General features: G+C 42.9%; 6 protein-coding genes across 16 annotated transcripts in view; 3 read left to right on the forward strand and 3 right to left on the reverse strand.

Moving 5' to 3' along the window:
• The first annotated feature begins 18,791 nt into the window (after positions 1–18,791).
• Positions 18,792–62,204, forward strand: mmel1 (membrane metallo-endopeptidase-like 1). 2 transcript variants are annotated; one of them, XM_055868199.1, is made up of 24 exons: positions 18,792–18,879; positions 23,763–24,052; positions 24,555–24,599; positions 24,909–24,968; positions 25,131–25,292; positions 25,885–25,965; positions 26,150–26,245; positions 28,209–28,327; positions 28,442–28,507; positions 28,594–28,728; positions 28,985–29,074; positions 35,382–35,518; positions 35,751–35,844; positions 35,954–36,082; positions 36,251–36,349; positions 36,455–36,538; positions 36,647–36,750; positions 36,968–37,026; positions 56,569–56,688; positions 56,830–56,963; positions 57,273–57,338; positions 57,585–57,680; positions 58,594–58,670; positions 58,766–62,204. In XM_055868199.1, exons 2-24 carry the CDS (start codon positions 23,896–23,898, stop codon positions 58,863–58,865), a joined length of 2,310 nt encoding a protein of 769 aa, XP_055724174.1. In that variant the 5' UTR covers positions 18,792–18,879; positions 23,763–23,895; the 3' UTR covers positions 58,866–62,204. The 2 variants fall into 2 exon arrangements, with proteins under 2 accessions (XP_055724174.1, XP_055724173.1); XM_055868198.1 differs by lacking the exon at positions 18,792–18,879 and having other exon boundaries at positions 23,580–24,052.
• A 339-nt stretch (positions 62,205–62,543) lies between these two features.
• On the reverse strand, positions 62,544–81,899 carry prxl2b (peroxiredoxin like 2B). 2 transcript variants are annotated; one of them, XM_055868200.1, is made up of 7 exons: positions 81,638–81,899; positions 68,791–68,995; positions 68,194–68,245; positions 68,016–68,079; positions 67,777–67,852; positions 66,741–66,859; positions 62,544–63,139 (listed from the first exon to the last, which is right to left on the reverse strand). In XM_055868200.1, the coding sequence occupies exons 1-7, from the start codon at positions 81,806–81,808 to the stop codon at positions 63,113–63,115; spliced, it is 714 nt and encodes a 237-aa protein (XP_055724175.1). In that variant the 5' UTR covers positions 81,809–81,899; the 3' UTR covers positions 62,544–63,112. The 2 variants fall into 2 exon arrangements, with proteins under 2 accessions (XP_055724175.1, XP_055724176.1); XM_055868201.1 differs by lacking the exon at positions 81,638–81,899 and adding an exon at positions 69,756–69,932.
• On the forward strand, positions 76,147–88,894 carry slc45a1 (solute carrier family 45 member 1). Of its 5 annotated transcripts, none has more exons than XM_055868194.1 (9): positions 76,147–76,233; positions 83,106–83,570; positions 83,739–83,831; positions 83,941–84,165; positions 84,409–85,298; positions 85,391–85,544; positions 85,707–85,883; positions 86,458–86,663; positions 86,896–87,182. In XM_055868194.1, the coding sequence occupies exons 2-9, from the start codon at positions 83,138–83,140 to the stop codon at positions 87,166–87,168; spliced, it is 2,451 nt and encodes an 816-aa protein (XP_055724169.1). In that variant the 5' UTR covers positions 76,147–76,233; positions 83,106–83,137; the 3' UTR covers positions 87,169–87,182. The 5 variants fall into 5 exon arrangements, with proteins under 5 accessions (XP_055724169.1, XP_055724170.1, XP_055724171.1 ...); XM_055868195.1 differs by lacking the exon at positions 76,147–76,233 and adding an exon at positions 88,012–88,894 and having other exon boundaries at positions 82,164–83,570; positions 86,896–87,136; XM_055868196.1 differs by lacking the exon at positions 76,147–76,233 and adding an exon at positions 88,012–88,894 and having other exon boundaries at positions 82,164–83,570; positions 86,896–87,121.
• Positions 88,895–89,906: 1,012 nt separating this feature from the next.
• On the reverse strand, positions 89,907–92,623 carry si:ch211-222l21.1 (parathymosin). The gene is made up of 5 exons (XM_055868202.1): positions 92,414–92,623; positions 91,558–91,644; positions 91,107–91,179; positions 90,908–90,993; positions 89,907–90,774 (listed from the first exon to the last, which is right to left on the reverse strand). The coding sequence occupies exons 1-5, from the start codon at positions 92,462–92,464 to the stop codon at positions 90,706–90,708; spliced, it is 366 nt and encodes a 121-aa protein (XP_055724177.1). The 5' UTR covers positions 92,465–92,623; the 3' UTR covers positions 89,907–90,705.
• Positions 92,624–111,823: 19,200 nt separating this feature from the next.
• LOC129814992 (protein FAM72A-like) lies at positions 111,824–116,570 on the reverse strand. The gene is made up of 4 exons (XM_055868209.1): positions 115,617–116,570; positions 115,264–115,341; positions 114,592–114,716; positions 111,824–114,164 (listed from the first exon to the last, which is right to left on the reverse strand). The coding sequence occupies exons 1-4, from the start codon at positions 115,760–115,762 to the stop codon at positions 114,070–114,072; spliced, it is 444 nt and encodes a 147-aa protein (XP_055724184.1). The 5' UTR covers positions 115,763–116,570; the 3' UTR covers positions 111,824–114,069.
• Positions 116,571–118,221: 1,651 nt separating this feature from the next.
• LOC129814990 (SLIT-ROBO Rho GTPase-activating protein 2-like) overlaps positions 118,222–141,013 on the forward strand; it is a 125,551-nt gene continuing 102,759 nt past the window's right edge. For 3 of the 5 annotated variants that reach the window (XM_055868203.1, XM_055868205.1, XM_055868204.1), the window contains exon 1: positions 118,222–118,705. In XM_055868203.1, coding sequence (XP_055724178.1) covers positions 118,639–118,705 — 67 coding nt within the window. In that variant the 5' untranslated portion in view covers positions 118,222–118,638. The remainder of the gene's footprint in view (positions 118,706–141,013) is intronic. The other 2 variants (XM_055868207.1, XM_055868208.1) reach the window with 2 other exon arrangements.

Genomic DNA, 141,013 nt, shown 5'->3' on the forward strand with positions numbered 1-141,013 from the left:
TATAAACGTTGCTGTCTGTCTCTCCGACAGTTGCAACATTGTTTCACTATTCAAATTTGATCTCCTGCTGTACCATAGTAATGAACTTGTCGGGACGAGACACAGTGTTTCTCAGCCAGACGAAATCATGAATCAACTGGCATCATTTTTATGGATATATACAAATTGAAAAAGGTGAAACGAAACGAAGTGCTGCTAGTTTGCAGAATTTTCAGATTCAGTTTGAAGTGATTGTGTTAGCTGTGGCGTTGGATAGCTCCTCTAAAACCAGTGTCTTGGGACGAGAGCAGATTTTCTATGCCAGGCAAAATAGCGCCTCATTACCTCATTGTTATGGTTGTGTCCAAATAAATGTCACTAGAAAACAGCTTAAACAAATGCAAATGCAGCTACGGTTATTTTTCTGGGTGCATTGTTTGATGCGAGTGCAAGTTCGCCGTAGTTGGCTAGCAAGCAAGAGATACAAATACGTTGCCAGCCAGTATGGCAATAAATACAGACCAAAAAGACTGAATGACTGGTTCGCGTCTAGCAACCGAACCTGTAGAACGAACGACCAGCCGGCTTGGGCATCAATCCTAGATTTGTGTCAGGACTATATCTTGTGGAAGGATGAAATAGTATGAATAAATTCATCCAAATAACGTTTGTAATGAAAATTTGTCAATATTTTTCATTGTAACCCGTTGTCTTTAAAGTTATAATGCCCTCGAAGCAGGTGTTTGGAGAATATTGGAATGAAACAGACAGGGAGCAGGTCTCGAACCCTCGACCATCTAGCACGAAGTCCAGTGCTTTGTCGACTGTGCCGCAAAACCAGGCTCGAACGGGTACTATCACTTAAATGTACAATGACTGTTTAATATAATTAACATATTCATTCGTAGTCTCTGAAAACTTTAGACACGGTCATTGTAATGTTTTTCATTGTGCCATCCTAAAAGTACAATCTGTGCTTGTAAAAGCTGAGAAATGTGTGAGTATTCATCCACTGCTTACTGACAGGAGGAGATTAGTTTATCTACAATTAAACCTGTCCATCCGTGGTGACACTAATCATGGCACTGCTGGTGGCAGAGGGTCAGCGTCATAATGATATGTATCCTCTCGTTTTGAATGGTGCTGAGCTGTGTGGGCGAGCTGCTACTCTATATTCCAGTCACGGCTTGTTTGCATTGAGATGTGTCCCAGCCAGTCCAGTGTGATTGGCTGACCACAGTACTGTGAGTTGCACCCCATGATCATTAAATGGTGCCAGTTATGAAGTCATATACTCCTCTGTGTCCCTGTAATTACTCTACCCACTGTTGTGCTCCAGGCAATTACTGCCTGCTGCCGGAACGCCTCATCATCCATTAACTACTGGTCACGGACATCACAACAACAACAACAAAATAGGAAATTACACAAGATTTACAAACATATCATTCTTAGAATTGAGAATAAATGGGAACCTTCATTACTGTAAAAGCCCTGGTTCATTTGACAGTGGTAACCCTAGGATAAATGTGAAGCAATTCAGTCAATACTCAATGAGACCAGAGCTCTGGGAGCTTTTTTGGTGAACTAAAAGGTGAAACAAAGAATATCATTTTTACATCTGGAATATTATCCATTTCATACCCTGTAGAGGGCGATATGTGACTTTTTAAATTACTCTTTTAGATATGAAGGAACTGTAAAAGTCAATAACAAATGGAAATATATTTCACAAGAAGTATTCTAGTAAAAAAAACAGGACACTGTGTTTATGCTGAGGCTGAGCTAAGTGCTCCAGCCATGTTACAACTACATTCAAATCACACCTGGAGTAACTGAATGTATTGATCTCATCATAGTTTTACATGGTTTAGAAATACTGTGGGTATTTCTTTACCAGATGCGAACCTTGGGTTTACCACACTTTTTAAAATGTCCTCTGAACTGAAATTCTCGGTGTGCTCCCCTGCTGCGGAGCTGTAGGCATCATAGTGGGACTACGGGGACCAGTTGAAGTATAGTACATGCAAAGAAAAATAAACCAAAGCCAAAGTAAATATACACTGAGTATATAAAAGAGCTTTCAACTGGATTCCCTGGCCAGTCAATATCATGGAAAGAGCAGGTGTTCGCCATGTTTTGTACACTTAGTGTACATCAAGTCACCTAATGTGTCTGGATGGGTCTATTCAAAAAATGTGTCTAGGGGCTACCTCTACTGGCTGACAGTGACATCTCTTATATTCCTCATTTGAAATTATGTTTGATAAGCAGTAAGCACACAGAACAACATAGTCCCAGCAGGAGATAGCGATGGACAGTGAAGGGTCAGGTTGGCTGATAGGATCAGACTGAGAGGGGATGCCTGTCACAGCAGGTGGCAGTGAGGTGTTGAAGGGGGAGGTGGCTGTGCTGATAAAGAGACACAGAAGGTCGATTGTTCCCGCCAAGCTGCTTTTAGCAGGGGGATGCCATTAAGATAAGGAGGATTAGGTCTAGCACAGGGAGAGGGTTGTCCTAGCTGCCACGCTCTGATGGACAGGACAGCAGGAGAGATCACACTGGGTAAGAGACAGGGTCCAAGACAAGGTATGCAGAGACGCAGGGTCCAAGAGAGGTTTGCAGATACTCTACTATTCAGCAGCAGCACAGGATGCACACACACAGATGCATTAAACAATCAAAGAAACTAAAGGCTGTATGTCTATAGGCTGTATGCCTTTACAGTATCGCGATATACAGTACAAGGCAAAACAGCATCCTTCCTAGGTTGCAGGAACACATGTTCTTTGAGTTCTCGTTTTCCATGACACAATAAAAATGCTTCTAATCAACTGAGGGGGATCTACTATAAATGATCAGCCTTTCCAGGATGGGAGGAATATTGTTTTGCCTTCCTACATAAACATCCAAGTACTAGCTTTGATCCATTATCCTATTGAGCCCTGAGAGAATGGTAAGAACACATTGAGAGAAACAGAACCATGGCAAGGTAGCACTCTTTAGCTAGTATTTAGGTGTGCCGGCACTACCAAAAGTTTTCCAGGAATGGAGTGCTAATCTGTGTATATTCATTCTAGCTCCTTGGTATCTCAGAAAAGGAAGGCGATAGCATCTGGGGAGATGCTATCACCTTTCCATGCTAACAGCTTTCCTTTTCTGGAATAACAAGGATCTGCAAGCCCTCTTTAGCTACTTGCATTGTGGATCCTTCCAGCACAGCATTCACCGATGTGATTTCACCCTGGTGATTTTGTGTATCTTTTATGTTGAGCACCTGTTATAGAGCGAGATGCTTTACTTGACACCCATTGTCATAACACATTATGACACGGTCATAACCATGTCATGACGCGGTCACCCATTTATGACACGGTCATAAACATGTCATAATATGGTCATAACACTCTCTGGACACATACATTTAGACCTGTTGTGACATATATTGCGTTACACCATAGCCTACTTGTCTACAGTATGTTAATGTTATATAAAATTTTCTGAAATTGACCATATAAAATTATCATTGTAATTGCACACAAATGTAGGTAAGACATGCACCTACCTCAATGCTCTGTTGCTGATCACTAGGATGAATGCAGGAGCAGATTTCAGGAGCAGGACAAGACACTCTTTTTTTGACTGATGACTGACATAATGGCATGGACATGATAGGCCAATCTGGCTTCTATGATTATGATGGTCATAATGCTTCATGGCAGTGTCATAAAGTTTATTTTCTGCAAGTTGTTTAAAGTATGACCAAAAAAACATGACTGTAAATAATGAATTACAAAAACAACTTAAGAAATAAACTTTTAAATGAAAGGAAACTTCTTGGCATGGAAAAAATACATTTGAATAAATGTGGGTTTTGACACTCTTATGTAGGTGTCATAACCAGACATAAAATAATGCAATATACACTGCTCAAAAAAATAAAGGGAACACTAAAATAACACATCCTAGATCTGAATGAATGAAATATTCTTATTAAATACTTTTTTCTTTACATAGTTGAATGTGCTGACAACAAAATCACACAAAAATTATCAATGGAAATCAAATTTATCAACCCATGGAGGTCTGGATTTGGAGTCACACTCAAAATTAAAGTGGAAAACCACACTACAGGCTGATCCCACTTTGATGTAATGTCCTTAAAACAAGTCAAAATGAGGCTCAGTAGTGTGTGTGGCCTCCACGTGCCTGTATGACCTCCCTACAACGCCTGGGCATGCTCCTGATGAGGTGGAGGATGGTCTCCTGAGGGATCTCCTCCCAGACCTGGACTAAAGCATCCGCCAACTCCTGGACAGTCTGTGGTGCAACGTGGCGTTGGTGGATGGAGCGAGACATGATGTCCCAGATGTGCTCAATTGGATTCAGGTCTGGGGAACGGGCGGGCCAGTCCATAGCATCAATGCCTTCCTCTTGCAGGAACTGCTGACACACTCCAGCCACATGAGGTCTAGCATTGTCTTGCATTAGGAGGAACCCAGGGCCAACCGCACCAGCATATGGTCTCACAAGGGGTCTGAGGATCTCATCTCGGTACCTAATGGCAGTCAGGCTACCTCTGGCGAGCACATGGAGGGCTGTGCGGCCCCCCAAAGAAATGCCACACCACACCATGACTGACCCACCGCCAAACCGGTCATGCTGGAGGATGTTGCAGGCAGCAGAACGTTCTCCACGGCGTCTCCAGACTCTGTCACGTCTGTCACATGTGCTCATGTGCTCAGTGTGAACCTGCTTTCATCTGTGAAGAGCACAGGGCGCCAGTGGCGAATTTGCCAATCTTGGTGTTCTCTGGCAAATGCCAAACGTCCTGCACGGTGTTGGGCTGTAAGCACAACCCCCACCTGTGGACGTCCTGGCCTCATACCACCCTCATGGAGTCTGTTTCTGACCGTTTGAGCAGACACATGCACATTTGTGGCCTGCTGGAGGTCATTTTGCAGGGCTCTGGCAGTGCTCCTCCTTGCACAAAGGCGGAGGTAGCGGTCCTGCTGCTGGGTTGTTGCCCTCCTACGGCCTCCTCCACGTCTCCTGATGTACTGGCCTGTCTCCTGGTAGCGCCTCCATGCTCTGGGCACTACGCTGACAGACACAGCAAACCTTCTTGACACAGCTCGCATTGATGTGCCATCCTGGATGAGCTGCACTACCTGAGCCACTTGTGTGGGTTGTAGACTCCGTCTCATGCTACCACTAGAGTGAAAGCACCGCCAGCATTCAAAAGTGACCAAAACATCAGCCAGGAAGCATAGGAACTGAGAAGTGGTCTGTGGTCACCACCTGCAGAACCACTCCTTTATTGGGGGTGTCTTGCTAATTGCCTATAATTTCCACCTGTTGTCTATTACATTTGCACAACAGCATGTGAAATGTATTGTCAATCAGTGTTGCTTCCTAAGTGGACAGTTTGATTTCACATAAGTGTGATTGACTTGGAGTTACATTGTGTTATTTAAGTGTTCCCTTTATTTTTTTGAGCAGGGTATGTCACAACAGGTGTAAATATATGAACAATGTTCAGGCGTTGAGCAAATTTCAGGTTTTCTGAGCGCAAACTTGAATGTTGTGAAAAGTCCGTGCAACTTGCAGCGAGCGTTCATTGTGAACACTGAGGCTGCAGTCGATTTGAGTTACAGTTTTGGCAGGGGTCAATTAGGCTACTGTGGCTATTTGATCATGATGTAGGTCTACCATTAGTGGCCTACCATCAGAAACAATGGAGAAAATGCATCCATAACATTTTAACATGAAAATGTTAACATGTTCTATTATTCAATCTACAGTATCAGCCAATGTGGTGTTCAATGAAGGCATACATTCCATAAGACTTTTTAAAAAGCATGCAGGGCTTGACATGAACCTGTTTATCAATTTGTCCTTCAGACAAGAAGGTGACTGAAATGGTTGTTGTGTTGTTTGATGCATGAAACCACTTTACAAAATAAAATGCATTATTATTTCCATACCATTATTACAAAGAATCAGACACATTATGCTAACCTCTCCCCACTGGCTACTTAGCTTATTCAAGTCTTCTCAAAATACAATACTGCCCCTTTAAGACAAACAAAAGCACTTTACTTGACTTGCTTTTCAAAGAAGGCTAGTAATGCAGATGTTTTGTGCGCTTGTAAGCAATCACTCCCCCATTGCTGACTACAAATGATCTATAACTGGGCTAATAACTCACTAACTAGCAAAGGATATGAACAAGATTTGCACACATGGCTACAAAACTTTAGAAAGGCAGGGCAGGATGGATATAGGTCTGTAACAGTTTGGGTCTAGAGTGTCTCCCGCTTTGAAGAGGGGGATGACCGCGGCAGCTTTCCAATCTTTAGGGATCTCAGACGATAAGAAAGAGAGGTTGAACAGGCTAGTAATAGGGGTTGCAACAATTTTGGTAGATCATTTTAGAAAGAGAGGGTCCAGATTGTCTAGCCCAGCTGATTTGTAGGGGTCCAGATTTTGCAGCTCTTTCAGAACATCAGCTATCTGGATTTAGGTGAAGCGCAGGGGGCTTGGGCAGGTTGCTGCGGGGGGTGCAGAGCTGTTGGCCAGGGTAGGGGTAGCCAGGTGGCAAGCATGGCCGGCCGTAGGAAAGTGCTTATTGAAATTCTCGAATATCGTAGATTTATCGGTGGTGACAGTGTTTCCTAGCCTCAGCGCAGTGGGCAACCCAGCGATGGCACTAGTAGGGCACCTATCTAGGATATATAAACAGGTACATTATGAGTGTCTGATTAGGATGACGTGACCTGTAACATGTAATACCTGAGTAAAGGATTGTGCTTGCATTTTACAAAACTCTCCGACATGAGTTATTCACATAGACATAACACCTGCTAACAAGCAAAAACTCAAACAGGAAGTACTAGTGACATGCTCACTATGGAAGTGGTCCGATGAAGCGGATGCTAAGCTACAGGGCTGTTTCGCTAGCACAGACTGCAATATGTTTCGGGATTCATCCGATGTCATTGAGGAGTTCACCACATCAGTCACCGGCTTCATTAATAAATGCATTGACAACGTTTTCCCTACAGTGACCGTACGTAGATATCCCAACCAGAAGCCATTGATTACAGGCAACATATGCGCTGAGCTAAGGCTAGAGCTGCCGCTTTTAATGAGTGGGACAGTAATTTGGAGGTTTATAATAAATCCCGCTAGGCCCTTCGACGAACCAATAAACAGGCAAGAGTGAATACAGGACTAAGATCGATTCCTACTACACTTGCTCTGATGCTTGTCAGATGTGGTAGGGTTTGCATACTATAATGGATTACAAAGGGAAACCCAGCCGTGAGCTGCCTAGTGAGGTGAGCCTACCAGACAAGCTAAATGCCTTTTATGCTCGCTTCGAGGCAAGCAACACTGAACCATGCATGAGCGCACCAGCTATTCCAGACGACTGTGTGATCACGCTCTCCGAAGCCGATGTGAGTAAGACCTTTAAACAGGTTGACATTCAGACGGATTATCAGGACGTGTACTCAGAGCATGCGCTGACCAGCTGGCAAGTGTCTTGTGCCCAAGAACGCCAAGGTAACCATGAATTGCTTTGAAATGCTTTTGGCTCACATCAACACCATTATCTCAAACAGCCTTGACCCACTCCAATTTGCATACCACCCCAACAGATCCACAGATGACGCAATCTCTATTGCACTCCACACTGCCCTTTCCCACCTGGTCAAAAGGAACACCTACGTGAGAATGCTGTTTATTGACTATAGCTCAGCGTTCAACACCATAGTGCCCACAAAGATCATCACTCAGCTAATGATCCTGGGATTAAACAACCTCCCTCTGCAACTGGATCCTGGACCTCCTGACAGTCCGTCCACAGGTGGTGAGGGTAGGCAACAACACATCCGTCACGCTGACCCTCAATACGGGGGCCCCTCAGGGGTGCGTGCTTAGTCCCCTCCTATACTCCCTGTTCACCCACGACTTCGTGGTCGTGCACGACTCCAACACCATGACGATGAGACAGCCTATAGGGAGGAGGTCAGAGACCTGGCAGTGTGGTGCCAGTACAACAGCCTCTCCCTCAACGTCAGCAAGACGAAGGATTTGATCGTGGACAACAAGAGACAGAGGGTCAAGTACGCCCCCATTCACATCGACAGGGCTGTAGTGGAGTAGGTCGAGAGCTTCAAGTTCCTGTGTCCACATCATAAGGACCTATCATGGTCCAAACACACCAATACAGTCGTGAAGAGGGCACGACAATGCCTTTTCCCCTTCAGGAGGCTGTACAGATTTGGCATGGGCCCTCAGATTTTCAAAAAGTTAAACAGCTGCATCATTGACAGCATTTTGACTGGCTGCATCCCCTCTTGGTATGGAAAATGCTTGGAATCCAACCGCAAGTCGTTCCAGAGGATAGGGCGTACGGCCCAATACATCACCTGGGCCTAGCTCCCTGCCATCCAGGACCTCCATACCAGGCAGTGTCAGAGGAATGCCCTAAAAAGTGTCAAAGACTCCAGCTACCCAAGTCATAGACTGTTATCTCTGCTACAGCACCAAGTCTGGAACCAAAAGGATCCTGAACAGCTCTTACCCCCAAGCCATTAGACTGCTGAACAGTTAATCAAATGGCTACCCAGACTACTTGGAATGACCCCCTTTTTATTTTCACTAACTCTATGCACACTCAACCACACATACACTCCAACACACACACACACACACACACACACACACACACACACACACACACACACACACACACACTTTCACATACACTGCTGCCACTCTGCTTATTATCTGTCCTGATTGCCTAGTCACTTTTACCCCTACCTAAATGTACATATTACCTCAATCACCTCAACTACCTCGTACCCCAGCACATTGGTACTCCCTGTACATAACCTTTTATTTTTTTCTCCTACTTATTATCTTTGCATTGTTGGGAAAGGGCTCATAAGTAAGCATTTCACAGTAAAGAGTTTTCAGTGCATGTGACAATTTTTTTATTTATTTGAGGTTGACCTTGGGACAGGGACTCTCGTCATATCTCAATGTCCCCCTGAGGACGAATGACTGCATAATAGTACAGAAAACCGAACTTAATCTTATAATTGCTCTGACACATCATACACTGATTAATAAAAAAGCAATTACACCATTGATATTGCAATAGAACACTCAAGCACTCTTCTTTTTATTCATCAGCTGACCCCCTGGATTCTGTTTAAAGGTATAGTTATAGCAGTTTTCTCCACTCGAATACAAAAGACACACAGACACAGAAATGCTTGCAGAGCACAGGCAAATACAAAAAAAGATATACACACGCACATACACACGCACGCACACACACACACGCACGCACGCACGCACGCACGCACACACACACACACACACACACAAGCAAGCACAGTCACACTTAGCCAAACATTATCCTTGCTATTCAATGAACCCTCATGAGGACAATTCTCGGTATTCACAAATTGCTGGTGATAAAGTAGTTATGGGTTTCTCCTCAGTGAGAGAGGCATTAAAGACTGCTCAGTGCTCAGATATGTTGTCTTTCCTTTTATACAAGCTATCAGGCAACAGGCAATGCATGCTAATGTAAAACAACCCATACAGATACTCAATAATTAAGTAAATCATAACCAGGTGTAACGGCTTTCTTCCTGGGATGAAGGAAAGGACCAAAACGCAGTGCAGCTAGTGCTCAACATGTTTAATAAAGAATAATAACGTGAACACTACAAGCTACAAAACAATAAATGTGAAAACCGAAAACAGTCCTATCTGGTGCAGAACACAAAGACAGAAAACAATCACCCACAAACCAACAGTGCAAAAGGCTACCTTAATATGGTTCCCAATCAGAGACAACGTAAAACACCTGCCTCTGATTGAGAACCATATCAGGCCAATTAGACAAACCTAAACAACGAAACACATAAAATAGACTACACCCACCCAGCACACGTCCTGACCAACTAAACAAAGACTAAACAAAGGAAATAAGGTCAGGAACGTGACACCAGGAGAGAGCTGTTGAGAAAGCCTGGAGAGACCAAGATGAGGAGGAGAAATCATATCAGTTACTAGTGGGCCTGGAGAGATGTCTTGAGCAGGACCTGTTACAAGGGTATATCTTGACTAAAACTTGCTGATAACTACTTTATTGAGGAAAAAGGTACTTACTATGATGTGATATGCAGTTGTCTCACCTAGCTATCTTAAGATGAATGTACTAACTGTAAGTGGCTCTGGATAAGAGATTCTGCTAAATAACTAAAATGCAAATGTTAATGTAATGTCACGTCCGTTGTAAGGAGGAGACCAAGGCGCAGCGTGGTAAGCGTACATTCTTCTTTATTATAAGAATGAACACTGAACAAACGAACAAAATAACAAAATGAACCGTGAAGCTATACAAACGAGTGCTGACAGGCAACTACACATAGACAAGAAACCACGAACACCAAAAGGAAAATGTCTACCTAAATATGATCCCCAATTGGAGACAACGATAAACAGCTGCTTCTGATTGGGAACCATATCAGGCCACCATAGACGTCCAAATACCTAGACCTACAAAACCCTAGACTTACAAAAAACCCTAGACAATGCAAAAACTAACATACCCACCCTAGTCACACCCTGACCTAACCAAAATATAAAGAAAACAGAGATATCTCAGGTCAGGACGTGACATGTAATGTGAGTTGACAAATCTGCAGAGCCCTGTGTCTTGGGGTCTAACCTTAAGAAGTTCTGGGAAACGGTTAAAGACCTTGAAAATAAACCCTCCTCCTCACAGCTGCCCATGTCCCTTAAAGTTGATGATGTGGTTGTTACTGACAAGAAGCACATGGCTGAGCTCTTTAATCACCACTTCATTAAGTCAGGATTCCTATTGGACTCAGCCATGCCTCCTTGCCTGTCCAACATTTCCTCATCTCCCACCCCTTCTAATGCAACTATCCCCGATGCCTCTCCCTTTTTCACCTGCTCCACAACACAGTTTCTCCCTGCAGGCAATCACAGAGTCCGAGGTGCTAAAGGAGCTCCTGTCACTTTGGCAACAAGGATCAGGAGACAGACGCAGGAATGCGTAATAGGGTTTTTTATTTAGCCCAAATTACGGCGTGCCGTGTAAAGGCACGGGGACGAAGACCAAACAAACACGTAACAAAAACACAGGGTTGAAACCCAAACAAAAGAGTGAGGAGTACCACAAATAAATAACACTAGCGCACAATGATTATCACACGGGACGAGACCCGTAATCATCTGCGCAATCAACAAGGACACGAAAACCCAAAACACACAGCACGGGTATTCACACGCACCAACGGACATTGAAACAATAACCGACCCGACCATGGCACATATATACAAATGCAATCAGTGGGAATAGGGGCCAGGTGTGCACAATGAAAGTTCCAGAGGGATCCGTGTCAGTCCCCCCCCCCCCCCACCCCCCCCACTGACGAGACCCCCATTTCCAAATCAGGAATAACCTTTTGTATCAGGTGTCGCGCCAACAGGGGGAACTTCGAGAGGTACTGTTACTGCCCCGACGGTATGTTGGAACCGTTCTTCAGCTGGGAACTGGAACCAGCTACTACCCCACCTTATGCTCTCGGTCTGAGAAGTGCCCAGTCATCCACCGGGTTTTCTCCTTTCAAACTCCTCTACGGGAGGAGGCCATGCGTACTACTGGACCTCACCACGGAGGTGTGGGAAGCCCAACCAACCCCCTTACGCAGCGTGGTAGAACACATGGCGACTATGAGGGAGCGGATGACAGCCATATGGCCAGTGGTAAGGGAACATATCGAGAAGGCCCAACGCATCCAAACCCAGGTCTATAATCGGGAAACCCAGCTCTGAGAAATCCAGGTGGGAGACAAGGTGCTGGTCTTAATCCCCACGGCAGAAAGTAAGTTCCTGGCAACATGGCATGGGCCGTACGAGGTGCTAGAGAAGTTGGGACCCATCAGATTTACCATGTGAACCTATTGAAGAGGTGGCATGAGAGGACAGCCTTGGCCGTGTTATGGTCGGGACCCAGGATGCCAATGGTACCAGTGGTGGTCCTGAGCAATGAGGACCTTGACATGGCCCAGAAGCAAACGCTCTGGGAGCTTGTCAATCGGAACACTGGGGTGTTCTCCAAGAAGCCAGGCCACACGACCCTCATTGAACACCATGTCCACACCCGGCCCAGGGAAACGGTACAAAAGAGGCCATATCAGATCCCCGAGTTCCGAAGGAAGGCTGTGAAACAGGAAGTGGAGGCTATGCTGAGGATGGGCGTCATCGAAGAGTCCCACAGCGCCTGGTGTAGCCCCATCGTGTTGGTGCCCAAACCGGACGGTAGCCTGCGCTTCTGTAATGACTTCTGTGGTGTGAACGACATCAGCTTGTTCGACACCTACCCCATGCCGAGGATGGACAAGCTCATCAATCAATTGGGAAAGGCCCGGTACATCAGCACCCTCAACCTGACCAAAGGATATTGGCAGGTATCGTTGGCAGCCTTCTCCCGGGAGAAGACACCAGACGGCTATTATAAGTACCGGGTGCTCCCATCCGGTCTCCACGGAGCCCGCCCACGTTCCGGCACCTGACGGACCGAGTCCTCTGATCCCATCAACAGTACGCAGCGGCCTATGTGGATGATATCATCATCCACAGCCAAGGTTGGGAAGAACATCTGACACGCCTCAAGGCGGTGTTGGACAAGCTCAGGCAAGCCGGGTTGACAGCGAACCCCAAGAAATGCAAGTTAGTGTAGGAGGAGCTGGAGTATTTGTTCGGATGGGGGAACGGAAAGAGAGGAAGGCCCATACGGTATGTGACTGGCCCGTTCCACGCACCAAGACACAGGTCAAGTCCTTCCTGGAACTGGCAGGAACTACAGCCGGTTTATCCCCAACGTTGCGGCTATAACCTCCCCCTTTACCGATCTAACCAGGGCTCGCCTCCCGAAAACAGTGAAATGGTCAGGTAAGACCGAAGCGGCATTCAGGTGACTGAAGGAAGCACTGTGCTCCCATTTGATTCTCATAACACCCAATTTCCAGGTACCGATGTTGGTCCAGACGGACGCATGTGACACGGTACTAGAGACGTCCTGTCCCAGGTACATGATGGGGAGCACCACAGCATGTACATAAGACGAATGCTGATACCCAGAGAAAAGAAAACTCGATTGTCGAGAAAGAGTGTCTAGCGGTGAAGTGGGCGCTAAACACTTTCAAGTATTTCCTATTGGGCTCCCACTTCACCCTGGTCACAGACCATGCTCCCCTGGCCATCCAGACCAGGGACACAAACAGTCAGGTCACCAGGTGGTTCTTCAAAGCTTATCTTTTTCTGTTGTGCACAGGTCAGGGGTGAAGCATGGGAACACGGATGCCCTATCGAGAAGGGAGACATACGTCACACTGACGACAGCCCCCAGGTTAGCCACCAGGGGGAGACTCGTCAAGGCCTGGTGACAGACGGATGTGCCAGGTCTCGCCGGGCTCTCCGGCCAGGACTAATTGGGGCTTATTGTGGTTGGTGAGTAATCAAGGGGCTGAATGCTCACCAGCTGGACGAGTCTCATAAAGCTACTAGAAGGGCAGCACACGGGAGTGGGGACTGGAGAAGAGAGTTTACTCCTGTATAGTCGTGCTCAGTACCAGAGATAACGGAGGGAGCTCGGTTTTGTTCCCAACAGGATACAGCAAGACCCCGAAGCCCAGAAGACAGTATCCCGGAGGAGACCTGCTGAAGGAGGCCTATTATTTCCTCTTTGTTTATTAATTATATAAACACCCTTGAAACCAAGCTAATACAATTCTGTCCATGTTCGATCTGTGTAAATGTCTTGACCAAACCCCCAGGTCTGCCACAGTAGGCTTATGAAATATTTGTTCCAGCAAGAAACAAAACAATTCCAGGAAATGAAAAGGAATATTCAATAAAAAAATACATGCATTTCTGTTACCATGTTATTATAATAGGAAGAGAACATGATGAAAATAACAGTTATAATACATGTGCAGATTGGAGGACATTTTATTAAATATAATAAAAAATGAATCATTTTAATTTGTTATATTAAAGAGGCACATAAATGTCCAGTATGTCTTGGTAAAAACAACAACTGTAGTTAATACTATCACCCAGGTGACCCTATATTTCCTTTTTCCCCACAGAGAACTGTCTGCATTTGAGAATTGAGAATTCTGGTGCAGCAGGCTTTTAGCAAACTCATGCAAAAGCACGAGTTGAGTTCATTCCTAATAGCCTAATTAAAAAGCTTTCAAAGCTAGTTTTTCAAAGCTTCTAATCATTGAGACAGGGAAGTATTAACTTATGGCCTGAGCGAGCACAAACATACACTGCCTTATACACTTTACAGAGCAAATAAATCTATAATGATTGAATGTGAGCTCCTGCCCTTGAACACAATTAGACAAGCTTTTGCCAAGCGCTGGGGGCAGTCTCTGCTCCATATACAGGTGGACAGAGAACATCAGACAATCAGCCATATAAGGAATAATAAGCATGACAAGCCATGTCTGGTAAACCCTAAAACAACTACCAATATATGATATAGTACATATCAAGAAGCTGCAAGTTGGCTACTGAAAAACAAAGGCCACAACTCCATGAACACTGCGATTCAATGAACTATTCAAATGTGTTGTGGGAGTGCCAAACAGCCAGACATTATACCTGGAACTACTGTCCATCACCAGCTGTCAATGGTCCTCCCTATTAAATTAGCAGTGACACAAATGTACACTGTATTGTTTAACTGAGTTACTGTATGTACTTATGAAGTCAGGAAATGGGGATGCTTCCACGGGGGACAACTCCTGCAACTCCTGGCCCATTCTTTCCCCCTTAACCTGAAACCAAGAGCGTTAACAAAATCTCAGCGAAAAGAAACCAACATCTTCCAATACATTCCCGAATGCACACAGAGCATATTATCATCCATCCGAGAGTTTGAGTTTATTTATTCATGTAGCTGTCAATGGTTATGTTGAATGATTTCTGAGTTATAGGAACACATTCCCTCCAACTAAATGATTCCAGAGTTATGAGCTCATTTGCAAGTCTTGATTTCCCAGGCTCTGGGCCTGACAATGGAATATTTGGCACAAGGACCCATTTCTAATGGAATGGAATGGAAATATTAGTGAGATCCCATATATTTAGTTCCTCTGGCCTGTCTGTTGCATCAGAGGTGTCATGCCCATAGGGAGAAGAGGGGCACGTGTCCGCTCAGATTTGTCCTGTCCTATTTTGTTGTTGTTTCTTTGTAACACTACTAGCCACCTAGCAATTTTATAAAGTTGGTTTTAGCTAGCCCAGATAGGTTCCCAATCTCCCAACCTCATAGCTAGCGACCAATAAGCCATTTCAGGATATCAATCAAGTTAGAGTAGCTAGCTTGTCTATCTTAGCTGGCATGCTGGCAAGTTTGGTAGCCTTTAGAAAAGCAAGCAATTACTAAATGTACTGAATACGACAAATATTCCTTTCACTCTTTGACCCAGATTTCAGCAGAGATGCAGAGAAGCATATTTAGTTTCTTGAAAAATTACCATCAGTCACAAGGATACAGACAGCTCAAGAGGTATGCTTAAGAAATGCAGAAAAATAAACATATTTTTAAAAAGAATTAAGCAGAACAACGTGTTGCATATTCCCCCAACCATATGCAGTCTGTATTTCCTTGATTGCCAAAGTACGTATGAAAAATCTATTTTGGCCTTTCATCTGGTAATGAACCTCCAGTACGTGTTCTAGTTTGCATGATAAAGATTGTCCACTGCTAAATGTATACACTGTTCTCAACATGATCTGCATTCAGAACTTGTTTTATCAGCAACTCCAAACCGTCATGGACAGCTAGCTGGACAGAGAAAAGTATGTTCCCACTCTCTATCTAATATCAGTTCATTATTGTGGTTTAATCATCCTGATAATAAGCCTGGGCGCCATGCCATTTCAATCTGACACCAGGGCAGGGTCATGTCTCAGCATACAGCGGGACCAGGCAGCAGCTAACTAACTTCCCCCAAGCAGCAGTGCCCTTCCTTGGGCTGGAGATCATTGTTTTAAACTGCTCATATGGCCTGGGACACTAAAGAGTCAATATTACATTCCATACACTCCCTCCACAGATTCCTGTAAGCCCATGCTTTTCTCCAGTTGCTCTCCCAGCCAGCTTCCCCTCTCTCAGAGTCCCTTTGTCCTTTTCACTGATTCACTCAGCAGCTGGGCGGGATCCTTCAATAGAAACTTCTGTAAGAAAATGAAACATTTATGAAACTGATGCCTACTGTGATCCTCCTCTACCCTCCTCTGCCTCTCTCTCGCCACTCTCTCTCCCTCCATCCCAAAAGTCTTCTTCTCCTCATGATTTCTTATTATCACTGTCACCATCTCACTGACAGCCTTCTACCATCTCTACCTCTACCCCTCCTCTCCCTTCAACTCTCTCTTACGTCACGTACAAAATAAATACGTAAAGTTGAAGATTTACATATGAAAATCACTTTTTCACATGTGAAATAGCTGTTTCACATGTTGAGCTTAAATTTCACACCTTTTTATTTTATTTATTTTTATTTTACCAGGTAAGTTGACTGAGAACACGTTCTCATTTGCAGCAACGACCTGGGGAATAGTTACAGGGGAGAGGAGGGGGATGAATGAGCCAATTGTAAACTGGGGATTATTAGGTGACCATGATGGTTTGAGGGCCAGATTGGGAATTTAGCCAGGACACCGGGGTTAACACCCCTACTCTTACGATAAGTGCCATGGGATCTTTAATGACCTCAGAGAGTCAGGACACCCGTTTTAACGTCCCATCCGAAAGACGGCACCCTACACAGGGCAGTGTCCCCAATCACTGCCCTGGGGCATTGGGATATTTTTTTTTAGACCAAAGGAAAGAGTGCCTCCTACTGGCCCTCCAACACCACTTCCAGCAGCATCTGGTCTCCCATCCAGGGACTGACCAGTACCAACCCTGCTTAGCTTCAGAAGCAAGCCAGTAGTGGTATGCAGGGTGGTATGCTGCTGGCTCCTGAAACCATATTTTCACATGTAACAATTTAGAGTTCACATTATAACACCACCTTTTTACATTTGTGGAGAATACAGATGCCGTATCTTAATTTGATCATCCTATTGTTGCAGGAATTTTCCTGCACAGCAAGAAACGCAAACTTGTATTCGAGATTGTATTCAAGGACTAAAAAAGCTTCTATACCTTGTCATTTCCATTAAAAAAATTAAGATTTGTTTTCCCTATTGAAATTTTTATTAGCCCCTATAAAATATGTCCATTAATTATAATCCACATTTGTCATTTTACATGTAAAATAAAAATGAAAATCTCACTTTTACATGTGGAATTGCAAGTTAAAAACAAACTTAATTTCGTTGAATTTTTTTACTATGTATTTTTCCATCTATGAATCTGTTATTCTTAAAATAATTAGAAACCTCTTTCCCCTGGCTTTAACTATAGAAGGTTTTAATGGATTACGCTCAAATGGCGACATACACTGAGTGAACAAAACATTAAGAACACCTGCTCTTTCCATGGCATAGACTGACCAGGTGAATCCAGGTGAAAGCTACGATCCCTTATTGATGTCACTTGTTAAATCCACTTCAATCTGTGTAGATGAAGGGGTGGAGACAGGTTAAAGAAGGATTTTTAAGCCTTGAGATAATTTGAGACATGGATTGTGAATGGGCAATACAAAAGATGCATGTGCCTTTGAATGGGGTATGGTAGTAGGTGCCAGGTGCACCAACTTGTGTCAAGAACTGCAATGCTGCTAGGTTTTTCACGCTCAATAGTTTCCTGTGTGTATCAAGAATGGTCCACCACCCAAAGGACATCCAGCCAACTTGACACAACTTTGGGAAGCATTGGAGTCAACATGGGCCAGCATCCCAATGGAACGCTGTCATCACTTTGTACAGTCTATGCCCTGATTAATTGAGGCTGTTCTGAGGGCAACTCACATATCAGGAAGGTGTTCCTAATGTTTGGTGTATTCCGTGTAGTTCTGCTGTATGAAGGTCACTGCCTGTTAGAGGGGCAATCCTTAGTTTTTACATACATTTTTGGACTTAAATTAATGATACGTACCCATTGATTCTTGAAGAATATAACATAAATGCCTCATGAGTTTAGTTCAACTTGTCGTCGCCCATCAGAACCCCAAATATAAGCTTCTTTTACCCCATTATTTGTAAGCAAAGTACATTTAAACAACCACTGTTTAGCCTAAAAACCTTGTTAAAACGGTTAGTTTGATATCATCGATGGTCAGCCCTTGCATCCATAGCGCAGTCTATGGATTTGAGAGTGGTTGCATTCCTCCAGCCCCATCCCTCAGCTTTTTACGGAAACTTTAAACACTTTCAATAGAGTAATAGTGTTATTATATGGTGCAATCCTCTGTTGAGTGAGTTAATTTTGTGCTATTAATATCAAGCAAAGCTTCTGAAGTCGAGAACAAAATTCTTACTATTGCAAAAAAAAAAATCTGATATTGAAAGCAAAACATAAACACAAAAGTAAAACAAAATACTGCAAGGAAATTATTTATTTTATTTTAATAATGTGTTTTTGTAAGGGATGCTCTCTACCTCACCTCTCCCTCCCTTTTTCTCTCTCTCTCACTCTTTCTCTCTCTCACTCACTCCCTGAGCTGCAAACTGGACCAGATAGTATCTCTCAAGCATCCAGCGCCACAGTGTCATTTCTTCACACACCAGCTCTGGGTGACAGCTCAGTAGGGGTGTTTGGGAAAACAGCTTGCTGTGAAAGACGTCTCAGGGAGTTCTACCGTCTAGATACAGGTAAGGGGCACTGCCTCACAGGCACTCCCTTGCTACATACCTTTGCACACATTTAACCACGACAGGTACATAAACAGATATACATTTATAGCTGCTATAGTTTCAAGTTTTCATAGGATTTAAACTCATTTGTATGATCTTTGCTGTTCATTTTATTTCATGTAAAAATGTATACTAATTTTGCTACCAGTCAGATAACACTTTTCTATCTATCTATCTGTTCTACATGAATACTGTATCATGCATGCTGCCTACTTTATGGATTGTTTTGAGCATGAACACTACATGTGTGCATCCTACAAATACCCCCAAAGCCAACTGAAATGTCTTAACAAACTAGACAACAATAACAAAAAAAAAGAAAGAATCTTTGTCACTATACAGATACACTTTATATACAAAGGTATATGAACACCCCTTAAAATTAGTTGATTTGGCTATTTCAGCCACACCCGTTGCTGACAGGTGTATAAAATCGAGCATGCCGCCATGCAATCTCCATAGACAAACATTGACAGTAGAATGGCCTTACTGAAGAGCTCAGTGACTTTCAAAGTGGCACCGTCATAGGATGCCACCTTTCCAACAAGTCAGTTCATCAAATTTCACAGCTCACAGTGCTGAAGCGCGTAGCGCGTAAAAATTGTCTGTCCTCGGTTGCGACACTCACTACCGAGTTCCAAACTGCCTCTGGAAGCAACGGCAGCACAAGAACTGTTTGTCGGGAGCTTCATGAAATGGGTTCCATGGTCGAACAGAAGACACACAAGCCTAAGATCACGATGCGCAATGCCAAGCGTTGGCTGGAGTGGTGTAAAGCTCGCTGCCATTGGACACTTGAGCAGTGGAAATGCGTTTTCTGGAGTGTTGAATCACGCTTCACCATCTTGCAGTCTGACGGACGAATCTTGGTTTGGCGGATGACAGGAGAACACTACCTGCCCCAATGCATAGTGCCAACTGTAACGTTTGGTGTAGGAGGAATAATGGTCTGGGGCTGTTTTTCATGGTTCGGGCTAGGCCCTTTAGTTCCACTGAAGGGAAATCTTAACACTATAGCATACAATGACATTCTAGACGATTCTGTGCTTCCAACTTTGTGGCAACAGTTTGGGGAAGGCCCTTTCCTCTTTCAGGAGGAACGCCGACTGCGAGCCAGGCCTAATCGCCCAACATCAGTGCCCGACCTCACTAATGCTCTTGCGGCTAAATGGAAGCAAGTCCCTGCAGCAATGTCTAACATCTAGTAGAAAGCCTTTCCAGAAGAGTGGAGGTTGTTATAGCAGCAAAGGGGGGACCAACTCCATATAAATGACCATGATTTTGGAATGAGATGTTCCACGAGCAGGAGTCCACATGTTTTTGGAGATGTAGTGTATAAACAAAACATAGGCTCAGAGTTCAGAAACATTGAGTAAGTTCATTCTGTTGACCTGACACACAGGCAGGCACTAATCCCTGGCACCGAGTTGAGAAGGTTAGAGACGTGGCTGTGGTACCAGTCACCAAACATGTAATCCCAACTAACGAGAAAAGGTGCTTAGAGCAAAGAAAGTCTAAATCCATGACATTTTCCACCCAAAGGTTTCGTTTTGATGTCTAGTTATACACCATAACATTGCATCATTGTTCTAATTCACAAATACACTTTTAAAGGTTACTAAATCTCATCTATTCCCCCAAGACATTTGAGGGTATAACCTATACTGAACAAAAATATAAACGCAACATGTAAAGTGTTGGTCCCATGTTTCATGAGCTGAAATAAAAGATCCCTTAAATGTTCCATATGCACAAAAAGCTTATTTCTCTCCACTTTTGTGTACAGATTTCTTTCTATTCCTGTTAGTGAGCATTTCTCCTTTGCCAAGATAACCCATCCACCTGACAGGTGTGGCATATCAAGAAGCTGATTAAACAGCATGATCGTTACAAATCAAATTAAACTTTATTTGTCACATGCGCCGAATACAACAAGTGTAGACCTTACAGTGAAATGCTTACTTACAAGCCCTTAACCAACAATGCAGTTCAAGAAGAGTTAAGAAAATATTTACCAAGTAGACTAAAATAAAAAGTAACACAATAATAATAACAATAACGAGGCTACATACAGGGGGCACGGGTACCAAGTCAGTGTGCGGGGGTACAGGCTAGTTGAGGTAATTTGTACATGTAGGTGGGGGTGAAGTGACTATGCATAGATAATAACAGTGAGTAGCAGCAGTGTACAAAAGGGAGGGCGGGGTCAATGTAAATTGTCCCGTGGCAATTATATTAATTGTTCAGCAGTCTTATCGCTTGGGGATAGAAGCTGTTGAGGAGCCGTTTGGTCCTAGACTTGGCGCTCCGGTACCACTTGCCGTGCGGTAACAGAGCGAATAGTCCATAACTTGGGTGACTGCAGTCTCAGACAATTTTATGGTCTTTCCTCTGACACTGCCTATTATATAGGTCCTGGATGGCAGGAAGCTTGGCCCCAGTGATGTACTGGGCCGTTCGCACTACCCTCTGTAGTGCCTTACGGTCAGATGCCGAGCAGTTGCAATACCAGGCGGTGATGCAACCGGTCAGGATGCTCTCGATGGTGCAGCTGTAGAACCTTTTGAGGATCTGGGGACCTATGCCAAATCTTTTCAGTCTCCTGAGGGGGAAAAGGTTTTGTCGTGCCCTCTTCACAACTGTCTTGGTATGTTTGGACCGTGATAGTTCGTTGGTGATGTGGACACCAAGGAACTTGAAACTCTCGACCCGCTCCACTGCAGCCCGTCGATGTTAATGGGGGCCTGTTCGGCCCACCTTTTCCTGTAGTCCACGATCAGCTCCTTTGTCTTGCTCACCTTGAGGGAGAGGTTGTTGTCCTGGCACAGGCCGTCTCATCGTTGTCGGTGATCAGGCATACCACTGTTGTGTCGTCAGCAAACTTAATGATGGTGTTGGAGTTGGTGTTGGAGTTATCCTAGCCCCATTGGAGTGGGGCTAGGATATCCGGGAGGATGCTGTTGATGTGAGCCATGACCAGCCTTTCAATGTACCGACGTGAGTGCCACGGGGCGGTAATCATTTAGGCAGGTTACCTTTGCTTCCTTGGGCACAGGGACTATGGTGGTCTGCTTGAAACACGTAGGTATTACAGACTCGGTCATGGAGAGGTTGAAAATGTCAGTGAAGACACTTGATAGTTGGTCTGCGCATGCTTTAAGTACACAGGTGCATCTTGTGCTGGGGACAATAAAAGGCCACTATAAAATGTGTAGTTTTGTCACACAACACAATGCCACAGATGTCTAAAGTTTTGAGGGGGTGTGCAATTGGAATGCCCACCAGAGCTGTTGCCAGAGAATTTAATGTTAATTTCTCTACCATAAGCTGCCTCCCATGTTGTTTTCGAGAATTTGACAGTGTGTCCAGCCATCCTCACAACCGCAGAACATGTATGGCATCGTGTGGGCTAGCGATTTGCTGATCTCAAAGTTGTGAACAGAGAGCCGCATGGTGGCGGTGGGGTTATGGTATGGGCAGGCATAAGCTACGGACAACAAACACAATTGCATTTTATCAATGGCAATTTGAATGCTCAAAAATACTGCGATGAGATCTTGAGGCTCAGTGCGAGGCCCATTTTTTAAAGATATCTGTGACCAACAGATGCATATCTGTATTCCCAGTCATGTGATATCCATAAATTAGGGCCTAATAAATTTATTTAAATTGACTGATTTCCTGATATGAACTGTAACTCAGGAAAATCAATGAAATTGTTGCAGGTTGCATTTATATTTTTGTTCAGCAAATATCAACAGAATTTAATACATAAATTACCACAACCCTTAGTAAGAAAACTGAAGATGACAGTGCAGTCATATCAATATTAGATATCAAATATGCAATATCTAATTATCAAAATAAGGAATTCATTTTATAGTCTATCTGAGGGGTGAAATCAGATTTTGGCTTGGATATAGGCCTACCACAGCAACCTAGTCTTGTTGACTACAGAGATACGTAGCTCTGACATTGAGACAGACAGCTTTTGCGAATACATTCGAGATGGGCAGTAAAGACCTGCAGCTCCTCCAACCTCCAACAGCCGTGCCAGACGTGCCCATGAGTATTCATCAGGAGAAGCTAATGGGGCACAGCGACATGAACCTCTGATTTAGAGCCCTGCCTCCTGTCACGCCTAATAGAAGAGCAGCTAGCGAAAGTGTGCAACAGGCTGGTATTGGAGGAGGAACAGGTGTTGATGAGTGAAAAGACGCAAAGTGATGCTGAAAGGTATGAGTCATTGGGATTTGTTCCCCAGAAATGCTCATTTGCAATATTGTGTTCATATAAAACATTATGATGAGTAGGAAATATTGTGCAGGAGGTGTACAGCCAGCTGTAGAATTATGAAGGGCCACATTACCCCTATTGAGTTAGGCCTACACATATTTTTTTGTACTAAAAGCACAAATGCATAATTTAATTCAAAATGCTTTAAGATATGAGTGGGTAAAGAAACCCACGTTATATCTAACATTAAGCCTAATATGACCACTTGTAAGGCTAAAAACGTATCCAAAGTCAAATGAGCAAATATTATGTTCCAAACGAATAATTTTCTCAAAATAGCGAAGTGGCAAAGCCGAGCTCACAATTTGATCTGCGCATCGTTGTCAGCTGTGTCTGGGTCATATCACAGAAGCAATCAAGGGAACACCATGGTCACATCCGACACTACAATAATTTATTTCCAGTTGCGCAGTGGGCCCATTGGAAGGGTGTGATTCTTTAGGCTATTAGCCTATAAATAAGCTTTAGCGTAGAAAGAGACACACTTTCATACGAAATCAGAGACAAGTTGAAGGTTCAACTGTGTTTTCTCTCACTCGGTCTAGGTCACTTGAACGACTGGCATAGCACTGCATCACTTTACACAGCCCACTCACAAACGGGTACGCAAGCTCTCTGCCTGTACCCGGTCCCCGTCACTCTGCACGCTAATTTTCCAGAGAGCCCGGAGAGGTGAGAATGGGAAAATCCGAAAGCCAAATGGATATCATGGAAAAATCAACCAAACCATTGAAGCGCCGTTGGACTGTTGTGGAGATCGGGCTATCTGTGCTGTTGTTGCTGGTCAGCTGCGCCCTAGCTGGACTGATAGTCCTCTACACTTCGGCTTTGAGAGGTAGGCTCAACCCAACGACCGAGGACTATTCCCCTAATCAATTGCTAAATGTCATTCCATTTATAAAGTGCGTAATGTCCTGAATTGGTCTGTGACCCTCTGATTTTCTCCACTAATAGTAATGCAATTTACATTTTAACGGGTTTGTCAAATTGTGGAGGTCATATGGTTTGACTATAGTTGGGCAATGGGCATTCGGCAGTAGAAATACAAATAGAATTTGACCTCCACTAATTACACTCACATCTTCCTGTGATATTTATCAGGTTTTCATGTTATGATTCATCTAGTTGGAAAGCACAAAGCCAAGCAGTATTTGAACAACTTTATGAGCATCTTGTGACAACGATTCCAAAGTGTTTTGTAAAATATATTGAGGGATAAATAGGCGACCAATTTTCTAATCAGAATAAAGTGTCCATTATTGAGGTGGACAAAGCATTCCAGCCTATTGTAACAGTAAGTGCAAGCATTTTCCATGTTTATTTTCTCTCCAATGCAGATCAATCTAATAGATCTGGTGTGTCAAGGAGCTCAGTCACCGAGGGTGAGTCTTGACAATTGAGTTGAAATATGTGATTATATCCATGTTATAGGATACGCTACGATGTAAACTGGCCAGAGGATGTTCCCCTTCTCATTCCCTCGGACAAAAGTGAGAGAATAGTCATCACTGACACAGCCATTTCAGAGAGACCAGACAGACAGACAGACAGTATCAAACCATGACTTGCCAGAGAAATCTAAAAGGTCCTTGATGCTGCTGTTAATAAATTCATACTCTTTGCCAGGAATGACGATAATTGTTTTCTATTAAAAGTTCCTCTTATATCCATTCACTGTGCCATGTTTTCAGTGCAGCAGTATCGTTCTGGCCCCAGCAATGTTTGCACAACTCCTGAGTGTGTTACTGCAGGTGAGCATTACGCATTCATACGGGGTAGTTCTTCCTCCCAAAACAAACTCATCCCTCAACATTATATCAACATCACAGACAACTGCGTCACAAGTTTCCCTTAACTGCTATGTAATCCCATATTCCCCTCTCTTGACTCCTCATCTGACTGTGGCCCCACAGCTGCTCGTCTTCTGCAGAACATGGATGCAACGGTGGAGGCGTGTCAGAACTTCTACCAGTATGCCTGTGGGGGCTGGCTGGAGCGCCATGTCATCCCAGAGACCAGCTCCCGCCACAGCGTCTTCGACATCCTCAGAGACAAGCTGGAGATTGTGCTTAAAGGTCCAGTTCAGCCATTTAAAAAAAAAAATCTCAATGTCAAATCATTTCTAGGTAACACTGAAGTATCTTCCTGTGATTGTTTTCAATTAAAATGGTCAAAAAGAAACAAAAATAGCAAAAGGCGATATTTCAAGCAAGAATATTGCTAAGAGTGGTCTGAGTGGGGAGGGGAAAACTGAAAATGAGCTATTATTGGCAGAGAGGTTTAAAACTCTCTTTCTTATCGGTCTACTAACAAATTTACCGCATGGCGATGTCACCATGGAAGGCCAAAACTCCATCCCACCAAAACAGGCTGAAATTTCAGGTGGTCTTTTCAAACAGCTCTTACACTAAAAGGCATGATCATATCCTCATAGTGTGGACATATATATATAAAACACAGGAAAATCAAATGGGCCTTTAAAGGTCAGTCGGCAACATGTTTCCATAGTAACCTTAGGGTCAGCCGTTATGTGATAAAAGTGACCCATGGTCAGCAACTGTCTTGTATGCAGGATTACACTGTGTTATCATCAACTTGCAGTGTTAGATAAAATCAATGAATACAATTAGGCCAGTCTTTGCGATGCTGTCGGTTATCTTCTCACAGGAGTTTTTGAGACTGAGAGTGATCAGGACCGTGATGCCTTCAGGAAGGCCAAAACTCTCTACAGCTCCTGCATGAATGAGAGTGAGTAGTATTTCTCATGTCTAAACTCATACCAACTCAACAGCAGTTAACACTGTTACACAGCTCTTTGGTCACATCAGAATTAGCTGCATACTCTGTAATAATAATCAACAGTAAGTATGTAAGATTGACGGACAGTGCGTTCGTAAAGGTGTTACTGTGTTGTCTGTGTTGTCTGCTGTAGCTCTGATAGAGCAGCTCGACTCCAAGCCTCTCATGCGTCTCATCGACAGCATAGGAGATTGGCCTGTTGCCTCAGAGGACTGGAACAGCGCTACAGGTAACGATAACACACACACACACCAGCTGAAATGATGAGTGATATGAGTGTGAGTGACGTGTGACATGCTCGTCCAGCCTGCCCCTCCTCCCGGCTCTCAGGTGTTGTGATGGGGGGGGGGGGGGGGGGGGGGGTTGAGTGGGCAGCAGAACAGCAGAGCAGCCCTCAATCAGGAGTGTGACTGATTCTTAAAATAGACCACTGTGCTCTGCGCCAAACCTCCTGACTGCCGCCAGTATAATTAAATGTAATCAAGGACGGTGGCTCAAACAAAATGATCCATGCGTAAGTGCATCTGGGGCATTTTCACAAACAGATATATGACTGTAAATAGTGCGGCAGTGGCCATCTACAGTGCTGTGCCTTCAGAAAGTCTTCACACTCCTTGACTTTCTGAACATTCTGTTGTGTTACAGTCTGAATTTAACATTGATTAAATGTAGACTTTGTGTCACTGATCTACAAACAGTACCCCATAAATGGAATTGAACAAATGTATAAAATATGTTATTTGTTAAATTTGTTATGACAAGCCTAAATAAGTTCAGGAGTAAAAATTTGCTTAACAGGTCACATAATAAGTTGCGTGGACTTACTCTGTGTGCAACAATAGTGTTTAACTTGATTTTTGAATGGCTACCTCATCTCTGTAACCCACACATACAAGTATCTGTAAGGTCCCTCAGTTGAGCAGTGAATTTCAAACACAGATTCAACCACAAAGCCCAGGGAGGTTTTCCAATGCCTTGCAAAGAAGGGCACCTATTGGTAGATGGGTACATTTTTTAAAAAGCAGACATTGAATATCCCTTTGAGAATGGTCAAATTATTAATTACACTTTGGATGGTGTATCAATGCACCCAGTCACTACAAAGGTACAGGTGTCCTTCCTAACTCAGTTGCCCGGAGAGGAAGGAAACCGCTCAGGGATTTCACCATGAGGCCAATGGTGAGTGTAAAACAGTTACATAGTTTAATGGCTGTGATAGGAAAAAACGTAGGATGGATCAACAGCATTGAAGTTATTCCACAATACTAACCTAATTGACAGACTGAAAAGGAAGCCGGTAAAGAATTAAAATCTTCCGAAACATGCATCTTGTTTGCAACAAGTCAACAACAATGTGGCAATGCAATTAACTTTTGGTTCTGAATACAAAGTGTTATGTTTGGGGCAAGTCCAATACAACACAAAATTGAGAACCATTCTCCATATTTCAAGCATAGTGCATCATTTTATGGGTGTGCTTGAAATCGTTAAGCACTGGAGAGTTTTTCATGATACAAAATAAACGGAATGGAGTTAAGCGGGGGCAGTATCCTAGAGAAAAACCTGGTTCAGTCTGCTTTCCACCAGATACTGGGAGAGGAATTCAAATTTTTACAGGACAATAACCTAAAACACAAGGCCAAATCTACACTGGAGTTACTTACCAAGAAGACAGTGAATGTTCCTCAGTGCCGAGTTACAGTTTTGACTTAAATCTACTTGAAAATCTATGACAAGACTTGAAAATGGTTGTCTAGCAATGATTTTGAAAAGAATAATGAGCAAATGTTGCACAATCCAGGTGTGGAAAGCTCTTAGAGACTTACCTAGAAAGACTCACAGCTGTTATCACTGTCAAAGGTGCTTCTGCAAAGTATTGACTCAGGGGTGTGAATACTTATGGAAGTTAGATATTTAATAAAAAAAAAAAAGTATAAACATTTCTAAAAACATGTTTTGACTTTGTCATTATGGCGTATTGTGTGTAGATGGGTGAGAATTTCTTTATTTGATCCATTTTGAATTCAGGCTGTAACACAACAAAATGTGGAATAAGTCAAGGGATGTGAATACTTTCTGAAGGCACTGCATACTTGGCTGTGTGAGAGGTAGTCAGTGTACTCTCTGCAAGCCAGATTATTAATGTTATATTAAATGGCCTTGTGTATAATTGTTTAATGTTATTATCCCAGAACAGGCTTGGAGCCTGGAGGATACTCTAGCCACCCTCAACTCTCGTTACCACAAAAAGGTTATTCTGGACATGTATGTGTGGACGGATGACCGCGACTCCCGGCGCCACATTATCTACGTAAGGACAGTGTCTGAAAACACACTGATCGCAAAGGTTCAGTGTTTTATTTCTCAATCTTCACCAATACTGATTTGGTGATAGAAAACTGACATGTCTGTTTATATTTTACAGATTGACCAGCCAGGACTGGGAATGCCATCCAGAGATTATTACTTCAACGATGGAAACTACAAAAGGGTACTTTCATCAACAGCGTGTTTTATAATGTTATATTGATGTCATTGCAGGTCAACTTTGCAGTTATGTGTCGAATGGCTCTTTAGGTGCGAGAAGCCTACTTGCAGTTCATGGTTTCCATGGCGAGGATTGCCCGCGAGGACAGGAACTTGACCCAGGAAGATGACTGTGTGGTGGAGGAAATGGTGCAGGTGCTGGATCTAGAGACAGATATTGCCAATGTGAGTGCAAACCTGCCACAATAGGAACCAGAACTGTGACAGAAATGAAAAAGAGACTTCAATGAATTAGTCTACAGCAAGAAACATCTAATAGAGAGATTTAATAGAGACACTGTACTTTATGTTGTCCGCATGTTATAAACTTGATGAAAATCATGAATAGATCAATATTACTGATAAATACAGTTTGTCACCTCAAATTATAATACATCAGACATTACTGTACACCTATACTTTCTGTGCTGTCGTGTCATAGGCCACATCCCCTGCAGAGGAACGTCAGGATGTCACGATTCTCTACAATAAGATGACCCTTAGTAAGCTGCAGGAGTCCTTTAATCTCAACGTAAGTGCTTCCACTCCAGTGATTTCAAGTGGATGAGACTTGAGTCTGATGGCTTTGTCTATTTATAGTACACTGTACTTTATGTACAGTGCATTCTGAAAGTAATTAGACCCCTTCCCTTTTTCCACATTTTGTTACTTTAAAGCCTTGTCCTAAAATTGATTAAATTATTGTTTTCCCTCAATCTACACACAATACCCCATAATGACAAATGTTAGAAATGTTAGCAAATTTATACAAAATAAAAAACAGAAATGTCTTATTTACATAAGTATTCAGACCCTTTGCTATGAGACTCGAAATTGAGCTCAGGTGCATCCTGTTTCCATTGATCATCCTTGAGATGTTTCTACAACTTGATTGTAGTCCACCTGTGGTAAATTCAATTGATTGGACATGATTTGGAAAGGCACATACGTGTCTGTATAAGGTCCAACAGTTGACAGTGCATGTCAGAGTAAAAACCAAGCTATGAGGTCAAAGGAATTGTCCGTAGAGCTCCGTGATCGGATTGTGTCGAGGCACAGATCTGGGGAAGGGTACCAAAAGAATTATGCAGCATTGAAGGTCCCCAAGATTACAGTGGCCTCCATCTTTCTTAAATGGAAGATGTTTGGAACCACCAAGACTCTTCCTAGAGCTGGCCGTCCGGCCAAACTGAGCAATCGGAGAAGAAGGGCCTTGGTCAGGGAGGTGACCAAGAACCCAATGATCACTCTGACAGAGCTCCAGAGTTCCTCTGTGGAGATGCAAGAACCTTCTAGAAGGACAACCATCTTTGTAGCACTCCACCAATCAGGCCTTTATGGTAGAGTGGCCAGAAGGAAGCTACCCCTTAGCTTGGAGTTTGCCAGAAGGCACCTAAAGGACTCAGTCCATGAGAAACAAGATTATCTGGTCTGATTAAACCAAGATTGATCTCTGTGGCCTGAAAGCCAAGCCTCACTTCTGGAGGAAACCTGGCACCATCCCTACGGTGTAGCATGGTGGTGACAGCATCATGCTGTTGGGATGTTTTGCAGCGGCAGAGAACTGGGAGACTAGTCAGGATTGAGGGAAAGATGAACGGAGCTAAGTACAGAGAGATCCTTGATGAAAACCTGCTCCAGAGCACTCAGGACCTCAGACTGGGGGCGAAGGGTCACCTTCCAACAGAACAATGACACAATGACCCTAAGCACACAGCGAAGACACCACAGGAGTGGCTTTGGGACAAGTCTCTGAATGTCCTTGAGTGGCCCAGCCAGAGCCCGGTCTTGAACCCGATGAAACATCTTTGGAGAGACCTGAAAATAACTGTGCAGCGACGTTCCCTATCCAACCTGACAGAGCTTGAGAGGATCTTCAGAAAAGAATGGGAGAAACTCCCCAAATACAGGTGTGCCAAGCTATTAGCGTCATACCCAAGAAGACTCAAGGCTCTAATCGCTGCCAAAGCTGGTTTCAACAAAGTAGTGCATACTCCTGAGTGGTGCAGCGTTCTCAGGCACTGCATCTCAGTCCTAGAGGCATCACTACAGACCCTGGTTCAATCCCAGGCTGTATCACAACAGGCCATGATCGGGTGTCCCATAGGGCGGCACACAATTGGCCCAGCGTCTTCCATGTTAGGGGAGGGTTTTGCCGGGGTAGGCCGTCACTTTTAAATAAGAATTTGTTCTTAACTGCAGACACATTTCAGTTGAATACATTCAGTTGGACAACTGACTAGGTATCCCCCATTCTCTTTCCCAAACTGACTTGCATAGTTAAATATATGCTAAATAAAATTTTAAAAAGTAAAGGGTCTGAATACTTACAGTTGAAGTTGGAAGTTTACATACATAGGAGTCAATAAAACTCGTTTTTCAACCACTCCACAAATTTCTTGTTAGCAAACTATAGTTTTGGCAAGTCGGATAGGACATCTACTGTGTGCGTGACACAAGTAATTTTTCCAGCAATTGTTTACAGACAGATTATTTCACTGTATCACAATTACAGTGGGTCAGAAGTTTACATACACTAAGTTGACTGTGCCTTTAAACAGTTGGAAAATTCCAGAAAATTATGTCATGGCTTTAGAAGCTTCTGATAGGCTAATTGACATCATTTGAGTCAATTGGAGGTGTACCTGTGGATGTATTTCAAGGCCTACCTTCAAACTCAGTGCCTTTGCTTGACATCATGGGAAAATCAAAAAAAATCAGCCAAGACCTCAGAAAAAGTTGTAGACCTCCACAAGTCTGATTGATCTTTGGGAGCAATTACCAAACGCCTGAAGGTACCACGTTCATCTGTACAAACAATAGTACGCAAGTATAAACACCATGGGACCACGCAGCCGTCATACCGCCCAGGAAGGAGACGCGTTCTGTCTCCTAGAGATGGACGTGCTTTGGTGCAAAAAGTGCAAATCAATCCCAGAACCACAGCAAAGGACCTTGTGAAGATGCAGGACGAAACAGGTACAAAAGTATCTATATCCACAGTAAACGAGTCCTATATCGACAAATCCTGGAAGGCCACTCAGCAAGGAAGAAGCCACTGCTCCAAAACCGCCATAAAAAAAACAGACTACGGTTTGCAACTGCACATGGGGACAAAGATCGTACTTTTTGGAGAAATGTACTCTGGTCTGATGAAACAAAAATAGAACTGTTTGGCCATAATGACCATCGTTATGTTTGGAGGACAAAGGGGGAGGCTTGCAAGCCGAAGAACACCATCCCAACCGTGAAGCACGGTGGTTGCAGCATCATGTTGTGGTGCTCCTGCTTTGCTGCAGGAGGGACTGGTGCACTTCACAAAATAGATGGCATCACTGAGGCTTGCAAGCCTCCCCCTTTTTATTATTTTACAGTGACGGCCTACTCCGGCCTAACCCTCCCCTAACCTGGAAGATGCTGGGCTAATTGTGTGCCGGGGCGGCAGGTAGCCTAGTGGTTAGAGCGTTGGACCAAAAGTTTGCAAGATCGAATCCCAGAGCCGTCACGTTACAAATCTGTCGTTCTGCCCCTGAACAAGGAAGATAACCCACTGTTCCTATGCCATCATTGAAAATAAGAATTTGTTCTTAACTGGCATGCCTAGTTAAATAAATACAAAATGAGGACAGAAAATTATGTGGATATATTGATGCAACATCTCAAGACATCAGTCAGGAAGTTAAAGCTTGGTCGCAAATGGGTCTTCCAAATGGACAATGACCCAAAGCATACTTCCAAAGTTGTGGCAAATGGCTTAAGGACAACAAAGTCAAGGTATTGGAGTGGCCATCACAAAGCCCCGACCTTAATCCTATAGAAAATTTGTGAACAGACCTGAAAAAGTGTGTGTGAGCAAGGAGGCCTACAAATCTGACTCAGTTACACCAGCTCTGTCGGGAGGAATGGGCCAAAATTCACCCAACTTATTGTGGGAAGCTTGTGGAAGGCTACCCGAAACAATTTGACCCAAGTTAAACAATTTAAAGGCAATGCTACCAAATACTAATTGAGTGTATGTACAGTTGTGGCCAAAAGTTTTGAGAATGACACAAATATACATTTTTAAAGTCTGCTGCCTCAGTTTGTATGATGGCAATTTGCATATACTCCAGAATGTTACGAAGAGTGATCAGATGAATTGCAATTAATTGCAAAGTCCCTCTTTGCCATGCAAATGAACTGAATCCCCAAAAAACATTTCCACTGCATTTCAGCCCTGCCACAAAAGGACCAGCTGACATAATTTCAGTGATCCTCTCGTTAACACAGGTGTGAGTGTTGACGAGGCCAAGGCTGGAGATCACTCTGTCATGCTGATTGAGTTTGGAATCATTGTTCTTCTGTCAACCATGGTTACTTGCAAGGAAACACGTGCCGTCATCATTGCTTTGCACAAAAATCATTGCTTTGCCTTCACAGGCAAGGATATTGCTGCCAGTAAGACTGCACCTAAATCAACCATTTATCGGATGATCAAGAACTTCAAGGAGAGCGGTTCAATTGTTGTGAAGAAGGCTTCAGGGCGCCCAAGAAATTCCAGCAAGCTCCAGGACCATCTCCTAAAGTTGATTCAGCTGCGGGATCGGTGCACCACCAGTACAGAGCTTGCTCAGGAATGGCAGCAGGCAGGTGTGAGTGCATCTGCACGCACAGTGAGGCGAAGACTTTTGGAGGATGGCCTGGTGTCAAGAAGGGCTGCAAAGAAGCCACTTCTCTCCAGGAAAAACATCAGGGACAGACTGATATTCTGCAAAAGGTACAGGGATTGGACTGCTGAGGACTGGGGTAAAGCCATTTTCTCTGATGAATCCCCTTTTCGATTGTTTGGAGCACCCAGAAAAAAGCTTGTCCGGAGAAGACAAGGTGAGCGCTACCATCAGTCCTGTTTCATGCCAACGGTAAAGCATCCTGAGACCATTCATATGTGGGGTTTCTTCTCAGCCAAGGGAGTGGGCTCACTCACAATTTTGCCTAAGAACACAGCCATGAATAAAGGATGGTACCAACACATCCTCAGAGAGCAACTTCTCCCAACCATCCAACAGTTTGGTGACAAACAATGCATTTTCCAGCATGATGGAGCACCTTGCCATAAGGAAAAAGTGATAACGAAGTGGCTCAGGGAACAAAACATCGATATTTTGGGTCCATGGCCAGGAAACTCCCCAGACCTTAATGCTATTGAGAACTTGTGGTCAATCTTTAAGAGGCGGGTGGACAAACAAAACCCACAAATTCTGACAAACTCCAAGCATTGACTATGCAATAATGGGCTGCCATCAGTCAGTATGTGGCCCAGAAGTTAATTGACAGCATGCCAGGGCGGATTGCAGAGGTCTTGAAAAAGAAGAGTCAACGCTGCAAATATTGACTCTTTGCATCACCTTCATGTAATTGTCAATAAAAGCCTTTGACACTTATGAAATGCTTGTAATTATACTTCAGTATTCCATAGTAACACCTGACAAAAATATCTAAAGACACAGAAGCAGCAAACTTTGTGAAAATTAATATTTGTGTCATTCTCAAAAATGTTGGCCACGACTGTACTTCTGACTCACTGGGAATGTGATAATAAAAGCTTCAATAAATAATTCTCTACTATTATTCTGACATTTCACATTCTTAAAATAAAGTGGTGATCCTAACTGACCTAAGACAGGGAATCTTTACTAGGATTAAATGTCAGGAATTGTGAAAAACTGAGTTTAAAATGTATTTGGCTAAGGTGTATGTAAACTTCCAACTTCAACTGTATGTAAATGTGATATTTCAGGTTTTTTATATATCTGCACAATTTAAAAAATTATATTTTTGCTTTGTCATTATAGGGTATTGTGTGAAGATTGATGAGGGAAAAAAAACAATTCAATTAGAATAAGTGTAACAGTATAACTTTAGTACGTCCCCTCACCCCGACACGGGCGCGAACCAGGGACCCTCTGCACACATCAACAACGGTCGCCCACGAACTATCGTTACCCATCGCTCCACAAAAGCCGCGGCCCTTGCAGAGCAAGGGGAAACCCTACTTAAAGTCTCAGAGCAAGTGACGTAACTGATTGAAATGCTACCAGCGCGTACCCGCTAACTAGCTAGCCATTTCACATCCGTTACACTCACCCCCCTTTCAACCTCCTCCTTTTCCGCAGCAACCAGTGATCCGGGTCACGGCACCAATGTAACAGTATAACTTTAGTACGTCCCCTCGCCCCGACACGGGCGCGAACCAGGGACCCTCTGCACACATCAACAACGGTCGCCCACGAACTATCGTTACCCATCGCTCCACAAAAGCCGCGGCCCTTGCAGAGCAAGGGGAAACCCTACTTAAAGTCTCAGAGCAAGTGACGTAACTGATTGAAATGCTACCAGCGCGTACCCGCTAACTAGCTAGCCATTTCACATCCGTTACACTCACCCCCCTTTCAACCTCCTCCTTTTCCGCAGCAACCAGTGATCCGGGTCACGGCACCAATGTAACAGTATAACTTTAGTACGTCCCCTCGCCCCGACACGGGCGTGAACCAGGGACCCTCTGCACACATCAACAATGGTCGCCCACGAACTATCGTTACCCATCGCTCCACAAAAGCCGCGGCCCTTGCAGAGCAAGGGGAAACCCTACTTAAAGTCTCAGAGCAAGTGACGTAACTGATTGAAATGCTACTAGCGCGTACCCGCTAACTAGCTAGCCATTTCACATCCGTTACATAAGGTTGTAGCGTAACTAACAAGTCAAGGGGTCTGAATACTTCCCGAATGCACTGTATGTACTTGTAGCTCGCAGAAGAAGGCTCAGCCTGGTAATAATAGCAACAAATATATATTTCTGACAGGGTTTTAACTGGACACGGTTTGTGCGTGGAGTGTTGTCCAGCGTGGCTGTGGACCTACATCGAGAGGAGGAGGTGGTGGTCTACAGCTCTCCCTACCTGAAGAAGATGAACGACGTGCTCTCCAAACACACTGTCAGGTCAGACTCTGCCCAATGGCAGCTGTTCATGTAGAACAATGGTAGGATCACGATAAGCCCATGGTTCAAATGTGCTTCTATCAGTATAGTATCTACTGTGAATTATCATGCGAGTCATGCAGTAGGGTGGATTGTGGTCACACCATCTTGGGTTGTGTGTGTCATGTAGATGCATTGCTTGAGCGATTGAGGAACATTATTGGTGAAATATGTCCATGTTTTTCTCCTCCAGAACCATGCAGAACTACCTTACCTGGCAGCTCGTCATGGAGAGAGTCAGCAGCCTGAGTCGCCGCTTCAAAGATGCCAGGGCACCCTATAGAAAGGTGAGACAGATATATGAGCACACTTAGGAGCACACTTCGAAACAAGCACATTGAAAAGCGAATTCATGTGTAAACGTGTGGCAAATTAGACTGTCTGTGTGTGTGTCAGGCATTGTACGGGACCACCGTGGAAGAGGCACGGTGGAGAGACTGTGTGCGTTACGTCCAGGGCAGCATGGAGAACGCAGTGGGTGCTCTGTATGTGCGAGAGACCTTTGCTGGTGAGAGTAAACGCATGGTGAGTCACTCCTGTTGACGAGATGCAGGCAAAACAGGAACAATCCCTCTCCGGCTTATTATATCACTGTCACTAAAGCAGATTAGGCTGCACTTTTAACATGAGTGCCCATTTGTGTCCATGTGAGTTGTTACGGGTGTGTACATTGTTAACTCGTTGTGTGAACAGGTCAGTGACCTCATCAGTAAGATCCAGGAAGCGTACGTGGAGACACTTGAGGAGCTGAACTGGATGGATGACCAGTCTAAGGAGAAGGCAAGAGAGAAGGTACAAACAAAGTGGTGCAAACAAACATACCATGTACATCAGCATTTTGAATGTGTAAAACAAAAAAACTTACCAGCTGACTGTTCTACTGCTCTATGTTCTCAGGCCATGGCCATTAAGGAGCATATTGGCTATCCTGACCACATTCTGGAAGAGAGCAATCTGAAGCTTGACCTGGAGTATGCTCATGTATGTGTGACCTGGCCAAAGTACTGTGATACATCTTCATTTTCAAAGAGAAATGGATGTGGAATTTGTTGTCTATATTGTTTCTGATGATCTGGTCTCTGTCTGCAGCTTAACTTCAGTGAGGAGAACTACTTTGAGAACGTTCTTGAGAACCTGCAGGCTGAAGCACACAAGACGTTGAAGAAGCTGAGAGAGCCAGTCGACCCGGACATGTAAGATACATCCATTTAGCCTCACATAGTGTAGACGCACCCCCCACTGGGCACAGACGTCAATTCAACGTCTATTCCACGTTGGTTCAACGCCATTCCATTGAAATTATGTAGAAACAACGTTGACTCAACCAGTGTGTGCCCAGTGGGACGTGAACACGGGGAGCACATTCCCTCTCAAATGGGATCTTTATTCTAATTGTTTTTTTTTTACTAGGTGGATCATTGGCGCTGCTGTTGTCAATGCTTTCTATGCGCCAAATAGAAACCAGATAGGTAAGATGACAACAGCCAACACAATGGCTGCAACTTTTGTCACCCATCCAAAGTTAGCTATCGTCAGCCAATCATGACTTCAAGAAAAATCCCTTACTAGAAAAATAAACAAGTTCTGCAGACACCATAATTATTTGATGAATTCAGAAGCATGTAGAGAATAAAAAAAAAACATGCATCCTGTTTGCAACAAGGCACTAAAGCAATACTGCAAAACATGGCAAAGCAAATCACTTTTTGTTATGTTTGGGGCAAATCCAATACAACACATTACTGAGTACCACTCTCCATATTTTCAAGCATAGTGGTGGCTGCATCATGTTATGGGTATGTTTGTAATCATTAAGGACTGGGTATTTTATCAGGATAAAAAAGAAACGGAATGGAGCTATGCACAGGCAAAATCCTATAAGAAAACCTATTAATTCACCTTTCAGCAGAACAATAACCTAAAAAAACAAGGCCAAATCTACACTGGAGTTACTTACCAAGAAGACCGTGAATGTTCCTAAGTGACCGAGTTGAAGCGAATATTTACTTAAACCTGCTTGAAAATCTATGGCAAGACCTGAAAATGGCTGTCTTAGCAATGATCAGAAGCCAACTTGAAAGACCTCTTAACCAATTGTGCTATTTTGTGTGTTTTTTTGCATTGTTTGTAACTTATTTTGAACATAATGTTGATAGTACCGTCTCTTATGACCGAAAAGAGCTTCTGGATATCAGAACAGCGAGTACTCACCTTGAACTGGACAAATATTCTTTCTTTAATGAGTCTGACGCTCCTGGACAAGGGGCAGATCCTCGTCATTCGCATGACGAAAATAAGGAGATACAGGGGGCGCAGACCAGGGTGCCTTGTGAGAATTCGTCAGGGAGTGTGCAACCCGCCTCTACCATCCATTCTACTGGCCAATGTGCAATCACTGGAGAATAAACTGGATGAGCTCAGTTTGAGACCATCCTACCAACGGGACATTAAGAACTGTAATATCTTATGTTTCACCGAGTCGTGGCTGAATGATGACCCGGATAATATACAGTTGACTAGGTTTCCTGTGCATCGGCAGGACAGAACAGCTACATCCGGTAAGACGAGGGGTGGGGGTGTGTCTTTGTCAATATGTCACATATGTCTAATATTAAGGTAGTCTCAAGGTATTGCTCGCCTGAGGTAGTGTACCTCATGATAATCTGTAGATCACACTATCTTCCAATAGAGTTTATCTATACTTTTTGAAGCCGTCTATTTAGCACACAGTCTGTTCTGCAAATTTAGGAAGAGATTATGTCAGTAATGAGATGCACTATAAAGAGGTTATTGTGTATTTTCCAGTAAGTTAGTGGCAACTTGTTGCTGTGAATTTGTCATTTCTTACCTGGAAACTACTAGTTAATAAGTTATTTTAAAATTCAGAAGAACTTACTGGCAAAACATTGGAAGTAATCTACAGGACACTTGCTGCCACTCCTTGCCAGTAACCTACTGTGCCATCAAATCAAATCCAGCTTTATTTATACAGCACATTTTAGACATGGAATGCAACGCAATGTGGTTCACAGGAAAAAACGAATAAAAACAATGAAAATAAAAACTGAAATATTTACTACACAACATAAATAAGAGGATAGAAAACTAAAGAATAACATTGAAAACTGAACGACTAAAAAACACCATAAGGAAAAGCAAAGCTGAAAAAGTTTTAAATATGGTCGACAATTTCGGCCCCCTCAGGTTCTCTGGCATGCTATTCCAGAGGCTGGGGGGATAATAACTTAAAGCTGCCTCTGCAGGCTTCAGGATAGTTAAAAGGTCAGTGCCAGAGGACCTGAAGGACCTCCTGGGTACATAACATAAAAGCATGTCTGACATGTATTGGGGTGCACAATCGTGGATTGATTTATAACACCAATAGAATCATCTTAAAATGTCTTCTAAATCGCTCAGACAGCTAGAGCAGAGACCGTAAAACCGGGGTAAGTGTGTACTCCGTCTGGTCTTGGTCAGTACCCGACCAATGGGCCGACCAGACAGTAGAGCGTTACAGTTGTCAAGCCTTGTAATAAAAGCATAGAGGAGTTTCTCTGTATCAGCCTGAGAGAGAAACGGCCGCACCGTGGTAATGTTCCTCAAGTGGTAAAAAGGTGACTCTTCTGTTGACAACATGCACATCACTTGCTGATTGGCAGCATACTGTAGCAGAGGCAGCCAATCAGAAGATTGCAGGTGGTTTGGAGGTTTGGCTTTCAGCTAACTATTTTTGGTCTCCCATGAATGGGAATGCCATCCCAGTTAATGTGTTCGGTTGTATTCAAGACACCATGTCATTGTCGTACTCACTTCCCTACCAGACCATCATGTCACTGAGTGATGTATTAACTACACTAAGTTACTGTGAATTTCACAATAACCTACTTGCAAATAGCTGACAGCAAGTTATTGAAAATTAAATATTAACTTCCTGTGAATCAGCTGCTATTAAGCTACTGGAAAATACACAGTAACTTCTTCACAGTGCAGCTCTTAATTGTCTAGCTCTTACAAAAAGGTGCTCAACCTTTATCAACACATCAATAAGACCAATTCAACCACAACATTCCAGTTGGTAGAGCATGGCGCTGTGGATTCGATTTCCAAGGTGGACCAGTCCGCAAAAAATAAGTATGCACTCACTACTGTAAGTCGCTCTGAATAAGAGCATCTCCTAAATTGCTAAAATGTAAACATTCCAACTAACAGTTGGCAGCCTAGTGGTTAAGGCCGTTGGCCAGTAACTGAAAGGTTGCTGACCCGGTGAAAAATCTGTTGATGTGCCCTTTAGCAAGGCACTTAGAGTGCATTCAGACCCTTTGACTTTCACATTGGTTACATTAGTTTTATTCTAAAATGTATTAAATAGTTTTTTCCCCTCATCAATCTACACACAATACCCCATAATGACCACGCAAAAACAGGGTTTTAGAAATGTTAGCACATTTATTACAAATTCAAACAAAAATATTTAATTTACATAAGTATTCAGGCCCTTTACTCAGTATTTTGTTGAAGCACCTTTGTTAGCGATTACAGCCTTGAGTCTTCTTGAATATGACGCTACAAGCTTGGCACACCTGTATTTGGGGAGTTTCTCCCATTCTCTGCAGATCCTCTCAAGCTCTGTCAGGTTGGATGGGGAGCGCCGCACAGCCATTTTCAGGTCTCTCCAGATATGTTCGACCGGGTTCAAGTCCGGCCTCTGGCTGGGCCACTCAAGGACATTCAGAGACCCAAAGTCACTCCTGTGGTGTCTTGGCTGTGTAGTTAGTGTCGTTGTCCTGTTGGAAGGTGAACCTTTGCCCCCAGTCTGGGGTCCTGAGAGCTCTGGAACAGGTTTTCATCAAGGATCTCCCTGTACTTTGCCCCGTTCATCTTTCCCTCGTTCCTGACTATTCTCCCAGTCCCTGCCGCTGAAAAACATCCCCACAGCATGACGCTGCCACCACCATGTTTCACCGAAGGGATGGCGCCAGAAGTGAAGCTTGGCATTCAGGCCAAAAATAATCTTGTTTCTCATGGTCTGAGAGTCCTTTAGGTGCCTTTTGGCAAACTCCAAGTGGGCTGTCATGTGCCTTTTACTGAGGAGTGGCTTCCGTCTGGCCACTCTACCATAAAGGCCTGATTGGTGGATTGTTGCAGAGATGGTTGTCCTTCTGGAATGTTCCTCCCACCTCCACAGAGAAACTCTGGAGCTCTGTCAGAGTGGCCATCGGGTTCTTGGTCACCCCCCTGACCAAGGCCCTTCTCCCCTGATTGCTCAGTTTGGCCGGGCGGCCAGCTTGAGTAAGAGTCTTGGTGGTTCCAAACGTCTTTCATTTAAGAATGATGGAGGCCACTGTGTTCTTGGGGACCTTCAATGCTGCAAACATTCTTTGGTACCCTTCCCCAGATCTGTGCCCTGTGCCTCCACACAATCCTGTCTCGGAACTCTACGGACAATTCCTTCGACCTCATGGCTTGGTTTTTGCTCTGACTGTCAACTGTGGTACCTTATATAGACTGGTGTGTTCCTTTCTAAATCATGTCCAATCAATTGAATTTACCACAGGTGGACTCCAATCAAGTTGTAGAAACATCTCAAGGATGATCAATGGAAATAGGATGCACCTGAGCACAATTTCGAGTCTCATAACAAAGGGTCTGAATACTTATGTAAATAAGGTATTTCTGTTTTTTTATTAGCAAAAATTGCTAAAAACCTGTTTTAGCTTTGTCATTATGGGTTATTGTGTGTAGATTGACGAGGAAAAAGTTTTATTTAATCCATTTTAGAATAAGGCTGTAACATAACAAAATGGAAAAAGGGAAGGGGTCTGAATACTTTCCGAATGCATTGTAAGTCGATCTGGATAAGAGTGTCTGCAAAAAATGTACATATTACATACTCCCAAATATACTAATGAGCCTCCACAGCACATTTCCCCCACCTACATTTCAAAGTACAGTATAGTCATGCTCACATGCTAGTCGGAGCTGGGAAACTCTGAAATGTCCGACTTGCTAATTCGTTGAACACAGCACGTGATTAACTACAACCAGTTAGCAATTTGGAGATTTCAGAGTTTCCTAGCTCCGACTAGCATTTGAGCGCAGCATAATGCTGCGTTCGTAACCAAGTGGAAATTTAGGAATTTAGCTGGGAAAAATCCACTTGAACGACCCTCCAACTGGTAATCACTAGTGGGAAACTCGTCTATCATCTTGAGCTCCCACTACTCCCCCATGCTGAACTTTGACGTCACCTAAGGAAATTACATTTTATAACAGCATTTTCGGCAGTTAAATGCAACAAAACATTAAAAGCAACCCATTAATATGTTTTTTGAACACTATAATTTGTTTACAAGCAAGATAGGTGTACTTTTAGTTTATGGTTTACGCAGCTTGTTGGCCATTAGCCGATCACCTTTACTCAACAAGTTCAAAGCACGTGAGCGCATCCAACTGGTATTTACGACTTCACAACTGGTAAATTCCCACCTCCCATATAGTTACGAATGCAGCATTAAATGAAATATAGCATTATATAGAAAGAGGAGTGGGAGGCCCCAGTACACAACTGAGGAATAGGACAAGTACATTAGTGTCTAGTTTGAGAAAGACGCCTCACAAGTCCTCAACTGGCAGCTTTATTAAATAGTACCAGAACACTAGTCTCAACGTCAACATTGAAGAGGCGACTCCGGGATGCTGGCCTTCTAGGCAGAGTTGCAAAGAAAAAAGCCATATCTCAGACTAGCCAATAAAAAGAAAAGATTAAGATGGGCAAAATAACACAGACACTGGACAGAGGAACTCTGCCAAGAAGGCCATTATCCCGGAATCGCCTCTTCACTGTTGACGTTGAGACTGGTGTTTTGAGTGTACTATTTAATGACGCTGCCATCATTGATTACATTTACTTATTTTAGCTATTTGAGAGTTTTCTGTATAGTTGTCAAAGTTGGTGGGGTATATTATGCTGTTTTATTGTAACACCTGAATCACTATGATAAATATAATCGTTTTTCTTGAGTGTATCTTTAACAAAACTGAGATGTACTTTGAAGTCTAAAGTGTAGGAATACAGGTGAAATCAGTTATTGACACAGATATTCTGGTGTAGTAGGATGATGAGAATGCAGTGAACCTAGAGATTCTGAGTTCAAATCCCAGGTAAGGACATGAGGAATAATAATTACTGTTTAAATAAACATACACACTTTTGTTTTCAGGGTTAAAAGCACTGTGTGTATCATAACAACAAATTTTGGTTTTCAGGGCATCACCGTGAAATTTATTCCACGTGAAAAGTTATGCGATCACTTGAAAATCCATGTGAAACTTAGTGTGAAAATCCACATCATCACGTGAATTGTTCCAAAAACATATGGTTTCACATGATTTCACATGTGCAAAATGTGATTTTCCACATGTGAAATCATGTGGTTTTTCTATAAGGGCTGGCTCACTTCCACTCTCATCTGATTGAGAATAATGACTGGCGGTAATCCTTTCTGCTGTTGATAGTTTCAGGCTCCAGTGCACACAAACTTTGCGGGCTAAAAAAGATGGACTTGGCTTGGGGCGCCAGCAACAATGAATGCAACTCAGACAATGCTGCTAACACATGGACTGGTAATGTGCAATGATGATTAGTCAGATGTGAAGAATTTTGTTTCATTCGCTTGATATAAAAGGTTGCATGATGTGGAAATTCTTACACGCGGCATTCTAAGTCAATCTTCAATGAATCATTGTTTATTATCAGTGCGCTAGAGAGGTTCCAACCAACTTGAAGTGCCATAGTAAACGTCTGTCAGGAGGTCCCACGGGGCAGTGATTTAGCTTATTCATTACTTATTCATCATTAACGTTTTCTATATTCATGTGACAGACCAATACCCCAGAAGGCTTCTTCTCTAAGCTGAAACCTTGAAACTGAGATATCTTTCATTCTCAAAACAAGGGTCTGGGCGTTCTGCCAAATTGCAGATACTGAGGGCCTCCCGGGTGGCGCAGTGGTCTAGGGCACTGCATCGCAGTGCTAACTGCGCCACCAGAGTCTCTGGGTTCGCCCCCAGGCTCTGTCGCAGCCGGCCGCGACCGGGAGGTCCGTGGGGCGACGCACAATTGGGCTAGCGTCGTCCGGGTTAGGGAGGGTTTGGCCGGTAGGGATTTCCTTGTCTCATCGCGCTCCAGCGACTCCTGTGGGAGTTGGGCGCAGTGCGCGCTAACCAAGGGGGCCAGGTGCACGGTGTTTCCTCCGACACATTGGTGCGGCTGGCTTCCGGGTTGGAGGCGCGCTGTGTTAAAGAAGCAGTGCGGCTTGGTTGGGTTGTGCCTCGGAGGACGCATGGCTTTCGACCTTCGTCTCTCCCGAGCCCGTACGGGAGTTGTAGCGATGAGACAAGATAGTAATTACTAGCGATTGGATACCACGAAAAGGGGATACATTTTTTTTTTTAATAAAAAAAATTAATAAAAAAAAATTGCAGATACTGATAGTGAGGGTTCTTTCAGTCAGTCACTTGCATGAACACAGAAAACGGTTATTAGAAAAGCATAAACATAGAACACAGAAATTGTTAAATAGAAATGCACCAACATAAAATGTTCCATCACATTCCATCCTCTTATCTCGTGTGATAATAATCCTTACATTTTAATAGAAGCTAAAGTCTAAAGGCTTACATATCAAAATATTCTATACTCCAATTAAAGTAAGGGAAATCAACACAGAAAAAACACAGATAATTTCAAACCCTTCATTCTGGGTTATACAATCTAATTAGTATCGTAATACTATAATCATAATAAAGGTTATACTTCTATTAACGGGAGTGAATTCATCAAGAATACACACACATGCACAGCATGTTAAATAACACAATTTAGACAAACTAAGAAAGAAAAAACATGCTGCAGCCCATCGGGCAATTTGGGATCCCCAACTTCCAAACAGGGATTCCAAGCAAGTTGCAGACGTCCACTCTGGTTGTGGGGAATTATTCTTAGCAACAGTGGCAATGTATTCGGTGAGATCAGTCATATTAGAAGAGTGATCTGGGACGAAAGTACAAGATTCATCGCCAATGATTGCACAAGTGCCCCCTTGACCTGCCAAAAGATAGTCAAGAGCCTCTCTGTTTTGCAAAGCCAATTTAAGCAATTATTTTAGCATTTCCAAGTCTCTAGAGAACTCTTAAATCTTATCTAGGGCACATGCATAGTGACTTTCACAGGGAAGAGAGAGAATACATGTTATAACAGTTTCACACCAACCTTTTAAAGGAATGAGATTGGGGCAAGGTTAGCCCAAGCTACAATCTAGTGGCTCTCCTCACAATTTGGGGCATACCTCTGTCTCTAGAAGCCTTGCCTTTCCAAATCATAATTATAACTATTCATAAATTATCCAACCCAAATTTAGAATGACGGTCATTAGTGCTTCACGTTGGTTCTATCACTTTAATTTAAGACCCTCAACTTAGCACAAACCAATACTGGCGGAATGTAAATTTACATTGACATACAGTATATTTATCTTATTTTTCTAACATTAACGTTTCTCATCACGGCCCCAATTTGTGGTAATGACAGATTGGTATCTCAATGCATTCTTAGTCTAAATGACTATCAAATTTGCAGTGTGCAGACCTCCACAATCAACCTGATACCCCAAATAAACAATTTGGCATAAGCCTAAATCCATTACATGCACGGTTGACTTTTGTTCAATTAATTCCGTCCATATACAGTGGGGAGAACAAGTATTTGATTCACTGCCGATTTGCAGGTTTTCCTACTTACAAAGCATGTAGAGGTCTGTAATTTTTTATCATAGACACACTTAAACTGTGAGAGACGGAATCTAAAACAAAAATCCAGAAAATCACATTGTATGATTTTTAAGTAATTCATTTGCATTTTATTGCATGACATAAGTATTTGATACATCAGAAAAGCAGAACTTAATATTTGGTACAGAAACCTTTGTTTGCAATTACAGAGATCATACGTTTCCTGTAGTTCTTGACCAGGTTTGCACACACTGCAGCAGGGATTTTGGCCCACTCCTCCATACAGACGTTCTCCAGATCCTTCAGGATTCGGGGCTGTCGCTGGGCAATATGGACTTTCAGCTCCCTCCAAAGATTTTCTATTGGGTTCAGGTCTGGAGACTGGGTAGGCCACTCCAGGACCTTGAGATGCTTCTTACGGAGCAACTCCTTAGTTGCCCTGGCTGTGTGTTTCGGGTCGTTGTCATGCTGGAAGACCCAGCCACGACCCATCTTCAATGCTCTTACTGAGGGAAGGAGGTTGTTGGCCAAGATCTCGCGATACATGGCCCCATCCATCCTCCCCTCAATACAGTGCAGCCGTCCTGTCCCCTTTGCAGAAAAGCATCCCCAAAAGAATGATGTTTCCACCTCCATGCCTCACGGTTGGGATGGTGTTCTTGGGGTTGTACTCATCCTTCTTCTTCCTCCAAACACGGCGAGTGGAGTTTAGACCAAAAAGCTCTATTTTTGTCACATCAAACCACATGACCTTCTCCCATTCCTTCTCTGGATCATCCAGATGGTCATTGGCAAACTTCAGACGGACCTGGACATGCGCTGGCTTGAGCAGGGGGACCTTGCGTACGCTGTAGGATTTTAATCCATGGCGGCGTAGTGTGTTACTAATGGTTTTCTTTGAGACTGTGGTCACAGTTCTCTTCAGGTCATTGACCAGGTCCTGCTGTGTAGTTCTGGGCTGATCCCTCACCTTCCTCATGATCATTGATTCCCCACGAGGTGAGATCTTGCATGGAGCCCCAGACCGAGGGTGATTGACCGTCATCTTGAACTTCTTCCATTTTTTAATAATTGCGCCAACAGTTGTTGCCTTCTCACCAAGCTGCTTGCCTATTGTCCTGTAGCCCATCCCAGCCTTGTGCAGGTCTACAATTTCATCCCTGATGTCCTTACACAGCTCTCTGGTCTTGGCCATTGTGGAGAGTTTGGAGTCTGTTTTGACGAGTGTGTGGACAGGTGTCTTTTACAGGTAACGAGTTCAAACATGTGCAGTTAATACAGGTAATGAGTGGAGAACAGGAGGGCTTCTTAAAGAAAAACTAACAGGTCTGTGAGAGCCGGAATTCTTACTGGTTGGTAGGTGATCAAATACTTATGTCATGCAATAAAACGCAAATTAATTACTTAAAAATCATACAATGTGATTTTCGTTTTAGATTCCGTCTCTCACAGTTGAAGTGTACCTATGATAAATATGACAGACCTCTACATGCTTTGTAAGTAGGAAAACCTGCAAAATCGGCAGTGTATCAAATACTTGTTCTCCCCACTGTATATACAAAATGTCAATTTATTTGGCGCGTTTGATCCAGAAAAAAACAGTTTCCAATTTGCGCAACGTCACTACAAAATATCTCAATAGTTACGTGTAAACTTTTGCAAAACATTTCAAACTACTTTTGTAATACAACTGTAGGTACTTTTAAACGTTAATAATCGATCAAATTGAAGACGGGACTATCTGTGTTCAATACAGGAAGACAGAAACTGACGCTACTTTGAGTCATGCACCTCTCTCAAAAAGTACACTTCAAGTGACACTCGTTCAAGATGGCCGTACTTCTTCATTACACAAAGGAATAACCTCAACCAATTTCCAAAGACTGGTGACATCCAGTAGAAGCGGTAGGAACTGCAAACAAGTTAATTAGAAATCTAGTATCCCAATGAAAACTCATTGAACAGACAGTGACTTAATTTTTTTTTAAATTCTGAATGGTTTGTCCTCGGGTTTTTGCCTGCTACATAAGTTCTGTTATACTCACAGACATGATTCAAACAGTTTTAGAAACTTCAGAGTGTTTTCTATCCAAATCTACTAATAATATGCATATCTTATATTCTGGGGATGAGTAGAAGGAAGTTGAAATTGGGCACGCTATTTATCCAAAAGTGAAAATGCTGCCCCCTATCCTAGAGAAGTTAATAACAACACACAGTTTAAAATATTTTTTTTCTCAAAAATACTCCCCTATCATCTTGGCGATCTCACCGCAGAGTTACAAGGTCAGGGAGTTAGAGGGCGTATCCTTAGAGAGAAATCACGACCATACAGCAGACCCAATCTGGTGAGATATGTTATTGAAGCAAGACAAAAACAAGGAAAACAAAACACAAATATATCACTCAAGGTGGAGAAAACTTCAGTCCATTTGGAGTAACTGTCAACCATTACCAACATCTTTTTCCTTTTACTGGCAGGCATGTGAATAAAATCTATTTGCATATTTACCAAATGCTCAGGGGACCGGTAATTCCCCCTTTGGACACACTTACATCGTGATTCATGCGTCCAAGAAAACAACAATACTGCCGGTTAAATCAAAAATAAACAAATTAGAATATCAAATGAGAATTAAAACTCTTGATAAACTCCATCAGGAAATAATTGTATCCCAAAAGGTAATGGTAAAATAGACTAGAGACAGGTGTTCCTGATTCAGGGGCAGCGCTCGCTCTGTCTTTCTCGTGGTCCGAATCACACATAGGACTATTGATAAATGATAAACTTTTTCTTTAATACATAGAGTTTACATAGCCCATTTAAATCTTAGTCAATGTCTCTCTAGTGAGGGTGATCAGGCCTCACCAGGAAGTCAGAACAGAGGTCAGATGTCAGTCAGCCCTATTAAGTGAGTGTTTGTTTCCCTGTACCTCAGACATTATTTAAAGATATTTCAAACATTTTGCGTATCAGGTTTACATTCAGTACATTTCTTTTCTTATGAAGATAATTTGCATGAGTGCAACTAAAACTGACAATAGAACCTTCAGAAAATGTAATTTGTGTACAACATCCTTTCTAACCTGTGAGTAGGTGGGTTGTGTGTGGGTGCTGGCGTGTGTGTGGCAAAAATCATAGGGTAAAAACAAACAAAAAATGGCCAGGCCTAACTTAATTTGGGAGCTCCCTTAACAGCTGGATCCGGGGAGCTTTAACTGCTCTCCAAAGGCACTTGCCTTAGGAAGCCTTTCATAGGGAGAGATACATAATCATTAAAAACATTTTTTTTTTAAATTATTATTAATAATTATACTTCAGACTTTTCGGATGATGCAGTGTCACGTCAAGCTGAATAGGCACCTTCTAAAGTAAACAATCCCAGAGCCCCTCTCTTGTAATCTTGTCATTTTGACCTGTTGCATTAACCTCTCTGGAGCGGATAGCACCCCTGATGATAGCACCCCAGCTAACAATCACAGATCATCATATTTCAACCCTCCCGGCACGACACAAAACGCAGAAATAAAGATATAATTCATGGCTTATCTTTGATGAGCTTCTTCTGTTGGCACTCCAATATGTCCCATAAACATCACAAATGGTCCTTTTGTTCGATTAATTCCGTTGATATATATCCAAAATGTCCATTTATTTGGCACGTTTGATCCAGAAAAACACCGGTTCCAACTTGCACAACGTGACTACAAAATATCTCAAAGGTTACCTGTAAGCTTTGTTCAAACATTTCAAACTACTTTTGTAATACAACTTTAGGTATTTTTTAACGTAAATAATCGATCAAATTGAAGACGGGATGATCTGTGTTCAATACCAGAGGAAAACAATGTGTAGCATGCTTTCTGGTCACGAGCCTCTAACAAACAGTACACTTCACTGGAGCCTCATTCTGAACATGGCTACTTCTTCATTTCTCAAAGGAAAAACCTCAACCAATTTCTAAAGACTGTTGACATCCAGTGGAAGCGATAGGAACTGCAGAGAGGTCCCTTAGAATCTGGATTCCCAATGAAAACCCATTGAAAAGAGTGACCTCAAAAAACAAATATCTGAATGGTTTATCCTCGGGGTTTTGCCTGCCAAATAAGTTATGTTATAGTCACAGACATGATTCAAACAGTTTTAGAAACTTCAGTGTTTTCTATCCAATACTACTAATAATATGCATATATTAGCATCTGGGACTGAGTAGGAGGCAGTTTACTCAGGGCACGCTTTTCATCCAAACGTGAAAATGCTGCCCCCTATCCTAGAGAAGTTAACATACAATTCTGTACAAACTGTCCCTGGGACATAAAACTAGTCAAAATATGAAATCCGCTAGGACCTTCAAAAAGTTAGTGCTGGCTTATCAGCTCAATATTCGGTACTAAAACATTTACTTAGATCTACTTCATTCTGGACACAGTTCCACGTAATGGGAAATGTATCACAGGAAGCTTATCTCTAACCCAAACAACAGATGACATAAACACGAGAGCAGTGGACCAGGCCTTGAAGAGTAAGCGGCCTCTAATTTAATATAATTCCCAATGCTCGATCCTTCTTTCTTACTTCTTCAAATTACTACGATATTGCATTATTGGAGTGCAATTTGAAAGCCAATTACCATTCACTTTGTTACTTTCACTAGTCTCCATATCATTTTCCTTCAACTAGGACTCCCTTCCCAATAGGAAGACCTCTTAATCTACTATTACTAATACACTGGATCACTCTCAAACAACATTCTGCTTTTCCTCCATTGCAAGGTTTAAAACAAAACAAACATGAAAACTTTATCCATATTGGAAGGCATTGTTTTCATTTTAGTTTACCCTAACAATGTTACTCTATACATTTATTTCAAATTTCTAATGGATATTCACTTTCTGCTTCACACTTATTAAATGTCTATTATTTTGAGATGAACATGTCATGCTTTGGAGGGATCAATATGTATTAACTGAGCTGGCACTGTCTATCAGTCCCCTGTAGATGGCATGGTGCTCTGTCCATAATAAGTCTCTACCTAGCAAGTTAAAATGGCTGAGTAGGTGAATACAGAAAATCATTGGGTCTATTTAACAGGGTTTGGGATTTATTTTGAAATGTATAACCAGGGTGGAGGAAATCATATAAGCAGTTATAGGTTTATTGGTTAGGTTTAAGTCCAGTACAATGCTTTAACCGTATCTTTATTAAATGATCCATAAAGGGACCACTGAACATTTCTCCTAATTTTTTAAACCACTTAAGCATGTTGATGTGTGGGTGTGCAAGTTGTATATTATTTCTATTGTTACTTCAGATTTCTAGTTACCCATTATACTCAATATTATGTTACTTTATCTCTAGTAACCCATTACACATGTGTGTTACATCACAAATTCCTCCTCTACACCAGTGTTCTATTCATACAGGGGTTTGAATATTTTCTAGTGTTTTATTTAACAGCATATTTGGGAATGGTACTTTCTATTTTTATATCTCCACATGCATAATAACGTTATACCATCAAACTCCAGTGATGAGTCATGTTATCCTCATGTAATCTAAAGGCATGTTACCCTCAGAGACATGTTATCCTTGTTACTAATGAGACGTGTAATCATGTTATCCTCGTTACTAATCGAGACATATTATCCTCCACCTGTAGATCCAACGGGTGGTGTTGGACAGACCCCTAGATAACGTTACAGACTGAAACTCAATTCACAGAACTGGTGGGGGCATTCATTCACCTCTTTCACACGTGAGCTAGTCCCCTGGCAGCTCTCATTCACTCAGTCATTTACAGCTAAATTTCAATCTCTTATTATCCAACTTTCAATCATCTTATTATCATATTTCAAATCAGTATTATGATCCAAATTTCAATCATAATAGTAAATGTCAATCAATTAATTATTAAAATTTCAATCCGTTTAATATGCCATATCTCACAACTTTTACATCCACATTCACTTAGTACTATTCCCAAACACACTCTGTAATCTCCCTTATTACCCATGTGCATCTTCAACAATTCTCTTGTCATTACTTGCTATGCACCATATGCATATCCTGTACATACAGTGGAAGTCAGAAGTTTACATACACCTTAGCCAAATACATTCAAACTCAGTTTTTCACAATTCCTGACATTTAATCAGAGTAAAATTTCCCTGTCTTAGGTCAGTTATTCTTTATTTTAAGAATGTGAATGTCAGAATAATAGTAGAGAGAATGATTTATTTCAGCTTCTATTTCTTTCATCACATTCCCAGTGGGTCAGAATTAAACATACACTCAATTAGTATTTGGTAGCATTGACTTTAAATTATTTAACTTGGTCAAACGTTACAGGTAGCCTTCCACAAGCTTCCCAAAATAAGTTGGGTGAATTTTGGCCCATTCCTCCTGACAGAGCTGGTGTAACAGTCAGGTTTGTAGGCCTCCTTGCTCGCACACGCTTTTTCAGTTCTACCCACACATTTTCTATAGGATTGAGGTCAGGGCTTTGTGATGGCCACTCCAATACCTTGACTTTGTTGTCCTTAAGCCATTTTGCCACAACTTTGGAAGTATGCTTGGGGTCATTGTCCATTTGGAAGACCCATTTCTGACCAAGTTTTAACTTCCTGACTGATGTCTTGAGATGTTGCTTCAATATATCCACATAATTTTCTTACCTCATGATGCCATCTATTTTGTGAAGTGCACCAATCCCTCCTGCAGCAAAGCACCCCCACAACATGACGCTGCCACCCCTGTGCTTCGTGGTTGGGATGGTGTTCTTCGGCTTGCAAGCCTCCCCCTTTTTCGTCCAAACATAACGATGGTCAATATGTCCAAACAGTTCTATTTTTGTTTCATCAGACCAGAGGACATTTCTCCAAAAAGTACGATCTTTGTCCCCATGTGCAGTTGCAAACCATAGTCTGGCTTTTTTATTGCGGTTTTGGAGCAGTGGCTTCTTCCTTGCTGAGCGGCCTTTCAGGTCATGTCGATATAGGACTCGTTTTACTGTGGATATATTCCTTTGTACCTGTTTCCTGCAGCATCTTCACAAGATACTTTGCTGTTACTCTGGGATTGATTTGCACTTTTTGCACTTTTCTCATCTCTAGGAGACAGAACGCGTCTCCTTCCTGAGCGGTATGACAGGTGCGTGGTCCCATGGTGTTTATACTTGCGTACTATTGTTTGTACAGATGAACTTGGTACCTAGAAGCGTTTGGAAATTGCTCCCAAGGATGAACCAGACTTGTGGAGGTCTACAATTTTTTTTTCTGAGGTCTTGTCTGATTTCTTTTGATTTGCCCATGATGTCAAGCAGAGGCACTGCGTTTGAAGGTAGGCCTTGAAATACATCCACAGGTACACCTCCATTTGACTCAAATTATGTCAATTAGCCTATCAGAAGCTTCTAAAGCATGACATAATTTTCTGGAATTTCCCAAGCTGTTTAAAGACACAGTCAACTTAGTGTATGTAAACTTCTGACCCACTGGAATTGTGATAGTGAATTATAAGTGAAATAATCTGTCTGCAAACAATTGTTGTAAAAATTAAATTGTGTCATGCACAAAGTAGATGCCAAAACTATAGTTTGTTAACAATACATTTCTGGAGTGGTTGAAAAACGAGTTAATGATTCCAACCTAAGTGTATGTAAACATCCAACTTCAACTGTAGATATTTATTATAAATGCCTGTAGATACAGTAGCTGTCAGCGAGGCTTTCCATGGTACCGTTACTTCCTCGCTCTAGTCTTCTCGTTAGACTAGTGACTAACCTTCTCTCTATAAGAATATGGGTACCTTTTTATGCGTTAGTCGCCTTCATTTTATATCATTTATTTTTTATACTGATGAATTTAAATTGACTTACTGAAATCAGTTGCCGTCCCTCAATTGTTAGCGGATGATGCATCTCCTCCTGGGCAGCTCATAGTAAGGCTCTGGTCTGGGTGGGTCCCGTCCTCTTTTGGTCAGACAGGAATTTCTCTTATGCTTCATAGAATGCCCCCCACTCCCCACTTGAAAGCTCGGTAGGCAGAATGAATAATCCAGTTTGTGACTTCAATTTTTTGTGGAAATTCTTACACAGGGACAATCAAAGTCAATCATAAATTAATCATTGTTTATTATCAGCGCGCTGAAGAGGTTCCAACAACCTTGATGCACCATAGTGAACGTCTGTCAGGAGCTCTCACAGGCAGTCTCATAGTTCTCTTATATACTGCAGACAAGTCATATTTGCATGATTTAGCTTATTTATAATTAATTCATCCGACCAATACTGGGTCATGCATGTGACAGATCAATACCTCACGGGGCTTCTTCTAAGCTGAGACCTTGAAACTGAGATAGTGGCTTACGAAAGTATTCACCCCCCTTGGCATTTTTCCTATTTTGTTGCCTTACAACCTGGAATTAAAATGGATAGGCCATTCCAATACATTTAAATGTTTCCCCTTAAACCACTCGAGTGTTGCTTTAGCAGTATGCTTAAGGTCATTGTCCTGCTGGAAGGTGAACCTCCGTCCCAGTCCCAAATCTCTGGAAGACTGAAACAGGTTTCCCTCTAAAATGTCCCTGTATTTAGCACCATCCATCATTCCTTCAATTCTGACCAACTTCCCAGTGCCTGCTGATGAAAAACATCCCCACAGCATGATGCTGCCACCACCATGCTTCACTGTGGGGATGGTATTCTCGGGGTGATGAGGTGTTGGGTTTGCGCCAGACATAGCATTTTCCTTGATGGCCAAAAAGCTCAATTTTAGTCTCATCTGACCAGAGTACCTTCTTCCATATGTTTGGGGAGTCTCCCACATGCCTTTTGGCAAGCTTTTTTCTGGACACTCTTCCGTAAAGCCCAGCTCTGTGGAGTGTACAGCTTAAAGTGGTCCTATGGACAGATACTCCAATCTCCGCTGTGGAGTTTTGCAGCTCCTACAAGGTTATCTTTGGTCTCTTTGTTGCCTCTGATTAATTCCCTCCTTGCTTGATCCGTGAGTTTTGGTGGGCGGCCCTTTCTTGGCAGGTTTGTTGTGATGCCATATTCTTTCAAATTTTTATTATGGATTTAACCTCTAGGGTACGTGAGATGGTAGCGTCCCACCTCTTCAACAGCCAGTGAAACTGCAGGGCGCCAAATTCAAAACAACAGAAATCCCATAATTAAAATTCCTCAAACATACATGTATTTTACAGCATTTTAAAGATACACTTGTTGTAAATCCAGCCACAGTGTCCGATTTCAAAAAGGCTTTACGACGAAAGCAAACCAAACGATTATGTTAGGTGAGTGCCTATTCACAGAATAACACAGACATTTTTCTAGCCAAAGAGTGGATTCACAAAAGCAGAAATATAGATAACATGAATCACTAACCTTTGATGATCTTCATCAGATGACACTCATAGGACTTCATGTTACACAATACATGTATGTTTTGTTCGGTAAAGTTCATATTTATATCCAAAAATCTGAGTGTACATTGGCGCATTACGTTCAGTAGTTCCAAAACATCCTTTGATTTTGCAGAGAGCCACATCAAATTACAGGAATACTCATAATAAACATTGCTAAAAGATACAACTGTTATGCATGGAATTTTAGATGCACTTCTCCTTAATGCAACTGCTGTGTCAGATTTCAAAAAAGCTTTACGGAAAAAGCAAACCATGCAATAATCTGAGTCGGCGCTCAGAGCCCAATCAAGACACAAATATATCCGCCGTATTATGCAGTCAACAGAAGTCAGAAATAACATTATAAACATTCACTTACCTTTGATGATCATCAGAATGTACTCCCAGGAATCCCAGTTCCACAATAAATGTTTGTTTTGTTCGATAATGTCCATCATTTATGTCCAAATTCCTCCTCGTTGTTCTAGCGTTCAGTACACTTTCCAAACTCACGACGCGTGGGTAAGTCCAGCGGAAAGTACGGACTAAAAGTTATATTATAGTCCGTAAAAACATGACAAACGAAGTATTGAATCAATCTTTAGGATGTTTTTAACATAATTCTTCAATAATTTCCCAACCGGAGTATTCCTTTGTCTTCAGAAATGCGATGGAACAGAGCTCGCTCTAACGTGAACGCGCATGGTCAGGGCATGTTCAGGTCATGATAGACCTTACTCATTCCCCTCTCCTTCGGCCCCACTTCACAGTAGAAGCATCAGACAAGGTTCTAAAGACTGTTGACATCTAGTGGAAGCCTTAGGAAGTGCAATATTTCCAATATGCCACTGTATCCTCAATAGGAGCTGAGTTGAAAATCGACCAACCTCAGATTTCCCACTTCCTGGTTGGATGTTTTCTCAGGTTTTTGCCTGTCATATGAGTTCTGTTATACTCACAGACATCATTCGAACAGTTTTAGAAACTTCAGAGTGTTTTCTATCCAAATATACTAAAACTATGCATATTCTAGCTTTTATGGCTTTGTAACAGGCCGTTTACTCTGGGCATGCTTTTCATCCGGACGTGAAAATACTGCCTCCTACCCCAAAGAAGTTTTAATGGTGCTCTGTCGGATGTTCAAAGTTGCGGATATTTTTTTATAACCCAATCCTGATCTGTACTTCTCCATAACTTTGTCCATGACCTGTTTGGAGAGCTCCTTACTTAGTGGTGTTGCAGACTCTGGGGCCTTTCAGAACAGGTGTATATATACTGAGATCATGTGACACAGACTGCGCACAGGTGGACTTTATTTAACTAATTATGTGACTTCTGAAGGTAATTGGTTGCACCAGATCTTATTTAGGGGCTTCATAGCAAACGGGGTGAATACATATGCATATGTTTTATTTTTTTTTAAACAAGTTATTGTGTTAATTTCACTTCAACAAATTTGAACTATTTTGTGTATGTCCATTACATGAAATCCAAATAAAAATTAATTTAAGTTACAGGTTGTAATGCAACAAAATAGGAAAAATGCCAAGGGGGGTGAATACTTTTGCAAGGCACTGTATCTTTCGTTCTAAAAATAAGGGTCTGGGCGTACTGCCAAATTGCAGATACTGATTGTGAAGGTTCGTTCAATCAGTCACTTGCATGAAAACAGTTATTAGAAAGCACAAACATAGAACACGGAAATTGGTAAAAAGAAAAGCACCAACATTAAAGTTTCCATCACAACGATTATAGATGGTCTTAGTTAATTTGGCCCGATTTGTTCCTTGTACGTTTCTCTCTGTCCTTTTTCCTAGTATTCCCTGCCGGTATCCTGCAGCCTCCTTTCTTCAGTAAGCAGCAGCTCCAGGCCCTGAACTTTGGTGGAATAGGGATGGTTATTGGACATGAGATCACCCATGGGTTTGATGACAATGGTGAGGCAGTCCTCATATTTACAGTCAATGTCCATGTCTGTGTCCAATGTGTTGCACAATCATTTTTAGTATAGAGTATTAATTCATGGGAAAATGTCAAGAGATTGCATCACAATTAATTCCACATATCTTTCAAAACAGGCCGTAATTTTGACAAGGATGGTAACATGCTTAACTGGTGGAGTAATTATTCTGCTGAGCACTTTAAGGACCAGTCACAGTGCATGGTGCAACAATATGGCAACTTCAACTGGAAGCTTGCAGGAGGACAAAATGTGAGTTTCCCAATGTAGCTGAAGCATGGGCAAAATGTTAAATGTATTTGGGTATAATGACTAAAACTATAAAACTATGAAAAACACTATAAAAGATTATAGAAGATTTTTTTGAAAGAACCTCGATTGAGCGTTTACCATTTAGCTGTTAGTGTGTTAAATACGTCCTGCAGTGATTTTAGAACTTTTTCCAATATTTTAAGTATAAATACACTACTGTACATACTTAAGACCACCTAAATCAGGTGTTAAATGAGGTGAAAAGGAGACTGGAGTAGGACTTTAATGACTGTCTCTGTGTTACCGCAGGTCAGTGGAATTAGTACTTTGGGGGAGAACATCGCAGACAACGGAGGAGTTCGGCAAGCTTACAAGGTGTGACACCAAATTATTAAACACATTCAACCCCCATAAAACACAAGGAACCACTTCATAACAACAACAAAAAATCTCTGACTAAATACTATCTAAGTACTATTGTAAAGTGGCTGTTCCACTGGATGTCATAAGGTGAATGCACCAATTTGTAAGTCGCTCTGGATAAGAGCGTCTGCTAAATGACTTAAATGTAAATGTAATTATATTTTATATTTGTATGTTTTTTTGTGTGTTTGTGGTCAGGCCTACATGAAGTGGGTGGAGAGAGAAGGAGAAGAGCTTCGTTTACCTGGTCTGGAGATGGACCACAAGCAACTTTTTTTTCTTAACTTTGCCCAAGTGAGTAAGCTCCCATTTTAATAAATTTAGTAGTCAAAAGCAGGATTCCCCTACAGGGGTGGGCAACTCCAGTCCTCAAGGGCCTGATTGGTGTCACAGTTTTGCCCAACTAACTCACCTGACTCCAATAATCACCTAATCATGATCTTCAGTTTAGAACGCAATTTTATTAATCAGCTGTGTTTGCTAGGATGGAGAAACAGTGTGACACCAATCAGGCCCTCGAGGACTGGAGTTGCCCACCCCTGCGCCTAGCACTATACAGCTGATTAAAATAATCAAAGCTTGATGATGAGTTGATTATTTGAATCAGCTGTGTAGTGCTAACCGAGGTTGGGAAACCCTGGTCTAAAGTAGGCCACTGTTTCTCAACCTTTATTACACCAGGGACCTAAAAGCTATATTAGCGTCCTTCCTCCACTGCTGTCCACTGAGAACAAAAACCCAAAGAGATTATATTTTCCTAAATACTTGGTTTTCAAGAGATAAACAATTGGACCAAGGAGTTTAAAACTACACCAGATCATGACTATATATCAAGTGACCTACCTAGGGGTACAGAATGTTGTTTTTTTTAAGACCACTGCGGTGCCAGGGAAAACAAGGCAAGAGCAAAGCCAGACTAGTGTTTTATAGTCCTTATCCAAAACCAAGTCAAAAGCCAATGTCTGCATAACAGCCAAACAAAATCACTACTGGGATTGTTCAGTTGGGCTGTCGAAAGGCACTTTGGAAAAAATACTTTTCTCAGGCATATCAATTTCATTATCATTTAATGGTTTACATTTACTGTATATTCAGGCAAAACATATCAGTACTGGTAAAATGCGAACACATGTAGTTGAGAAAAGAAATGTGCTTTTACTGTATCACACTTGAATTATTTAATTAGTGATACATCTTTCTCCTCCAGGTATGGTGTGGTGCCTATCGGCCTGAATATGCCAGCCAGTGCATCAAGACTGACTCCCACAGTCCCCTAGAATACAGGTAATGACCAACAGTAAAAATGTAGCGCTTGGCTATTCCAACATACAGTATTTTCTGTCAATCTGTTAACACTTTTCACCTATCTTCTCTCACAGGGTACTTGGCTCCCTACAGAATTTTGGAGCATTCTCAGATGCATTCCAGTGCAAACCAGGTACTCCCATGAATCCTGAGATGAAATGTCGGGTGTGGTAGCCAGTTTGGGCTTTTCAGCTCTACTCTTGTTATTTATTTCTTGACTGGGGCAGCTAAACAAAAGAACATGCTTAACAACCACCTTGTGTTATACTGACGCCAAAGAGACATCCTGCCTTGGAGTATGTCTGATTGATTTACATGGCAGAAGATAATAGACATTTACACAAGTGTTACGGATTGGATAACTGACCAAACTACACCCTAGTATCACCACTTGAAGCAGACGATGAGACAGGAAAAACACTTGGAATGCGTATGTACTTATATGGCTACTCAACCTAAAGATGTTGTCTGTGGGTGAACAGTTTTGCTTGTTCTTGTTTACAAGTGGTTTTGTTGTATACATGCATACATCTGAAGCTCCTATGGACCAATGTGGGTGGTCAGTGGATACATGCATAGTCGGGCAAATGTAGGACATTCCTAAGACCTTGTGGAATATGTTTGAGCCAAGCTGGCTTTATATGCTTTAACTGACTTTTTAAAGAATTTCCTAAATAACTCTTTGTTATTTTTGCCAAGTCATTCAGATGGCAAATCCACAGCGCTTTTCAGCCCACATATTTAGTGGCTTTCATTTATGTGCAAAAATGATCTTTTGGTACTGAGTTGCCTGGTACGATCCTGTCTGATATGGAACATTTGTTTTTTAAGACATTTTGCCACAGGGCAAGAGGCAAAAGTGAATAATAAGTCTGACATTACAGTGTGACTATGAAATGAATAAAGGCTCTGTGAAAATGAAGAGCAGCGGTGACCTAGAGATGGACATAATTAGTCTCACTCCTAGGCCAAGGCTTGGCTACGTCATTCTTTGAAATGAAACCATTTACCTGAAGACGTCAGACTGTTAAACCTTTGCAGCTTTAACCTTATGTGAACATTTTGAAAAAATAAAAAAGGATGGCTTAAAATGTTTTTGATACAGCAGGTATAAATGTGAGATCTACGAAGATATATGCTTGGAAATAAGCTTAAATACTTGCTAGGCTAGCACTGTTTTGCTTGAGATTCATTTATAGTGATAATGATCTGCCATGGAGTGATCAGTGTCTTATTTATATTAGATACTCAATCCTCGATCACAACTGAAAGTGATTTGACTTACTTTTTGTTGTGTTACAGTATGTTTCAGAGACAAACATTTGATCAACAGTGCTCCTGATCTCGGGCTTTGTCCACACAGCACCAGTCAGCATTTGGGACTAGGATATGATCAGAAAGAAACGTTTAGAGTGTTTTTCAAAAAGGTGCACAGAGAAGTCTTTAACTGTATACAATGCTTTGTGTTTTCTGCATAAAATAAACAGAGCAGAAATAGTCACGGGGTTAGCGCCTAACAATAGTCCTGGCATCGCCAGCAGAAAGTAACAGAGGGGATTGACACTTCACATAATGAGGAATGTGCAGCCATGTCCTTTCCTCCATGTCTCCTTCCTCCTTTTAAAAAATATATATACAGAGGCAAATACACTTTACTTTTGGATCCGGATACCCCGTTCCATATTGGGTGTGCAAGAAATAGAGAAATTAAATAAAATATTCCCCCCAAAAAAGGGATACTAGGTGTAGCATTTTTTATGGTCTGGCTTGGATGTCTAAAATGCCAATATTTCAGATATCACTACGAGGTGTTCCACAATAGTTTCCAGGACAGGCAACACATGTTCACAATTTGACGAAGTTGTTTAAAAAAAATAATAAGTCCATTCATCATAATTCCTTACCCGTTGTTGTGTATCTTGCCGTGATTGAACACATGCTCTTCTGAGAACATCTAAAAGCTAGTACTTGATTATTGTATGCAACCTTTGAGGCAAAACCCTATAGTCATTGGCATATCCACACAGAGGTGGAACGTAGGTTTGAATAGAGAAGCAGGTGAAGTCCAGGTGAAGGGGCACGTCTTGATCTCTGCCATTGACTAGTGGCCCAGAGAAAGACTGTGCTGGTGGGGACAGTTGGGAGCCTGGTAACTAACCGCTATAGGGGCCTCTTGGACAGACTGACAGATTGACACTGGGGAAATAGCTTCTCATTAGAGAGTTGCCAGTCAAGGCCAGGACTGTTATTTTCTACCTTGATTAACAAGTAATGACAGCAGAACTAAAGGACAGAACAGGAGAGAGCGACTGAGAACCTGAGAACATGATCAAACAGATTGCCATGGTGGAACAGAGGGTTTTGAAGCACTGCTGGGGAAAGAAAACACACATTGTTAAAAGCTCAACACTGTCATTGAGAAAATTCAGGATGCCTTTGTCAATTGAACATGACTTATGTCTGATCAGAGGCTGATTTAGTGAATGTTCATGATATATGTATCTTGCCTTTGAAGCTTTATTTACAATCACTCTGCCTGTTTACTTCTTGTAATGGCTTGGATGTTGTGCAGTGCAGGGGATTCTGATAGCTTTGTTACTGGTGCCTGTTTCACTTGGGATGTGAGTGGTGAAGTAGTTTGTTGCCAATCAAAGCGACTTTCCATAGTTGTCAAGGAATTAAAATAACCAACAGTGACAATATAAAGATAAAAGCTAGATAAGCTACTTGGGTTGCTTCTGAAATAGCACCCTATTCCCTATATAGTACAATACTTTGGGATGTGCCATTGTATTTATTGTTTGGTTGTCCATTTAAACGAACTGTTATAATGGTTTCATCATGCACATAAGATTTAAACAATACCATTTGCACAAAATCAGTTTGAGAATTGTACATACCTCTTACACATTGACACACACAATAGCCTCTTCAACCTGTGATAATAGATATACATTCCCCCACTAGTATTCCTTAGACCATTAGAATCAAATAAATACCCAAACTACAGCTATCTGCAATTGGATTTGTACTTTTCTTGCATAACTAGCTGATGTAATAACTATAAACCAAAATGGAACACAAATAAAATATTTCTGAAGCAACAATAGGATACCTTGTCAGTGCTGTGTGCTTCTCTGGTAATTACAGGTGAAAGCTCATGCTGCTATATAATTATCTATATAAACAGCTTTTTTTGTGACTCAATCTGTTATTAGCGCTATCAATTGATTGAGACCTGAGACGTTTCAAGTCTCTTTTTTTCAATGTTTTATTGTGATCATTATAAAGAGCTACGGAGCTAAATCCTCACTTCTCAAACTAGTGAGTCATTTTCAAACTTTTGTTAAATGTTTGTGTACATCACAAAGTTCTGAATTTGTGCCGTTATGTGATAATGCATATTGTATTAGTAATATGCTAATTATGTTACTGTATATCTTGGTGTAAAAACAAATGCTATACTTACTGAAGATATTACGTAAATTGATTAAATTAACTTTTATCTAAGCATAACAAGTGTTTGGCCTGAGTTTATTGTGGAATACAAGTTGGATATTTTAACTGTTTATATTACCTTACATAAGGTATATACATTTTTGCCTAGATAAACCCAAGTCGATCTAATGATGCTATTTCTTCCAGAACAGGTACACATATTTGATTCATGAGAAGTTGATAGCTTGTGTGTGTGTTCCAGCTCTCCATGTCAAAAATAACACGGTTACTATAAGGTCTTACACCTGGCAGCTCTGTCCAGATTAGATGACTGAACTCCATGTTTGTATTTCACGAGTGTGGAAAGTGTTCAGATCTCTGCAAAACACTCAACATCAGGGTGAAGTCATGGTATTCAATCCCATAAGCCACTAAACAGCTAGTTTTAATTTTAATTGGGCACAACACATACATACAAAAAGTATTTCAAACAGTACATTGTAGAACGTCACATGCCAATGAGCAACTACTATACAATAACATCTACAATGTTAAATGTTATGTGGAGGTATCTGATTAAGGAAAAAGTATCAGGATAATTTATAGGAATGTCTAGCGAGGCATGCGTAAGTCAGCCTCAGCACACATACAGTGAGTGCTTAAATGAGCTGCTCTGTGACGGACCTGGAGTGACTGGCCACTCACCAGTAAACTTTATACTATTTAATAACATTATGCACAATCATTTATAAATAAGGATTTACAAGCTGGAAAACATCTAGTAATCTACTATATTGAGAATCAAAATTGATTTGGTTGTACCGAGTTAGAGTATCTATTATAAGAACCATTGACGCAGATTCAAAAGGTTATAACCATCCTGCTTCACAGTCCAGATTTGCCCCTCTTGATTGGTGGTCAGGGTTCAGCTCTCCTCCCCAAAGTGCACTTGAGTTGTCACAAGTCCAGGGTGTGTTCAGGCTTCATCTGGTACAAACATCATCGTTGCACTGGGAGGAGATGCAGTGAGATACCTAGGTTATACTACTATATGGATAAACCTTCAACAGGGTATTTTACATAGTGCTCTGATAAAGGCTGACTGACCGAAAGCTCAGCCACAATTACATACATTTGCATATGACTGGAAGAGTGCAAAGACTTTTGCCTCCAGCACCTTCACTAATCAGCTGTGTGTGTGGTAGATTCTGCATGTTATTACATAGTGAAAGGCTGAAAAATGGGTACTCTTTCAGATATACTCATTCAAAGCAAAGCAAAAACAAGTCAGGGGGATGAGGATAATTTAAATACATCGGGTAGGAAACCCTGTTCCTGGAGTGCCGGAGGTACTGCAGGATTTTGTTCCAACTAGGCACCACACCTGAGCTAATTGATCAGTTCAGTCATTGCCTAAATTCAACACACCTGGTCTTCCCCGTCGGTTAAATCCAAAACATGAAGTGCCTACAGCTCTCAAAGATCGGGGTTTCCTACCCCTGCTGTACGTGTACTCAAGACAGGTAAGTCAACTGTGAGTGACATAATAAGCACACTGCTCCAAGGTTACAGTAGTACGATTTCTCTGATATTCTGCTGCCTACAGTAGCTGTTGTAGGACATTTAACTTTCACATTCATCAGCATGTGAAAGTCTGCGCTCTAGAACATCCATTCAGTTCTAAATACAGTCGAGAGGAAATTGTGAAATCAGTTTGGAGATGTTATTGCGGCCCACAATGTAGGCAGTCAGCGTGCCTGTAGGTGCAAATCCAGGGGAAGACACGTCACGTACTACTATATATACACCATATGTTTTGGACTTCGGCCTAGCTACTGTTTTATTTTACAGACAGTATTTTCATTCCCTTTTACATTGTGCCTTTTGAGTTTTGTGGGCTGCATTGATGAGGATGTACTGGTCCTTGGGCTTGATTCATTTATGCTGTAGATAAAGGTTCTGTAGTTTGATTTATGTGAGCCAAATATTTTCCTTATTTTTGAATGCCACTCTCTCAGAGATGTGGTAACTCAGGAATGGACAGCTTTTAGCCCATTCTGGAGAACGGATGAGATTTAATCCATTTTGCTGTCAAATGAAATGCTACAATGGCTGGATTTACAGCCAACTGGGGCAGCTAAGTGTTGGCTCAAACATTTTCATTTTAATGCTTCATTGAGAACAGGACCTTCAGCCACAGGAACACTCTCCTGCCACAGATGTACAATTGACGGCAGGTCTCATAAAAGGTTCAATGACATTAACTGAATTCAATCTTCCAATAACAGAAACCCATAGCTTCTTTGCCATGCAGCACACCTCACAGAAGCTGGCCTGTAGTGTAGAATTTAGGGACCACCTCGCAATTCCCTGTGCACCAAGCCCTGTCCAGGGGAAACCTCCTGGCTTCCTGAGTGAGAGGGTGGAATAATGTCCCTGGGGCCCCTGGTCAGGGGCACAGAGCCGGAGATGCGGTAGGGCACAGGGGCTCCTGAGTGGTGCAGCGGTCTAAGGCACTGCATCTCAGTGCAAGAGGCGTCACTATAGTATCTGGTTCAAATCCAGGCTGTATCACATCCGGCTGTGATTGGGAGTCCCATAGGGCGGCGACACAATTGGCGAAGCATCATCCGGGTTTGGCCCAGTGTAGGCCGTCATTGTGAATAAGATTTTGTTCTTAACTGACTTGCCTAGTTAAATAAAGGTTAAATAAAAATAAAAAATGCAGGGGACTGAAGTGATTCCCCTGGGAGAAATTGAGCATTTCCAGCTCTGATTCAGACACAGAAAGCAGCCTGTGAGTGACACTGTTAACTACCAGACAGGCCAGAGGACCTATGTGGGCATATTAACACACCCACACTGGGTGAGCTGGGGTCATTTCTCACCATTGACAGATTAAGTTGAAACTTGTTCTGCTGTGATTATCAAACAGCCACATGCCTTTTTAACTCATGCTGTCATGTTTAGCTCATGATAACCGTGATAAGATGGATATCCATGAAATGCAAATGCATATGAAATGCGCCTTCCGGGCTTACAGACCGCGGCACTGCAATGTAGACGTTGGAGCCTAAAGGCTTATTTCACCCACCTCTTCACCCTTATAAAGAAAACATAAAGGTTGCTGTGTTCCCGAACTGGTGAGAGGACATCTGCTTGTCCTTAGCAGTCACGGGGAAACACCCATGCCTTGCTGGCTCTAGGCCTGGCACTGTGAAGTGTTAGCAGAACATCGGCCTGCCTGAGGGCAGCCTGCAGTTGTGTCCCACATGCTGAGCCTCTTAGGCCTGCAGACATCACTAACAATCACCGGGTCACCAGCCACTCAGTCGCCTGGAAGTATGACTCTGTTTATTTCTCGAGGCATGTGCTTACAAAAACTCTATTGTGTTGTTGAATGACAAACAATGGGTGGGTGGGTGGACGTAAACGTGACTATTAGGGATGTAATGATTCACCGACACGCATCGGTCCCTGATTCAAAATGTTGAAGATACGACTGCATCGGTCCACATTCCCCAAACTGATCCAAATCTAGCATGCGTCGGTCAGAAAATCGATTTAAAACATTTCGAATTGCTGATTTCCTCCACTGTTTTGCTCATATTAAGTTCTACCTTCCAAAAATACCTCATCTTCTGTGACAACGTATCCTTCAGTGTCGAACTAAGCATATAACTGTGTTGACGTTCATAGATCTACAAGTCATTTTGCACGCCGAACAACCCCAGGGAATATCAGTAGCGTAGTCAAACTGCGCACTGTGCCCATTCACACACTGACCACTGAGGTAAAATAAGAACTGGAGAATGCGTCCAAGATGTCTGTTGTTCCCTATGTAATCTATTCACATTCACATAGGTTCAAGGTGGCCAGACCGGGCACTCATCGTTATTGCTCCAATTTGTGGTTTAAGATAACGTATGATTTAGACAGATTATAACACATTATCTATTAAATCACCAAGAAAGGGTAAATGGAGAGTCTGAAGATTTTCTACAGGTTAAAAATATAAACCCTGCCAGTCTGACCTCTCCCTACAACAAATGATCAACAGCTCAACCTATTCGCGGGAACATCCTCGGGAGATGAAACAGCAGCTATGGTATTCTTGGTCTATCTGTTCTCTTCCTGATTCCATAGGAGCACTGAGAAATCATCAGGTTCTCATGGGAGCCATTTCAAAACCTCACACTGTAGGGATATGCTGAAAAAACTATTACACCAGCCAGAAAGACCATTGTCAATGTTCAAAGGGGTTTGGAGAAGTAAGAGTGATAATACAGGCTGCCTATCTAAAATTGAAGAGATCTGGATCATGGAGTGCAGGCAGAACGTGTGTGGCATTGTCAATAAGGAGTATTCTCTGATACACGTGTGGCTGTGTCTGCACACAGAATCAGTGGAAAATCACCATAAGGAACTTGTCCGCAGCCTGGAAAAACTCAGCTCTATCTCAGAGTGACATGATCAGATCTAAAATGTTCCACTCTGAGCTCTTTCACAACAGCAATAATCACTAAATCATGATAATATCAATTATTCCAGAACATGGTCTCTCTCAAGAATGTTCATGTCTTGCCCGTCATTGGTTGGTTGCCAACTTACCTGTGGTCTCTCCCCTGCTTGTACATTGGCTGAGATGTCAAGAGCCTTGGAAATGTCCTCCAATGGTACATAGTCTCCGGGTGAATCCTGGACAAAGTGTAGCAGTACTTTTTCTCCACCTGTATAGTACACAAAACACAGCATGGACAGGCCTGAGATGCATACCAACAACCTCAAATACCAGTCTAGTGTGAACTGATGTTATCACACTGCCCTCCGGTGGAGAGTCTACAGTACAGTCACAGATAGAACAAGGAGCCGGTTGTTTCAGCAGAAGTATAAATCTGAAGCATGTGGTTGGAATTTCCACTCACCACCAAATATTGTGACGAGAGGAAGCCCAGTGGCCAAGAGTGGGAAAAAATGGAGCGAGACTGGGCCGACATTCTGCTAATTTTCTCATCTATGAAACATTTGATCTCAATACAATTTTCTGATCCCAAAAAAGGATTATGTTACGAACAGAGAACTATGTTTTATAGACTTTACCCGTCACCAAAGTTTCTAAGAATTGCGTTGTTTAGAAAGACTGCAAGGGCGAATTGAGTCATTGCACACGCGTACTTCATAGGCGTTCATTACTGGAAATATGCAAACGCATGCTAAAACGAAACAATAGGATCTCGCTAGCTCGTGCTTGGTTTTGCCCACCTCCTTGCTTGTTCTGCCTACTATGCTTCATTTGCTCCATTGGAAACAACATGCTATAGTGTATCTTGGGTTAGTTATAAAAAATCTTTGGTACAGTACACAAAAAGTGGCCACAGCATTATATCTATTTATGAAAAAAATCCCCTGAGGATCTTAACTCATGACACTTATTATCACACATTGTTATGTTTTATGTATTTAGCTAATATTTGAAAAACATATCTTTCCAGCAATCAATTCTAATCAAAACAGCTTTGATATGTCTTTCCAGACAGGTCAACCCCTGAAAGCTGTATGGTGTATTTCTGACCTATATATGGTTCAGTCTGGCGATTATCTGGAATGTACTTCAACCTTTTCTCCCCATGTCTGTGTTTGGACCTACCTTTGGCTACAATGAGCATGCCTCCACTCTGTAGGAGGTCCCCAGTGAAGTTCCCCTGGATCCCTTGAGCTTTGGCCTGGAGGACAGAGCAGAGAACAAATCATGTAAAACACCTTCCAATTCAACTCAGACAAACAGAAGAGGACATATACATGCAGTATCAACTGAACATAACCCCCCTACCGTGTCAACCATGAATACAGCAATGCTATTGGACAAAGTGAAATAACAAACGTTACCTTTGTCGTAACCTCTCGTACTTTCTTCCCCAGTGCTGCAGGAACCACACTCAGAGCCGTGTACCTGTTTACAAATGTAAAATTACAAACATAAGTTCTATGCAAGAGCTATTTTTTTTCTTGGCACTCCAAGTAGTACACCTAGGAAGGTAAATAGTATTCAGACAACCCAGCTTACCTTTTGAAGCCCAGGTCCTTGTAGCATTGCTTTTTCTCGTCAATGTAAAGGTCTGCCACAGAAGACAACAGGAGGATTATGATACGATCAACAAATTCTCAAAACTCTTACTATGGAAGGGCATTTATGGTCCTCTGTGGAATCCATCAGGAGGCAAGTTTATTGCTTTCCTAGTAAATGGCCATAACTATGTAACTATGGCTACTTAGGACACACCCGCTTGCACTGAATGTTACAAAAGGAAGCTACGTATGTTGTGTAAGGGTGACAAAGCTTCTATTGATTCTAAATGACAAACTGTCATTAAAAAGTAAAATGGTATTCAAAGATCAATATATTTTTTATATGCTTAAAAAAAATGTAAATACTATTTAAGTAAATAATTTATTTGCTTAAATAAAATATTTGTATTTAACTTTTTTTTAAAGTCATTTGTGCTTGAATAGATTTGTGGTTGCATGAGAAGTCAAAAAGGTTGGGTTGTAGACATCATTGGTGTATTGACACTTACAGCCAACTGTAATGTGACTTTGGACAACTGACTTTGCCCCCAATCGAGAATATGTTTTTTTGCAAAGCAGCAATGGCTTTTCTAACCTCCTTTGAAGAATCCCCCCTCCTTAAACTCCTTCAGGCCTGTCTCCTCAGGTCCAATGCCCACCAGGGCGATACCATGGGCTGTCAGGTCTGGTTCCAGTTTACTGATCTCTGCAGCTGTCCAGCGGCACACCTGGCAGCCAAACCTGCGCAGGAAGAACAGGACCACAGGCTTGTCACGCCATAAAGACTGGAGCTCCACACTCTGCAACAAATGACAGAGACAAATGACATGTTATGAAAGATTGAGGGAGGGAGGTTACTTCCCTGAATAGTTATGTTATCTCTCATAGGAGAGTGTTTAAATTGAATGAAGTACATTAGTGGCTCACAAACAATGACTGAGTGAATAATCAATGTAAAATAGTCAGAACAAAGTAACACTTTCATGTTATGAAACATTGAGGGAGTGAGGAGGGAGGCAGGATAGAAGTAAGCAAGGGAGAGCGGGAGGTATGAAACGTTGAGGGAGGAGGTAGATGGGGAGTGGTTGAGATGGGGAAGACCAATGTTTGTGCTCCCTCTACTGAAATGTATTGATCATTTTGACCCATACCTATGGGATGCCATTTACAATTTGCTGCAATAATAAGATTAAACCAATCATTAAAGTGCTGCCTGTGGCTCGCAAAGTAGCTAGTTAGCGGGCTAGGGAAGCCGTTCACAACCTTTCTAAGCCTGACACAACCTAATAAAGAGAAAACAGATCTGGCCGAACCAGTAAAAACCTGGGTCTATATCAACTTAGTATTGTAATGAAACAGACAGGGAGCAGGTCACGAAACCTCGACGTTCTAGCCAAGTCCAGCGCGTTATCGACTGTGCCGCAAAACCATACTCGCGCGGCAGAGTCGATATCCGCGCTTATAAACCCAGGGTCGTTACACTATCTTCCAAATCTGCTAGCTAGGAGCCTAAACCCACCATTATTAACACACACATTTACGTTTCAACACATTACGTACCTCTCCAGAAACACTCTTCAACAAGTTAGTTCCAGCTGTCTTTAGTTCAATCTTTGCCATTTCCACAGAATGTATTGAATTGACTAGAGACAATATACGTTAGTAAAAACGACTTACTCAACAGACTATTGCAGACACGCTAGTTGCACAACGAGCGTACTAAGCGAACGTACAACGACCACGCCTATTTCCACATTGATATCCAATCACAATCGCGAACAACACCCTGGCGCGATGCACGCACGTGGGCGCGTTTGATAACATAAAGTATACATTTTATACAAGTAGCCTATATTCCAATTTCCAGTATTGTTGAGTAAAGCGAATAGCTGGGATTATATCTAGCTATATATTCAAAGATTATGTAATTTCACGCAGTTTGTGCATGCGTTTGAAGCACAAAACACACATTTTCAAGTTGTATTACTATATGTACGGGTTTACACCAGCCTGGTCTCATAAACTAGACGTAACACAGTAAATTTAAATCCGAATAGAAATAGTCTGTGTAGCCATTTGATTAGCTGTTCAGGAGTCTTATGACTTGGCGGGTAGAAGCTGTTTAGAAGCCTCTTGGACCTAGACTTGGCGCTCCGGTACCGCTTTTAGTGCAGTAGCAGAGAGAACAGTCTATGACTAGGGTGGCTGGGGTCTTTGACAATTTTTAGGGCCTTCCTCTGACAACGCCTGGTATAGAGGTCCTGGATGGCAGGAAGCTTGGCCCGATGATGTACTGGGCCGTTCTCACTACCCTCTGTAGTGCCTTGCGGTCGGAGGCCAAGCAGTTGCCATACCAGGCAGTGATGCAACCGGTCAGGATGCTCTCGATGGTGCAGCTGTAAAACCTTTTAAGGATCTGAGGATCATGCCAAATCTTTTCAGTCTCCTGAGGGTGAATAGGTGTTGTCGTGCCCTCTTCACGACTATCTTGGTGTGTTTGGACCATGATAGTCTGTTGGTGACGTGGACGTCAAGGAACTTGAAGCTCTCAACCTGCTCCACTACAGCCCTGTCGATGAGAATGGGGGGCGTGCTCGGTCCTCCTTTTCCTGTAGTCCACAATCATCTCCTTTGTCTTGCTCACGTTGAGGGAGAGGCTGTTGTCCTTGCACCACACGGTCAGGTCTCTGACCTCTTCCCTATAGGCTGTCTCATCGTTGTCGTTGATCACTGTTGTGTCGTCAGCAAACTTAGTGTTGGAGTCGTGCCTTGCAGTCATGAGTGAACAGGGAGTACAGGAGGGGACTGAGCACGCACCCCTGAGGGGCCCCCGTGTTGAGGATCAGCGTGGCGGATGCGTTGTTACCGACCCTTACCCCCTTCTGGCGGCCCGTCAGGACATCCAGGATCCAGTTGCAGAGGGAGGTGTTTTGTCCCAGGGAAATTATACAGCGTTTTACTTCTTCTGTCTCAGCTAGCTACTGACTACACTTTAACTAGCTAGCTATAGTAGATTAAAAAGTGTTACTTAGCCTTGATAATTGTACAGTATGTCTACTTGGGTCCATTTCAGACCTTATGGAATTTAAGGATGAGCATAAGAGCATTAAAAGGGGTGAGGACCCCTACATCTGTCCATGTGGAGAATTGCAGCTTTAGTGAGGGATAATGTTTGGGTTGTTAAGTGAAGTAGCATTGGCTCATAGGGCAGGAGCCCATCTCCTGTTTCTGTAGCTTGATGTACAAGTACACCCCCTGGATATGACGCTAGTCTATCGCAGAGCCTTATCCCCAATCTATCTCCTTAATGCGTAGTGCCAAGCAGAGACGCATCAGATCCCATTTTTACAGTGTTTGGGATGACTCAGCCAGGGATTGAACTCACAACCTTCCAGTCTCAGGGCCAAAACTAACCACAAGGCCACTGAGTTGTGTAGCAGTTAAGTTAAAGCATCTTAGCAATATAATGTGTTCTTCATAGCTGCCAACGTTCAAGGAAAGAACCACTTAATTATATAATCATTAACCAGATTGACGCAAGAGAACTCAGTTCTAAAATGTTGTCATTAATGAGAATTAAATCAAAGTCTATTGACATTCAGAATTGACTTTTAGACATCCAGCCTGTATTGTAGTTTCATGACCAGAGACAAATATTGAAAGGCACAGTATTTATTCAGAGTGGTACATGCATTCAGTCTTGATGTATAGGATCCTTCCCAATATATGATTGATATGTCAAGTGGTAAAATCCCAAGTTATCAATTAAAAGTTTATGGAAAACTGCACTTGTGAAAATGACAGCTTAAGTATTCTACAGGTGCTAACTATACTATTCACAGTATATAGCACATTTCCTGCATTGAAAGGCATGTGGCACTTAGAGACCTGCCAAGAGGCAGGATGTTATAGGTGACCAGGGGATTCCCTCTACCACATGTGAATGACTCTGTGGAGCTTGTAAGTGTAGCCATGCAGCCTATCTTGGCAGTTCACAATGTTGACCTTGCAGATGTGGAATGCAAGTGGAGGAAGCCAGCTGTGCCCAACCAGGTGCAGTCAGTAGAGGCCCTGTACACAGCCCTCTGTCCCAAGAGCCCACCGAGGACGATCTTCAGTGGCTAAGAAACCATCTCCGGGGCAGGTTCAGTGGAATGGCGTGTCTCCTTGAACCTGCGCCAGAACAAAAACGCTATCCTCCGTCAGTACCGGACATTGTTTAAAAAAACAAGGGCACCTGGGGCATGCAGACATCCTGGCTGGCATGGTGCTGTCAGTGGAGCAGCAGGAGGCTATGCGGCAGGCAACAGTTGGACAGCGCACCAACCCCAACTGGCACACCATGAGAGGGAGGTTGACAGCCAGCAATTATGGAGCAGCGGTTAGGGCCAAGCGCGTTACTCCGTCACTGCTAAAAAGAGTCTTCATCACAATCAATGGATGGGGTGTTGTCTGTAAAGTGGGGCACAGATTAAGGAGGGAATCAAGGCATTCAAAATGGCTACAGGGATGAATGTGCAGGAGTCAGGGCTTTGAGTCACAGGTCTGGGATCCTGGGTGCCTCACTGAATGGTCTGGTGGGCACCACAGCAGTGCTGGAGGTCGTGTCCCTATGGTGCAAGGGTCCTTACCATTGAAGAGGCAGTGAAGTAGAAGGATTTCTATATCAAGGACAGAGGGTTTTATAGCCTCCGTGAAGACCATCTTTACTGGCAACAAGGTCAGCACATGCGTCTTCGCTGTGAGGACAACCAAAGCCTCCAGCACCATCCAGCGTGACAGCCTCTGACACTCATTTTGCTCCTCCTCCTGTCAGGACCTGTTTTCAGGGAAGCCAATGGTCCAAAAATATTCCACAGTTCATACGTGCACACACACTTCCCAGAAAAGGTTCTATTACATACAAGTAGGGTTGCAAAAATTTCCATGGGAAGTTAAGACTGGGAATTTTGCTTAAAATCACCACAAAAGTTACTTGACAGAGAACCTTTTTTTGCGGGATACACAAGCCAATTCTAAGTCTTTGAGCATATTTTGGTTAAACTACCCCAATTCAACGGAGTTGCAACCCTCTGCATGTACAGTGCATTCTTCCATCACATGTACAGCTGATTATCAAGATCTTGCACTAATGAGATGCTATCGAGCCCATACTACTACACTGTCTGAGCCAAGGACTACATGGTTTCTGGTAAGTTTTGATTACAATACTGGGTGGGTGAATATATTTTATATGATATACATGATTTTTTGTTAACTAGTAAATAGTAGCCTCCAGCAAAGTTCGTTTTAATAATTTCTAACTTGTTAACAATTTCTGCTAGTTAGTTTTTGCTACCATGTGGGTTTTAGTTTGCTTGAGCCTGCTAACTGAGTGTTAATAAACCTGTTTCTATACATGTTTCATAAAAATAAAAAAAATCTTACAAAGGAGTTGTTTAATCTAACAGCTTAACTATTTATCTGTACATGGAATTGTATTTGTTTTTTTCTAATCTTTACAGGAAAATGCCACGGGCACTATCTGATGTGTGAAGACATTTCATTGCAGCTAATCTAGAAGGAAAAGCTGTGTACATTTGCAAATACTGTGCCAAATCATATGTGAAGAATGCAACAACGTTGCAGAATCATCTGGCCAAGTGCATAAAGTTCCCTCAGTGCTCACAACAAGCAACCTCTGACAAAAATCCCTCTACTTCTATTCGAGGTGAACATGATGAATCAGACACCTTATCGATAGCAACAGCTCATGGTCCTCCTGGAATCAGATTTTTTTTACTCCAATGGAGGAACATAGTTAGAAACGCTGATGAATGTCTTGTTCAAGCTGTGTATGCAACTGGTTCCCCTCTGATACTCACATGCAATGTGTATTGGAAAAGATTTCTGAATGTTCTTTGCCCAGCATACACCCCTCCAAACAGACATGCTTTATCTACTCATTTGCTGGATGCAGAGTTCAAGTGAAGGTCAAGCAAATCAGAGAAAGCAGACTATTGCAATCATCTGATGGGTGATCGAATGTTCGTGGGAAAGGAATAATTAATGACATCATCTCCACCCCTCAACTAGTATTCTACAAGAGCACAGACACAAGAGACAACATACATACCGGTCTCTACATTGCAGATGAACTGAAGGCAATCAATGACCTTGGACCACAGAAGGTATTTGTACTGATGACTGACAATGCTGCGAACATGAAGGCTGCTTGGTCTAAAGTGGAGTCCTACCCTCACGTCAACCATTGGCTGTGCTGCTCATGCATTGAATCTGTTCCTCAAGGACATCATGGCACTGAAAACAATGGATACACTCTACAAGAGAGCCAAGGAATTGGTTAGGTATGTGACGGGTCATCAAGTTATAGCAGCAATCTACCTCACCAAGCAAAGTGAGAAGAATAAGAGCACCATATTGAAGCTTTCCATTAACACCCGTTGGAGTGGTGTTGTCATGTTTGACAGTCTCCTGGAGGGGAAGGAGTCTCGCCAAGAAATGGCCGTATCACAGTCTGCCGACATGGACAGCCCCATCAAGAGGATCATCCGGGTTGATGCATTTCGGGAGAGAGTGGTTAGCAGCCTGAAACCTGTAGCAGTAGCCATTGCACGGATTGAGGGAGACAATACCATCCTGTCTGATGTTCAGACGCTGCTTGCAGGTGTAAGAAGAAATCCGTACTGCCCTGCCCACTTCACTGTTGTTCCAAGCAGAGGAAACTGCAGTCCTGACATACATCAAGAAGCATGAAGCCTTCTGCCTGAAGCCCATGCACGTCGCAGCATACATGTTGGACCCCAAGTATGCTGGCAAGAGCATCCTGTCTGGTGCAGAGATCAACAAGGCCTATGGTGTCATCACTACCGTGTCTCACCACCTTGGCCTGGATGAGGGCAAGGAACTTGGCAGTCTGGCGAAGTACACTTCCAAGCAAGGGCTTTGGGATGGAGATGCAATATGGCAGTCGTGCCAACATATCTGATCAGTCACCTGGTGGGAGGGACTTTGTGGCTCTTTCCTCTATTGCCTCCATCCTCCAAATCCCACCAACATCAGCCACCTCAGAGCACAACTGGTCCTTTTTGAGCCTGACAACGAGCCATCCTCAACAAGTTTGGGAAGTGACAGTAAAGATGAGGCCTCAGTCTGATGTTCAAGAGCTGGACATTGAGGAAGTCCAGGGAGAAGACATGGAAGCCTGAGAGGAAGACAACCAAAGCTTTAGTTCCTAGACTATCATTTTACAAATGTATGTTGAAAACATTTTTGGGGGGGATGCGATGGACCATTTGGGGGGGGGGGGGGGGGGGGGGGGGAGACAGCTGATTTAATTAAAGTTCATTTTGTAACCCCACATTTATTTTTTTCTATTGGAAGGATTTAATAATTAGCAATTATGTATACTTATGATACGGTTTATGTTTCTGTCTCCATATGATAAATATCCAATGCAAAAAAAAGATTTTAATGTTATTAATACCCATATATTTCCATTAATTCCCATGGAAAGTTTCCACCTCTGAATATTCCCCAAAATGTGCAACCCTACGTAAGAGTAATTTACTTAACTCTCCCATAGGCTTCAGTTGGAATAGCTGTGATGTTTAAATTATTTCTTACCCCCCTGTCTTACTTGCTGTAGGCCCCAGTCATCCCTGCCTGTAGCTGACATGGTTGAAAAACAAGTGAACAGTTAATAAAGATCATACACAAACAGGCTCCTAGAATAGATTATGTTACATTGAGGTTTCACTCGAAGCAGCCAACTGAAGTAATGTAGTCAACATAAATTCAATCACAAAGGCTGGTCTGATATAGGGGAGGTAATCAGGAAGGTGATGGAGTCCAGGTGAGTGTCATGAGGCGCAGGTGCGTGTAACGATGGTGGCAGGTGTAGTCATGATGAAACAACTGGCGACAACACACGCCAGAGAGGAGTAGTGGGAGTAGACGTGACAACTATGTGGATGGGACATTTCTGCTGGAATGGAAAAATGATCTGGAACGCTCAACTAGATCAGGACATTCAAGGGTAAGTATTGCAATTAGCTATACGGCTGTACTTCTGATTCTAAAGTGGAAAGTTACAACCCTTAACCATGAGGTCACTGAGAAGGACCAACAGTGATAGGGGATCCTCTGAAAAAGACAGATGTACTGGCCAGCAGACTACGATTTCCTCCAGCCCTGGTAAACATTCAGGTCCTAAATTGGTGGCATATGATGTTTAGAAATGCAAAATTTCACTACTGTGTCAGGCTAATTTGGCACATTGTCTCCTATTCCAGTCTGAAAAGTACTAGCCTAATTTCCATCCCTGCTGACATGCATAACTGACTTCACACAGATTAGTCATGTACAACAGATACCCTCTTGGAACAAAAGCATTTGTTTTGAATGGGAAAACATTGGGTAAGAAATAATTTAAACATCACAGCTATTCCAACTGAAGCCTATACGAAAGTTAAGTAAATTACTCTTACGTAGGGTTGCACATTTTGGGGAATATTCAGAGGTGGAAACTTTCCATGGGAATTAATGGAAATATATGGGTATTAATAACATTTAAATCTTTTTTTTGCATTGGATATTTATCATATGGAGACAGAAACATAAAACGTATCATAAGTATACATAATTGCAAATTATTAAATCTTTCCAATAGAAAAAAATAAATGTGGGGTTACAAAATGAACTTTAATTAAATCAGCTGCCCCCCCCCCCCCCCCCCTAAATGGTCCATCGCATCTCCCAAAAAATGTTTTCAACATACATTTGTAAAAGGATATGTTGAGACCTCATGCTTCGATAGTGGCTGGGGTTTACAAGTTGCATAAGTTAACAAAGATGTGGCAAGTGTTATATAATGAGATGTTGGTGAGATCAAAGATTAACAGGTGAAGACACAGTATTGGCATCAGCTTTCATGCTGGTCATTATGGTTTATGAAAATAAAACTACTAGGCTACTGTACTTCTATCAGAGAGCATTTCTATGAAACTCTATGAAATTCCATTGCGTATTGGGCTTAAACTGTCTGGACAGCACAAAAACCAAATGCAGATGTTTGTCTAGGTAGTCTAAGCCCAGGCTAATATGTATGGTAAATGGTTGACATATCCGTACTGCTTTTAACTATTAGTTAGTGCTGTTGGCAATAATTTTAAAGGTCCAATGCAGCCGTTTTTATCTCAATATCAAATAATTTCTGGGTAACAGTTAAGTACCTTACTGCTATTGTTTTCAATTGAAATTATACAAAAAAAGAAACAACAATAACTTCTTAGCAAAAAGCAATTTCTCGAGCAATAATTTTGCTAGGACTGTTGGGGAATGGTATGAGCGTGAAGGACAAAAATATGAACTAGACTGGCCAGCACTGGCCAGCGGGTACTATTTAATGAAGTTGCCAGTTGAGGACTTGTGAAGCGTCTGTTTCTCAAACTAGACACTCTAATGTACTTGTCTTCTTGCTCAGTTGTGCACCGGGACCTCCCACTCCTTTCTATTCTGGTTAGAGCCAGTTTGTGCTGTTCTGTGAAGGGAATAGCACACAGCGTTGTACGAGATCTTCAGTTTCTTGGCAATTTCTCACATAGAATAGCCTTCATTTCTCAGAACAAGAATAGACTGACGAGTTTCAGAAGAAAGTTCTTTGTTTTTGGCCATTTTGAGCCTGTAATCGCTCCAGATACTCAACTAGTCTAAAGAAGGCCAGTTTTATTACTACTTTAATCAGGACAACAGTTTTCAGCTGTGCTAACATAATTGCAAAAGGGTTTTCTAATGATCAATTAGCCCTAAAATGATAAACTTGGATTAGCTAACACAACGTGCCATTGGAACACAGGAGTGATGGTTGCTGATAATGGGCCTCTGTATGCCTATGTAGATATTCCATTCAAAATCATCTGTTTCCAGCTACAATAGTCATTTACAACATTAACAATGTCTACACTGTATTTCTGATCAATTTGATGTTATTTTAATGGACAATTTTTTTCTTCTTTCAAAAACAAGGACATTTCTAAGTAACCCCAAACTTTTGAACGTTAGGGTAGGTAGGGGCAAAGTGACTATGTATAGCAGGGGTGTCAAACTCATTCCACGGAGGGCCTAGTGTCTGCAGGTTTTTGGTTTTTCCTTTCAATGAAGCCCTAGACAAACAGGTGTGGGGAGTTCCTAACTAATTAGTGATGTTAATTCATCAATCAAGTACAAGGGAGGAGCGAAAACCTGCAGACACTCGGCCCCCCGTGGAATGAGTTTGACACCTGTGATGTATAGATAATAAACGGCGAGTAGCAGCAGTGTAAAAACAAAGGGGGAGGGGGGCAATGCAAATAGTCCGGGTGGCCATTTAATTAATTGTTCAGCAGTCTTATGGCTTGGGGGTAGAAGCTGTTAAGGAGCCTTTTGGACCAAGACTTGGTGCTCCGGCACCGCTTGCCGTGCGGTAGCAGAGGGAACAGTCTATAACTTGGGTGACTGGAGTCCTTGATCATTTTTGGAACCTTCCTCTGACATTGCCTAGTATAAAGGTCCTGGAGGGCAGGAAGCTTGGCCCCAGTGATGTACTGGGCAGTACGCACTACCTTCTGTAGCTCCTTACGATCGGATGCTGAGCAGTTGCCATGCCAGGTGGTGATGTAACTGGTCAGGATGCTCTCGATGGTGCAGCTGTATAACTTTTTGAGGATCTGGGGACCAATGCCAAATCTTTTCAGTCTCCTGAGGGGGATAAGGTTTTGTCGTGCCCTCTTCACAACTGTCTTGGTGTGTTTGGACCATGATAGTTTGTTGGTGATGTGGACACCAAGGAACTTGAAAATCCTGACCCCGCTCCACTACAGCCCTGTTGATGTTAATGGGGGCCTGTTCGGACCGCCTTTTCCTGTAGTCTATGATCAGCTTTGTCTTGCTCACGTTGAGAGGTTGTTGTCCTTGTACCACACTGCCAGGTCTCTGACCTCCTCCCTATAGGCTGTCTCATCGTTGTTGGTGATCAGGCCTACCACCGTTGTCGTCAGCAAACTTAATGTTGTTGGATTTGTGCGTGGGCGAACAGAGTACAGGAGGGAATTAATCACGTACCCTTGAGGGGCCCCTGTGTCGAGGATCAGTGTGGCAGATGTGTTGTTGCCTACCCTTACCACCTGGCGGTGGCCCGTCAGGATCCAGTTGCAGAGGGAGGTGTTAAGTCCCAGGCTCGTTGGAGTAGTGATGAGCTTTGTGGGCATTATGGTGTTGCATGCTGGGCTGTAGTCAATGAACAGCATTCTCACATAGGTGTTCCTTTTGTCCAGGTGGGATATGGCAGTGCGATTTGAGATTGTGTCATCTATTGGGGTGGTATGCGAATTGGAGTGGGTCTAGCGTGTCCAGGAGGATGCTGTTGTGAGCCATGACCAGCCTTTCAAAGCACTTCATGGCTACCGATGTGAGTGCTACTGGGCGGTAATCATTTAGGCAGGTTACCGTCACTTTCTTGGGCACAGGGACTATGGTGGTCTGCTTGAAACATGTAGGTATTACAGACTCGGTCATGGAGAGGTTGAAAATGTCAGTGTAGACACTTGCCAATGCTCTGAGTACCCGTCCTGGTAATCTGTCTGACTCCGCGACCTTGTGAATGTTGACCTGTTTAAAGGTCTTGCTCCCATCGGCTACAGAGAGCATGATCACACAGTCGTCTGGAACAGCTGGTGCTCTCATGCATGCTTCAGTGTTGCTTGCCTCGAATCGAGCATAAAAGGTAATTAGCCCATCTGGTATGCTCGCGTCACTGGCAGCAGGTGGCTTTGTAGTCCGTAATAATTTGTGAGCTCTGCCACATCCGACGACTGTCAGAGCCGGTATAGTATGATTCAATGTTAGTCCTGTATTGACATTTTGCCTGTTTGATGGTTCATCTGAGAGCATAGCGGGATTTCTTATAAGCGTCCGGATTAGTGTCCCGCTCTTTGAAAGCGGCAGCTCTAGCCTTTAGTTCGGTGCTGGTGTTGCATGTGATCCGTGACTTCTGGTTGGGATATGTACATATGGTCACTGTGGGGACGACGTCATCGATGCACTTAATGATGAAGCCAGTGACTGAGGTGGTATACTCCAAGGGGCGGCAGGTAGCCTAGTGGTTGGCGTGTTGGACTAGTAACCGAAAGGTTGCAAGATCTTATCCCCGAGCTGACAAGGTAAAAATCTGTCGTTCTGCCCCTGAACAAGGCAGTTAACAAGGCAGTTAACCCATTGTTCCTAGGCCGTCATTGAAAATAAGAATTTGTTCTTAATTGACTTGCCTAGTTAATTAAAGATAACATAAAATACTCCAACAGTGGTGGTAAAAAGTACTAAATAGTCATACTTGAGTAAAAGTAAAGATACCTTAATAGAAAATGACAAGTGAAAGTCACCCAGTAAAATACTACTTGAGTAAAAGTCTACGTATTTGGTTTTGAATATAATTAAGTATCAAAGTAAATGGAATTGCTAAAATGTACTTAAGTATCAAAAGTAAAAATATAAATAATTTCAACTTCCCTTATATTAAGCAAACCAGAGAGCACAATTTTCATTGAGGGATATCCAGGGGCACACCCCAACACTAATTTACAAATTAAGCATTTGTGTTTAGTGAGTCCGCCAGATCAGAGGCAGTAAGGATGACCAGGGACGTTCTCTTGATAAGTTTGTGAATTGGACCATTTTCCTGTCAAAATGTGGGTGTCAGGGAAAATGTAGAAAGTGCATTATTTCTTTAGGAATGTAGTTTAGTAAAAGTTGCCATAAATAGTAAAGTACAGATGCCCCAAAAAAACGACTTAAGTAGTACTTTAAAATATTTTTACTTAGGAACTTTACATCACTGTTCCTCAATGCCATTGGATGAATCTCGGCACATATTCCAGTCTGTGCTAGCAAAACAGTCCTATAGCATCCGCGTCATCTAACCGCTTCTGTATTGAGTGAGTCACTGAGTCACCTGCTTTAGTTTTTGCTTGGAATCAGGGGAATAGAATTATGGTCAGATTTGCCAAATGGTGGGCGAGGGAGAGCTTTGTACTCATCTCTGTGTGTGGAGTAAAGGTGGTCTAGACTTTTTTTCTCCTCTGGTTGCACATGTGACATGCTGGTAGAAATGAGGTAAAATGGATTTAAGTTTGCCTGCATTAAAGTCCCCGGCCACTAGGAGCACTGCTTCTTGATGAGCATTTTCTTGTTTGCTTATGGCCTTATATTGTTGAGTGCGTCTTTGTGCCAGTGGTGGTAAATAGACAGCTGCGAAAAATATAAAAACTCTCTTGGTATATTGTGTGGTCTACAGCTTATCATGAGGTACTCTACCTCAGGCAAGCAATACCCCGAGACTACCTTAATATTAAACATTGCGCGCCAGCTGTTATTGACAAATAGACACACATCCCCACCCCTCGTCTTACCGGACTTAGCTGTTCTGTCTTGCCGATGCATGGAAACCCAGACAACTGTATATTATCCGTGTTGTCGTTCAGCAACGACTCCGTGAAACAAGATATTAACGTTTTTAATGTCCCGTTGGTAAGATAGTCTCGAACAGAGCTCATCCAGTTTATTCTCCAGTGATTGCACATTGGCCAATAGAATGCATGTTAGAAGCGGGTTACCCACTCGCTGACGAATTCTCACAAGGCACCCTGATCTGAGCCCCTGTATTTACTTATTTTCTTCATGCGAATGACGAGGATTTGGCCTTTGTCCGGGAGCAACATTATATCCTTTGGGTCAGACTCGTTAAAGAAAAAATATTTGTCCAGTTCGAGGTGAGTAATCGCTCTTCTGCTATCCGGATGCTCTTTTTGGTCATAAGAGACGGTAGCATAAACATGATGTACAAAATAAGCCTCTTTAAATATGGATGACGCTAACTTCATATGTATTGGTGCTGAGGCTGCAGGTCTACCAAGAACCAAGCGCAGGGAACAGGAGGGGTGATGGTGACGTCACGGGTGAGGGACGGGAAGAGAGGGGGAAGGAAAAGGGACGGAGGATAAAGAAGGGAGATGACTGCATCAAAGGGAAAAAAACAACGTATTTCTCTCATCCAACGTAAATATTCTAAATCATAAATATGATTGACTTGTTTACCAACAGAGAATACTGAAATAAATGACAGAGAAACGGTGATAAGGTAATTTCTTTAATGTTCCAATTTGCACGCTTTGCCCTGTCTAAGACCATGTGTTAATTCGATTGTATAATCTTCACCTTGACTCGAGAACAAAAATGCTTTCAAGTCAAGGGACATAACGTCGATGACAATTGGAAAATAAATTGACAAACCAGACCTATCAAGCCGTAGTCACATGCTTGGCATGTTTTTAATGTTTAAAGACGTGTGTTTCACAAATAAATAATGTGTAGGCTTGCATGTTAAAACGTTTTATTTGAGACGATTTGTGACAATGTCTTTTTATAGCTCTTACGCATCCGATTAGCTTGTTACATGGGCAAAATACACCCATGAAAAATCTAAACGGAAAAAGCCACGAGGAGACGATGCCGCATACCACACTGCTGTACTAGAGCACATGGGTTTTGCGCACATCACCATCAACATGCACATTTGTTGTAGTGCGTTTTGCCCATGAGGAGCATAGTGCCATCATAGGCTCGCAACGGCCTTACTGCCGGTTACCTTGGTGTCTACATATTCCTCTCCTGTTTTACAGTGCTAGCCATATGAGCAGATGTTACCTTGAGTGTCCTCTAAAAGTAGCTTGCCAAAGATACTAATACTTTATGGATGTAATTTCTGCAATTCTGTTATTGATATGCCTCCTTACAGTACAGTCTTCCTCATAAAATGGTACATTTATCTTTTAAACTTTTATGTGATTGCATTTTGATCTATGAATGAGAATCTCCTAGTGTGTCCAGAGTAAACTGGGCCCAGCAGAGTGATGTCATCTCCAGGAATGGGCACCCCCAGTGACCCCCTGTTGGCCAGCCCAGGAGGGAGGTCATCAGAGAGGTCATTGGGTGCCACAAATGGTCTCTGGAGGAGCTCCATGCCCAAGACCGTCAGCTTCCCATCGTCTACCACACGCCTCCTGAGTCACCGTGCCAACAACTTCCAGAGACACCCGAAGCGGCGGAAGCTGATCAGACCGTCCCCGCCCCCCCCGCCCAACACCCCCTGCCCCCTAGATCAGCTGGACCTCAGTGAGATGCCCCCTCGCCGCACCTTCCCTGAGCTGCTCTTCAACGGCAGTGTCCTGTTTGGCATTGAGTTCAGCTACGCCATGGAGACGGCCTATGTCACCCCTGTCCTGCTGCAGATGGGTCTGCCCGAAGAGTTCTACAGCCTGGTGTGGTTCATCAGTCCTATATTGGGTAATGAAGTGGCAGGGAGAGATGAAGTAGATACAGAAAGTCCTGTTTGATTAGATAAAGATAATGCATAACTGTGCTTTGAATAGTAGTTAGATTATATTGCTGTTCCCATCAGCATTGCCCATTGAGTGCCCCTAAATCCTTCTAATTTCTCCTCGTGTTTTTAAGGATTCCTGGTCCAGCCTCTCCTAGGAGCTTGGAGTGATCGTTGTACATCCCGCTTTGGCCGTCGGAGACCGTTTATTTTAGCCTTGGCTATTGGTAAGGAATATTCTGTCTTGCAAGGCTCTCCCTCCTCTGGTGAAAGTCTGTTCCTGTTTTTAACTAATATTGTAGTCCTGAAGTGGAGTTCTCTGTTTTAACTTTGTAGGAGCTCTGCTTGGTTTGACAATGGTGCTGAATGGGCGAGACATTGGAGCTGCGGTGGCAGACACAGCAACCAATCACAAGTGGGGCATCATACTGACTATTTGTGGAGTGGTTCTGATGGACTTCTGTGCGGACTCGGCAGATAATCCCAGCCACGCCTACATGATGGACGTGTGCCTGCCAGAGGACCAGGACCGTGGCCTCAATATTCACGCACTGCTGGCAGGTTAGAGAGCACTGTATGCACTAACTACTGGTCAGTCAGAGAACGCTATACACTACTGGCTGGCTATAACACTCACCACTGGTAGGTGAGACAGTAAAATGTACATATAAAACACTTCTGACAATGTAGAGTTAAACGTAACATATATAATAAATCTAAGCTGTGATAGTGATAGCATAATCAATGTCACTGATATGATGACCAGTTCTATGATGATGATTATGTCCCGCATGCTCTATGCAGGCCTGGGTGGTGGATTCGGGTACATCGTGGGTGGAATTAACTGGGACCACACTGAGTTTGGGAGGTCAATGGGAGGTCAACTTCGAGTCATCTACATGTTCACCAGTGTCACATTGGTCATTGCCACGTGCATGACCCTCAACAGCATCCCCGAGCGGCCCCTGCCAAAGATGCAGACTCAGAAGAACTCTAAAAACTCTCTAAAGAGCCCCAGCCTCCCTCTGCCCCCCTCTCCCCCTGTCCCTCCGGGGGCAAGCCTGGGATTGGAGGAGGAAGAGGCAGAGGAGAGGCTTTATAGCTACCAGTTCTCTGAACCCTGCCCCTCAAACCCTAACCCCATGGCACACTCCTGTAGTGCCAACGCACGCCTCTGTGCCGGCCTCACCAGCCCCATCTCCCCCCTCAGCCCCCTTACTCCTAAATATGGCAGCTTTATCAGTCGGGATAACTCTCTCACTGGCATCAATGAGTTCGCCTCATCGCTGGGAACCTCCTATATAGACAGTGTGCTCATCGACTGCTACACCGGACAGCCATCTCCACAGCCCCTTGACCAGGACACTGCAGCCCGACCACTGCCTCCAGCGGACACCCCACCTCCCCAGGGATCTCAGCCTGGAACTGGGTCACAGTCTGGAGCAGTAGCCCAGGCTGGAGCACTAACCGTGGCTGTAGCACTAACCGTGGCTGGGACAGTGGCCCTGGCTGGGGCAGGATCCCAGGCCGGGGCTCAGGCCGGGGAGGCTCCGATGGAGGCAGGGTCCCATCGAGGTTCGTCCGCTGGTATCCTGAAGCGCCCTCAGAGCCTTGCGCTTGTGGAGGAGCCAATGGTGATCCAAGGTGAAGGGCTGGAAAATGGCCGCAGAAGAACGGTGACCTTCAGTCAGCAGGTCAGCCTGGAGTTTAATTCCTCTGATTAGTTTAACAAATCATCATGTTGAGATAATTAATGTATCTGATTCTTCTTCCTCCTGTAATAAAGGTGGCAAACATTCTGCTGAATGGGGTGCGCTATGAGAGTGACCTGAGTGAAAATGTGGAGACAGCAGATTCACAGATGTCAATGAGGCTACTGTGTATCGCCATCTACAGGATGCCTCCGTCACTGCGCAGCCTATGCACTAACCATTTCTTGGGTGAGATTCATGTCACTCATGTGCTTGTGTTTTATTGTCTGTAAGCCTACTAAGGTTAAAGTCACCAGTGATGTCACCGCAACCTATCTGTACTTCAGTGTAAGCTGTGTGAGTATGTCTATGTAAATATGAGCCATCTGCCACCCTGTCTTGATCCTATAGGTTGGCTGTCCTTTGAGGGCATGCTGCTGTTCTACACTGACTTTATGGGGGAGGTAGTGTTTGAGGGAGACCCAAGAGCACCCCATGATTCTGAGGCCTACCAACGCTACAATGCTGGGGTTAGCATGGGCTGCTGGGGCATGTGCATCTATGCATTCAGTGCTGCCTTTTACTCAGGTGAGTCCTGCACACACACACACACACATCAGTACACTCATAAACACTAAAAGAAAAACACATTTTTAAATACTTTATTTGAATCCACAAATCACATTACTTTCAAGAAGGATTCAAACATTTCAAAGGTCTTTGTATGCATGGACACTTAAGGATACAGAAAACACCCTGTTCTCCAAACAGCTACGCTGCCGATAACAGCTGAAAAAGAACCGTACCTAGCCAGTTGCTTTGCTTTAGTCTTAGGCAGGCCTGCAAAATGGAGGCCACGTACTGTGAGCCTATATACATTGCAGAGACTGCCAAATATCAGTGATACTAACTGTCCGAGGCCACTGTTCGTGGCCAGTGGGACCTTCTTCCTCCGTCAGTCCAGGAGGGAGGCTCTGGCTAACTGCAGCATTGTCACTGTTGAGCATGTTCAGCGGATTATTCAGTCTGGTAGCAAGTGTAAATTCACTCGACATTCCACACACCTCACACAACATCCGTCATTTAGATTATTTATCAGATATAGTTGTTTTACAGGTTTTTCCCTTCTGTTATCTTCCTCTCCTCTTGTTTCTATTCATAGCCATACTGGAGAAGCTGGAGGAGCGTTTTTCCCTCCGCTCTCTTTATTTCTTTGCCTACCTGGCGTTTGGCCTTGGCACGGGCCTTGCTACACTCTCCACCAACCTCTATGTGGTGCTGTCGCTCTGTGTCACCTACGGGGTGCTCTTCTCCTCTCTGTGCACACTGCCTTACTCTCTGCTGTGTGAATACTACCAGAGCCCACAGGTTAGTGAATATGAATGGGAATACACTGAATACAACACAAAAATGTGAACATATTATATAATGTTCTGAATTGTGTTTTTGTGAAAGTATTTTATACAGTATTGGTCAAGTGTTTTGATTTGGCACAGTACTGTGTCTTTCTAGATTTATTTGTAAAAATGTGTTTGTTGTAAAAGTGTTCACAGTATTAATCATACATGTGCCGTCTCTCTCCGCATGTGTGTTTGTGTAGTTCTGTGGCTCGTCAGAGGAAGGGACCAGGAGAGGGATGGGGGTGGACATCTCTCTGCTCAGCTGCCAGTACTTCCTAGCTCAGATCATAGTCTCCGTGGCGATGGGACCTCTGACCTCGCTGGTGGGCGGGGCCCAGGGAGTGATGTACTTTTCTAGTGCGATGTCATTCGTGGGCTGTCTGTACTCCTCCCTCTGCGTGGTGTACCAACTGCCCCCCCCTGAGGGTGAGCCTTCTGAAAGTGAGACCCAGCCACTACTGGTGCACATTTAGACCCCCCCCCCCCCCCCCCCTTCTCTCACACTGCACTACACACTATCACACTGCAGCCTTCTGTCACAACGCACACCGCATATAGCCTACACTCTGTCTCTCTGCAAAGCACATACAGTACTGTACTCTCTCGCACTACTTAGCATTGCTCCGCTTAGACCGACAGACAGACATTGGCCGCCGTTCTGCGGTGGCAGTGTGTTATAGTGTGTCCATGTATTTCTCTCCCATAATTTCCACTAAAAAGCGCCACTTATGTTCATTTTGTGCGTGCCTAAATACTTACGGCCCTACAGCCCCTATTCCCCAGGACATCAGGAATAAATTAAAACTACCTTTGAAGGGGTTAATTGTTTTGGCCTCGCCTAATATATGCATGCGCTGTAGCCTCAATGCCCTGCATCTTCTGTTTTGGTCTGATGTCCGAGGGAATGTCTACCTGCCTGATTCTGAGTCAGCACACTATCATCCCACTGTAGACAGGCTTAGGGACTGTCTGAATGTGTCACCAATGACCTTTTGCTTGAATTCATGTAAGCACAGTAGCATATCTACAGTACATTTACACACACATGCAAGCCATAGGTCCACCCTCACTCAATGTAGTTTGTACTATGTGAACAATAAAGAGCCAAACTGTGCCTCTGAGGTTTTACATCTTTCACACAAGGCACTCAGATTATTATGGTCATTATTTATTACCATTTTGACTTGACACTCACTACTGCGTTTACAAACATACACACAGAGATGGACCCTTTACTAAGCCATGGACATCACTCTGTCCTGTCACCTTGCTTCTGGCGTGACTGTTGTAATGACAGTGATTCTTGTCATTACCAGGAAGAGAAGTTGAAACTGGGGTGTGATTCGGCATTCCATCGGAAACCGAACAAAAAAGAAGAACAACAAATCTGTTGTTTTGGTGGCGAGAAAGAATTCAGGAAGATGAATGTGAACTATGCTTAAGATGGCGCTGGACAACTTTGAGAGGGAAGACTTTTGGGTTCATATTTGCCAACAGCAAGTGCTTATTTTCACCGCTAAGGCGCATGCTTTAGTTAGGGTTTAGGCTTGTTTCACCACACGACCCAAACTGGCTCACTGGAGTGACCCTCTCACATTTGGGTTAGTTATCCAGTCTCATTACACGCTGCTGCATTTATTCACTCAATTCATTCGATTATAAACAGCTCAAATAACATTTCATCTTCCATGTACATCAATCAGCCAATTATAAAACATTGGTGAAATCATAATTACTTTTTAATTGAGACAATCTGACAAGCAAAAAAAAACTTGCTTGCCTTGAACATCACTTAATTGACACCGGGACTGTTTACAGGCATTTTTTGAATGAATTGTTAACAATAACTCATGCCTGCGTTCAGCTTCATTTGTGAGTTTCACTAAAATACTCACCACCGTGAAACACCCCACTGTCATGAGTCATCTAGAGCTGATGCCTCAGTGGAATGTTGATCAGGGTCTACCACTAAAGCCTCCATAACAGACTGGACACGTGCCATGATGATGTCATGTTTCTGACTGGTTTCTTTTGAGAAAACAGCAACTGTATGGATCATCATGCTGTTGCAACTTGCTTCAATTCAACAAAATAACATTTATAGTGTTTTCTGATGTTCTTCATCCTTAATTCCAATATTAACTGTATTACTGTAACAGCTACTTCAGGGTTGAGTTCAATTAAAATGATAATTTTTTACTTTTTGGGCTATTGTCCTTTTTTTTTATTAAACTCACTATCATAGAACTTCACACATCTTAGAGGTCTCCTCTATGCAGATAATTATGCATATGTGTCCTTTAGGCTTAATGTTATAAAATATTGGTATTTAGATTTACAGATATTATGTATTTCACATTAAGATATGTAATCTTCATAACTGGTCATTATCAGAAAACCTCTATCCACATGGAGGTTCTATCAAATAAAAACGATTCTCAGAAATCAAACCTACCCTGAATTGACCTACAATACCAGTTTACACCACTAGATGGGTCTGTAAACTGCATTCAATTGATTGATGTGTAGTGTAGTTCTATGGAGAAAAAAAAGAACAAAATCCAGATTACAAGAATCACCCCTTTCCCAGTTACAAAATCATCTTGGGAATTACTCCCATCCATATTCAGTCTTATGCCATATTAAATCAACTGACATCAGGTACTTTACATGGCTAGGACTGTTAACTGAAAGCATCCCTTATTTCATTGTTAACACTAGTGTTAGTCACAATTGTAATTTGGTGTTAACATTGTAAAGCATCTTACATGGCAATTCCACCACTAACCTCATTTTCATTATCGCCAGCACAATACCAGTGTCTACATGTGTATAACAGCGCATTTCTGTTTTGTAGAAAAAAGTTTCAAAATTCAACCCGATATCAAGTTAAAGCAATGATTTTTAAAACCCTGAGATTCGTAGTGACGTGGGGAGCAAGAAAATATCCTCTCTATGGCTAGAAACTCGTTGCAGGGTTTGACATTTTAATATTTTACTTTGAATTCTACCCTGTGATGTCACAGAGAAGTGTTTTTTAGGACCTTCATAACTGCAGACCATAGAAACTTACTGTTTACAGATATGTAGACACTAGTATGGCACTGGAGATCATGAATAAGAGGTTGAAAAGTGGCAGAATTGCCCTTTAAACAGAGGTGAAATATCCAGCACATTTAACTACAGCGTATGCAAAAACAAAACACCATGGTTAAAAAGACAAGACTGACTTATTTAATCATCAACAACCAGAATATACAAAGCAGTGGCCGATGCAACCAAATAGCAATCATGAAATATAACTGCACTAGAAGAGAAAAAACACTAGGTTGGGAATGTTGTTCTGATTAAAAATAACTGAAAATGAAACAAAAACAGTATCTTGGGTACAAACTTGTTTTAAAATGCTTACAAAACATATGACTAACACCTTAACAATTAAGAGGGGGTAATTAACATTGCAGAAGACAGACCCCTAAACAGGATCAAGTTATCTTTGATCACGGAGGTGTTCTTTTATTTGTGCCATTGTTGTGTTAACAGATCAGTCAGACAAAGGATTAACTACTAGCAGCAGCACTAAACAAAAGGTATTAAAAAAGCCTCAACTAATAATGCTAACAATAGTCCATTAGCCCCTGCTTAAAACTTATCTTTGGTCTTTAGTGAGTCTGAGGTCACCTTGAAAATGTGGAGAAGGGTGCAGCTGCCTGACTCTGAATCAACTGGTCAGCAGTAACAAAGTAGAGAATGTGCTTAACTCATACAGACACAAACTAACATACTGATAAAACAGCATGGATCCTATTTGCACAAGTTTTTTTGCGTAAGAAACCAATAAATAACATCTTATAAAAAAGGGAGGAGGCCACTATGTTTAAGGACTCCAGTGCAATGTAATATCTTGGGGGCAAACAAAATCTGTAAAACATACATAAAGCACAAGCTCTACAAGGTGAAGTTGACAACGGCATGTAGACAGAGCTGCGGAAGAGTACAGACTGAGTGTTCTAGGCCTCCACTTCAGCTTCCTTTGAGTCATTGTTTTCTGTTTTCTGTTTTTTTGTTTCCACTTGTTCCTGAGGGCAAAAATAAACATTTTTAAGTGAGGAGAGAACTTAAAGGCCAGATATAAAACAGTAATAAAGATGGCTCAACTTTTACTGTGAGACTACTGTATATTGATGGTTTTAAAATCGGACAAAACTGTACCTCCTCCTCAGCTGGGCGCTTCACAGGGTGGTCAACCTCCTCATCAGCAGCTTCTTCTGCATCTCCAGCTGCATCCTCTCCCTCTCCTGCAATCACATTCATAAATGAAACAAAAACATGGGCTTGAAGCACCTCACATGTATCAAATAACCATTAAACATGTCATTTTTTATCCAGCCAAAGAGGGGCATGAATTTACCATCCTCTTCAACCTCTGGAGTTACTTCAGAATGAATTGCACCATTTGTCTTCTCCTCTGCACCATTTTTGTGCTGTAGGGAAGGAACCAAAGAATGACAAACGTTAATATTTCACATAAATGTACGGAAATTGTATGCATGAGTGATAAGGAATTTCTTTCAGAAAAGTATTCTGAAAAAGTTAACCGAAGAGTTACAGCCAACACGCTTCAGAGTTAAAACAGGGCACATGTTGCAGTTTATACTTAATTCCCCTGAGAATTTGAAAAGGAAATGCAATGAGGTCCAACACATGTCTTAAGGAACATTTGTGCCATTTCACAAACTAAACAAAGAATAGTGAGTGGGGGTGGGGTAGTTGGGTCTGAGTCTGGAGACACCTGTATGATGATGGCGCCAAGACAAAAGGCCATGAGGCTCCCAAGGAAATAAACTTCGGCATCAACTCACTGTTTCATTGCCAGGTGCGTCCCCACTGCCGTTCTCCTTCTTCTCCACCATCACCTCCTCGGCAACCTCTTTCTTCTCTTTGAGCTCCTGAAAATATGTTATTCTTGATTGTCTCACTGACACAATTGAAGCATGTCCACCACGATGTGGCCATATAATCGTCGCCAAAGTAACGTAGCCATCTTTAATTCGGATTGTTAAAATTGTAGTAACCTTTCTACACATCTCCAGTATTTACTAGCGGCGCATGCCCGACCACTGCCAAAGTGCACACAACGGAAGGCATCGGGAACTAGCATCGCCGTTCCCTACAAGAAAGATAAGCATGCACACTCCTCTCGCACTGTGAAAGATTTACGTTATCACTTCCCGCCATCGCGCAACCGTGTCGCTCGAGCGCATTCAAGGGGTGCTTGAGGTGCTTTTTAGCTAACGTTTACTAACTAGTAATAACTTTCATTTGCAATGTGCCTACTGTAGCAAGTTTAACGACAAAAATAGCTGGCTAGGAAAGTTAGTCCCAGCCAAGTCGCCAATAGTTAAAGTTAAATGTCACGTGCTGAAGTACAGTGAAATTCCATTCTTGCAAAATCAAAACAATGCAGTAATCAATGTAGTACTAGTAATGGAGCTAGCGAAGTTATTGAACTAGTTAAATAGCTAACTAAATGTTTGAGAAATACGTACTATTTTTCAGCCATTGACAGTGACTAGCGTTACTGTTAGCTAGCTACTTGGTTATTATTACACGGCTGGCTACTGTAGCTTGCTTTTACAGCTAAAGTTAGCTAGCTGGTGTTCATACAGGCTTAGCTGAAGAGTAAAGTTGTTAGCTAGTCAAATTAATCAAACTCACCTTTGCTGAAATCTCGGTGGTTGTGGTCGTCTTTACTGCGGTATCAGCCATAGCTAGTTTAATTTAAGGGTATAATATGCTTCCGAAATAAATACTTTGTTTGATGTTTATGGCAGTGATATACCCTGTTTCAATAACACGCTGCGGAGAGAGTTATGAATACCAGCAACATCTGTTAGGCTCAACTGTAGTCCATTAGTTAGAATGGAGATGGTCGATCTAAAACGTAATTGGACAATCTAAAGTAACCATCACGCTTAAGCGGTTCTTATTGGACAGGTTGTTGTCAATCTTCTGAATTTGAGCCCGATTATCAAGCTCCTCCCAGCTGTCCTTCTCCTAATTGGTTGAAAATGTAAAGCGTGCACTCTGATGTAAAGCATAAAGAAAGTGTTCATGTGATAACATTAAATTATTTAAATTGAAAGTATCTTAGGGATATTAACATTGTTATTCTCTCTCATGAATTACATTTGACATTTTAATGGTGTTTAATGTAAGCAATAGCCTATTCAAAGAACGTGCTTGAAGTGCGCTTTGATGAATGCAGTCCCTTTGTGTGACTGCAAGCATTCTCTACATTCAAAAACAACAATATTTTTTATCATTAATGCTGTTGCCAATTGTATTTTTTTTGTCTTGATTTTGACATATTTGTATTCAAAACAAGTTGTCCTTGATTTCGTCCATCTAGAAGCATGTGTAAAGCCCTGGTAGAGCCGCTTATCCCTTTGTCTTCAGTGCCTAAGTATCAAATTACAGCACAAAGATGATATGATGTGATGTGAAACCATTTACTAACTAGACCACACCTCTTGCCTCGGTTAGACTTCTCTATTTTAAATATGAAGGTCAGGAACAAAGTGCCTCATATGAAAAAAATGAGAAGGAGGCTTTTGTATTTGAATACAATAGCTAGCCTACATAAGCCTATTACAAGCACACAGCCAGTAAGCTACCTACACTTATTCGCTGTGTCTGTGACTGTCTGTATAATATGAAATATCTGAACTGTAAAGAACGAATGGTGATCCATGTGAATGTAAACCATTGCAATTCTTGGGCCAGAGTAATGATTGGGAAACAAGCAGCATGTCTAGTCAAATGCATTTAGAAAGCCCTTCTTACATCAGCTGATATCTCAAAGTGCTGTACAGGAACCCAGCCTAAAACCCCAAACAGCAAGCAATGCAGGTGTAGAAGCACGGTGGTTAGGAAAAACTCCCTAGAAAGGCCAGAACCTAGGAAGAAACCTAGAGAGGAACCAGGCTATGAGGGGTGGCCAGTCCTCTTCTGACTGTGCCGGGTGGAGATTATAACAGAACATGGCCAAGATGTTCAAATGGGATCAACTAGGCCTATGTGTTATTTTCTGAGTTGTTTAGAAACATGTTTCATAAAACTACTGATTCTGTGTCCCACCGATACTTTATCCGTGTTCAGTAACTTTATGAAACATAATGCAATGGACCACAGGCTGAGGGCTGGTCAGAAATCATTGGTCTTTTTGGGGCCACGTATTCTACGGCAGGAAAGTCCACGTGCAGAACAATGGCTTTGGTCGTAGGGTCAGCAATTAAGGTGTGGCTCTCTGATTTGAGTCTGACAGACAATGACGGCAGGAAGGAGAATGGGGTGTGAGGGGAGGAGAGTAGGGTGGTCTCCTTTTTTTGTGAATCTGGAGAAACGTTGCACGGCACATTGGATTACTGCACTTGTATGGACAGTTGGCCACTTCTCTCACTTAACGCTACCAAAGCCTTGGAAGTAATTCAAAAGAAGATAAAGTAGGCCTAAATGTTTCCTTCACAGATTTGATGACACGTCCAATGTAGATTGTGTCCCATGGCCATGATTGTACAGTATGTCTCTCATCGTTTTGTGGTTCATACTGTACATAGGTTTAAAGTTGATTCCTTACAACACCTGGATGCTTTTATAAATATAATTAGATAATTGTGTGTGGCATTGGTGAGCCCTCACACAGCCCTCACACAGTCATCATTTGGTCTAAGGTCGGGGCAGGAGCATCACATGTTGTATTTTGCTGTCTGCCTGTGTATCTGCACGCGCACTCAAACGCACACACACACAGGCGCTTACACACAGATGCAGGCACCACACACACCACACCAAGCCACTTTGGAGTCTTTTGTTTATGGCCACTGTTTCATTTAGCATGTTGTGTGGGGGCTATTGTATTGCAAATGGTGCTACACTGAGCATCTGTTCCAGTATAATGAAGACTCACTCACTGTGGAATATTATCTCGCCATCTCCTCTACCCAGACCCAGACATACATTCAATGCTCAAATACAATAACTCCAGTTTTGCCTCTGATATGATGTATGTTATTCATTAGTATCACGGCATTGAGAACTGTTTTCATTATTCTTACTATTATGAAATTAGACTTTTCATTTGTCCCCAACTAAGAGGGTGGGGTGAGCACCTGCTCCAGAGTATTAGAAAGTGGTACTGCATATCACAGATCACACCTGATTTCTCTCTCCTGGGTAATTTAAGGTGAGCCCTTCTGCTCTGTTTCTCACTCATCTCGCGGTTTAAACCTCAGGGAGCTACATATGGCACATCACGTGCCCAGAGCCATCCCACTGAACACGCTTAACTGAGCTCAAGGTGATTAAATCAAATCAAATGTTATTTGTCACGTGCGCCGAATACAACAGGTGTAGACTATACAGTGAAATGCTTACTTACAGGCTCTAACCAACAGTGCAAAAAAAGGTATTAGGTGAACGATAGGTAAGTAAGGAAATAAAAACAATAATAAAAGACAGTGAAAAATAACAGTAGCGAGGCCAAAAACAGTAGCGAGGCTACAACAGTAGCGAGGCTACATACAGGCACCGGTTAGTCGGGCTGATTGAGGTAGCATGTACAGGCCACCAAAAATGGGGATCACCTGAACATGGTGTTGTAACAGCTTGTGTCGCAGTTCGGTAGGGGCCACTGGGCAGAATATTTTCATTTGCTTCTCTCCAGGTGCACACTAGAGACGTTAGAGATCACCAAGATTGATAACAAATCCCTCTTGGAGGTCCTAGATGGAGAGCATTTTTGTTACATGAGCTTTTGACTCCGCCTGGCCAACATTTACTCATGTATATGAATATCCTTCTTTGGCATTAGGCTGAGACAACATTTAAAAGGATAGAACAGTGACAGGAGAGAGAATTTATGAGATTATTTGCATTTCTTCTGATATTGCTAATCTTTCATATCCATAGCTTGGATATTTTTACTCTCAGGGTTGAAATTATTGGGACTCATGCATGTGCACCCTTTATATATGAAGAATATCAAAACAAGTGTTAAATGAAGCCTCAGACTTTATTTTTAGGGCACCCTCAATAGTAATACCCTGGCTGGCTGGTTTGGTTATATTATGTTCACCAAAATACAGAAGCTTTATTTGATGAAGCCTCAGAGAGCTCATTCAGTCATTAATCCCAGATTTGGCTAAAATGTAATTATGACGGGTGGAAAGCAGCTATAATTACATGGAGAGATCAAAGGGCTGTGTCAGTGCCGTAGTGGGTTATCTCAGTCCATGGGAGTTTGTGTCTGGGAATCTTGTTTTTTCGTGGGGAAGAGGACAACTATTGTGTTCATCATAAAGAAATAACTTTTAACTGGTAAATACTTACACTAATAGTTTAATCAAATACTTCCCAATATTTCTTGATCATTAATGCACTAAATCAATAGACGACAGCAAAGGAAATGCGTTCAATGAAGGCTGACATAGTGTACATAGGCCTACAGTTACGGTAGTGCTTTCATTTTGGAAATGAAGACTATATGGAGACCGCAGAGCACTGAAACAGATGTCTGCAATCTAATGATCCCAGTCTTTGCGTAGTCCGGAACCAAAAGAGAAGCAGTCTAACTGCCTGAAAAAAAAGCAGTCAGTCCAAGCATTACTCATTCTCTGTGACTGGAAAATGGGGGCAATCAGAGAGGGGAGTGTTTGTGAGATAATTTCCTGTCATTTTTTCTCTCTCTCTCTTTCTTATGCCTACCACCTCAACTTGTTTCCATGGATACTGGACCTCTTCCAGAAATGTCCTCCTGCTGGTCCCTTGTAGTAGGTTGCTTGAAACAGGTAGAAGTTCACTTAGAAGGAGTGAGTTCAAGCAAAAACTGAAGAGATAGTGAGAGAAATATCCTACATCTGTATGCTGTTCACAGTTGTATGATCTATCATCTTTACAGTTTGCAGGAGAAGGTCTCAGAATCATGGGCAGTATTCCATTTTACACTCTGACACAAGAGAGTATTTTCCTCACAGTTGCTACACAACTTACAAAGCTATGATGGAACATTATTTTGACTTATGAACAGATGCGGTGCAACAGAGAGTCTCTATAACTGTCTGGACCAGGCAGAGAGAATAGAGTCTTTGTGCTCAAGAAGTTGATCTTTAGTTTTAGAATGACAGGCAAAAGTGAGTGGTTGTCCATCAGGCATCCCCTCCACCACCACCATCACAAACAAAGAACTTTCAACGTCAGAGTTTTCTGCTCATGTTTGCCCCCCCCCCCCCCCCCAAAAAAAATCTGAATAAACACAAAACAGAGTTACTCACAATCAATCACACCTGACAAACAGGGAGACAAAAGACCTGATCCATGGAATGTCAGTGCTTGAGGGGAGAGCAGAGCGGGGGGGCATCAAAGAGCAGAGGTCAGGATTAGGAGCGGCAAGGGTCCCCATAATTAGAAGAATTGGCAGTGGCTAAATGGGCTCTATTCTTCTGAACAGTGGTGTCTTGCAGGCTCTGAATGGCTTTCTCGGTGTTCCAGGCAGATCCAATAAAGAAGCAGGAAAACATATAAGTTGACTGCTACACAGTGACAGAGTGTACAGAACCTCTGAAGAGTTCCTAGACAGTGGATGTGCCAGCGGGGGAGCTCAGTTTTTGCTATCAGTGCCAACAGGGGTGTTGGTCATGTACACTTTCATAAGTACATGCAACAATAAAAACACCTATGATTGCTATCGTACCTTCACCACTGTAATTGGTCTTGCATGATGTATTCTCTGTATCCTTACAGACTGTGAACTTACAAAGCCACATGGCTGGCTACCTCCTGGAATGTGGCCCCTTGGCCCCAACCCGGAGGTGTCCTGCTCATTTTAAGGTGACAGGAACATTGAAGCATGTAATCATCGATTTAATCTCTCGTTTTGTCAAATTAGCATTAAAGGAGAGAGGACTGAAATGAAAAGGACATGTACTGGGTGGAAATGTTTGCAAAATGGATGCCACCTTTTATTTCTGTTATTACCAAAATTGTGGAGTTTGTGAAGAGACTGAAAAGGGACAGAGTGTAAAGGAGAGAGGAAAAAGTACTGGATGGATGAGCAAATGGAGAAAAAAACATTCTACTTCAACCCGATAGGCCAACCTGCTGAGCGCTATTTCTTTTTTTTTATTGTACTCCATTCTTGGTGTTATCTCCTGCTTTCCCAAGTGCAAACATCTGTGGCAGGTAGAAAGAATAGCCTATAGATAAGGTGAGCTCTATAGAGAGATTGTGGTAGAGAAAAAGGTTAATGGCAGCCCACCCCAATGGCAGAGTCGAAGTAAGGAGAACAGGGAATGACTCCATGTGCCCTGTGTTTGTACAACACCACCTTATTCCATCTCAAGCCCCACCCACACTCCTGCCTTGCCAGGAAAGTGGAAATTTCCACTAATTCAGTTTCTCCAACTCCCTCGAGGTTTCCCGCCTTCATTCTACATGTTCCTTACTGCGACTATTGGTCTGTGTAATGCCTGCCCAAAGGCATCTCATTGGTGGACCCCCCTCACTACCCTTTTCCTCTGAACCTACATTCATAAGTCATACCTTGAGTGTTTTTTTGTTATGTAACAAAACATGAAACCCTTTATCCACATCGAAGGGAGGTGGAAGGTTTTAAGTTCCTTGGCGTACACATCACAGACAAACTGAATTTATTTTCATTTATTTTATTTCACCTTTATTTAACCAGGTAGGCCGGTTGAGAATAAGTTCTCATTTACAACTGCGACCTGGCCAAGATAAAGCAAAGCAGTGCGACACAAACAACAACACAGAGTTACACATGGAATAAACAAACGTACAGTCAATAACGCAATAGAGAAAAAAAAGTCTATATACAGTGTGTGCAAATGGCGTGAGGAGTTAAGGCAATAAATAGGCCATAGTAGCGAAGTAATTACAATTTAGCAAATTAACACTGGAGTTATAAATGTGCAGATGATGTGCAAGTAGAAATACTGGTGAGCAAAAAAGTAAATAAAAACAATATGGGGATGAGGTAGCTAGATTGGATGGGCTATTTACAGATGGGCTGTGTACAGCTGCAGCAATTGGTAAGCTGCTCAGATAGCTGATGCTTAAAGTTAGTGAGGGAGATAAGTCTCCAATGGTCCACAAGTCTCAAATGGTCCACTCACACAGACAGTGTGGTGAAGAAGGCGCAACAGTGCCTCTTCAACCTCAGGAGACTGAAGAAATTTGGCTTGTCACCCAAAACTCTGACAAACTTTTACAGATGCACAATCGAGAGCATCCTGTCAAGCTGTATGACAGCCTGGTACGGCAACTGCACCGCCCACAACCGCAAGGCTCTCCAGAGGGTGGTGCAGTCTGCACAACGCATCACCGGGGACAAACTACCTGCCCTCCATGACACCTACAGCACTCGATGTCACAGGAAGGCCAAAAAGATCATCAAGGACAACAACCACCCGAGCCACTGCCGGTTCACACCACTACCATCCAGAAGGCGAGGTCAGTACAGGTGCATCAAAGCTGGAACAGAGAGACTGAAAAACAGCTTCTATCTCAAGGCCATCAGACTGCTAAACAGCAATCATTAACTCAGAGAGGCTGCTGCCTACATTGAGACCCAATCACTGGCCACTTTAATAAATGGATCACTAGTCACTTTAAACAATGCCACTTTAATCATGTTTACATATCTTACATTACTCATACCACATGTACAGAGGGGCAAAAAAGTATTTAGTCAGCCACCAATTGTGCAAGTTCTCCCACTTAAAAAGATGAGAGGCCTGTAATTTTCATCATAGGTACACTTCAACTATGACAGACAAAATGAAAAAAAAAAATCCAGAAAATCACATTGTAAGATTTTTAATTAATTTATTTGCAAATTATGGTGGAAAATAAGTATTTGGTCAATAACAAAAGTTTCTCAATACTTTGTTATATACCCTTTGTTGGCAATGACAGAGGTCAAACATTTTCTGTAAGTCTTCACAAGCTTTTCACACACTGTTGCTGGTATTTTGGCCCATTCCTCCATGCAGATCTCCTCTAGAGCAGTGATGTTTTGGGGCTGTTGCTGGGCAACACGGACTTTCAACTCCCTCCAAAGATTTCCTATGGGGCTAAGATCTGGAGACTGGCTAGGCCACTCCAGGACCATGAAATGCTTCTTACGAAGTCACTCCTTCGTTGCCCGGGCGGTGTGTTTGGGATCATTGTCATGCTGAAAGACCCAGTCATCTTCAATGCCCTTGCTGATGGTAGGCTTTGTTACTTTGGTACCAGCTCTCTGCAGGTCATTCACTAGGTCCCCCCGTGTGGTTCTGGGATTTTTGCTCACCGTTCTTGTGATCATTTTGACCCCACGGGGTGAGATCTTGCGTGGAGCCCCAGATCGAGGGAGATTATCAGTGGTATTGTATGTCTTCCATTTCCTAATAATTGCTCCCACAGTTAATTTCTTCAAACCAAGCTGCTTACCTATTGCAGATTCAGTCTTCCCAGCCTGGTGCAGGTCTACAATTTTGTTTCTGGTGTCCTTTGACAGCTCTTTGGTCTTGGCCATAGTGGAGTTTGGAGTGTGACTGTTTGAGGTTGTGGACAGGTGTCTTTTATACTGATAACAAGTTCAAACAGGTGCCATTAATACAGGTAACGAGTGGAGGACAGAGGAGCCTCTTAAAGAAGAAGTTACAGGTCTGTGAGAGCCAGAAATCTTGCTTGTTTGTAGGTGACCAAATACTTATTTTCCACCATAATTTGCAAATAAATTCATTAAAAATCCTACAATGTGATTTTCTGGATTTTTTCTACCTCATTTTGTCTGTCATAGTTGAAGTGTACCTATGATGAAAATTACAGGCCTCTGTCATCTTTTTAAGTGGGAGAACTTGCACAATTGGTGGCTGACTAAATACTTTTTTGCCCCACTGTATATACTGTATTTTATACCATGTATTGCACCTTGCCTATGCCCCTCGGCCATCGCTCATCCATATACTTACATGTACATATTCTTTATTTTTTTTTCTACACATCACCCCTTTAGATTTGTGTGTATTACATGGTTGTTGGGGAATTGTTAGATTACTTGTTAGATATTACTGCACTGTCGGAACTAGAAGCACAAGCATTTCACTACACTCGCATTAACATATGCTAACCATGCGTATGTGACAAATGAAGTGTGATTTGATTTTTGCTCTCAAATGTAGTATTCTTTTATTTTTCTCTGAACAGATTTGACCACACACACTTAATAGATAGAGTTGGACTAGGTGCAAGACGTCACTACCCGTGGGGTCAGTCAGCATCGCTGTTGAACTTAGAATCAGTGGCTAATGGCTCAATAACGGTGGCTCTGACCAATGATGAGGCAGGGCTGTTGTGGGATCACAGAACAGATGATACATTTACATTTCCTTCTCCAGAAGATCAGACATTTTGCCTCCAATTTATACTGAACAAAAATATAAACGCAACATGCTACAATTTCAAAGATTTTACTGAGTTACAGTTCATATAAGGAAATCAGTCCATTTAAAAATAAATGAATTAGTCCCTAATCTATGGATTTCACATGACTGGGAATATAAACTCAGCAAAAAAAGAAACATCCCTTTTTCAGGACCCTGTCTTTCAAAGATAATTTGTAAAAATCCAAATAACTTCACAGATCTTCATTGTAGAGGGTTTAAACACTGTTTCCCATGCTTGTTCAATGAGCCATAAACAATGAATGAACACGCACCTGTGGAACGGTCGTTAAGACACTAACAGCTTACAGACGGTAGTCAATTAAGGTCACAGTTTTGAAAACTTAGGACACTGAAGAGGTCTTTCTACTGACTGAAAAACCCTGAAAAACCCTGCTCATCTGCGTGAACGTGCCTTAGTCATGCTGCAATGAGGCATGAGGACTGCAGATGTGGCCAAAACCCTGAAAAACCCTGCTCATCTGCGTGAACGTGCCTTAGTCATGCTGCAATGAGGCATGAGGACTGCAGATGTGGCCAGGGCAATAAATTGCAATGTCCGTTCTGTGAGACGCCTAAGACAGCGCTACAGGGAGACAGGACGGACAGCTGATCGTCCTCGCAGTGGCAGACCACGTGTAACAACACCTACAGAGGATCGGTACATCCGAACATCACACCTGCGGGACAGGTACAGGATGGCAACAACAACTGCCCTTGGTGGAAGAGCTGAGTAACATCTCACAGCAAGAACTGGCAAATCTGGTGCAGTCCATGAGGAGGAGATGCACTGCAGAACTTAATGCAGCTGGGGGCCACACCAGATACTGACTGTTACTTTTGATTTTTACCCCCCCTTTGTTCAGGGACACATTATTCCATTTCTGTTAGTCACATGTCTGTGGAACTTGTTCAGTTTGTCTCAGTTGTTGAATTTTGTTATGTTCGTACAAATATTTACACATGTTAAGTTTGCTGAAAATAAACGCAATTGACAGTGAGAGGATGTTTTATTTTTTTGCTGAGTTTAGATATCTATCTGTTGTTCACAGATACCTTAAAAATAAAAGATAGGGGTGTGGATCAGAAAACCAGTCAATATCTGGTGTGACCACCATTTACATCATGCAGATCTCCTTCACATAGTTGGTCAGGCTGTTGATTGTGGCTTATGCGAAGCTGCTGGATATTGGCGGGAACTGGAACACGCTGTTGTACAAGTCAACCCAGAGCATCCCAAACATGCTCAAAGGATGACATGTCTGGTGAGTATGCAGGCCATGGAAAAATTTGAACATTTTCAGCTTCTGTGTACAGATCCTTGCCACTCCCTCCCTGCCTGCTCCCTCCCTCCGGCGCTCGAGTCGCCTGTCTACTAACCACTGGGCCTGGCAACCCACATTGCGCACACCTGGCAACCATTATTGCGCACACCTGCTCCCATCGTTAAGCACACCTGGACTTCATCACCACCTTGATTACTCACCCTTCCTATAGCCCTCACCAACCTCAGCAATCAGGCAGTATTGGTTCTGTTTTCATGTCAGACACGTCTCTTGTTTTGTAACGCTCTAGGGGCATTATTAAACTAATCATCTGTACCTGCTTCCTGACTCCCTGCGTCTTCATTAAAGTGACATGGGGCTGTGCATTATCATGCTGAAACATGAGGTGATGGCGAAGGTTGAATGGCATGGCAATGTATTTCTGTGCATTTAAATTGCCATTGTTAAAATGCAATTGTGTTGTCCGTAGCTTATGCCTGCTCATACCATAGCCCCACCATGGGGCACTCTGTTCACAACGTTGACATCAGCAAACCGCTGGCCCACACGACGCCATACACGTAGTCTGCAGTTGTGAGGCCGGTTGGATGTACAGATTTGTTTTTAAACGATGTTGATGGCTTATGGTAGAGAAATTAACATTAAATTCTCTGGCAACAGCTCTTGTGGACATTCCTGCAGTCAACATGCCAATTGCACACTCCCTTAACTTGAGACATCTGTGGCATTATGTTGTGTGACAAAACTGCACATTTTAGAGTGGCCTTTTATTGTCCCCAGCACAAGGTGCACCTGTGATCATGCTGTTTAATCAGCTTCTTAATATGTCACACCTGTCAGGTGGATTGATTATTTTGGCATAAGCAAAATTCTCAAGAACAGGGATGTAAACAAATTTGTGCACAACATTAGAGAGAAATAAGCCTTTTGTGCATATGGAACATTTCTGGAATCTTTTATTTGAGCTCATGAAACATGGGACCAACACTTTACATGTTGCGTTTGTATTTTCGTCCAGTGTAGATTGAACACCAATGAGACGGTGTCCAAATTGAAATGTCTCAGCTCTTTTGAAATTAGACTATCTTTTGATGTAATAGGTAAATTATGGTTGGTAATACAGATATGATCTTCTTTTTAGTCACAACCACAACAGTTGAAATGTGGGGTCGCTACTGGCTGGATCTTTATCTGGGGGTTTATAAGGCTACTTCCTCATCACCAAGGTAGCGAGAGACTGACATTCTGTGTATTCTCAAACATTGGTGGAGCTGTAGTTAAGGAGACGTCAATAGATAAGCGAACGTTGATTGAGAAATTATGGCGTACCAATCGGAGGCAATGAGACAGAGAAACCGAGGGAGGAGTATCCATGGGTTAATGTTAGGGCACACTGACCTCGGCCCCATAATGAAACCAACAAAGAACCATCTGCACAGCCACCAGAGACCAGAGACGAGGAGGGACACTTTGGGGATAGGGTGGGGGAGGGACTGATAGGAGCCTAGAGACTAAGGAAGGAAAGAGAATGAACCAGGGCCGGGCCGAGAGATGTTTGTAGTTATTATGGATCCCTATTAGCTGCTGCCAAGGCAGAAGCTACTCTTCCTGGGGTATTGCAAAATGAAGGCAGTTATACAAAAAAACATGACATTACATTCACAGTAGATTTCACAACACATTAAGTGTGTGCCCTCAGGCCATTACTCTACTGCTACATTTCTACAACACAAAATCCATGTGTACGTGTGTGTATAGTGCGTATGTTATCATGTGTGTGTGTGTGTATAGTGCGTATGTTATTATGTGTGTGTGTGTGTGTGTATGCGTGTGTCTGTGCCTGTGTGTGTGTGTGTGTCTTTTCATAGTCCCCGCTGTTCCATACTGTGTATTTTTATCTGTTTTTAAATCTGATTTTACTGCTTGCATGAGTTGCTTGATGTGGAGTAGAGTTCAATGTAGTCATGGTTCTATGTAGTACTGTGTGCCTCCCATAGTCTGTTATGGACTTGAGGACTGTGAAGAGATCTCTGGTGGCATGTCTTGTGGGGTATGCATGGGTGTCTGAGCTGTGTGCTAGTAGTTTAAACTGAGTATTCAACATTTCAATACCAATTGTAATTTTCCTAAGTCCCTCTTTGTGGCACCTGACCACACGACTGAACAGTAGTCCAGGTGTGACAAAACTATGGCCTGTAGGACTTTCCTTGTTGATAGTGCTGTTTTAAGAAGGCAGAGCAGTGTTTTACTATGGACAGACATCCCCCATCTTAGCTACTGTTGTATCAATATGTTTTGACCATGGCAGTTTACAATCCTGGGTTACTTCAAGCAGTTTAGCCTCATCGACTTGCTCAATTTCCACATTATTCATTACAAGATTTAGTTGAGGTTTAGGGTTTAGGGTTTAGGGAATGATTTGTCCCAAATACAATACTTTTAGTTTTTGAAATATTTAGGGCAAACTTATTCAAGTGGAATGAAAGGACAAGGAGGAATAAGAGAATAGGTGTTTGGATCTGTAATAACAGGGAATACGGAGCCCTCATACAAAGCAGTGGTCTCCAGTGCACATGGTGAAATAAAGTTGGGGCTCAGGGGAATTTAGTGGTGTAAAGTACTTAAGTAAAAATACTTTAAAGTACTACTTAAGTCGTTTTTTGGGTTATCTGTACTTTACTATTTATATTTTTGACAACTTTTAATTTTACTTCACTACATTCCTAAAGAAAACAATGCCCTTTTACTCCATACATTTGCCCTGACACCCAAAAGTATTCGTTACATTTTTAATGCTTCGCAGCACAGGAAAATGGTCCAATTCACGCACTTACAGTATCAAGAGAACATCCATGGTCATCTCTATTGCCTCTGATCTGGTGGACTAACTATACACAAATACTTTGTTTATAAATGATGTCTGAGTGTTGGAGTGCCCCTGGCTATCCGTAAAAAAGGAATAAAAAAATGGGAAAATGGTGCCGTCTGGTTTGCTTTATATAAGGAATTTGAAATTATTTCTACTTTTACTTTTACATAAGTAAAAAAAAAAAGTATATTTTAGCAATTACATTTACTTTTGATACGTAAGTATATTTAAAACCAAAGACTTTTACTCAAGTAGTATTTTACTGGGTGACTTTCACTTTTACATGAGTCATTTTCTATCAAGGTATCTTTACTTTTACTCAAGTATGACAGTTGGGTACTTTTTCCACCAGTGGGGGATTTACATGGCTCCTCAGACACACAAACTAGAACCTCCTTAGCAGCCTGTGAAATGGAGGGCAGCTGTAATTATTCATGAGCAAACTTCCTGTAAATGGCAGAATGACGCCAAGTCAACTGAAACTTAGAAGGCTGATCAAGACTAATGTTTAACCTAGCCCGGGGCCTGTTCTGTTTCCAGCAGACTCTGTCATCTCAACATTTCACATTTACCACAAACTGAGGGTTTTTAAGTCCACACCAGAACACAAGTATTTCACATGCATGTCCTCTCATAGAAGGGAAAACCACTATGAACAAGAGCATAATAACATTGCTTGCTTTTTAATTTAGAACTACTGAAAAGTGATGGCTATCATGACTTTAATGCAAGTGTACTCACAATAGTGGCACTGCTGATAATGATATAACGTTGTATAATCATATTAAACAGACATCTGTGTCAATCACACAATCAATAACAAAATATATACAGGTAAAGGAGCTAGATTACTTAGCATCCGCTGCCCGTTAGCCTGTCTTTCTTGCCCAGCTGTAAGCAAAAGTGAACTGCTAGTGTTGCCGCTTAGTGTTGGACTGCCTTTATGTCAAGTATAGGGCTAGGCACAAAATTCACCCCCAAAAATACACAAAGCCTGGAAAACTGACCCTTTAAAGTGAGAATAAAACCTAAAACAGAACATGACTAAAATGGTATCTGAAGGTAGAGGTTCAATCAAAGGATTTGAAAAATAAACGTACAACCTGATTGGTTGGAGACTCTTGGTCTGCTGGTTGCCTAGCAACACATATTGTTGGGTGAATTGGAGGGGAATGGGGGGAGGGCTCTGGGCTCTTCAGTAATGTTCCAGAGCAGCAGGCAGACTAGGGAAATACCTGGCACAATTCCCAAATAGACAATCTGAAAGGAAAGAGAGAGAAAAGGGAATAGGGTGAGAGTCTTAACTTACCGGTGGAGAGATCACAGAGTTGTTGCAAATAAATAATATTTCTGGTTGTGTGAAGGGAGGTGATTTATCTGAGCAATAAAATCCATTGCACTCTCTTGTACTTAGAAGCTGATAACATGCTATATAAAAAGTGAATCCTACCAGGTGAGAGGGAAAATATGTAGTATATACACTTATCTAAATGTATTTGGAAAGGATTGACGAATTGCATGCAAGTATTATGTAAAGAAATGAAGTGCAGTTTCGACTAGACCTACAGTGACGAGAGCCTAAAGAGAGAGTGAAGGCAAAAAGACAGGAAAAAAATTATACAAAACAGGACATTGACTGTAACTGATAAGGGCATAGAGGAGGTGAGATAGAAAGGACAAAAATGAACAGGAAACAGGCCAGTTTGTAAAGCTCAGATAAGAGAGCGAGAGAGACAGAGAGTGTTTGTGTAGATGCAGGTCTGGCAAGTGTGGGTGTAAAATGTCTCTCAGCAAGTTTCCACTAGCTGCTCTTATGCCTTGTCTGAGACTAATCGCAATATTTCATGTGAAGCAAAATAGGGATAAGAATAGGGGCTCAAATCAGAGTAGACGACAAAAAGGGTAGTGGGGCCGAAGGTGGAGAAGTGAATGGAAAGAGCATGGGAGTAATAAGAGAAGGAAAATTTGAAGGAAATAGGAAAGTGAGGGAGACAGTGAAAAGAGGAGAGAGTAGGGAGAGCACTGGTGGCCTGCTGGTAGGCAGGGCTTAGAGAGTAGGAGGTGGGCCTTGGGACTGGGCTGGGGACTGGCTGGTGCAGGCGGTCTCCAAGGTCGATGTGGAGCCTTTGTCAGGAGGAAGAAATTAGGTTCTGTTGTGATTAAAGGGAAGGTTTCTATGGCAATGCAGCGAGCTGTGCGCACAGAGAATTTAGTTGGGCGTGGAGGGTGGCTCAGTAAGAGTCGAATTTCAAAGCAAACATCCTCCTCCATATCATCTCTCTTGCCCTGCCTCTTTCTCATATTTCCTTTTTTATCTTAGATTTTTTTTTTTATTCATAGTTACACAGTGAAGTTTCAGAGTGGATTAGTCACAGTCTCCCTTCTTTACAAACTGCTGTCAAATCTCTCCGTATAGGGACAGATGCAGCCAGGTCCAAAATTATTAGCACCCTTGATAAAGATGAACAAAAAATACTATATAAAATAATACAAATACTGAGCTATATTGTATGCAATTTTTTTGGGGAAATTCTTTTTATGCTAATGTGTGTTTGGGGTTATTGGAAAACAGTATAATTGGTACTTGGGGTTATTTTCTTGCTGAAGATCCACTTGCGGCCAAATTTCAGCCTCCTTTTAGAGGCATCCAGGTTTGTGGCTACCAAGATATTTTGTAGTAGCCCTTTTCTGTATATGCATATCTTTTTAACCGCAAAACCCACCACTGATCTGCGTGGCCAAAGAGCTCTAATTTCATGTAATCTGACCATAGCACCGGTTCCAATCCAAGTGCCAATGCCGTTTAGCAAACTCCTGGAGTTTACATTTGTGGAATGACATGAAAATAGAGCTCTTTGGCCACGCACAACAGCGGTGGGTTTTGCTATGAAAGAAATATGCAGAAAAGAACCTCATACCTACTTGTAAAATATGGTGGTGAATCTTTGATGTTATGGGGCCATTTTGCTTTCACTGGTCCTGGGGGCTTTAAGGTCAAAGGTATCATGAACTTTACCTAGCGCCAGAACATTTTTAGACAAAAACCTGGTTGCCTCTACCGGGAGGCTGAAACTTTGACGCAAGTGAATCTTACAGCAAGACAATAAGCCCAAGTACAACTGAAAATCCACAAAGTAATTTGTAATTAAAATCAACATTTTGCAACTGCCATCTCAGTCTTCAGACTTGAACCCCATTGAAAACCTATGGTTTGAATTGAAGAGGGCAAGGACCTGGAAAAAATCTGCATTGAGGAATATAATTACATTTTTGTACCGCAATCACATTTTATGTATAGTTCCCTATCTGCTTGAATAGGCATAAAACAATATCCTACAAATATTAATGATCAAACTTTTAGATATGAAAAGGAAATGAAAATTCCCTTGATACCAGTAACTGACAAGCAGGAAACTGGAAGAATAGATGTAGGAACCACCTGACACACATTGTCATTCAAAATCATTCAAACTCCTTCATCACATATTAAAGCCTTTATCGAAGCTCTTTAACAATGCAGATTGTTCTTTGTGGCTATCAATCTATACAGTGAACCTACAATGAGTGGAACGGCAATGATCTGCTGCCCTCTTGTGTTCAGTTGTCAGAGAGCAGGACAGCAGGGGGGTCTTGACAACAGACTTGAATAGGCAAAGCCGGATGGCCTGTGACACATTAAAAAAAACAGCTGGCTGCCAGACTGAGAGAAGTCTCCTAACCTAATTAGTTCAAGCTAAACAAATCACACTTTGTTGAAACAGACCATGATGATGCAGCACCATGGTTGTGGACTACAGGAAAAGGAGGACCGAGTACTCCCCCATTCTCATCGACAGGGCTGTAGTGGAGCAGGTTGAGAGCTTTAAGTTCCTTGGTGTCTACATCACCAACAAACTATCTTGGTCCAAACACACCAAGACAGTCGTGAAGAGTGCATGACAAAGCCTATTCCCCCTCAGGAGGCTGAAAAGATTTGGCATTGGTCCCCAGATCCTCAACGTTCTACAGCTGCACCATCGAGAGCATCCTGCTGGTTGCATTGCTGCCTAGTATGGTAACTGCTCGACCTCCGACCGCAAGGCACTATAGAGAGGAGTGCGTACGGCCCAGTACATCACTGGGGCCAAGCTTCCTGCCATCCAGGACCTCTATACCAGGTGGTGTCAGAGGAAGGCCCTAAAAATTGTCAGTCTCCAGCCACCCTAGTCATAGACTGTTCTCTCTGCTACCGCATGGCAAGCGGTACCAGAGCTCCAAGTCTAGGTCCAAAAGGCTTCTTAACAGCTTCTACACCCCCAAGCCATAAGATTCCTGAACAGCTATTTGCATTGTTCCCCACCCCCTATTTCACACTGCGGCTACTCTCTGTTTATCATCTATGCATAGTGTCTAACTCTACCTACATGTACATTTTACCTCAATTACCTTGACTAACCTGTGCCCCCACACATCGACTCTGTACCGGTACCTCCTGTATACAGCCTCGCTACTGTTATTTTACAGCTGCTCTTTAATTATTATTTTTGACTTATCTATTTTTTACTTAACACTTATTTTTTCTTAAAACTGCATTGTTGGTTAAGGGCTCGTAAGTAAGCATTTCACGGTAAGGTGGTAACCTGATGTATTCGGCGCATGTGACAAATAACATTTAATTTAATTTGATCATAAAAAAAGAGTGTTATAGAAGTGCAAGTAATACTATCTATCATACATTAAATCAGAACTGAAACGGAGACATTTGATCATTTACTTTTGGTTGAAATTCAGGTGATAATACTACATGACAAAAGCAGCTATTCTCCCTAGGCCGAGGTCCTTCACCTGGTGGGTAGCTATGGCGGTGTCTGTGTGTGCCGCTCCTCTCAAGCCACTAGGGGGCGCCGGTGGCAGTTGGACGGCAAACTCATCTTTCTCCTCGCTTCTGCATGACGCAATGATCCCTCCGTCAGCAGGACCTATGGAATAGTATCGCTTATAGCGGGCATACAGTAATTGAGAGGGTTCATGTTGAAAGTACAGGATGTTTGAACGGTTTGATCTTCATCGACAGTCTTAGTAGTCCGGTCATCAAGGTGAAGGTGAAAAACAAAGATTGCAAAGTATCATAACCGAAAATGATATTGTTTGAAGGGTATGATTCTCTGGCGTAGTCTTCCCTGGGATAGAGGCCGCTCTTCCTCGTCAGTAGGAGGAGACTCCTCTGTGTTATAGTCATCCCTGAGGAGCACAATCACTCACACAGGATACATGTAGAAACACACAAGCTAAAACCAATACACAAAAGTACCAACCCAGTGACTGGAGGCTGTATATGCCGTCTGGTGACTTCTGGGTTCTAACCCAGTAGAAAAATCAGGTCAGGTCTTTTGGTTCATACTCAGTGTGACGTGCGTGTACATACAGACTGACAGTAGACTGGTCCTGATCTTTATGCTGAAAGATGAACGAAGCAAAGTACAGTGAGATCCTTGATGAAAACCTGCTCAAGAGCACTCAGGGCCTCAGACTGGGGGGCGAAGGTTCACCGTCCAACAGGACAACGACCCTAAGCACACAGCCAAGACAATGCAGAAGTCTCTGAACGTCCTTGAGTGGCCCAGCCAGAGCCTAGACTTGAACCCGATCGAACATCTCTGGAGAGACCTGAATATAGCTGTGCGGCAACGCTCTCCATCCAACCTGACAGAGCTTGAGAGGATCTGCAGAGAAGAATGGGAGAAACTCCCCAAATACAGGTGTGCCAAGCTTGTAGCGTCCTACTGAATAAGACTGGATGCTGTAATCGCTGCCAAAGGTGCGTCAACAAACTACTGAGTAAAGGGTCTGAATACTTTTGTAAATATATGTATAAAAAGCTGTTTTAGCTTTGTCATTATGGGGTATTGTGTGTAGATTGATGAAGGGAAAAAAACGTTTTAATCAATTTTAGAATAAGGCTGTAACGTAACAAAATGTGAATAAAGTCAAGGGGTGTGAATACTTTCTGAAGGCTGTGTGTCTTACTATACTTTAGGACTTTTTGGGGACCAACAATTTCCATTGAAAAATCCTTCCCGAACCTTAATTGTAACCCTAACTCTTAATCCTAAAATAGCCTTTCTCAAAGTGTGGATGGCAAAATGGCCTCACTTCTCTGAATTTTCATTGGTTTACTATTCTTGTGAGGACTTCTGGTACTCACAAGTATAGTAAAACCTACACACACACGTCTGCTGAGTGTGCATATGGACTCCTACCATGGCTGTGCTGTATTATGTGTTGCAGGGAGCTGGCAGAATCACTTGAGAGCTGCCATGGCTGGCTGGCAGATCAGGACCAGGACAGTCAGAGCAACATTCCAACATCACATCCACAGACATTATACCTACACAGTTAGGGCTGAACTCAATGTGAGAGAACTCACATGTGAAGACTTGCTTCAGTACCTGAAGATTCTTTGTGACCAAAAAGTTCACAAAACAATAGATATTTTGGAAAAGGTGTATTATCAATACAATAAGCATTAAAAATGACAAATGTTTCAAACTACCAATGCAGTTTCAGTGCAATTTCAGAATATACATATTTTTCAGCAGGGCAAGTCACATCAGTATAAACACAGCAAATGCCTGTTAATAAATACATACATTAAAATGAATAAATAAAAGCACGCTACTTAAGTTAATCATATTCAAGGGAGATTTTTTATTTATTTTTTAATTGGTCACTGTTTTGATGGTCTTTGATTATCTCCCTATTGTCCTATGCAATAGGAAGCTCTCAGGTGATACCTTCACTAAGGCAAAACTTCAAAACAAAAATCAGCCTCCAAACGTAACACTTAAATGCAAGTGAAATGTAAAATAAAGAGAAAAATAAAAACTACAGTACACTACAAAACATTGCTTTTGTGAATGAAAATTAAACAAAAAGGAACATTTAAGTGAAAAGAGATTGTCTGTGGGATTTAGATAATTGGCTAATAATTTTGTTAAATCATGTCACAAGATGTGATCCACTAAGCCAGAGCTTAGAACATCATTTAAAAGGTCCAATGCAGCTGCTTTCACCTCAATATGAACTCACTTCTGGGTAACAATCAAGTACCTTGATGTGATAGTTTTGAATTAAAATGGTCAAAAATAAACAAAAATAGCTTCTTAGCAAAGAGCAATTTCTCAAGCAAGAATTTTGCTAAGACTGTCGGAGTGGTCTGAGTGGGGAGGGGAAACGGAAAACTAGTAGTTATTGGCCGAGAGGTTTGGAACTCTTTCTTGTTGGTCCATTAACCAATTTACTGCCTGGTGGTGATACCAGGCACGTCAAAACAGGCTGCAATTTCAGGTGGTCTTTTCAAACAGCTCTTACACTAAAAAGGCATTATCATCATATTCACACTTTCACAGTATTATTCCAACCTCAGTGTGGAAACATAGAAATCACATTTTTGACTGCGCTGGGCCTTGGTGACTGCCATTTCAAATTGGTGACTGCCATTTCAGGTATTTGGTGTGTATGTCTACCTTTCGTACTGCTCGTTATCACCCCAAAATAATTTCCCATGTAAGCTTCAACATATCTTTTTAACACAGGAATAGCTTGTCTGCTTGAACTGGGAGGTATATTAACGGAAATGTAAGATACGTCACTCATTGCGACAGTACTTGCTGGGCACCGATGCATCAAAACAAAGCTAGCGAACACATTTTAGTTCCAGTGAGAGAGTGAGCATGACCTCCTGCAATGACAGTCAGCCCACAGTTCTCCACAGAATACAAATCAGATCCAAGGCCATTAGAATACAAGTCGAGAAGGTTGGCTGAAGCAAAAGCTTCAGCAGCAATAGAAAGTTCTGCTCTACACAGGCACTCCTTTATACAAGTGATCCATACTCAAATATACAGTATACTCATATGGTGCTCTGACAAGCACACAACCGTTCAAGTGTTCAATCATACAGGGTTTGGATAGCAACTTTCTCACTGTTTTTGCTGCAATATTGTTACTATGTCAACAATGTAGTGAGTGGACATCAACTTTCCTTTTCACGATCATGTATTTTCTGTCCGGCTCCTTCACCAGGTTCAGATGACATGTGCGTAATTAGGCCTAATCTATTTTCCTTGAGCATCTTCAGTCCCACCACAGTGGCGCCCTAGAACCAAACTCGTATCTATAGCGTATGTTCTAGTACCATCTGTTGATCACACTGGCCCTCCTCATGAAAGAGTGACAAGATAAACTGGCAAATACTCAATGTAAACAATGTCAGATTCTGAAACACAACATCATCGTGATTGTTCAAGGACCAACACAGGACTGACAAAAATCTAAAACACAGCATACAATGTTCAATCCAGTGTCCAATGGCAACCGGCAACCCGAAGGGTATAAAACAGCCATGTGAAATGTTAAGACCATCCATCCATCCGGCTGTCTGTCCGTCAGTGAATTAGAAAGAGGAGTTTGTTTGAGTGGGGGTTCAGTTGTGAGTTTGAGGAGAGAGGGCAGTTCCGACAGTTGGTTTCACCCAAAGAGAGAGAGAGAGAGAAAGGGAGAAAGATCGGACCGTGAGAGGAGAGTGTCTTTCTAACGGACAGATGTTGGGAAGGGGGATATGGTCACAGGGTAAGCCCCCCTCTCCTCTTTCGCTCACTGCTTCTTCTCCGTCTGTTCCTGGGGGTTCTGGTAGGTCACAGGGTAACGTCTTGCTCCTCCATCTCTCATCCCTCTCTACCTGATACACTCCTCCTCTGATGGGCTTTCTGATTCCTCGTTCTCGCTGTCCTCTAGCTCGGGAAGGTCTCCCCACAGCAACAAGTTTAAACCTGCAACAAAAGACAAAGTCAACACCAAAGTTTGTGTGTGGCAGACTGTGTGGTGCAGCAGTTTAATTAAGTCTTTCCTCGCCAACTAGCTAAGTCAATCAAAAATTGTCCAAAGCTGAAACAGGCTGGCATCCAGGCATTGCACAACGACCCCAAGTAATATATTCAACCTCTGCATTTTTTCTGCTGGTGCTTACTGATGTGGTAGTAGTGATAGGAAGAGTGCACACACAATGCCAAACATTGTGCCAGTCGGTGTTGCATCTTGTCACAAACTATGCATTTAGGGGAAATTCTTCTTCACATTTACTTTAACTAACTCCTTTGGGTTCAGGACATTCCTCTTGGGATACAGTCTGTATTCTTCATGAGCAGGTACTGTAAGAGGTCTGTGTGCTGGAAGACAGTGAGTGAAATAAGTTTTAACCTGTAGCATCCAGTCGGTTGAGGGTGGACACAGCATCACTGTTAAACATCCAGAAATGGCCATTGTTACAGGACAGCAAGCAGGGCTTACAGGGAGCGACCACGTGATACCCCACAACATTACCACTGAAGAAGGGGAGAGAGGGGAGGCAGAGAGGGGGAAATGGATACAGAGAAAGGGGGAGGGGGAAAATGATATATAGAGAGAGAGAGAGAGAGAGAGAGAGAGAGAGAGAGAGAGAGAGAGAGAGGAGCGAGAGAGAGAGAGAGAGAGGAGGATGAGAGAGAAACAAAAAAACATGTCAGCTTTTTATAGGGAGCACCTGTGAAAGTGCTAACTATCAGTAGGCAGTAGGTGTCTATTATCTACCCAATGCGTTTCTGTGAACAACAACAAAGCAGGAGAAACAAAAGGGGCCTGACAAAAGCCTCCCTGTACCCACCAAACTGCTGGCTCAACAACTTTCCTACTAAAGCACAACACATGGACATTTGCATGCATTTACATTGGCATTTGTCAATATAAATAAACAACACCCCCACCAAAACAGCCACAGCGGTGTTGCGCTGTTATTTTGTAAACAAAAAAGCACATAGGATTATATGGTGATGAAAACAGGTTAGAGTTTTGCGAGTAGGCAAATCTGTGATTACAGTAACGTTAAATACATACCATTTCAGGCAGGCGATATCTCTCAGTTTGCATCTGCAGCTTTCTGTAGAGTAGCAGCTGGCCACAAAGTCAACAGTTCTAGATGAGGTGGGGGTGTTATTAGGATTGTTAGAAAGAACAAAGGGGCACCATCTCATTCTAGCCATAGAGTGCGATAATGGATAAGAACTTACGTCGATTTATAAAGTATTCACTATATCTCACAGTAATCACAAACACAACATATGAACAAAAACAACTGACCAATGAGCAACCCCCCCCCCCATAGAAAACATAATATTAGCTCATTAGTCACAACTCCATCCACACATTCAGTGATCATGTCATAACAACATAGTGGCTGTATTGCTTACCTGTTGGGAGGTATGTCAGTAGAAAACAGCTCAATTTCTGTGTCTGCAAGGAGTACTGCCTTCATTCCTCTTGTGCAGAGAAGACTCTCACAATATATACAATTCACTTGAGTGACACATTTGTTTTTGAAGTTGGAGGTAGACATGCTCTTTAAATACTGCTCTGCTAGCCCCAGAATCCCAGTGTCCAGAGGAAATGTGTCAGAACAGATCGATCAATGTAGCAATGGTAGCTCCTCTGAAGCGAACGTTACCAAAAATAAAAATGTATAGCTAACTTAATAGGTAACTCAGCTAGCAACAACTAGCTGGATGACGTTAGAAGCAGGTTGGTTATAAAACATACGCCACAAATCAGATGGCGTAACGTTGTCATATAGCTACCGTTAACGTTTCCACGTCTATATTGGAGGTGTCAATAATTAGCTAACTAGATAGCTACCGACTCTTGTTGATAGCAAGCTAGCTACGTTAACTACTTGTCAACACAGAGCCGCAAGATAGCTATCGTTAGCTACGTTCGTTAAAGTAACGAGTGACCACAATAACACAGCATCCGATGTTCAAAATAGCTAATGGTCTGTTGCCATTTCAATTTATCTTCGAAGTGCTCTTCTCATATGAAACAATTTCCTGAATCTTTGTTCAGTTACGTCGTTGCATTCACATATTCTGTCAAATGTTGTAGTAGTAGCCAGCTAGTGTCACTGTTGTGTTGATTGTTTATAACTTCCTGTTAGCTACCGATACTTCCTGAAACATTTTTAAACGGCTTTATCTCGAATTTCGATTGGCTCTCGAGGACAATAATGACTATTCCATTGGGTAATAATCGTACATCACGCCTACCTAGGTAATCTTGACAGTCGATTTAAAGGATGTTATGCCATTCATAATCAATTCAGCCAATCGAAAGATGCAAAATCTCATATTTTTCCATGAAGAGGCGGAGTTATTCTGGGAGAATTTGTGAAGAAAGCACCAAATAAATCTTCACGAGGGACTTAAATTAAATAGTAAAGCTCGTATTCTCATGGAAATCGACATACGAGGTAAAATCAATTTGGTGCATGTATAAGATCTGCTTTTAGCAACTTACATTTTAAAACGTGTGCGATGCAGTATGTGTTTATATCACACAAATAGTTAGAAAAGTAACTTTTGCAACTCATTTAGACTTGACTAGCTAGCTCCTTAGCCTACCTCTGGTCCCGAGACTTTTCTATGGCAAAAAATTGCGAAATGCCTTATTCTTATAGCCTGATGTAACCATCAATATTATTTTCCCCTTCACCTATGGATTAGTGAAAAGGAAATACTGTAATTGTGAATTTTGCGAACATGCTGGTTCCACAAGGCTTTCATTCTTATATGCTCAAATGCAACAGTTGTATTTCCCTCCACGTATAAAAGCCTTTAGTTTTTCACATTGTTGTAATGTAAGTATTTAAATGTCCTCCTATTTCTTTTCTACAGCCAAATGCATCTTGGGACAATATTGCAACTTGCGAGACCAATGCGTGATCTGACCGCAGATAGAACAATGAGCTAATTATGCATATATTTGATCTGAATGTCTGTAAAAAAAATATATACATGATAGATTTTGACCTCATGCTACAATTCCAGGCTATATTGCAGCCTACTACTCTGCAAGATCCAATGTTGTATATATAGCATCATTAATATCATCTGTAGGGCTAAACGTTGATAGCACCGTCTTTAAAAGGGTTGTCGCTCAGCTGCTATAGTTAGTTTAGTAAAACAGCTATAACTCATTGATTGGTTGACATTGTGATATGCCCATGTTTTGCAAGCACCACATGACTCTATTTCATTCAATGAGATAGGCCTAGGCTATATTAACTGTAACGTGTTCTAAGCTACCTATAAACTAATACAAAGTGTAACTGCCTGTATAATTTACAAGCCTTTATATAAGATACCCCAGTTTGTTTTGAAGTGTTATTACCTTTTTCTGAGTTTTTGCTTTTCACAACACACCCGAGTTAAACTGTTTTTAGTCAATTATATTGTCAATGTCATGGGCACATTGGACAACATTGAACTGAAATTTATTTGGACCTTTATGTTCTCTGGGCTCTGCCAGATATGGCCCCACCCTAAAACAATCTAATGCATTTCTCTCGGATAATTAGTCAATCACAATTCAAGAGTACAGCTATTATATTGAGTCATATTAGCCCTATGTGTTATTACAGTGTAGTGTGTAGGCAAGGGTCCATTCACCAACTCTAACCTTCACTGTTAAGAATTACAGTTGGATCTCATCTGACTGCCCTCCCAACCCTGTAAGCTCTAGGCCCACCCCCCAGACACATGGCAACACCCAGCATCTGGCCTAATCACTGCAGTATCAATAAAGTTGCCCATTGTTATAGGTTTGAATGATGTGTAAAGCCCACTATTTTATCCATACATACACAGTATTAAATACTGGGCTAGTGTGATAATGAATATGTATGGACAAGCACGCTGCAGTTTATGTATCAACCAAATAAATGCGATACATGCATAGTGTGTGGGCTTTTCCCCATGCCTGCGCATTGGCTTCCCATTCCCAGCTCATCCATGTACCCCACTCTGACTCTAGGAGGAAGAGCAGACAGCCACGGAGCCAGGCCATCCTCCGACCGTCGTGGTTACAACCACTCACTGAAGGACTAAACTTTTTGGGAGTCTCCTCATCCGGCGGTGCTGGCTGACTGGTTATTGTTGGTTTAGGGGAATGCATCTCTCCTCTGTTTGCTCTATAAACGGTTTTGGGAACGCATTGAGGAAAGGGTCCACACGAATGGGAATACGGCAGCGCCAAACTCTTGCAATGCGGCCAGAGTGAAGGGGGCAGAAGACAATACCATTCCACGGGCTGTGGGGCTGCTCGCTACAATATTTCAGTGGGTTCTGCTTCCAAGCGAATTGTTACAGTTCCATTTTTTCTCTGATTGCTCCTATAACCCATTATTGCGACGAATAGTGTTTTTGATTAGAAGAACAAGCCATGATGTCTACGGCCAAATTCCGAAAGGACAAGGAGATCGTAGCCGAATATGAGACTCAAGCTAAAGGTAATACTTTTCTACCAAGTTTTATATTGTTATAAATGCTGTTCCTTGCGCTCATGTTGGCTATCCAGCCCACAATGCCTTGTCGCATTTATTTTTCGCTTCGTGGATACGTCAACGTGGATCAGTTATTCCTGTCTAAGCCTATCCCAATATCCAAACTAATAGCCTATTCATTTTACAAAGGGTAACAACGTCCGGGTCCTATTTGATGGGTTTAGTAGGCAGATTATTCTTATTTAATTGTCATCATAGTCTACGGGGGTGTCAAATCGAAGCGTTCTTTTAAGACCATCTTGATAACCGATTTTATCGAGAGTAGCCTACCAAATCATCAGGCCCACAGTTAATAAAAATACATCTGATAGCCTTATGTCTGAATTACGCGGTATCGGTGCATCCATATACCGCATTAATAAGACAGTATGAAATGTGTTTTTGCTCTCCATGGTGATGTTATGTATGTAGCCTACATATTCCACATGCCTGTGAAACAACGCAGGGCGTTTTCTCTCCCTGCAGGTCTCCTGTATTCTGGTGTGGTGCTAGGCATTCAGAACAACGTTCGGAATAGGACAAAATTATGAATTAAATGGCCCGTCGCCTCACGTGCGAGGGTCGGTCCGAGGTTCACCGTTCACCGAATACCGCCTGAACCAAGGACATGGGAGCACGGGAGGGTTTTGGCGAGGTTTTGTCACGGGGGAGTGGGGAGAGGATGAGAGGGGTAGTGTTTAGCGGGTTAACTGTTTACTTGCTGATGGTTTATCGATGTTTGTTGTCAAGGGGATTGTGATATTTTTATGGTCAGGGAGTCAGTCATACTAGATTTATATCCGAGTGGTAATAAGGATTGGAGAGGAAACTGTAGAGTGAGAGAAAGAACAGGATATGATCCTCCTAATGAATAGCACTGCATTAACAGAAGATTAGGTGACCCCCCCCCCCCCCCCCCCCCCCCCCCTGTTATGGGTCAGAGAGGGGGACAGACACCACTTCATCATAAACTAGTCAGGTTAGCTGCATCCTAACAGTCTGAAAGCGCTCCCCCCTCTCCTTACCTCTTTAATTCACAACCCTGCTATAACTATACCCAAATCCATCCATATAGGAGAAATGAATGGACTGGGTTCCAACAGTGGACAGACGGGAAGAACAGGAGAGAGAAGGAGAAGAAACATTTGATTAAGTTGGCACAGTGTGTTTGTGACTGTAACAGACCAGTAAGACTAGCCCAAAGGCTGGCAGATGGCGATATTGAGTCATGTCATCTTACCGTCCAAATGCATTTTATTCCGCCGGCAGTACATTCGTTTCCCCGTGGACCGGTTTTTACCCAAAACATTTTCCATTCAGGCTGCAAAGGCTTCGATTTCCTCTTTATGCATATTTTCATTTTACACCACAATGCTAGTGGCTGGATGCTAATCCCAAATGATGTGTGTCGTGTTCAGCCAATCATGTTACAGCAGTCTGGTTTTTCACCCCTAACCTAATGCAGGGCTGTATCTCATTAGTGGAAACCAAGACTCTTCTCAGGGCGGGTCTGTCGGTTTTAACCCTTTTCGTAGCAGGTGAGGAGAACATACGCAGTAGGTTAGGAGAATTAGGTTAAGGTTAGGAAAGGGTTAGGGTTAGGGTTAGCTAAAATGTTAAAATTGTCCCCAACGCGAATCGAACATATCTATCTACAACCAGGTCTGCCCTGAGTACAGTCTTGGTTTCCACTAATGCGATGCTGCTGATGCCCAAATCAAACGAAAAGTGTTTTTTGGTAGTGACTTAGAGAAAACAAACCGGCGTGAGCGTCAACGGTATATTTTTCTCAAGTGTATGCGGAGCAATTCTGATAAAATAAGCAGATAAATGGCGTGGGTCGTTTGTTGCAAAGGAATTAGAGAAATTGTTATGATCTTCCCTGTGCTAAGTAGACTAGCTAAATATTTAGTTTAAAATGTATTGGTCTGTAAGCTAAGGTTTCAGTCAAATAAGATATATATTTTAAACAATGCACCCTACCTGTGTTGATTCTGGTCGTATATAGCCTAGTCGTATATAGCCTAGGCAGGCTGAGCTGGAAAAATCGAGGACTCCGATTTCAAGAGAGAATACTTTTATGTTAAACGACGAGACTAGCTAAATTCTTCATGAACTGCTAGGATGTATCTATAACTCTCCTCACAGTTGGTGAGCTAACATAACAACTGTTTAGTGCTGGCAGGCAGGTACAGTAGCTCCCATAGGACATATAAGGCGAGTCAAAAGGATCACACAACAATAATATGTAAGGGCTACATAGCGAACATAACAAATACAACTGTTTAAATGGATTCTCTTGACATTTAGGTTGGCATTCGCAACGCGGTGCCTGTGAATTGACGCCCTTTACTCTCGCACGCACATTTTGACGCATCAAAAGAAACTGCAGCAGCCGTAAAAAAAAAAGAAAAAAAAGAACCCTTGGTGATATAGTTTTAACCTGATTGCCTGAACGCGATACACAGGATTAGCATTTAGCCACTCTTGCATGGTGGTGGAAAATGGTGTTTCATAAGGAAAGTACACACATTTTCCCAGTTTATTTCCTATTTTCTCACCATTAAATAAAGTTAAGGAGGAAATCGAAGCCTATGCATCCTGAATGGGAAATATTTTAGGTACGAACCGGTCCACGAGGGATACGAATGTATTTCCGGCTGCATACACAGAAGAGACCAGAGGGGTAGAAAGAGAGGCTGTCATGGTCCAATGAGGAGGAGGCTGGGAAGTAGGCCCATACCTTTTCTCTCTCTTTCATTCTTTTTTCCCTTTCTCTCCCCACTCAGGGAATGGAGCATGAAAGCAGGTCACATGTATTCACAGATAGTATGGCTCTCTATCGCTTAGCAGCATCTCACTGAAGCCATGACCCTGTAGGATCTGAGTTGTTGGCAGTGACTTGTTGACCAGTGTTGGGGAGTAGTGAACTACATGTAGTTAAACGAGTAATTTAACTACATTTTGAAGTAGATTGGTGGTATTTGAACTGAATTCAAAACGAGATGGTGTTTTCAGTAGTTAATAACTTTTTTTTGCTATGTAGCGGTGTAGATAACTACAGGAACTGCACTCTACTTTTTTGCAAAAATATAATATGGGCAATCATTTCCTTCATTTTTTGGCATCAGACCTGCCTAATTCTCACTTGAAACATCGTTTTTGTGTTTATTGGGCTAAATTACACATTCTGTTAACATATGACCCCAAAGTGAACTGGTCTTGTAATTTGTAGTTGACATTTCAGATTTACATATGATGATTTATCACAAATTAGTTTGGATGTAGTTAACTAAAGTTACTTTGAAAAAGTAGTTCAGTAAATTATATTTCTCTTAAGGGTAGCTTTCGTGTAGCTTAACTTCTATCAGTGTAAAGTAATTTGTAACTTGGTAAACTATCTTTTCAGAGTAGTTTCCCCAACACTGCTTGTTTCAGTGTAAAGTAATTTGTAACTATCTTTTCAGAGTAGTTTCGCCAACACTGCTCGTTTCAGTGTAAAGTAATTTGTAACTTGGTAAACTATCTTTTCAGAGTAGTTTCCCCAACACTGCTCGTTTCAGTGTAAAGTAATTTGTAACTTGGTAAACTATCTTTTCAGAGTAGTTTTCCCAACACTGCTTGTTTCAGTGTAAAGTAATTTGTAACTTGGTAAACTATTTTTTCAGAGTAGTTTCCCCAACACTGCTTGTTGCCCTGAAGGCTGTTGCTGTGTTCCTACAATGACAGGGGCTTCATGCCTGGCCAAGTATCTGAGGTTGCTGCAGTGAGTCTGTTTTCTGAAGCAGAAAATGTGTTCTTACTACAGTGTTATAAGAATGTACAACAATTTCAGGGAGTACACCTACGTCCTCTTTTTCCTCATGTTTTCTCCCATTTCATGCTCATCGGTGGTGTAGTGGCGCCAGGAGAATTGGATATACTCTAATGTAGCCGACGTTTTCCCAAACGGACCACCCAGCGAAGGAAAGGGGATCTGTGTGAAGTTCTATGAGAAACAGTAACACACTCTGAATGACCTAAAATGATGAATCCCATATTAGTCTTTGAGTCAGGCCAACCCAAGGCCAACCCAAGCTGTACTGTGCAAGTAGGCTAATAGTAGGCCGTCTATTTAAACAGATAAATTAGTCTATCAACTGAGTCACAGGTTTCTGATTTTTCAATTTTTTCCCCCCCAGGTTTTCACTCTCAAAGTCACATATTTTTAATAGAAAAACAGAAAAGGTCCATAACAATGTTTAAACCACATCAGGAGAGCGCTTTTGAGGTCTAAGAAAAAATGACATTTTAGATTTGTTTTGTGTAGTTACCCTTTAATTCAAGTGCACAGGCACCTAACACTGCTGTTCAGTTAGCAGCGCTGTTCAGTTAGCAGCGTTGTCATTCAGCCAGATAGGCATAGGCTACTCTGTAGCTTGTTAACATTTAATTGAGAAGTTTTTTGGGAAAGCCTTTCCATCTACAAGAAGACGATTAGGCCTATCATTAGCATCACTATGTTTTTCCCATTCCTTAATTGTTTTAAACCTGGACATTTTACTTCATATTATGAGGCATGTCTTACCTAGATTCAAAGTAACCTACAACCAAAATCCCACCATGGAAACGTGGAGGCAATTATTTTATAAAGACTTCCTTATTATGCGTTCTCCTGTTCTATTGGTTTTCTTTCAACTTTCTTTCACTGTCTCGCAGCCAAAGGCATTATCCTAGTCACATTAGCGACCCATAATAGTTGTTGCATCTTTAGATCTCCCCTCTTTCTAAATGCCTAACAGATGTTTCCATCTCTGTCCACGGTACCGTTTGCACGTGCATTTTAGAACAGTGTCTTCCCGCAAATTGTATTTTGTAACATTCGCGCGTAGGCTACTGCCGTGTGCACACCGCTGCGCCTCAAATGTGAAGAAATAACAGTTCGTTCCGATCTGTTCCATCAGCCTTACTCATTGATACGGCGTAGACCTCCACTCCACTACTTTGATAGGCATCGTGGGGATTAAGAAGTGAGTATACACAATGCCCTCTGAAAAACAAGTGGATATACAGCGTATAGCTGTGTATATCCTCCACTACACCACTGATGCCCATTGAACATGGCAGTGTTGAGCTTGTGGATCGACCTCATCTCATAGTTTCACGTTGGAATCTGCCATAATTGGATGAACACCGATTTTTGACCCATTAATTCCACGTGGTTACAGGGTTAATTCCACATGGTTACAGGGTTAAAAGAGAAACAGCTCAAAGGGTTAAGTTTAGGTATACATTTCGAGTGGTTAAGGTTAGGGCTATGGTTTGGGGAAAGCTTCAAATACACTGCTCAAAAAAATAAAGGGAACACTTAAACAACACAATGTAACTCCAAGCCAATCACACTTCTGTGAAATCAAACTGTCCACTTAGGAAGCAACACTGATTGACAATAAATTTCACATGCTGTTGTGCAAATGGAATAGATAAAAGGTGGAAATTATAGGCAATTATAGGCAAATTATAGTCACATTTGTGACCTGCTGGAGGTCATTTTGCAGGGCTCTAGCAGTGCTCCTCCTTGCACAAAGGCGGAGGTAGCGGTCCTGCTGCTGGGTTGTTGCCCTCCTACGGCCTCCTCCACGTCTCCTGATGTACTGGCCTGTCTCCTGGTAGCGCCTCCATGCTCTGGACACTACGCTGACAGACACAGCAAACCTTTTTGCCACAGCTCGCATTGATGTGCCATCCTGGATGAACTGCACTACCTTAGCCACTTGTGTGGGTTGTAGACTCCGTTTCATGCTACCACGAGAGTGAAAGCATCGCCAGCATTCAAAAGTGACCAAAACATCAGCCAGGAAGCATAGGAACTGAGAAGTGGTCTGTAGTCACCACCTGCAGAATCACTCCTTTTTGGGGGGTGTCTTGCTAATTGCCTATAATTTCCACCTTTTGTCTATTCCATTTGCACAACAACATGTGAAATTTATTGTCAATCAGTGTTGCTTCCTAAGTGGACAGTTTGATTTCACAGAAGTGTGATTGACTTGGAGTTACATTGTGTTGTTTAAGTGTTCCCTTTATTTTTTTGAGCAGTGTATTATAATTAAAAACAATGCTTTTTCCCATTAAGTATCATCAAGTACTCTCCCTACTTGTTAGAGAGTTGTGAGTTGCCGTGGTGCAGTGGTCTAAGGGTCGCGCCCTGCCTCTGAGCCTCGTCAGTTCAAGCCCAGCGCTGTGCCATTGTTTTTGTTTTGGTGAGCGCCGACGAAGGCATATATCCACGTCCTCAGGACCTTTTCAAACGTCCCAAATCGACGGCTCTTTCCTGTGACCAGGCTGTGTGGACAGATTGGCACCCTGGCGTCAGTGGCGTGCTGGTTTAGCTGTGTGTCTGTCCCCTACCAGGTCCTCCTGTTCCCCTGCCGAGTCCTCCTGTTCCCCTACCACACCTGTCATCGCTGCCTTTAAACAGTGTACAGGGTAACATGTCTGTGTTTTACCAGTTTGTAAAGGATTTCTATTGTGTTTACTAGTGTAAAAAGTCTACTGAATAAACCATCTTTATTTGTTTATATTCCCCTATCTATCCCTCGCTCTTAATTCTGCTCGTATCTCTCTCTGTATAGCTGGGGTGTCTCTCCCTCCCAGCAGAGCCCCACTAAGACATTAATCTGCACCCTGCAAGGAAAGCACATGTCCCCTCCAAGGAAAATGAATAGAAATCTACAGGCCTGATAGCAATATTGTGCCAGGGCAGCTATACACTCACACACACACACACACACACACACCGTTTATTCTGTCAGGTTCTTGAAAGGGGGAGGTGATGGGATGTGGAGCTGTTGCCTGTCTGTCTTTTCCCCCGACTCACCCTCTCCTCTCCCCCTCTTCCTCCTTCTCTCCGTCCTCAGGGCTGTTCTGGGACGAGGAAAATAAATGTATGCAGCTCCTCAACTCCTCAGCCCTGTATTCCCAGAACCAGCAGCTCAGCAGAATAGCACGCCCCATTTCACAGCTCTGGAATTCCACAGGCAGACTTTTCCCCCTGTAATTTCCAGTCCAATCCCAGGTGGTGTGTGTGTGTGTGAGAGAGGAATGTCACTCCTACGGAGATGCAGGGACTACCACGTTAAAGAGGAAACGTAATCGTGATCACCATGCGATCTCGACTACGACACAATTACTCAAAACGCAGTTAGACAGTAATAACACACAAACGGACAAATGGACACACACACACACACACACACACACACACACACACACACACACACACACACACACACACACAATGGTCTCAAGTGTGACACACCAAGAGAACCACTCGGTCAAAGAGGCAACAAGTCGTTTTCCTAGGGAGATCGTCCGTCTTCTCTCTCTAGAAATAAACCCTATCATATGTCTGTGAAAGGGTTTAAATTCTCCCTGTTGTATTGGTCAAACAAACAAGAATCCATTTATATTCCTGATAGAAATATTGATTGGAATGAGGTCTGAGTGTTGGAAGGCTGAGCTCTGAGCTGCCCTGATTCTGTAGGGAACCATTCTGGGGACGACAAATGAGAAATCATAGTTCATATCTGCTTTAGGCTGTCCGTCTCCCCCTTCTCTCTCCCCCAAAAGATACTTGGTGGAGAGTTGCTATGGGTTCACACACGCACACCACACAAACAGTTCTAAGCTCCATTGAGGAATGAAGCTGCCCTGTGATATTAAAATTGTCTGTGATCTTAAGCAACTCTCTTGGAGACGAGTGATGTCAACGGTGTGTGTGTGTGTCTGATGTGAAAGGCTGATTTTGCTTCCACACAATGGCGGAAAATGGAGGAGGCACAATATGTGCATTTTTAGAGTGTGTTTTGGTACTTCTACTTGCCTGTGTGTGTGTGTGTGTGTGTGCGCACGCGTATATGCGTGTTCACAGGCTGACTTAATGTATATTTGATCAGACGGAGCACTGGGGAAAGAGTGGGCCAGCTGAATACTGAGTGTGTTATGTCTATAGCAGAGACTGCTATTAAATGGGTCACAACCAGCAGACAGAGAGAGAGAGAGAGACAAAGGGAAAGATGGAGAGAGCAGAGACAGAGAGAGAGACAGACAAAGGGAAAGATGGACAGAGCAGAGGCCATCGGCTGCTGTAACTGTGTCTTTTTTTCATGGGAGAATGTGGCACGGGACAAGTCCAGGTAGAACTGTCGATGTACCTCCTCCGCTTCCTGACAACGTAGACCACCGCGGCTTTGTGCTGGTCTTACAGCAACGTGAGAACGTGCAGTGCCTCTCTGTCGGTATCCAGGGCAACCGAAAGCCAGCCGACCATTTCTTATTCAAAGCGATAGAATTCAAACCTATTGAAACACTGGCCCCGTCTGCAATTACCTTCTAATCTGTCATCATCATACATGATTACTTGCCTGTGTGTGTGTGTGTGTGTGTGTGTGTGTGTGTGTGTGTGTGTTTACACTAGCAGAGGCTTTGGGAAGCGGTCATTAAGTTCCCCTAATCTCCCATTGTCCACTTTAGTACGATCTCCTAACGACCCATAGTCAATTATTGCTGGACTGTGTGTGTGTGTTTCTAACGACCCACACTCAGAGGTGGACTGCACGGCTCAATCAGATGACTGCTCACTCCATCTGTGTGTGAGAGAGAAAGGACGTTTGTGAGTGTGTGTGAAGGAGAGAGAGCGGTAGTCTGTGTGAGGGAGGGAGAGAGATGGTGAGAGAGAGGTAGTCTGTGTGAAGGAGGGGAGAGAGATGGTGAGAGAGCGGTAGTCTGTGTGAAGGAGGGGAGAGAGATGGTGAGAGAGCAGTAGTCTGTGTTTGAAGGAGGGGAGAGAGATGGTGAGAGAGAGGTAGTCTGTGTGAAGGAGGGGAGAGAGATGGTGAGAGAGAGGTAGTCTGTGTGAAGGAGGGGAGAGAGATGGTGAGAGAGCGGTAGTCTGTGTGAAGGAGGGGAGAGAGATGGTGAGAGAGCAGTAGTCTGTGTGTGAAGGAGGGGAGAGAGATGGTGAGAGAGCAGTAGTCTGTGTTTGAAGGAGGGGAGAGAGATGGTGAGAGAGAGGTAGTCTGTGTGAAGGAGGGGAGAGAGATGGTGAGAGAGCGGTAGTCTGTGTGTGAAGGAGGGGAGAGAGATGGTGAGAGAGAGGTAGTCTGTGTGTGAAGGAGGGGAGAGATATGGTGAGAGAGCGGTAGTCTGTGTGAAGGAGGGGAGAGAGATGGTGAGAGAGCGGTAGTCTGTGTGAAGGAGGGGAGAGAGATGGTGAGAGAGCGGTAGTCTGTGTTTGAAGGAGGGGAGAGAGATGGTGAGAGAGCGGTAGTCTGTGTGAAGGAGATGGTGAGAGAGGGGTAGTCTGTGTGTGAAGGAGATGGTGAGAGAGAGGTAGTCTTTGTGTGGAGATGGTGAGAGAGAGGTAGTCTGTGTGAAGGAGATGGTGAGAGAGCGGTAGTCTGTGTGTGAAGGAGATGGTGAGAGAGAGGTAGTCTTTGTGTGGAGATGGTGAGAGAGAGGTAGTCTGTGTGAAGGAGATGGTGAGAGAGAGGTAGTCTGTGTGAAGGAGATGGTGAGAGAGAGGTAGTCTGTGTGTGAAGGAGATGGTGAGAGAGAGGTAGTCTGTGTGAAGGAGATGGTGAGAGAGCGGTAGTCTGTGTGTGAAGGAGATGGAGAGAGAGCGGTAGTCTGTGTGTGAAGGAGATGGTGAGAGAGCGGTAGTCTGTGTGTGAAGGAGATGGAGAGAGAGCGGTAGTCTGTGTGTGAAGGAGATGGAGAGAGAGCGGTAGTCTGTGTATGAAGGAGATGGTGAGAGAGCGGTAGTCTGTGTGTGAAGGAGACGTTGAGAGAGCGGTAGTCTGTGTGTGAAGGAGATGGTGAGAGAGAGGTAGTCTGTGTGAAGGAGGGGAGAGAGATGGTGAGAGAGCAGTAGTCTGTGTTTGAAGGAGGGGAGAGAGATGGTGAGAGAGAGGTAGTCTGTGTGAAGGAGGGGAGAGAGATGGTGAGAGAGAGGTAGTCTGTGTGTGAAGGAGGGGAGAGAGATGGTGAGAGAGAGGTAGTCTGTGTGAAAGAGGGGAGAGAGATGGTGAGAGAGCAGTAGTCTGTGTTTGAAGGAGGGGAGAGAGATGGTGAGAGAGAGGTAGTCTGTGTGAAGGAGGGGAGAGAGATGGTGAGAGAGCGGTAGTCTGTGTGTGAAGGAGGGGAGAGAGATGGTGAGAGAGCAGTAGTCTGTGTTTGAAGGAGGGGAGAGAGATGGTGAGAGAGAGGTAGTCTGTGTGAAGGAGGGGAGAGAGATGGTGAGAGAGCAGTAGTCTGTGTTTGAAGGAGGGGAGAGAGATGGTGAGAGAGAGGTAGTCTGTGTGAAGGAGGGGAGAGAGATGGTGAGAGAGAGGTAGTATGTGTGAAGGAGGGGAGAGAGATGGTGAGAGAGCAGTAGTCTGTGTTTGAAGGAGGGGAGAGAGATGGTGAGAGAGAGGTAGTCTGTGTGAAAGAGGGGAGAGAGATGGTGAGAGAGCAGTAGTCTGTGTTTGAAGGAGGGGAGAGAGATGGTGAGAGAGAGGTAGTCTGTGTGAAGGAGGGGAGAGAGATGGTGAGAGAGCGGTAGTCTGTGTGTGAAGGAGGGGAGAGAGATGGTGAGAGAGCGGTAGTCTGTGTGAAGGAGGGGAGAGAGATGGTGAGAGAGCGGTAGTCTGTGTGTGAAGGAGGGGAGAGAGATGGTGAGAGAGAGGTAGTCTGTGTGTGAAGGAGGGGAGAGAGATGGTGAGAGAGCGGTAGTCTGTGTGAAGGAGGGGAGAGAGATGGTGAGAGAGCGGTAGTCTGTGTGAAGGAGATGGTGAGAGAGCGGTAGTCTGTGTGAAGGAGGGGAGAGAGATGGTGAGAGAGCGGTAGTCTGTGTGAAGGAGATGGTGAGAGAGCGGTAGTCTGTGTGTGAAGGAGATGGTGAGAGAGAGGTAGTCTTTGTGTGGAGATGGTGAGAGAGAGGTAGTCTGTGTGAAGGAGATGGTGAGAGAGCGGTAGTCTGTGTGTGAAGGAGATGGTGAGAGAGCGGTAGTCTGTGTGTGAAGGAGACGGTGAGAGAGAGGTAGTCTGTGTGTGAAGGAGATGGTGAGAGAGCGGTAGTCTGTGTGTGAAGGAGACGTTGAGAGAGCGGTAGTCTGTGTGTGAAGGAGACGGTGAGAGAGAGGTAGTCTGTGTGTGAAGGAGATGGTGAGAGAGCGGTAGTCTGTGTGTGAAGGAGATGGTGAGAGAGAGGTAGTCTGTGTGTGAAGGAGATGGTGAGAGAGCGGTAGTCTGTGTGTGAAGGAGATGGTGAGAGAGCGGTAGTTTGTGTGTGAAGGAGATGGTGAGAGAGAGGTAGTCTTTGTGTGGAGATGGTGAGAGAGAGGTAGTCTGTGTGTGAAGGAGATGGTGAGAGAGAGGTAGTCTGTGTGAAGGAGATGGTGAGAGAGCGGTAGTCTGTGTGTGAAGGAGATGGTGAGAGAGAGGTAATCTTTGTGTGAAGGAGATGGTGAGAGAGAGGTAGTCTGTGTGTGAAGGAGATGGTGAGAGAGCGGTAGTCTGTGTGTGAAGGAGATGGTGAGAGGGAGGTAGTCTGTGTGTGAAGGAGATGGTGAGAGAGAGGTAGTCTGTGTGTGAAGGAGATGGTGAGAGAGAGGTAGTCTGTGTGTGAAGGAGATGGTGAGAGAGCGGTAGTCTGTGTGTGTACTGAACAGAAAATGCTGATGGGGCTTCAAATAATCTCTCAGCAAGGACGTTTGTCTAAAGGGGAGGATGGGAAGGATCGGGAGTCAACACATATTGTGTGTGTGTGTGTGTGCTGCTTGTTTCTTATTTGAGGTCTGATTTCATTTTGTCCTGAACCGCCGACCTATACCCCAGACATTGACACACACACACACACACACACACACACACACACACACACACACACACACACACACACACACACACACACACACACACACACACACACACACACACACACACACACACACACACACACACACACACACACACACACACACACACAGACAGACGCTGTTGAGGAGGGCTGAATGTCTTGTTCCTGTTTGCCTCTGCCCACTCTCCAATAGAAACAGAGGGACGGAGACAAATAAAGGTATACTGTAGAGAAAGATAAAGAGGGACAGACAGAGGGACAGAGACAAATAAAGGTATACTGTAGAGAAAGATAAAGAGGGACAGACAGAGGGACAGAGACAAATAAAGGTATACTGTAGAGAAAGAGGGTCTACATGTGTGTGTGTTTGTGCACGCGTGTGTGTCTACGTGTGTGTGTGTGTGTGTGTGTGTGTGTGGAGGCAGCGCACGTGTCTGTTCTCTGTGTTGACAGAGAAGAGGAAGAAGAGACATGTGCAGTAGAGGATGGAGGAGGCGAGATTCAAATGTGAAGGACGGATGGAAAGAGGAGGGTGAGGAGGGAGAGATGGAGGAATAGTGTATTTTTCTCCTTCACTAGCAGAGAAACGGTTTGTTCCCAGGGTCTCGCCATCTGACAGGTGTGGTGAGTGAGTGTGTGTGTGTGCGCGCGCTGTGTCAGCACTATCTGCTGTCCAGATAAAAATGGTCCCATTGACTTTCTGCTCCCTCTCTGTTCTATATTGAATGCATAACAGTTTGTTTAATTACACAGAGAAACACTCCCACACCAACAAATTCAGAAACACCGTTAGGCTAATATGCCGAGTCAGCCTTCTCCAAAGTACACACACCACTGTGCTACACGTCGGTGAGAATGACTGGGCTGGGCATTTTCTCTCCTACTCACCATGTTGATTCTGAACAGCTTGTGTATTGACCGTTAGTGTGTGTGTGTGGGGAGGGAGGGAGGGGCGGTTACTGATTTAAAGGGAGGATTGCAGAATTAGGTTGCTGTTAAACATTCTGATTTGTTTCATCCTTCCAACTAAACGTCCCGATACGACATTCATGAAGGCCTGTCGGGACAAGCTTTTCGGATGTGACGTAAGGAGGGGCCCTGAACGCGCAGGAGAGAAGCCAGTGTTCACATGAGAGACACATCATACTGAACCCTCCTATATGTTTTTGAACACATATTTTGGCACTCTGAAGCCAACTTATCATCTGACCATATCCTGTGTTTTATTTATTCTGTATCAGCCCCCTCCATTTTTTTTTAAACACTTATACAACTCGCAGGCTTTTAGAAAAGCCCCTTTTATACCCCTGGCTTTCACCTACTTGCTGCCCACTAGCAGCCTGGAAACACCTCACTTATTAGCAGTTCAGCACATCAGCATTTCTGCTACTGTTACACCAAATTAAGATACACATTTCCCATCATAGTAGACATTGAACGTCTATAACCAAACTGTTACACCAAACTGGCCCCTAAATCCCCAACCAAAAATGTAAATAGTAGTTTGGGTTGTCAGGGCCCCAAGATAGCATTAGATAGCAACATGTGTAGAATTGCAGGAAATTAGCTTTAAACTGCAAACTTGTCTCTCAGCCTCATGGCAAAATGTGTAGAATAGCAGGAAATTGGTTTTAAAACTGCAAAGTTATCTCTCTGCCCCATGGCAAAAAGTATAGAATTACAGGAAATTAGCTTTCAAACTTCAACCTTTTCTCTTAGCCCCATGACAAAATGTGTAGAATAGTATTATAAAACGGCAAATGTTTCTCTCTGCACTATGGAAAAATGTGTTGAAATGCAGTAAGTTAGCTGAGGGTGGGGGACCACCAGAGGTCGGTGCCCGGGGCCCCAAATGCGGTAGTCCGGCCCTGTAGCTAGCCACATGCTAACCTGAGTGCTACTACTAGCAGCAGTAAATCCAGGTAACTATCATGGCTAACACAAACATTGGCTACCGTGATATCCTGCAATCTATTGTCGTTATATACGTTTTTGATAAATGTAATTCAAATGGAGAAAATCGAAGTGTGTAATTATTGCATTTTTTTAATAAACTTTTGCATAAAGACCTTTTAGATGGAATATCATCAATCTACATTGTCACATTTGTGGAAATATATTGTGCAATACTATGGTATGTAGAAGAAGGGTGTGGTAATGAGAGAGAGATGAAAAACAGCCCATGGCGCCAGGTAGAAGAGGTTAAAGTTCAGGTTTTGGAAGAATGGCGATCATTGGTGCCAGATGTTCTATCTATGCTCATTGGATACTATCTATCCTCATTGGATAACAGATGTTCAAGCCGCTCTGATTGGTGAATGCAAACACACAGGCCACTGCCCCTTAAACGCACACTCATTACTGAGGCATGCTGGGATTGTGTAATGGCTCCCTTGCCTCACAGTCAGGTGTTCCTGCTTTGATGTGTGTACTGTGTAACTGCTATGTGTCTTGCATGGCGTCAGCTGAAACGTTCGTCAACAGTAGACAGTCCTGTATGCAGGGCAACTGTACTGTCTGTGTCTGAAGAAGAGAAACAGGTTAGCTGTTTTTGTTCCCCAGCCATAAGCCACCTTGAAGAACTTTTATGATAACTTTATTGCTCAATTGTACACAAAGTCCAACCAAAATTTTACTTCTGTTTTTAATCCAACCGCTCCATAAGACGCATACATTTTTTGGGGGGGAGAGGTGCTAGGTGCTGCCACGCTGGGCCCCAGGGGGGGGGGGGGGGGGTTGTTGTGGAGTTTACTTGCCTTGCTCAAGGGCATAACCAATCAATCAATCAAATGTATTTATAAAGCCCTTTTTACATCAGCAGATGTCACAAAGTGCTTATACAGAAAATCCAGCCTAAAACCCCAAACAGCAAGCAAATGCAGATGAAGCACGTGGTTAGGAAAAACTAGAAAGGCATGAACCTAGGAAAAAACCTAGAGAGGAACCAGGTTCTGAGTGCTGGCCAGTCCTCTTCTGACTGTTGCCAGGTGGAGACTTTAAGAGTACATGGCCATTTAAGGCCAGATTGTTCTTCAAGATGTACGTAAACTCAGGAAAAAAAGAAAAGTCCCCTTTTCAGGACCCTGTCTTTCAAAGATAATTTGTAAAAATCCAAATAACTTCACAGATCTTCATTGTAAAGGGTTTAAACACTGTTTCCCATGCTTGTTCAATGATCCATAAACAATTAATGAAAATACACCTGTGGAACGGTCGTTAAGACACTAACAGCTGTCAGACGGTAGGCAATTAAGGTCACAGTTATGAAAATCTAGGACACTAAAGAGGCCTTTCTACTGACTCTGAAAAACACCAAAAGAAAGATGCCCAGGGTCCCTGCTCACCTGCGTGAACGTGCCTTAAGCATGCTACAAGGAGGCATGAGAACTGCAGATGTGGCCAGGGCAATAAATTGCAATGTCCGTACAGGTGCCTAAGACAGCGCTTCAGGGAGACAGGAAGGACAGCTGATCGTCCTCGCAGTGGCAGACCACGTGTAACAACACCTGCACAGGATCTGTACATCCGAACATCACACCTGCGGGACAGGTACAGGATGGCAACAACAACTCCCCGAGTTACACCAGGAACACACAATCCCTCCATCAGTGCTCAGACTGTCTGCAATAGGCTGAGAGAGGCTGGACTGAGGGCTTGTAGGCCTGTTGTAAGGCAGGTCCTCACCAGACATCACCGGCAACAACGTCGCCTATGGGCACAAACCCACCGCCGCTGGACCAGACAGGACTGGCAAAAAGTGCTCTTCACTGACGAGTAGCAGGTTTTGTCTCACCAGGGGTGATGATCGGATTTGCCTTTATCGTCGAAGGAATGAGCGTTACACCGAGGCTTGTACTCTGGAGCGGGAGCGATTTGGAGGTGGAGGGTCCGTCATGGTCTGGGGCAGTGTGCCACAGCATCATCGGACTGAGCTTGTTGTCATTGCAGGCAATCTCAACGCTGTGCATTACAGGGAAGACATCCTCCTCCCTCATGTGGTACCCTTCCTGTAGGCTCATCCTGACATGACCCTCCAGCATGACAATGCCACCAGCCATACTGCTCGTTCTGTGCGTGATTTCCTGCAAGACAGGAATGTCAATGTTCTGCCATGGCCAGCAAAGAGCCCGGATCTCAATCCCATTGAGCACATCTGGGATCTGTTGGATCGGAGGGTGAGGGCTAGGGCCATTCCCCCCAGAAATGTCTGGGAACTTGCAGGTGCCTTGGTGGAAGAGCTGGGTAACATCTCACGGCAAGAACTGGCAAATCTGGTACAGTCCATGAGGAGGAGATGCACTGCAGTACTTAATGCAGCTGGTGGCCACACCAGACTGACTGTTACTTTTGATTTTGACCCCCCCTTTGTTCAGGGACACATTATTCAATTTCTGTTAGTCACATGTCAGTGGAACTTGTTCAGTTTATGACTCAGTTGTTGAATCTTGTTATGTTCATACAAATATTTACACATGTTAAGTTTGCTGAAAATTAACACAGCTGACAGTGAGAGGACGTTTCTTTTTTTGCTGAGTTTAGATGACCAGCAGGGTCAAATAATAATCAAAGTGGTTGTAGAGGGTGTAACAGGTCAGTCTGTCCCTCAGGAGTAAATGTCAGTTGGCTTTTCATAGCCGAGCATTCAGAGGTTGAGACAGCAGGTGTGGTAGAGAGAGAGCGTCGAAAACAGAAGGTCCGAGACAAGGTAGCACATCCGGTGAACAGGTCAGGGTTCCATAGCCGCAGGCAGAACAGTTGAAACTGGAGCAGCAGCATGACCAGGTGGACTGTGGACAGCAAGGAGTCATCAGGCCAGTTAGTCCTGAGGCATGGTACTAGGGCTCAGGTCCTCCGGAAGGGGAGGGCGAGAGAATTAGAGGGATCATACTTAAATTCACACTGCACACCAGATATAACAGACTGATGCTAGCCCCCCGGCACAGAGCCTATTGTAGCATAGATACTGGGGACTGGGACAGGGGTGAGTCGGGGGACACTGTGGCCCCGTCCGACAATACCCCCGGACAGGGCCAACCAGGCAGGATATAACCCCACCCACTTTGCCAAAGCACAGCCCCCACACCACTAGAGGGATATCAACAGACCACCAACTTACTACCCCGAGACAAGGCTGAGTATAGCCCACAAAGATCTCCTCAACCGCACAAGCCCGAGGGGGCGCAAAACCGGACAGGAAGATCACGTAAGTGACTCAACCCACTCAAGTGACGCACCCCTCCTAGAGACGGCATGGAAGAGCACTAGTAAGCCAGTGACTCAGCCCCCGTAATAGTGGAGAGAGGGGAACCGGCCAGACAAACAATCAGTCAAACAATGGCATCTAAGATTTGATACCAGCAACCCAGAGGTGGGACCAAGTCACAAGCAAGTGGAGTCCCAAGTAGAACGGGTCAAGACTTCGAGTCAAGTCCATTTCGTGCATTCTAAGAGCAAGTCGAGTCACAAGTTTGCAAGTCAAGTAAAAAAAAAATCGAAACATGCAACTACAAATCTTTGTCTATTTATTGAGGCCTTTTTCATTATTTTGTCTACAACACATTTTGATGATGCCATTGTAAAATAGGGACCTTGTAGCAGTGGTAAGGGCATGACATCAGCAGAAGACAAGGCAGGTTGATGTGCTCAGTGTAGATTTATTTACAGGTCTTGGTGATCCAATGGTGAAGCACCATATCATACAACATATACAAGTAGATTTACCAAACATGCACAGGCAACAGGCCAAGAGAAATAGCCTCTGTATCAGGCTTAACCTGTCCTATCTGAACGGACGCAAGTAGAGGGCCAGACTGTACAGCCTGGTTCCCCTCGAGAAACCAAATCAAATCTGTCTAACAGGAGCTAAAACATGTAGTCTCTTGTAAATCTTATGCCACAAAGCCACTATGCAACACAAAACTGAACAATACATTAATTTCATTATAACGGTGACAAACAGTACCCACAAACCCGAGTGGTGCAGCGGTCTAAGGCATTGCATCTCAGCGCTAGAGACGTCACTACAGACCCTGGTTCGATTCCAGGCTGTATTACAACATTACAAACCTAGCCAGATAATCTCAAGTCAAAGTCAAGTCATTTTATTTTCTATCAGGTCGCGTTTCACGTCGTCAAATGTATGACTCAAGTCTGTCTCGAGTCTAAGTCATGTGACTGGAATCCACAACTCTACAGCAACCCTCCGGTTGCCAGCCTTCCCTGACAGATTTTTCCCATCAGTCCCGGGATTTGAACGCTCGCCTGTCTAACTGCTAGGATACTATTCTCAGTATGTTTCTTCAGCTCCTCATATGTTGTCTTGAAGCATAGTTGGAGGTCTGAGTGGAGAGAGGCTTGGGTAGAGCAGAGCTGTATGTGTGTGTCATGGACGGTTTCCGTTTCTCGCTGTGCTCCTGGTGCCACGCTCTGCCTAGTGACAATGCGCACACACACGCACGCTAGCACACACACACACACACACACACACTCACAGCAACCGCAGAGCAACCGGTGAGAGTGTGTAAGAATGTGAAACATGAGCCTTGCACTCGGACACCCCTCTCTTTCTCTCTTTCTTTCTCTCTGGCTACGTGTGAGCCGAACAATGAGAGCAGTGTCAGGAGCACCAGTCCAAAACACTCCTTCTCTGCTATGTCTCCCCCCCCCTCCTCTCTCCCCCTCTCTCTCTCTCTCTCTCTCTCTCTCCCCCTCTCTCTCTCTCTCCTCTCTCTTTCTCTCTCTCCTCTCTCTCCCCCTCTTTCTCTCTCTCCCCTCTCTCTCTCCACCTCTTTCTCTCTCTCTCCTCTCTCTCTCCCCCTCTTTCTCTCTCTCTCTTTAGTAATGTTTGTCAGTTATGATGAAATCTGACACATTAGCTTTAGACACGCCCGCTGAGGCTGCTTGGCCCAATAATCCCAATAATCACTCCTGTGTTTGTGTGTGTGTGTGTGTCCCAGAGAGATAGGATGTTGATGCTGGTGGGAAAGTTGATAGCAATAGGAACACTGAGCTCTATATAAAGCCCAGGTTTAAGCAAAGACACACACACACACACACACTTTCTGGTTTAAATATTGCAGTCGTACACACACTGAGACACGGACACAGATGAAGACACACACAGAGTGTATGTTCATTTGTGTGTTCATATTTAACCCTCTCCTCTCTCCCCAGCCTGTCACACACACACACACACACACACACACACACACACACACACACACACACACACACACACACACACACACACACACACACACACACACACACACACACACACACACACATCCAGTATTGATTGATTGATTGTTTTACGGAGGAGAGAAGAAAGGCCAGCTGCTGTAAAGAAGCTGAGCTGAGTGAGACAATAAAAACACACAGACAAGTCCCATGGTGAGAGAGAGGATACAGGTTTCTCTATTATGTAGATTATGTAGTGTGTGTGTGTGTGTGTGTGTGCGTATCTGGGATGAATGTGAACATGCTTCCTGGGAGATCCTTTCGATGGAGCGAGGGCGGGAGCCGCCACTTGCCCACTAGTATACACCACAGTGCATTCTGGGATAGGACTGCGAGGTCCTAGGTCAGCGTTTCCCAGTCCTCGGGACCCAAGGGGTAGTCATTTTAAATGTTTGAACTTAACAGTACACAGTGATGATGAGTTGATTATTTGAATTGGCTGTGTTGTGCTCGGGCAAAAAACTAAACGTGCACCCCTTGCGGTCCTGTTAACCGAGTTTGAGAAACCATGTCCTAGGTGGTGCAGAATGGCTTCTAACCTCAAGGACTAGTGATGTGACAGGCCAAGTCAGTATCACCAAGCCACTAGAGGAGAGAGGATTGCTTCACACTGCAAAGATGCTCTCCTTTTGTAGTGTAGTGATATTTATCATGTATGATACAGTTGAAGTCGGAAGTTTACATACACCTTAGCCAAATACATTTCAACTCAGTTTTTCACAATTCCTGACATTTAATTCCAGTAAAAATTCCCTGTCGTAGGTCAGTTAGGATCACCACTTTATTTTAAGAATGTGAAATGTCAAAATAATAGTAGAGAGAATGATTTATTTCAGCTTTTATTTCTTTCATCACATTCCCAGTGGGTCAGAAGTTTACACACACTCAATTATTATTTGGTAGCATTGCCTTTAAATTGTTTAACTTGGGTCAAACATTTTGGGTAGCCTTCAACAAGCTTCCCACAATAAGTTGGGTGAATTTTGGCCCATTCCTCCTGACAGAGCTGGTGTAACTGAGTCAGGTTTGTAGGCCTCCTTGCTCACACACGCTTTTTCAGTTCTGTCCACAAATCTTCTATGGGATTGTGGTCAGGGCTTTGTGATGGCCACTCCAATACCTTGATTTTGTTGTCCTTAAGCCATTTTGCCACAACTTTGGAAGTATGCTTGGGGTCATTGTCCATTTGGAAGACCCATTTGCGACCAAGCTTTTCCTGACTGATGTCTTGAGATGTTGCTTCAATATATCCACATAATTTTCTTACCTCATGATGCCATCTATTTTGTGAAGTGCACCAGTCCCTCCTGCAGCAAAGCACCGCTACAACATGATGCTGCCACCCCTGTGCTTCATGGTTGGGATGGTGTTCTTCGGCTTGAAGCCAAACATTTCTATTTTTGTTTCTTCAGACCAGAGGACATTTCTCCAAAAAGTACGATCTTTGTCCCCGAGTGCAGTTGCAAACCGTAGTCTGGCTTTTTTTATGGCGGCTTTGAAGCAGTGGCTTCTTCCTTGCTGAGTGGCCTTTCAGGTCATGTCGATATAGGCCTTGTTTTACTGTGGATATAGATACTTTTGTACCTGTTTCCTCCAGCATCTTCACAAGGTTTTTACTGTTGTTCTGGGATTTGGACTTTTCACACCAAAGTACGTTCATCTGTAGGAGACAGAACGTGTCTCCTTCCTGAGCGGGTATGATGGCTGCGTGGTCCCATGGTGTTTATACTTGCGTACTATTGTTTGTACAGATGAACGTGGTACCTTCAGGCATTTGGAAATTGCTCCCAAGGATGAACCAGACTTGTGGAGGTCTACAAATTTTTTCTGAGGCCTAGGCTGATTTCTTTAGATTTTCGCATGATGTCAAGCAAAGAGGCACTGAGATTGAAGGTAGGCCTTGAAATACATCCACAGGTACATCTCCAATTGACTCAAATTATGTCAATTAGCCTATCAGAAGCTTCTAAAGCCATGACATAATTTTCTGGAATTTTCCAAGCTGTTAAAAGGCAAAGTCAACTTAGTGTATGTAAACTTCTGACCCACTGGAATTGTGATACAGTGAAATAATCTGTCTGTAAACAATTGTTGGTAAAATGACTTGTGTCATGCACAAAGTAGATGTCCTAACCAACTTGCCAAAACTATAGTTTGTTAACAACAAATCTGGCATAAAAACAGTTGAAATGTGGTTGAAAAACGAGTTTTATTGACTCCAACCTAAGTGTATGTAAACTGTGCATTTTGAAAGTATTCAGACCCCTTGACTTTTTCCACATTTTGTTACGTTACAACTTTATTCTAGAAAGGATCAAATAGTTTCCCCCCGTCACTCTACACGCAATACCCTATAATGATAAAGCAAAAACTGGTTTTGAGCCATTTTTACAAATGTATAAAAAATGTAAATATGCTATTTACATAAGTATTCAGACCCTTTACTCAGTACTTTGTTGCAGCACCTTTGGCAGTGATTACAGCCTCAAGTCTTCTTTGGTATGACGCTACAAGATTGGCACACCTGTATTTGGGGAGTTTCTCCCATTTTCTGCAGATCCTCTCAAGCTCTCGTAGCAAACGGTCTGAATACTTATGTAAATAAGGTATTTCTGTTTTTTTATTTTTATACATTTGCAAAAAATTCTATAAACTTGTTTTCACTTGGTCAATATGATGTTTTGTGTGTAGACTGTTGAGGAACACGTTTTATTTCATCCGTTTTAGAATAAGGCTGTAACGTAACCACATTTGGAAAAAGTCAAGGTGTCTTAATTCTTTCCGAATGCACCGTGTACCTCACATGACTCATAAAAAGAAGACTGGACAAGCAATCTTTAGTCAATGAGTTGCATTAGGCAATGAGTTGACGTTGATTAGCATGAATTGGTCTGAGATTTGTCTATTTCAAAGGCAGATATTTTATTAACGTAAAATGAATGGATTCACATACACTATACAAAAGTTTGTGGACACACTTTTAAATGATTGGATTTGTCTATTTCAGCCTCACCCTTTGCTGACAGGTGTATAAAATCGAGCACACAGCCATGTAATCTCCATAGACAAACATTGGCTGTAGAATGGCCTTACTGAAGAGCTCAGTGATTTTCATAGGACGCCACCTTTCCAACAAGTCAATTTGTAAAATTTCTACC

This window comes from Salvelinus fontinalis, chromosome 18 (assembly GCF_029448725.1).
Source record: "Salvelinus fontinalis isolate EN_2023a chromosome 18, ASM2944872v1, whole genome shotgun sequence".
Taxonomy (NCBI): Eukaryota; Metazoa; Chordata; class Actinopteri; order Salmoniformes; family Salmonidae; genus Salvelinus; species Salvelinus fontinalis.

Excerpts from the sequence above, each read along its gene's own strand:
- mmel1 (XM_055868199.1), top strand. The coding sequence starts at position 23,896 with ATGGGAAAATCCGAAAGCCAAATGGATATCATGGAAAAATCAACCAAA. Across the intron at positions 36,539-36,646 it reads TTGACCTGGAGTATGCTCAT|CTTAACTTCAGTGAGGAGAA; the intron begins GTATGTGTGACC and ends CTCTGTCTGCAG. Across the intron at positions 36,751-36,967 it reads GAGCCAGTCGACCCGGACAT|GTGGATCATTGGCGCTGCTG; the intron begins GTAAGATACATC and ends TTTTTTTACTAG.
- prxl2b (XM_055868200.1), bottom strand. The coding sequence starts at position 81,808 with ATGTGCAATCACTGGAGAATAAACTGGATGAGCTCTGTTCGAGACTAT. Across the intron at positions 68,246-68,790 it reads GGGGGGATTCTTCAAAGGAG|ACCTTTACATTGACGAGAAA; the intron begins GTTAGAAAAGCC and ends CTTCTGTGGCAG. Across the intron at positions 63,140-66,740 it reads AAGCAGGGGAGAGACCACAG|TGCAACGATGATGTTTGTAC; the intron begins GTAAGTTGGCAA and ends ATCTCCTCCCAG.
- slc45a1 (XM_055868194.1), top strand. The coding sequence starts at position 83,138 with ATGTCATCTCCAGGAATGGGCACCCCCAGTGACCCCCTGTTGGCCAGC. Across the intron at positions 83,571-83,738 it reads GTTCATCAGTCCTATATTGG|GATTCCTGGTCCAGCCTCTC; the intron begins GTAATGAAGTGG and ends CGTGTTTTTAAG. Across the intron at positions 84,166-84,408 it reads TATTCACGCACTGCTGGCAG|GCCTGGGTGGTGGATTCGGG; the intron begins GTTAGAGAGCAC and ends TGCTCTATGCAG.
- si:ch211-222l21.1 (XM_055868202.1), bottom strand. The coding sequence starts at position 92,464 with ATGGCTGATACCGCAGTAAAGACGACCACAACCACCGAGATTTCAGCA. Across the intron at positions 90,994-91,106 it reads TCCAGAGGTTGAAGAGGATG|GAGAGGGAGAGGATGCAGCT; the intron begins GTAAATTCATGC and ends ATGTGATTGCAG. Across the intron at positions 90,775-90,907 it reads AGCGCCCAGCTGAGGAGGAG|GAACAAGTGGAAACAAAAAA; the intron begins GTACAGTTTTGT and ends TTTTGCCCTCAG.
- LOC129814992 (XM_055868209.1), bottom strand. The coding sequence starts at position 115,762 with ATGTCTACCTCCAACTTCAAAAACAAATGTGTCACTCAAGTGAATTGT. Across the intron at positions 115,342-115,616 it reads ACTGACATACCTCCCAACAG|AACTGTTGACTTTGTGGCCA; the intron begins GTAAGCAATACA and ends CACCTCATCTAG. Across the intron at positions 114,165-114,591 it reads CAACCGACTGGATGCTACAG|GTTTAAACTTGTTGCTGTGG; the intron begins GTTAAAACTTAT and ends CTTTTGTTGCAG.